A 144,179-nucleotide genomic window follows, 5' to 3' on the forward strand; every position below is an offset into this window, starting at 1 on the left:
CTTGACATGCAATGTCTGCAGTCAATAGCCTGGTCGTACTGTTCTGCTCCACAGCCATACGGGGGTGGATATGGACAGATATGAGGACATAGGTGAAATCCAGTGTTCCCATACTGGGCTTTGGGCTACTCCTAACTGGTAAGAACTCTGCTTTGTAAGCATGGGAGAGACTTGGGGAACAAGGGAAGGATTTGGGGGCCACGCCAAACTAATTGAAGAAACTGATTAAAGCCAGACTGAGGCTTACATCAGTTCCGCAGTGCTCATACTGTGAGTTAAGGCTGTTGGTTAAAGCCATGGCTGGGACTGGACTCCCGGCTGCCTCCTTGCCTTCAGGGCAGAGCAGGGGGGCTGGACAGTAATTAGTAGAGATAGCCACTAGGTGTCGCTGTCCCACCAGCATCTGTCCAGGGAACTGTGTTGACTGATGGCCAGCTCCAGGTAGGTGCAAGGGGTTTTTCATTTTCATGCTCATAAACATCCAAGGCAGAGAAGCATCTTCTCCCATACTGTAGGGAGAGAACACTGTTTGGCTTACTGCCCCAGACAGTATGAGTCTCGAGCTGTTGTGGTGCCAGGGGGTCTTTTTTTGTGGCTTAACGGCTGCCCTCAATGCTGATTGCTGATTATTAGGTACTGGCTCCTTAACACTGTCATTTGGAAGAGACCTTAGAGATCTTTGAGTCAAAGTCTTACTTTTTGGAGAAGAAGCCCAGAAGGAGAAAGCCTTTCCCTTAGGACATACAGCTGAATAGAGAAAGAACAGACTTAAGCCTTAGGCTGGGAGGTTCAGCGGAAGGCTGTGTAGTCCATCATGTCCCCTGTTTTATACTATGCTCCATCAACTACGCTCTTACCATTCATGGGGAAATAACTGGACATTTGCATAGACATAAGATGCCCTGGCATGTGACAGAACCAGTCAGGGCATGTATGAGGGGGCAGCAGAGCTAGGGAGCAGATCATTTCCCTCTCTTTGGTCAAGGATGCTTTGCCAAGAACATCCACTCTTTCTGAAGAAAAAAAAAAAGAGGATTCAAAGATGATGGGCAGTTTCACGGGCAATCCATTATCAAATGGAAGTGGTAGATACATGATCAGGCCCAAGCAGGTCCTAAGGGCACCAGCAAGTTCCATGAAGACGTTGCGCAAATGCCTACGTTCTCTACTCCTGTTACAATGCCTTCTGCTCTAAAGCATGCACCTACAGCCTCATGGGGGTGTGCACTGTGGTCATTTGACTGAGGAAGAGAAGACCCGGGCTTGGTTTACTGATGGTTCTGTACGTTGTGCAGACACCACACCACCCAGAAGTGGACAGCTGCAGCGTTACAACCCCTCTCTGGGACAACCCTGAAAGGCGCCATTAAAGGGAAATCTTCACAATGGGCAGAACGTTCGCCAGTACGTATGGTTGTGTATGTTGCTGTGGCAGCTCAGATGATACCGAGTATGGGGTCCTCACAGAGGCTCCTGAATCCTTGCTGGGGCAGGTTGCTTAGGAAGGTAGACCCGTGGATAGACCCGTGGAAGCTGCAACTGTGACCACCAGGGGGCGATATTTCATCACATTCTGCTTGATCAAGGCCCCGTCTCTCAACGCTGAAGAAAGTTACTTTGGGATCTATCTTTTTAGGGACTCGAGTGTTTGCAATAATGTTCTGGGTGCAGAAAATGAATAGATATGTCAGTCTGGACTTGAAATCTACCTCTCAAAGGAAATCATTGTATCATCTCGCCTGTCTTCCCTTTCACTCCAGCAGCTCCGGGGAGTGGACACTACTGTAAAACCAAAGCCTTCGTGTGTTCATCTACCTTGTGTGGGGTCGTCCTGTGGTCCAGAGTTATTCAGGGTTACATTCTGAGAGCACTTGATGGTCTCAGGTAGAAGGATACAGAGTTCCATGGATGCGGGCCACACAAGTCTCAGGAGAGCAACCGATGTGTCCAAGCACATTTGTAGACGATGGCCGCGGGTCACGGTGTCGAAAGGTTGCCCACTGCTGCTGCCCGTGGTTAGAGTTGCTCCAGTCTTCCTTTCCCTCCTCTGCCTTCTACCGGGATGCAAACCTGGGCCCCATTGCCCATTCCGCATTCGTCTTTTCTGATGTGGCCGGACCCGCAGCCGCGTGCCACTGCCGCATTCATTATTGACCGTTCTGCTGGGATATTAAGCACTTGGGGCTTGGCTGGGGGACCATTAATCAACAACCTTGTCAGAGTGATGGATTCTGGTAGGATTATTGCTTAATTAGCTTGTTTAGGGCAAGAAAATCAACCAGGACATTAGTTCTCTGCAAGCCAGAAGGAAAGGGGAAAGTCAGTTGGGGTGGGAGGGACCTCGGAGCTCTCTTGGGTAGCATTCTGTGTCTCGAGCAGATTGGGGGGTGGGGCCTCTGACCAGAGCAAACCTTCTGCTGGAATTCACCAGACATTTGTGCCCCCTCTGGCTACCAGAGCCCGGAGAGGCACCCCATTCGGTGGCATGGAAGAGCAGTGGTTCCCGACGTCACTCAAGGACCACATCCATCCCTGGGGAGCTTTAAAAATTCAGACTCACGCAGGCCTGGGTTTGAGTTTTCTCGATCGGAATCTTTGAAGATTTTTTTTGCTTTGTTCCGAAGACAAGTTACTCCAGATGGGTTTTGTTGTTCACAACGCCGTGTGGGAGCCTTGGCCTTGAGGGTTTAAGAGTCTTAAATCTGGTGACTGATGAGCAGGTCCACATTTCTTCCTGCCAACATGCACTTCACGTGGGGTGGGGGTGGGCTTGACCTGAAGCATCCCTACCAGCTTCCCGGCATGCCAGCCTCCCTCCCCCACACTCTTTGGTTTCCTGTCGTCTCTCAGCATTGCTTATACTACTCCAGCCTTGTTCCTTGGCTTGCCTACCATTTTAATCTCAAATCCCCCTTCCAGATCTTTCCATTCCCCCTCCCTTTTCTCCATCTTCTTTTCCACTTGTGCAGGGGACTATCTCTTGGTGACAGGGACATTTTACACCTCTCTCTTTATTCTCTCCCAGGCTGGAAGCCTGAGAATGGCTTTGCCGAGAGGATTCCAGATACATCTGCAGGCCCACCATCGATAAGCCCGTGTGGTGCTTGGAAGGCAGAAGAGGAAGCCTCATTACCCAGGGAAGCTGAGTCCCCAAAAACAGCTGTCATTGCAGACTCAAGTGTTTTTGTTTGTTTGGTTTTGGGGGGTGGGGGTGGGGACTCCTTCAGCCTTGCTTCTTCCTCAAACAGCAATGAAGCCAAACGTGGTTCTCAGCATCTCCAGGTCCATGGAAGATAAAGGCAGTCGTCACAGAAGGCGACCACAGAGGCTTTGTCACCCCTGCGTGGTGAGACTCTGGCAGGGCTGTGAGCATCTGGAGTCCTTAGCGCATCACACTGCCCTTGCCTTGGGGGTCTTTCTTGACCTTTGCTGAGGGATGCAAGGAACTCTTAGAAAATACAGCAAGGGAGCATGCTAGCTGGTCTGTCCTGTGCTGAGAGACTGGGGGAAAGGATCTCCAAACTCTAGACAGGAAGAGTCTATGTGTCATGTCATGGCCACAATGGCCCCCCTGAGTCCTCTGGAGCTCAGCGTGGCTCTCTGTGAGTCAGCATTTCAATCAACTGACCAAATAACCTCTCCTCTTATGTCTTGGTACTTTAACAAGAAAATTACAGCCTGGCTCCCGAACAGAGCCTCAGGAGAGAGAAACTTGGTCTGAGTTGTTGTGGATACCAGTCTAGTCAATGCCAAAGAGGCTTGGTCAACCCCAGGGCTGCTCACTGTGGACCCTATGGCTGCAAAACGAAATGCTCTTTCTTGGTTCCTCAAACCCGAGCAGACTCAGAAGGGGCACAGGCTATCAGGAGGCCGAGGCAGCCAAGAGCACAGGCATGCTGGATTTCCACATAGCTATTCAGAAAAAGTCACCTTTGACCTTCTTCTGGGATGGCTGCTTCAGTCTGTTGGATTTTCCCCTTGCAGCAGAGCTTATGCTGACCCCTGGGTGCAATATTTTTGCATGCAAAAAGATCTTATGGAACTGGGCAATCCAGTCCATTAGCTATTTCATTCTAAATTCCATTCAGGGGACATGCAATGACCAAGAACACTCTTCAATGTGTGGATTAGTTGGCTAGGTTTATTGTTTGTGCATTGGATGTGGTCACTTTCAAATGGTGACCTTGTTCTTGGCATGAATGTGTGCGTGACGGAGCCATCCTGCCCATGCCATCTGTTTTCTAATGGGGTCTTCTCACAAAGTCACTCGAGAAAGTCCTTTCCACACATCCATTTGCTGTTCCTATTGTGGTTTAAACCCAAAATGTCTCCCTAAGGCTCATGCGTGAGCAGGGGGCGCTATTTTTGGAGGATGATGGGACCCTCAGATGGTGAGGAGGGAGCTGATAGGTATAAGTCTCCAGAAGTGGGTTTTGAAGTCTATATAGCCTGGCTCCTGGTTCTGGTCCATTTCTACTTCCTAGTCCACTATGGCGGGAGGGACCTGTGCCACATGCTCTAATCACTATGAACATTGCTATCCCTTTCCCACCATAGTAGACTAAAATCTCATGATACAATACGTCAAGATAAACCTTTCTTCCCGGAAGTTGTTATATCAGGTACTCTGTTACGTAGATGAGGAAAACAACCAATACAATCCCCCACTGAGAGATGCTTCCAGAGTTGAGTTCTTTCACTGCATATACTGCAGAGTAGGGCCTCCCCTGGTTATTTTCTGAAATGACCATGATTCAAAATGACCCTTTTGAGATACCCAAGAACCAAACGATGAACGAGGAGGAGGAAGGCGGCTCCTTTGCTGGCTAGACTGTCCTTTTCCTCAGCTGAACTTTTAAAACCAGACCGAAGAGTCTTCTTTCACACCCAGAATCCTTTGTGGACATTTTATTTTATTTTGCCATTCAGCCGTAAAACAACTATGATGCAGATACAAAAGAATGTCATTACTGGTAAATGACACTGAATAGACCAGTCCTGGGTCACCAACGCCACCTGGGGGGTGAATACACTGGGTCAGTCTGTTTTTTCCAAGAGATGGATTCCGAGAGTTGGTAGTGGAGGCTCCTTCCCTTCTTCCCCACAGGGGAGACTTCCTGCTTTGTTTTCCTGGAAGTGCCTACCGATGTCAGAAAGTGCTCTGATGACCTAACGTCCTTGGGTTTACCGGAGCCTGACTCAGCTGGCAACTCAGCCCGAGATCTTGAAAGGCATCTTTGACTCCACTTCCAAGATCAGGTTTAGCTGCAGACCTGCCACAGGAGGTCGGCACAATGCCATGGAGGAGGAAGCCAGTTCCTTGAGTGACCACCAGGAGTTTGTCCTAGAGAAAGACATAGATGCTCATAGGCAAAAGGTCCAAGGGGGAAGAAAGAAACGGTTCCTTTCTTCAAGTAACCACGGAGGCCCAGCCCCATTCTCACGGTGTGGACCAGCATAGCAAGCCAGGGCATTTCCTACTGTGAGAGTGACTGGCTCCCTCACCGGGTCCCCTTCCCCCCCCAACAGTAGACAGGGATGCTCTTTTCCTTAAAATCCTCAGAAGCTGCTTTCCATCTGTTCTACTCTGCCTGCAGCTAGACTCCACGCCACGGCTCCCATGGCTCCGTGCGCCTGTGGCGCTATGACAGAATCTTGGAGTCAGCCCGGATCTGTCCTCCCTGGAGCAGACCGGAAAGGCAGCTCTACCCTCTGTGTGCTCCAGTCTGCTGGCTGCGGACTTCTGCAGAAGAATGGCTTCTCTCAAGTGTATGTGGCTCAGATTGACAACCCTGCATAGATATTTCCCCTGCAACTGTAATGTGTCCCCGTCCATGGCAGTTAGGAGTCCCCGTTTTCCTTTCCAGCTGGTCTCGTCTTTCAAGACCTAAGCGTTTGACTTTCAGGCTTGTCCCGACTTCTTAGATTTATTTTCTAGCAAGAATTTAATTTAACACATATAATTTGAAAACTCAATCATTACTACAAGCCACGAAGGAAAAAGGGCAGAGGGTTGTGTCTCTTCCTGTCCTCGGTTCTCCTCAGACTTGCTTTGGAAGCCTCACTCCACTTTTCTAAATACTCAGCTCAGACAGTGACTCCCTCACTTGTCAATTTTAAATGCCCATCGATTTCTGTGATGGAAGATGGAGCTGGGTGTTCCTCATCCACTTTTATATCTCTATCTTCTCTTCATTCTTCTAATATATTTATATTCCACTTTTTGTTAAATCAATATTTAATTTCTATTTTATTACAATTATATATGTACCGTTCACCGCTGAGTGAAGAAATACTCTTGGATCACATTTCCGTTCTTCTGTAACTTTTTGTTCTTCCAGGAGTTACTAATTGCCTCATTTTTTTTTTTGTCTGTATAGTCTGTCATTATCTTAATAATTCTTCCTAAGTCTCCAGCAGAATTTCAAAGCTTTTTGCACGATAAAGCCATCCAAGGAACTATTCTGGTTTTCTCTCCCCTCAGTTCACCCTTCTGCTCCTCTGGGGACGGCTTGCCCTCTGTGCTGTGTCTGACTCCACTAACTGTACTTTTCTACTGATGGAGCTCACGAATCTGGATTCCTACCCCCACCCTCTGATTATGCTCTTTGAGGGTGCATGTTCATCTCTTAGCTCAGTACATTTCTCTTCCAAAGCCAGCTCGGAAAGCTGGATGATGATCTTCTGGGGTAACTGGGAACCACTGTATTTATGTTTTCTTAGTGGGATTCGGAGTTCTCAGGTTACCAGTGGCAAATCCAGACTCCCAACTCTTCCTATGACCTATATGGGAGAGTTTGCTCCAAGCTTCTGATGGTCTCATCTGTTGTGTTACCAGTCTTCGACCCAAAGTCTAGCCAGCTACCTCAGAGGTTAGGAGAGATGGATTTATTGGGGTAGAAGCCACTCTGAGGAATAGTTGATAGCAATCAGCAAGATCAAGGTCATTGCTGCCTATTTTTCACTGTCACAGAGATTAAAGATTGCTGTGCAGTGGAAAATGGTACAAACACTAACTTTGTTAGAAGGTATTCTCCTGCCGTATTGTCAGTACACCAACATGGATGCAGATGGCATTAGCTAGATGAGCTCTCAGCAAGATGTGATTTACAATGTCCTGACCCTCTAAACTCTTGAAATCAGTTGAGATCAACATGGCCTTGCCTGTCTCAATGCACTGCTAGCATTTCTGAACTTGATGATTTAACCTAAACACCACCCGTAATGTGGCGGTGGAGACCCATGCCTTCTTCAAAACAAACAGGTTGGAGGGGAGAGGAGAAGAGCCGTGCAGCCTGGCTTGTGCTTACTCACAACCTAAGCTAAGTCAGAAATGAGCAGGGGGGCTGAAGATGAGGCAGAAATAGAGGAAAACATGATTCTAACAAAGGTAGTACAAGCCAACCCGCTCAGCAAGTCTAGGGTACATGAAAGGCTTCTTGTATAGATTATAGAAAGTGATCCGGAAACAGAATGGCCTGGCAACAAGGTTCCATTACTTTCTTCTCTGGGGAAGAAGCTCCTGTCCTAAACATGACAAATCCTTTGCTTATTCCAGCAACAATATGGCTGAATAAACAAGACCTGAACAGTGACAATACCAACAGACATACTAGCATGGAAGAGGGGGTGGATTTTACAGGGTCTCATACCTACACAGAAAAACTACAGGCAACTAATGACTTCTGGGGAAGGGAGAGTTATTCCCTCCCAGTGATGAGCCCCTAACTGTTTATCCCGGAAGTCACACACTCACAAGCAACACTCAACAGATGTGGCAGGTTGTGGTTATCTATTGGTACATTTATATATGCATAGATATATGTAATTATAATAAAAGAAGAAGCCATCAATTTGAGAAGGAACGAAGAGGGGGACATGGGAGGGGTTTGAGGGAGGAAAGTGAAGTGGGGGAGTGACGTAATTATATTTGAATTAAAATAAAACTTAAAAATGAAAGCATGATTTCTTTTGCAACGTGGGAAGTGGTGACTGAATGATTTCCTTTCCCACACTTTACTTTGTGCTCAGGTAGCAACAAATGAGAAACATGCAGGGGATGTAGTCACCAAGCAAATAACTAAGCGTGTATTAGCCAACTACAAACAGATGGAAGTTCCTTAACCTGATGGAGGGTATCTATTAAGAACTCAAAGGTAAATGGGACATGCATATCACACTCCCTTCTCCCAAGGCTCAGGGGTCATCTCGGAAGAGAGGGCAGAGAGAATGCAGAAGCTGGAGGGGTGGAGGACTGCTATAAAACATTGTTTTCTAGACACAACAGGGGAGTTGTTCCTATGAGCTCACAGAAGTGGTGGCGGTATGCTCCAGACCAGCAGCGGTATGCTCCAGACCAGCACAAGGTCAAGGTAGACAAAATCCCAGCATGGAATGGGAGGTGGTCGCAAAGTCTCACCCCTAGCTAAGGCACTATTGGCAGCTGGTGAGAGAGGGACTCTCTCAGATTGCTGAGCGAGGAAGAGTCTGTCTTCTTCAGAGATATGGCCCCGGAGAGGCTACTCGGGTTCCGAAGATGGTCCTACACCCAGGTAATATAGTAGCACTAAGTAGACTCAGTGGGTTTTAAAAAAAGAACACATTAACTTAGAAGGGGAAAGTGGGTTAGGGAGGCATAGGAGGAATTATAGGGGAGGCAATGGAGGGGTAGATCTGATCAAAACACGTTGTATGCATGTATGAAATTCTCAAATAATAAAAAAGGGAAAAATCCATCATCCACACAAACATGCATGGTCCTGGACATACTCATCTCTGAATGAAATTTAGATGCAATGTTTTCTAAATACTAAATAGACTGTCACCTAGACGTGAACACATACAATCCAACCACTGTATACACAGCTGGAAAAGCACCATAGGAAACTAGGAAAATGGCAGACCTAGCTTTTAAATGCCCCCTTACTATTAACTAGCCTTAAAACCCTGAGCGACCTTCTCAATTGTAAAATGGGGACAATATCATACAGTATTTGTTGTAACATTAAAAATACTACATTCCCACTCCGCCCCCCCCAAAAAAAAAACCCTTCAAATTTAGCATCATATGGAATAGTCAAAGACTAGGCTTCTATGCCAAGATCAGGAATATAAGGATGTCTGGGGTTTTGTTCATTCATTTGTTTTTAATTTCTGTTCATAATTGTGGTAGAAGTCCTATTCAGGATAATAAATCAAGGGAAAAACAAAAAAAAATACAAACCAAAACAAAAACCCAAAGTGATAAATGGATACAATTTGGAAAGTAAAAAAATGAAACTACTTTCAGATATGATTTTATATCTTTAAAATCCAAAGGGATCCCTTTAAAACCAGTGCTAATGAATGAGTTTAGATAGATTGCAATATGTAAGATCAGTATATAAAACTCAATGTATTGCTAAAAACTAGCAATGGATAGATGAGAAGGGGGGCAAGAAAACAATGTCATTCACAGTAGCATCAAAAGGAATATAAAACCCAGGAGACAGTTTACCACAGGCTTGCAGACCTTCCATACTGAAAACAGGAAGACATCTCTAAAAGAAACTAAAGATGCAAAAATTAAGGTGTGTTCTTGCCTCAGTTCAAAACCTTATGTTGTGAATATGACATTTCCCAATTAATTTAATACTTAATGTGATCCCTATTACCCCCGTGCTCCCAGGATAGGACTGAGAATATAGACGAAATCCTTACAGTATGATAAGTTGATATTCAAAGAGAACAAGAGGGAAGAGGCACTAGTCTTTTTAGCAATGGGTCCAGAGAAAACCAGATGTCCATACGTGAAAGAATAAAGCTACACCTCCTTCTATACACAGGCAAAAAAAAAATTACCTCAAGATAGTTCAAAAGCCTAAATGACCAAATATAAATTGTAAAAAATAGTTATAAGGGAATCAGGAGCAAACATTTGTGACTGAAGGATAGACAAGTGACCCTTGAAATCTACCATCCAAAATATAACTAACCAAAGGACAACAGACATGGTAGATCTCATCAAACCTAGACACTCATGACCTTCAAATGATACTGCCCAACACTGAAGAGACAAAAACAAAACAAAACCCCCACAAAAATACAAAGTGGGGGAGGATCTGGGAGGAATTGGGAGAGGGAAAATATGAGAAAATATATTACATGAAAACAGTTTTAATTAAAAACTAAATAAAAATTAAAATTAAAAAATTGAAAAGACAACCTTGAAGAGGAGAAAAATTGACAAAAACATATATGATGTATAAGGGACTAGTAACTAAAATATGAAAATAACGCTTACCACTCACTAGCAAGAAGATGTTAAAATATAACTCAATTTCAAAATGCAAAAAGGATTTGAATAGAATTCTCCAAAGAAAACATACATCAGCCTATAATTAATAGGAAAGAGACTCAGCATCATTTGATATCAAGAAAGTGCCAATCAAACCCACAGTGAGGTACCACTTCAAACCCACAGAGACAGACAACACCAAATGCTGCCTAAACTCCCAGTCACTGCAAGTGACTGCAAGATAGAAAAGGCAAGTCACTCCTCAGATTGTTATACAGAGCTATCATGTGATCCTTAAGGCCCATCCCTAGCTATATAGCCAAGTGAAGTGAAAACATATGTCCACCTCAAAGCTCACCTACAAACATTTACAATATGATAGTTAGTGATAGTCATCACAAAGTAGAAATAACTTCAACATCTACCAGCTGTGGAATGATGAATCAACGATGGTATAGCATCAATGAAATACTACTTAGAACTAAAATGGAACAAAGACTCAAGGCATGCTTCAATGGAGTGAACCTGAAAACATTACGCTAAGTGAAAGACACAGTTACTAAGGGCCGCTCATTTCATGATTCCACTTACACGAATTGCCCAGAATAGGCAAATCTACAGAATCATAATGTGGATTAGTGCTTTCCTAAGAATAAAGGTTGGATGGAACTGGGGAGTGACTTCTGGGGGAGTATTACATTTCTTTATATAGAGATGAAAAATGGTCTAAAATTATATTATTGCAATGGTCATGCAGGCCTGCAATTACACTAAAGCCGTAAATACAACATGCTTTGTTTTGCTTTTTTTGTTGTGACAGTGTCTCATCATGTAGCTCTGGAAGGTCTGGAACTCACTATGTAGCCTAAGCTGGATAGGAAGTGGTTCTCCCACCTCTGCCTCCTGAACTATCGGTTTCTAGGTGTGTAACGCCATGCCCAGCTTGAACTCCATATTTTAAGTGGGTAAACTTTATACTATGGATTGCATTTCAACAAACCTCACTAAAAATAAAGGGAGAAATTGGCAACAAGAAAACTACGTGTTGAGCTTTATAACTGGGGAAATGGTATGTGAGAAATTTTATGGGAGTTGCCAGTTGGGCTATAGCAAGAAAGAGCAGGAGTTGGGCTACTAATAGCCAGGGCAGAGCAGACAGTAAGATCTGAGATCCAAGGCTGGGAATAACAGAGAATAGAAGGCAATGGTATTATCCATGTTTGGTGGACACTGACAAAGGAACATGGTGTGGTCAGATAGATGAGCTGGGGCCGATGGTCCATAAATCCAGGGACTGATGTTAAGGACCCTAGAATTACCTTATATATCAAGGGGGAGACATATTGAAGGGTTTTTAACTTGGGGAATGTAGTAAATGGATTTGAATTTTTAAGAGCAAAACTCTGGCTTCAGGAAATTGATTTGAAAGATATTAATGGACATAGAAAAATAAGATCAAAAGCTAATGCAAAACTCAGGGAAACAGATTTCTAAGAAATCCAAATTGAATCGCTCCTCGGCCTTTTGGCTAAGATCAAGTGTAGAAATCCAAATTGAAGTAGCTTGAGGAGAGCGGAGGAAGTGAGGATGTGGAGACAATTAGTTCCTTTATGAAGTTTGGCTGCAATGGGAGGAGAGGGGAGGTAGTAGCTGGAAGGGATTATGAGGTAGGAGAAATTCAAAAGATACATGTGCTTGAATGACCCTTAGAAAACCTGAGAGAGAGTGTGTGTGTGTGGGGGGGAATAGTTTAGTATTCAGAAGACAGTGGAGAACACTCATTCAATCAGGCTCCTGCAAAGTGATGGTAATGAGTTATAGAACACCCCCAAAGGGAGTTGCTGTGTGATAGAACATGGGAGAAGGAGGGACTGTTACCAAAGCAGGTGCATTTGTACCAAAGCAGGAAGAGCTTCTTCATCTTCCTGCATCCAATTCCTCAGTGCAACTCATGAGCCATGTGTGAAAGGATATGTACAATATTGTGATGTCAGAGAGTCAGAGAGTGGCTATGAACAAGGAAGAGGGAACACTCTCAGTGTAATGACAGGCATTAATGCAAGAGACAAATACATATGCATCTCACATTATACTCTCTCCTTGTACAATCTTCAGAACAGGAAAGTGGAAAAATCAGTGAAAGAGAATTGGGACTCTCCAAAAGAGACAAGATAGAGAGAATTTGGTGACTTTAAAAGTTCAAGGATGTGGATCCTGTGTGCCAAATTACCTTCAAGATACAATTAAAAAGATATTCTTTATATTAAATCTATGCAGATTGTGATAGGCACAATAAGATTGGAAATGATCTATTTTTTTAAAGGAGTGAAAGGGGAATTCAATGCAGTTGAGTAAAATTGATTCTTGTCAATTTGTAATCACTAGTAACCATCAGATGTTCATCAGGAAGTATTGATGCTCAAATATTATACCTTTATGCAGAGAACCTTTCTCCCAGTTTCAAGGCACACACATGATTCATAGATTAGACAAAGACTGTTTCCAGAAGTAACAAAATCTCAGAGGATATGGGGGTGAACTTTGATTATCAACTTGATTGGAGTAAGAAACATCTATGGGATTAGTGGGGTGCACTTTGGGGTGTGTCTGTAAGGGTATTTCCAGAGAGGACTGACTGAGTGGGTAGGACATGTACTGAATGTGCTGGGGAGGTACCATCCTACGAACTAGGTCCCATACTGAACAAAAAAGGGAAAAAAGAGGAAAGCTAGTGGAGTATGAGAGTTCATCCTTCCCTGCTTCCTGACTGTGGATGCAAAGCACCAGTCACCCCAAGTTCCCACTGCCATACTTTTCCTACCATGAACCCTTTCTTCTGTTAAGTGCTGCTGTCCAGCATTTTGTCACAGCCACAGGTAACTAGTTCATAGTATCATTTCATGGAGAACCACCAGTAATAATTAAAGAGGAGAGACTTTGGGTCAGGCAACAGAGTGTCTTCAAGGACATCAAGGTCTGGTATATCTAGTCTTTTTTTTCTACAGTGGTCTAGAGAGTAGAGTTTCTATGGATGCATGATAGAAATTTCCAGGGACCTAGATGCTTGTCTCTAAACAAGGAACCCATAGACTTGAAGATTCCCAGAAAGTGGGAACATGAAGTCTCAAGGTCTCCAGAATTCTAGAACACTCACTCAGCCAGAATTTCTGCTATAGCAGGATTGGGCAATGTGATGGTAGATCGTCTTTACCTCTAGTTTGTTCCACAAAAATCCAAGAGGAAATGGCAATGTGCTTGCTGCTGAGCACAGACTAGAAGTATAAATGTGGATGACTACACTATCCACTGCTGTCCAAAGCCAGTGAGGCAATGGTAGAGTTGGGGTGGCCAGCTCTCCGTCCCCCCAAGGTCAACTGTTCGTGTTGCTCTGCAGTATTCTATTTTCACCATTTCTAGTTCCTGTCTGGAATGAGTCATCACCCTTTCTCTTCGGAACATTAATTAAATGTTGTAAATCTCTCATTCACGACTTTCAGGCTGTTCTCTTTATGAATGGGTTTAGATGAAATCTGAGCATTTGGCCTTGAAACTCAGGAGCCATGAGCAGCGGGGCCTTGGCTCATAAAATAAGCTTTCTGGTGTCTCTGAGAGGCTGTGTCCAGGGAGTCTTCTGCGTCATTCATAGAGAAAGAGGGGCAATGTTCAGAGGAGGAAGAAAGGACTTTAATGCTGCCATGTCTTACCTGGTCCAGAGGGCTCTGCCAGATTCCTCACCTCAGCCATACATGACCAGGTTCATCCACTGAGAAATAAGCATCATCGTTAGAGTGAATATTTCTCTCCCCTCCCTCCTCTCTGGTGTGAGTCTTCATATATGCAGATTCACGTGCATGTAAACTATGTGAGTTTTCTTACTTTTTAAAATGAGTCTCTCATTGAACCTGCAGTTTACCAATTGGGCTTGACTAGTTGGCTAGCAAGCTTCTCGGATCCTCCTGTCTCCACTTCTGTAGGGCTCTGGAATGGTAGGCATGTACTCTCTGCCTGGCTTCTTATGTGGGTGCTAAGCTTCTAAACTCAGGTCCTCATGCTTGTGTGGTAAGTACTTACTGAGACCCCGCCCTGTGTAACCAATTCTTAAAGCTGGTTCCTTTAATGTGGAGCTGGGCAAATATATACCCCCTCCATAGGAAAATCTCAGTTCAGTATCAATGCATTTTCCCAGCTAACTCCACCCTCAGTGTTCTGTTTTAACACATCTTCCCACGTACTGTCTAGGTAGCTCCTCTACAATCCTCCACTCTACCAACTGAGCAATTGAAGGGCATATATTATTTTCTAAATAGCCCAGCAGAGAGAGGTGTATGGGGGTTGACCAGCTGGCTGGCTAGATGGCTCTAAAATTCAGGCTTAATGTACAGTGAGCTTGGTGGATTGTTCTTTACTTCTCCCTTGGATTTATGATTCCTACATAATCCCCGGCTTTATTAAGCTATTGGAAAAAAATAAAATCTCTCTGCCAAGATCCTAAAGCAGCCTGGCAGCCTGCAATATATAAAGGCAGTAATTGGAGGCAGCTCCCCCCACCCCACCCCCAGCCTGGCTGGCCTTTGACAGACTATTCAATACTCTGGGGAGAAAAATGCCTCTTGGAACTGGATCAGGAGAATGTAGCCTGGGACTGTGCCTGGTTCTAGGAGGGGAAGGTGCCTCACCTCCATTTCTGTCAAGTAGACTCCTCTGCCGTCCTTGGAGAGGTTGCGGAATGCCTCTAGGATAGAGGAAAAAAGGTTTTGACTGGCTGAGAGGGGATCATAAGTCTCTACTGTCCCCAGAATGTGTTTTTACTCTGTTCTCCTTTTTGGTCCAGCTCTATGCTGTGGGATAGCTTATGGTTCTCCCCTTAGGACAGTTGTGATTATTCTCACCTCTCCTCTTCCAGATCCCATGTACCTTGTTTCCTTCTACTTTGTCTTGTGGGGATGCATGGGCTGATATTTTGTTTGTTTGTTTGTTTGTTGTTTGTTTTTCCAGACAGGGTTTCTCTGTGTAGCTTTGTGCCTTTCCTGGAACTCTCTCTGTAGAACAGGCTGGCCTCAAACTCACAGAGATCCATCTGCCTCTGCCTCCCGAGTGCTGGGATTAAAGGCGTGTGCCACCACCACCCAGCTTGTTTGTTTGTTTTTGAAACAGGGTTTCTCTGTGTCCTATAACTCACTTTGTAGACCAGGCTGGCCTTGAACTCAGGAGATCGACCTGCCTCTGCCTCCCAGAGTATTGGGATCAAAAGTGTGTACATTCACAACCAGCGGGCTGATTGGTTTTTTTTTTTCTTTTTTCTTTTAAGACAAGGTTTCTTTGTGTAGCCCTGGTGGTCCTGGAACTCTCTCTGTAGAACAGGCTGGCCTCAAACTCACAGAGATCCATCTGCCTCTGCCTCCCAAGTACTGGGATTAAAGGCATGAGTCATCATGCCCAATGGGCTGATTTTTTTTTTAATGGGCACAGTTAGGGATCTCCCAATCTATTTCAGGCTTTGCTTTCACCTTTTCAAGGTTCTACTCATTCAGTCTTCATTTGGAGCCTTGGACTTTTCAGAAGTACCCCATGGCTGTGGAGGTATCAGGATTTAGGGGTGTTTCTATAACCGACTCTACCATTCCCTCCTTCCCAGCAGCTGTTTTGAGCTGCATTGTAGCCTGGGATTTCACACAAGGTTCCACTTAAAACAAAAACTATTCTGCTAAAAAGTGTGGAACCCTCTGGCTTCCATCTTTGGAGTTCTATAGCTTGAAGAAAGACCTTCTGCTCCCATGTAGTCACTGGGGTGAAATCCTTTTGCTAGAGACTGAAATCCTTCACTGCCTAACTAAAGAGTAGATTTAGTTCTACACACAGCCTGGAGAGGGGACAGGGTGACTTCAATGGACCTTGTTCCTGAGACAGAGCCTGACTAGGGTGAGGAGGCAAAAAGAGAGTTGGGATGTAGGGACAGAAAAGAGTGTGGAAGGGAAGATGAGGACATGGACAACGGCACTGTTATTGCTTATCAGAGGCTGGTACCCTCTGGAATTTCCAGGTCCTCATGCCTGAGAATTAAAAACAACAACAAGAACAAAATGGACAGACATGTGGAGAAGAGCAAAGGCAGAGCCACTTTACTAAGAAGGAATATAATATGCCTGCGATGGTCAGTGTTCATTGACAGACTTGACAGAATCTGGAATCGGCAGGAGAAATGGGCCCCTGGGCATGCCTGCGGAGGATGATCTTGATTGTATTAATTGAGGTAGGAAGACCACCGCGGGTGGCACCATCCCCTGGCTGGGATCCTGGACTGTGTGTGTGTAAGGAAAGGGAGCTGCAGGGCAGCATGCATTCATTCACGGCTTTCTTCCTGGCTGTGAATGTAATATAAGCAGTGGCTTCAAATTCTGGCCACCTTGTCTCCCCTGACTGTAACCTGCAACTAGGAAGCAGAAAACAGGCAAACAAATGAAACAACCTCTTTTTCCTTAAGTTGCTTTGGTTGGAGTATTTTATCCCAGCAACAGTGAAAGAGAGTAAGACAACTTCCAAGAGAGGAAATAGGCCAGAACTTGGAGGAAGGTTGGAAGCTCAGTGGCATGGCGTGAGGAGGGTTGTAACCTTTTCTGTGCCATCTGCATAGCACCAGTGACCACACAACTTTGCATACTGTGGGGTTTTTTGTTCCTTTTTTCCTTTTGAGAAAGCACTACCTATCCCGTGTTGGCCTTGGCTGGAGGGTTCCAGTCTTCCTCTGTGCCAGCTGGTTTCTTTCACATGTTAATCTCACACCAGCAGTGTAAGGGTTTAGCAGACCTTATTTTCTGCCCTATTCCTTTCCACAATACTACTTACAGTCTCACTGGTTGGACTCTCTTAGATCCCGGCAGTCTCAGGCAGGACGCCAGCCTGCCGCCTACTCCTGAGTCTTCACCCAGGTCCTGGGGCACCGGCGTTTTCCCGGCCATCTATTGAGTTCACTGGTCACTGTGAAGGTCTACAGAATGCCCCTAGGGTTACTTACTTGCCATGGTTTCCAGTCGGATTAGGAAGCAGACAAGGCTGGGGAAGCTGACCAGGCCAGATTTATCACTGTAGCGGAGTGTCATGAGACCCAGCAGCTCATTGCTGATGAAGATTCCTGAAAGGAAGTCTGCGATGGGAAGATTAAGTGGGTGAGCTGAGAGGAGACTGGAGATGGGGTGGTCCTCTGCCTCATGAGGCTCCATGAACCTGTTAAGACAGTCCAGCAGCCTTCTACCCCCACATCCCCTACTCAGTCCCGTGTGCCAGCCAGCCCCACCTCACTCGGGGCCTTGCCTTTTTCCCTTGATCCCTGGCTATTGGACCTTAGTGTCACAAGCCTGCAGCTTGGCCAGAGACCAACTCAAGAGACTGGCTATTTCTGTGGAGACACACCTTGTCTTCCAATAATTAGATAATCCCCATGCAGCGTGGAGTTGCCAGGACACCTAAGGGCTGAAGTCCAGCCCTGCCTCTGCCAGGTTTCTCTTTGCTGGCGATCCTATTAAACGGTCTTCCAGCTAGATGTCATGACTCTTTGTAAGCCCCATGTGTGTATGGGTGCTGCTAATGGAGGCAGGTGTGGACTCCCTGCCAGAGGGAGATTTGGTTCTATGGTGCTCATCCAAGGAAAGGCCGGGGCACAGGAGGGAGGCCACAACTCAGCAGGTCACCTCGGCTGGGCAGAAGGTAAGCCTCTTGCCCTCTTTGACCTTGTCACTTTGCATCTCTAGTGATAAGCTTCAGGGAGACACCAACCCCGCAGTTGACAAGTCGTTGCTCTCGTGAGCAGGCAGACCCTTGAAAGCTGAGCCGTTCATGCAGCGATGAGTTTGGTGGCCCATGGACCCAACGTAGTTAGAGACACCTTTGGTTCCTGCAGTACAGCTGATAAGAGAGGCACCGAACGCCTTCCCAAGGGGCTTGAGTTTCCCCGATAGCTACCTGCCCAGCCTCTGAGAGCTTCTGAATTGAACCGGAAGTGGCCTCTATTTCACCCCCTCGTTTTAGTCTGTGGTCATTAGGGCCGCTCTGATGACTCCAACTTTAAATGGCTCTCCAGGGGTTCTCCAACTGTAACCCCGTGTGGCCCCATGTCAGCCACAGATATGACGCCTTAGAACTTGCTAGAAATGGAGGGAAGGCTCGGCCTTTCTTGTTCTAGCAAGCCTAGCAGGGCGCTGTGTTGGCAGCGCAGCTCTGAGCATCTCAGCCTTGTGCTCTGCTGCAGACCTGTGATGCCGAGGTGCAGCCGCTGAGGGTCGGAATGAAGGGGAGGGGCTAGGCTCAAATGGAGAACAGTGTCTTGTATTTCTACCACTTTTCACGCCAGGAGCATGGGAAGAAGAATCACAGAGGCATTCTTTCTGGAGTTAACCTGGGGGAACATGAGTCTACGGCTTATTAAGGAAGGTGGCCATTTCCTTACATAACCTTTATGTGATGTGTCTTCCCCACAGGTACAGTGGAAGCAATGACTCCTGCCCTTCCCCGCTCACAGCTCAGCGGAGACAATGAAACGAGACGGTGCGAACAGTTCTTGGTGAACTATGAAGCGCTTATGTACCCTGAAGTATTGTTAGCATTACCCCAGGACGGAAAGCGTGGGCCTACTGGAAGCCAGCACACGCCATTTGGTTTAATTTAGCTTTGAACCTTATGTGAAGAGAGAGAAGAAAGATTTCCCCAGCCTGTGGTGGGTTATTTAACCCTGACAGCCCAGACAGTGAGTTGGAAGCTTCTGGAAGATGAGCCCCATTCCTTGTAGGTTATCAATCATGGGGGTCCTCCCTGACTCAGTCAGAGCTGTGTTGGAGAGAAAAGGTGGCTGAGGAAATTGACGGGGACAGGACTGCTTAGGATGCAGTTGGGGAGCTCATATCTGAGTCTGGAGTGCTGCAAACGGATCAGGTCAACATAGATGGGGAGGACACATAAGCCAGAGCTCTCTTTTCTCCCAGCTGCCCAGCCTCTCCATGCCAGCCTTGCTTATGGCATGCTGGGAATATGGGCTTCCCTCACACCCCATAGCCTCCAGTCATCCAGGCTCTTGAGCCCCATGTTACCTGTACTCTCTATGACCTTCCACAGATCTGAGCTCAGGAGAACGCCAGGGCTCCTCTGGATGCTCTGGAAAACACGCTGATGCAGGGGGGAAAGAAGCAAGAAGCCAGTGAGGACTCAGACGACGTAGACAGGAGAGGTTCTGAAACTCTATTCTTCATCCCCAGAGGAGGCCTTACTAAAGTGTGCAAGGAGCCAGCGTACGGAGAGGTAGAGGAGGGGATGGGGCAAATGGGGACAGCCACACCCTTTAATTCCATCAGTCTGGTCACAGCTGGGCCTGAAACTCCCCTCCTGCAAGCAGCTCTCCTTTCCTCTTCTCACTCCAGACACATGGGACATGTGGGCTATCTCTGGGAAGGCACAGGGTTTCTCTCTAGTCCAGTGGTTCTCAACCTTCCTAACGCTGCGACCCTTTAACACAGTTCTTCTTGCGGTGGTGATCCCCAACCATAAAATTATTTTCATTGCTATTTCCTAACTGTAATTTTGCAGTTATGGATCGTAATGTAAATGCTTTTGGAGACGGAGGGTTGCCAAAGGGATCGTGACCCACAGGTTGAGGAACCTTTGCTCTCAAGCGTTTCTGGCCAGCTGTGGTTAAGAGCACAGATGTAACAGATGATCTGCCCGGGCTGAAGTTCCAGCTCAACTATTGATGGGCTGTGTAATGAAATCCTCATCAAGTTACCTCATCTTTCTAGGCCTTGGTTTTCTCTTATCCAGTACAGGGCTAGTTATAGTGCCTGCCTGCCTCCTAGGTTTGTTACAAGAAACCGAGGAGCAAACGTCTCTGAAGTACAAATCCATAAAGTGCTTGTCATTCACTAACACCTAAGTGTGCGTGCTCATGTCTGAATCCTCTCCCTTGTCATTAGTGAGTGCTGTATAGAAAGCACCAACAGCGGTTTAGAGCTGTGTCCTGGCCCAAGCATGGCTGCAGAAAGCAGATCGCAGCTGCCACTGTTGGACCAACCACTCTTGCATTGACTGGAGACTTTTCTTTTCTCCCTGGTGCTCACTGTAATCCTGGTCCATGGTGCACTTCCTAGATGAGGAAATTGACCCTCAAGCAGGTGAAGTCCTGGTCTTGAATTAAATGGGCAGTTGCCTGGGACTGAGCACAGAGTGCTTGACTGTGGTCAGTACCCCAATGGCTCATGAGAGCTTTTCCATGTCCAAGTAGCCAATACCAGGTATGAAAGGCAAGGGCAACTGGGGCAGGGGCCATGATTATAGGATGACAGCTTGAGAAGCTCCCCTTGCCCTTATTTGGTTACTGGTAAGTTCAAAGACAGACTTCATGTGATTTCCATTACATTACCTCATTCATTTAGTAGCTGATTCGCTAGGTCATCTATTGAGCTATTCTGAACACTGCTGTGTCACATACACCATGGAAGTCTCTGGGGGAAAGATGAACACAAGGAAGACCCTGCCCTTGAGGACCCAGCAATATAAGGTAGGAGGAGCCTGTTGTTATGGAATATTAGTTGAAGATGTGTTATGTATTTGTTGAAGAGTTGTTACATTTGTTTATGCTATGGAGCATTTGTTCAATGATGCAGAGGTGTGTTGCATTCTTTTGTGTTGCATTTGTTTAACTCTGTGAAGCCGTGTTACTGTGCCTGTCTAAAACACCTGATTGGTCTAATAAAGAGCTGAATGGCCAATAGCAAGGCAGGAAAAAGGATAGGTGGGGCTGGCAGGCAGAGGGAATAGATAGAAGAGAGAAGAGAGAAGAGCAAGAATAAGGAGGAGAGGAGGATGCTGGGGGGGGGGCAGCCACCCAGCTACCCAGCCACCTAGCTCAACACAGAATAAGAAGGAAAGAAAAGATAGAAATAGAGAAAGGTAAAATCCCAGAGGCAAAAAGTAGATGGGATAATTGTTTAAAAAGCTGGCTAGAAACAAGCCAAGCTAAGGCCAGGTACTTATAAGTAATAATGTGTCTCTATGTATTTATTTGGAAGCTAGGTGGCAGGTCCCTAAAGAGCAAAAGAGAAAAGAATAAAAAGCAAACAACTACAGCTTGTCAAGCATTGCAGTGTCTGGTGAGAAGTCCAGTGGCCCCCTGTCAGAGATCAGATGATGCATCTTGGCATAGTGACACAGGGGTATTTGATTTAGTCTTTCAAAATGTTCAGAGATAGTGACATGATTAGACGTATTGGTGCCCTCATTTTTTTAAAAAGCAGCTTGTATGAATGTATATGTTCATATGACTGATGTATTGCCTTTTTTATTTATGCACTCATTTGTTTATTTGATGTAGGGCTTCTCTATGTGGCCAAAGCTGGCTTCAAAGTCATAATCTTCCTACCACAGCTTCCTGAGTGCTGGGATTACAGATGTGCCCATAATGCCTGGCCAGATTATACTTTTATTTAGTGTGTATAAATGTGCCTATTTTGGACATACTCTGGAACATATTAACTGGGTCTTAATACTTTCCTTTTGGCAAGATCATGTTTTCTTATTTGAGTTTTTTTTTCTCTCTTCTATGTTCTCTATTGTCAATAGGCACCAGTTTTAAAATAAAGTTCTTTTTAACTACAAAATTTTAAGGTAGACAATGTGGCTTGACCTACAGGTATCAGCTAGGTGAGGAGTCAGAAAAGACAGTAATCAGGTCATAGAGGAAGGGCGGGCCAGAGGAACAAAGGCATGGGGCTAATAGGGTATCTTAGAGTTGGGTTTCAGAGCAAGTAGGATGTGGTGATATTTTATTTGTACTGAAATGTGATTTTATTTATATGTTAATAAATAAAGTTGCCTGGGGGTCAGAGCTAATAGCAAGCCATAGCAGAAGCTGGGCAGTGGTGGTGCACGCCTTTAATCCCAGCTCTTGGGAGGCAGAGCCAGGCGGATCTCTGTGTGTTCAAGGATACAGCCAGCATGGAGACACACGCCTTTAATCTCAATACTAACCATAGAAGACCTAGAGGTCTGTACAGACAGGCAGTGACGAGGGGATCATGTGGTTGGGTTTACAACCAATGAGAAGTTAATAAAAAGGATAAACAGACAGGAAGTAGATCTCTTGCTGAAGAGGACAATAGCAGCAGTGAAGGGTAAGGTTTTTAGCTCTGACCTCTTGGGCTTTCATCTCTGCATTGGCTCTGTGTTTCTTATTTAACAAGGCCGTTCATCTACAGTGGGATGTGTAAAAAATGACATCTTCTGGACTTAAAGTTAGAGGCTCAACTCAGGAGGTCTGTGTGCTACTTTGATGCATGTAGACTTTGTCCTGAGGACCATGGGAGTCCGTAGGCCAACCTCATCTCTGTTGGTAGGTCTTCCCACAGAGGCATTGGGATAGGAAGAGATGGGTTCAGACTAACGAATATTTCCATATATATCAGGGCAGTTCTAGACACTGTCCATGGTAACCTCTTTCTCCAGCCTCCTAGAACATTCCTCATCCTGCCTCTCTGTCAGCACAGCACTTCAGCCCTCGGTGGCATGTACATCTCCCTAAACCAAATGTGAGGTGACTTTGGGGATGAACTGATGCTTCCCATCCTTTCACACCCCAGTGTGGGACACCCAATCAATATTTGCTCAGCTAGGTTAAATAAGGGCGTTAGTCAGGTCATAGAGAGCGTGACCATACCTGGCAGTGGATAAGGCGACTCCATAGTCGGGCAAACTCGTCCTGATCCAGCCGCCCATTCACCTTCAGCTGGAGGAGGAGTTAAGTGCCATGCAGTCCAGAGGGCAATGGGGAAGGGGAGTTGTTTGTCCCTCTAACAAAGCCAGGGCAGTTTTGTCCTTCAGCTGTGTGTAACCCAGCGCCATGTTGGCCCCATGCCAGCTGGCTCCCACTCTGTCTAAAGGTGACCTGCTTCAGATTTGTTTTACAAAATAAAATGTGTTGTTAAAAGGAAGGCTCCCTGAGAAAGAGGCATCAGTTTTGGTTATAGCCAGCAGAAGAGAGGGACCCCCTACCCCTGCCACGACATGGCCTTCACCAGTTGGGCTGGGTTCCTGGGCAGGGGAGGGTAGGGAGGAGCGTGCAGGGGGCCTTGCAATGCAGAAGTAGTATGGATAGGTAAATGTGCCATCCCTGGGCCATGTGTGTAGCTGGGATGCTTCCCCCCCCCCTTATAGTAGGCAACTAATACAGGAAAGATAATGGAGCTATGAGAGCACCCTACGCCAGCACTCAACCCCAGGGGAGGCCCTATGTGTAGTTCCACAGTACAACACAGTGCACAGGTCTTTTCTATCCTTTTCTTTTCTTCCCCTAGCTGGGTGCCCTGGCCACGGGGCTGCAAGGGCCATTTGGATTCCTCTGTGCCTCTGAGTGACTCCAGACCACAGCCGGCGAAGACAGCACTGATTTATGATTCCATCAAGAAGCCTTCTTGTTCTACAATAGCTGGCTTCACATTCACAATCGAGCCTTGTTAACCAGTGTGAGAGGGGGTGATCTGTCTCTCTCGGGAGACAGCCACAGCCTGGGGAGGAGCTGCCAGGCTTGGGATCCATCCTACGTGGCCAGTCTCTCTCCTGCCTAGATAGAGATTGGGTAGAGGAGAAAGGCCCCTTGGAGAGGGTGTTAAGAGGAGAATTAAGAAATTAAAATTTGATTCCTGGTCCCGTTCCTCGTGGCCACGGAACTAAGCTAGCCACCAAATTGCCTCAAGGCCACCGTCAACTCATACAAAAAAAAAAAAAAAAAAAAAAAAAAAAACCACCATGTGAGCCACAAGGGGGTGCCACTGCTGTGCACTGTAGACGAAGGAGGTTTGAGAGTTCCCAGGGGTTATCTTTTTAAATTGGTGGCCATCTGAGTAAGGAATCCAAGCAGTGGCGATTTCTCCAGCACTGAAGGAAAGGGCCAAGGGAAAAAGAGTTCCCACTGGAGGACGTAGTACAGGCTGAGGTTAGAACACAGACCTTGGAAGCTGAAACTTTTATTTCAGATCCATGTATAGCTTTCAACTAGCTGTGTAAGCTGGGCAAAAATACTTGACCTCTGTGCCTTTCACTGTCCGATGGGATAATAGCCGTTGAACCACAAGGGCTGTTGCAAGTGTTACAAATGCACTTCCTTAGGATTCCCAGAAGTTTGGTCAGCAGTGGCTACTGCTATCGCAGCTGTGATGAGCTAAATTCTAGAGTAAATTGGGAGAAAAGGCACAGGATCCATGTCCTGATCTATAATTAGAACCCCGGGTTAGCCCTCAGGGCAGGTGGGTTCCTAGGGCATCAGGAGGGGATGCCTGCAAAGGATACATCCATCAGAGCCACGATGCTTTGGCACTGGTCCAAGGAGAAAGTGTCCCCTGGAGACCCTGTGGAAAGAGAAGGACTGAAGGTCCACTGAGGGAGCCCACATGGGAAACGGGGCCGGAGCCAGCACACCTCTGAGCTGACATACCTGTCAGGAACTCTTGGTTGAGAAGTTTCTGAAGTTGGGTGGCATCAATGTCCAGCCCCTGGTCCAAAACAGGAGAAAGATGGGTGTGAGATGGGAATCGGGAGCCAAGGGATAAATCCACCCAACTCTGTAGCAGCTCTCTGATGTATAAGCCTTTCCCTTCCATAGCATGTCTACTCACTCTTTGTCCTGGGCCTGCCCTGGGTTCTGGCCATGTTGCTCACCCCCTCCCTGACATCCATCATGATGGTTGGTCCTGACCCTGGGCTCCGTCACACTGCTTCCTTCCATTTATTACTGGACAGAAAGCATACTTCTTCCTCCCCTTCTCACAGTGGCTGGCACAGACAGATTGCCTTCAGGAGACCATCTCAGGATGACCAGTGCAGCCCTTTAGGTGTGTTCTCTACTTCAAGAAGGACTGAGAAGAAGTGATAACATCATGTATGCCTGCGTGTGGTAAGAGGAGCTAAACTTACTCAAAAGCCAGGCTACTAGAAGCTGCTATCATGGAGCACATCAAGTAGGTCTTCCAGGTACGGAGGCTTTCCTTAGATTAAAAGCAGAAAGCAGCTAAGGTGGTGGGTAAAGAGGGTGTTTTCTAGGCCTGATCTCAGGAGGAGGTCATGGTACTAACCCTTCCCTGCAGACAGGCACTGGGCAGCCTGGTGGGCAGTGTCTTTGATGATAATTTTTACAGAGAAGCATGGCTGCTGTACTTGGGGGAGCTGGCACTGGAGTAAGGTTTCTCAGTGGGTAGACTTGGAGAGGGGCACTCCTTGGGGTCTCCTGAGACCAGCTCCTTACAGATACCTGCCCCCACAGACCCCACACACTGTCCCTTTCTCCTCTTAGGGTTGGCAGTACCGCCTGCCCTGAAAGCAGGAACAACCCCATATCCTGTCATTGTAAGGACCTACAGTGAGAAGCCCAAGCCTCTAAGATGCTAGTGTCTCATGCTGGTCCTTATGCCATCCTTCTAACCTTGCATAGTTTGCAAATATCAGGGAAGTCGGCTTTATGTGCCCCACATCAACCGAGTTTTTCTCAGAAGTTGATATACTAAGGAGGGACTCGCCTTCATGGAATTGCCCACTAGGCAACAAGCTGAACAGAGCCATGGACAACATCCACTTCTGTCTCCCTATTACCCACCCAGGGCACATTTGGACCAGGACCCCACATTCTGTCAGCCACCAGGAGCATTCGAGGAACTGATGGCCAGGATGGCCATGGTGGTTACTCAGACAAGTTCCCTAAGAATTGTATGAATTATGGGACCCTCAAGGGTTGGGGCTGTGGTACTTCCAGATCTAAGTGAACTAGGTACTTGGGGGATGTCCTGGGAGTTTGGGAAATGCTTGCCAATTGAATTCATAAAGGATGGTGATTAGATTTGCTCTGTCTAATCCTAGGGCCCAAATGCACAATTCCTTTCTGACAAGCAGGCCTGTTTATACCATCCCCACTGCCATGGCTAACAAAAACAACTCGTGGCAATGGGTGCTAATAAATGACTGTACTAATGGAGCTGGTTAAACCAATGGGAGATATCAGGAGGAAAGAGACAGTGAACGCATGAGAAATGGCATTGCTTAAAATTTCTTGGGTGGTCACAATCTCTGAGCATAGTCTGCATGTAGTACAGGATGCTGCCAGAATGCCTTGCTCAAGGATGCCTGCCTAAGAGGTACCCTAGGCACAAAACTGTATTAGTATCTTATCCTAATTCTGACCAGTGTCCAGTACCAGCAACAGTCACTGTAGGGGGAGCCAGCTGTCTCTTGGAAAAGTCCTGATTAGGGAGCCTGTGCCATCCCGTCATATGACAAATTATATTTTTATTTTCGAAGTACAGGTACATGGACCTGTGTGAAAAATGTGCCACCTGCCCTGGAGAAGCTTGGTCTCAGGCATCCTAATCAGGTCCTGCTGGCCACCTCAGAGCAGCTAATCCAAGCCTGGGTGTCTGCTCCAGGGGATCTAATCTGTCTTAATTCAACCTGACAGAAATGATTGAGCACCTCCTCTGGGCCAAGGACAGTGATCGGTAGTTGGGGACAAGGAATGCATATGAAGTCGTCTCTGCCTTTGGGGATCCAGACGGGGAACAATGGTCTTCTGGGTCAGTCTTGTTTCAACAAGAGCTGGCCTGAATTTTGGGCTAATGCCGATGGACTGCTCTTTGCAGCACTCACCCCTCACTCCAGCTACCCTCTTCATCTGCGCCCCCCTCTTTTGCCGGTGGGTCCAACCTGTACCTGAGATACCACTATGCCATTTAGCCCTCTGAGTACAGAAGCACGGAATGGAATCCTTCCTTTCTCGGCCTCTGCTTGGCCCACGGTACACAAAATCATCTGTACCCACTTCCTGCTTCCCACACCGACACCGTTATTAATGGTAAAAGGCCCATCCCACGGAACCATTGGCAGCTCTTTTATCCCGAGGAGTCAAGGAGTTCTTTATAGCAGTTTATTAAACCATTAGGAAAGCCCCGTGTGCACATAGGTGGCTTGGCAGGAAGAGAGCCGTTGGGGCTTTCTGAAGCTGGCCAGCTCTCGGGAGGAACAATGCCAGGTTTGGGGGTGGAGGAGGGGGGGGGCGATGGCCGAGCCAGAGAAAGAAAGGTTTCAAGGGGTGCTGCCAACTGCTTGTCTAAAGGCTTAAGCCACAATATATCCTTTACACACAGCCCATAATTACCCTCTTCCTCCTTAAGCTCTCTGTTCCAGTGGGATTCCACCCACATCGGGACATCCCTTGTCTCTGGAGCTCGGCAGCCAGAGTATCTGGGGATGGTCCAGGGACAGAAAGTGGCTGATAAGATCAAGCCCTCTTCACTGTGTGCATTCCGGCAAGCGACTGAAGAAGTCTCTGTCCCTGGATTCCCTCCCCCCAACACCCCATAAGTAAGGTCCGTGGGTGTAGATAACATACCTGATCCACGTATCTGTAGAAAATGCTTTTGGGGGATCCATTTTCTGAATGACTTCCCTGGATCAAAGGGAAAATAGTTATGTCAAATTTCTGGGGAAGAGGCCACTTACGTGGTACAGCTTTGTTTTCGTAAGAGCTGGCCTGATTGAGGGGTATAATTAGCATCACCTGATCTAAGATAGAAGCCTCACCTGGTGGTTGGAGAGGTGAGGTGGGGGAAATCAGACTTTAAGGGGATTTGAAAACTGAAGTGTGTTAGAAGGAAGAGACTTGAGTCCAGTCTGGTCTTTTGGGGTTGGCCTTCTCTTCTGCCCCACTCCTTAGAGCTACCAGAAGGCTGTCATAGCATCTCTGTCTTTCCTGGTCAACAGCAAGGCCAGAAGAGGAGAAAGAAGCCCTTGTGGGGATGTGACGTAGCTAACAAAGACAGCAAACAGGACCTGCATACCTACCTTAAGGGCTCTGAGGTTGAAACTGCTGCTCGGATTCCTAGAAAACCAGGGGAACAGTGTGACACAAATGACCCGCACTGTATTCCCAGGAGTCTACCTGTGGAGGGCACCCAAAGGCACCTAACATCTTCAGCAAGGGTGAGTGGAAGGCAGCCATGGCAGTAGACACGTAATGATCATACGTCCATTTGAGGTGGACATGGTCTGGTTTGCTAACCACTGACTTGTGCATCCTGAGATGCACATGGGCAGTGATGTCGACTGCCAGGATGCAGAAGACTTTTGACTCATTCTCCACCCTGAACTGGCAGTGATGGCTACCCTTACATGTTCACTGTTAAGACCTCTCTGATTATAGTAACTCCTGCCTCAGGCTCCAAGGGACAGGACTTGTTGATCCCAATCTCAAGACCCTGTAGAATCAGAGTCTGTTTTTCAGGTCACTCTGGCTTTCTGGTCTACCCCACATTCTGGCCATGTTTCAGACAAGTGAATATAATAGATGGTATGACCTTCCCGTGTATATGACTAACAGTGCTTATTCAACAAGCCCTGTGCTCTGCTACATCCCTGCTTCTTCTCAGCTCTTTCTTTCTACATGCATGGTCTTCTCTTGAAGTTACCAATGTCTGTTTACCTTCAAGGACCAGCTCAAGTGCCATTTCCTCTGAGAAGCCTTTCCCAGTCCCTAAGGCCAGAAGCGGTCCCTCCACTCTGTCCTATCATGCAGTTTTACATTGCTGTTGGGATCAAGTTATAGGTTCATGGGCTTTCTCATTCCCCACTGCAGTGAGCATCTTAGGAGCAAGACTCATATTGTGTCCTTGGCACACCACATTCTGCAGAAGACACACAGAGCACTGCTCCTGAAGACACACTGGGGTAGAATGAAACACTTAGGACCCCCGCGCCTCTATACCTGTCCTTGTCTGGCATTTTGAGGAATATTCGGAGCAGGAACTCAACTTCCTTGCGGTGTGCCGAGGGAACAATTACATAGGTCCCAGGGCTCAGATGGAAAGACTTGGTGAAGTTGCATTTGGATACATAGTCTATGCCCTGGGCAGCACTTCTAAATGGGGAGAAAAAGGCAGGTGGCAGTCTCTCCTGGAACTGCTGGAACTAGAAGAAACAAGATTATTGTGAGAAAGACCTCTCCATACATGAAACCTGGCACCAGGACTGGTTGCTGCGTTCTAGAGTTCTAGACCCTTCTCTGCTCACCCAACCCAGCATTACAAGTCCTGGAAAAGGAGACAGTGGTGGCTCAGACCCAACATTAAACAAACGAACAACAACAACAAAACCCAATAGCATCTTATCTACCAGGTGTGTCCCACCCATAGTCTGTGGGTCCCAGGACAGCCAGGGATGTGGCCCGACACATTTATCGATGATAAAAATCATGTTGCAATGTCAAACGGTTGGACTTGGCAGATTCCAGGCCCCACAGTGGATGCACCAATATCTGACAGGTAATTTTATCTCACTAATCTACTAGCATCCTGGGGTTCCAGTTTCCTTTCTTATTTATGTGCAAAGAAGACGTGGAAATTAGTGACCGTGTCCCAGTGTTGAATTCCTTCTGGGGTCCCCACAGCTTTGTCTCCTCTAAACCTTTAATCATATGCGCTGGGCTGCCACAGGACTGCAGGGTTGAATTTTCCCCTCTCCCTCGCTTTCATCTCTCCAGCAGAGCCTCGGGATTCCTTCTCATTGGAAAATAATGGTTCTCAATCATTTTCCTTTTATTTCAAATTTTCTTACAGATAAAACAATAAATATAACGCGATTCCTATTACCAGATGTCACATACATATTATATAATAAAAACCCCTTACTAAACAAATTTTCCTACTACATGTGAGGCATGGTGATTCCATTTAGAATGGCTATACAGCATGAAATGGTTATCGATGGGCTCTGCCTTGGGGGAAGAAGAGGGGGAATTGGGAAGTTTGTATCAGGGGATAGGGCTAAGACCAGGCAGGAGGTGGGCCTCTGTCCCAGGTGTACAGCAGAGGGCAGGTGTAACCTCCAAAGCAGTTTCGCCGCTCTCAAGAGCAGCCCTTGTAAGTTTGGGGACCTGGTTTTTTTAGGTCCTTTGACAGAGGTAATGGTGGGGCCAATTCTTTTCCCAAAGGGCAGCTCTGACCTCTGGCACTGGGTATAAGTGTGTGTGCAGAGGTGTGTGAGCAGCCTTCCTCCTACAAGCTAGGTTAGGATGGCCTTGGTTACCTGCCGCTCTCCCTTCTGCCCCACACTTTTGCAGCCCTGTTGAGAGCAGCCTTGCTCAGGGGCCGTGAGAAGTGTGACTAGGGAGTGGTAAAGGCCTTGGTGTAGTGTATAGATAGAGGCACCTGCTTCACGCAGATTCATGGCCAGGAAGGTCCAGAGCTGGCTCTATTATTCTAACAGTAGGGCTTGTACCATTTTCTCACTCAAGTCCCCGCTGTGTTTTGTGTTCTCCATCTCAGGGACCTGGAACTCTGATCCATTTCATTCACTTGAGAGCTTCTCTCAGAACCCTTCTAGGTGTTCTCTCATGGTTGGGGTACCTAGGACCAGAGGTAGATCCCAAGCCCCAGCTTTGTGGCTGGGCCATGGCTAAGGGACAGATCTCTTTCCTGCCAACTTTCTATCTGTATTTCTAGGTCTCCCTGCTCTGGGAGATGCTACTCTAGACACTGTCTACTTCTTGGCACCTTGTAACAGCCTTGGGCTGGGGCACTGTTACCATTTGCTGTCTATGGCCACATCTTGACCCTAGTCCATACATTGTACCTTCTTCCTCTTGGCAACAGAGGAAGGTTACTGCAGACTTCACAGTCATGGCAGGCTCTGTGCCTGTGAGGTTGTACCCTCAGAAGTCCATTGTCCCTTTCCATCCTTCCTTATAGCCTTCAGATCTTGTATCAATACTTGACCAGGTCAGGCCATTGGATATAAAAAGATATCCGATTGCTTATTTGAGAAGAGATAGGGTGTATGTCCCAAAGCTCTATGTAGCCAGCAAGTGCTAGATTTGGGGACTGATTTAATAGTCTGAAGGTCTTCCCTAGGTACCCCTTACTCCCGCCATCATCTTAAATGCACAGAAACCCACTGGGCCAAGCTTCTCTAGGAGGACCAAATGCTTCAGGATGCTTCCACCATTGCAGCCCCTCTTGGATGTTAAAGAGAGACACCCAATGGGGTCCAACCCATATACCAAGACAACCAATCCTGACCTAGTTCGTTGACTTGTTTGGAGATGCTAAACTGACAGCTGATTCAAGAATCAGCCAATTGGTGGGCTTGGGGCACGTGGAGTCCCCAGTGTTGGAAAGAGGCATAACAGTTTACCAGGGGACAGCATCAGAAGTGTGGGAAGTCAGTGAGGACAGCCATACCTGGGAGTCTACCTGTGGAAGAGAGGAAAAAAGGGCTTCAGGAAGACACAACAGAAAGACGACTGGGTCTCTCATCCTAGCGCACGGCACATGCTACTTCTCGTGTGGCCAGCCTGTCTGGTGTACGGGGTTTGTGTTGGGGGTGGGGATAGAGTCTTCGTTTGTGTGGAGTTGTAGGAAAGGAAACCTAGACTTGTCGTAGGGAGCAGCAAAGGGTAGGAAACCGAAGAAGAAAGATATCTGAGAGGAGGCAGCATCCCCTTTACGTCTTAGAGCAAGCTATGGTTATTGTTCAGAGTTATGACGGTAATATCGAAGGAAGAAGACACCAATAGGACCGCAGATAAGACATAATCTCAGTCAAGTGCAGGTTTCCCAAAGTCAAGTGCAAATCCCTCAATATGGAGGGCACCGATAGAAGACAAGTTTGATCCCCCCTGACTGTAAACATGACAGGTGTTTGTTCTGTGGATATGACCCTCCCCTTGTAGGGAATGTATGTGCACATATGGATGGTGGGAAGCACCAAGGACAGAGTTCTGTTTTTATGCCCCTCCATAATTTTCAAAGTCCTTCTGTGTGATCCGCTGGCTATTCAGCATAGTCCTTTGAACAGATGCTTAGGTCCGTGTGTGGAAATAGAGGCTGGGCAGGCAAGAGGCAGAACAAGGAACAGGGCAAGTTGTGTTGCTTCCTTTGCAAGGAAGTCCCCCTTCCCATCCAGCACAGTCCTTCCCAGGGAGCCTGGGTTTTGATTCCTTTGCACTGGGAGCTGGGGTGCTACACGTGCAGACTAACCCCTTTGTGGGTGTGATCAGACCCATAGATACTGGGAGGGAGGTGTCAAACCCTGGCTTGTGGGAGGACCTTTGGGGAGTGGGGAAGAAACAGCATGGACTCTTGTCCCTTTTCTCTGTCCTGACTTTTGCCTGCCTGTTCACACACCACTGGTATCCGGTTGAACAGAATAGTGTGCCCACAGCTGCTGGGGAGGCTCACACTAAGCTGGGAACCCTATTTCAGCTGCATTAGCATTATAATCGCTCAGCCCTAGGGACTCCCATAAGCCTGGATGCTGGCAAACTAATTGTTTCTGGCTGGAATGCAAAAAGAACCAAAGTACCTTTTTTTTTTAAGATTAAAAAATTTATGTATATGAGTGTTTGCCAGCATATATGGGTGAGTACCAAGTGCATGCCCAGTGTCCAAGAAGGAAGAAGGCATTGAAAACCCTGGAACTGGAGTTATACACAGTTGTGAGCTATCATATGGATACTAGGAACCCAACCTAGGTCCTCTACAAGAGCAGCAATCACTCTCAACCACTGAGCAATCTCTCCAGTCCCCCGAGAATCTTACGAGATCTAGGCTGGCTTTGGCATTTAACTCAGTCAGGATCCTGGAAGGCCCACTGAGATCGCAGGAAGCCTGAGGAGGCCTCTGGTCCGAGTGCACTTTTGGTAAGTGTCACCTGAGAGATAAGGCATCTCTGTGCCAAGGGGAAAAAGGAGCTGGGGAGAATTTCAAAGATGGAGTTGATAACCACCTCAGGATAGCTCCTGAACTATAAGCTTGTTTGTCCATTGGTTGTGGGTGGGATTATCTAGAAAATGAAGCTCAAAAGGGGGATGAGAGCTGAATAAGAAGACTCTACAGCTAGACACGAGCCTATAGACTGACCTATATGGCTACTTTTGGGCCAAGAGATTTGTTGTAAATGACACCCGCTTCTTCCTGCCTTTTCTGTTTAATTACTCAGTAGTTGGGTATCGGCATGAGCAGGTATGTGTGTATAGTGAGGTGGCAGGAATGGAGGTGAAAGGGGCACCCAAGTGGAAACGCCCAGGTCACAAAAGCTCTCCTTCTGCATCTGAGGCCTGGAGACAGGGAGTTATTTGGCTTTTTTAGCTACTGCAGTGGAAGCCCATGTGCTTCCTCCCACCAAAGAGGAGGCAGGAGCCGGATGGAGGATCAAAGGACACTTGTCTACTATTGCATCCTCAAAGGATGCTCATTGGTAGTCTTGGCAGGCAATGCCTGGGGCAACTTAAGTATTGACTGAATCCCAACAATCTCTTCTGTAGGAACTTGGACTCTTAAAGAATGAAGTAAAAGGGGTAGGAAGAAGCAAGAGTTCTGAACTATGTTAAGAGAGTGGAGCCCAACAGGCTCTCCTTGCAAGGCCAGAATCCTTGTTTCTCTGGTTGCTCTGGGTATCATGAGAAAAGCAAGTGTGTAAGGCCTGCTGAGAACCCCGGGCCTGGGCTTACAGGTGCTGAGATCAAACTTTACCCATCACCCCAGCTGTTGGAAAGATGATTCTTCTTCTCTGAGTTCTGGGTTTCATATCTATGAAAGTAGGGATGGCCATGGTTTTGGGGCACTAAATGAGAACACGCTTGTGGCTCTGCATTGCCATATCCATGAGACCTTCTCACTAGCAAGAGACACAGCTGTGAGCAGGACAGTTCCCCATGAGCAGAGGAGGCAGGGAACTTGTCTGGCCATAAATGGGCTGAGGCCCATGTGTTTGAAATGTACTTTGTCTCAGTGAGCAATTGTAGTTGTTTGGGAGGCTAATCCCACCTCTAGCCTAGTGTGTCAACAGACGTCTGAGCTCTGTGGTACTCATTAAAGGGGACAGGTGTGTCTGACTGAGGGCTTGAAGGTCATCCGGTGCCCAGTCTCAGCATCACCGTTAATGCTGGCATGCCATTTCACACCTCTTGGACTAGTTTCTCCAACTCTAATGTGAGGAGATAGACTACTAACATCACAGGGATTCACAGTCTTATTTATACAATGAGGCTGTGGGATGTGAGAATCATTCACTCTGCCTTTGGGATGCTTTGAATTTCTTGGGAGAAGAGGCGGCTGAGCCATTAGATTTTCTTTGTAATTTTTTTTCTTTTAAATGAGTTCCTTAGTTATCTGTCTTGTGTGTGTGTGTGTGTGTGTGTGTGTGTGTGTGTATGTGTGTATGTGTGTGTGTGTGTTTAATTTTATCCAATGATTTAAATTTAATCAATGATTTTCAAAAATGACACAAGCAGGCAGCCTCTGAGGACCTTGTTAAAATGCAGATCATTTCAGACTGCCCCTAAAATTCTGATTCAGGGAGTTGGGGACTGGCTCAAGGATCTGCATAATTCTAGAAGCTGGTCTCCTATTTGAGCACTTGAGACACAGGCCTTCTTCGATTCTGAAGCATACCTGAAAAGCTGTACCACACAAGTGGCACAGGTAAGGGGTATATGCCATTTAGAGATGGGCAAGAGGCTGGAGGGATGGCTTGGGGTTGAGAAAAAGTGTGCTGCTCCTACAGAGTTCTGTTCCCAGCAGCTGCACAGGAGAGCTCACAGCTGCCTGTAACTCTAGATCCAGAGGGCTCCAACCCTCTTCTAGACTCCGTGGGCATCTGTACTCCCACATGCACACACCCACACATACATAAGAGAATAAAAATTTTAAAAAAAATTGTCAAGTCTGATTCTCTTTTCGTTTAAATTTTTCTTAAAAATTTAGAGCTGGACACGTGACTGCTACAGAGCCTTTGAGCTTTCACGACTAAATCTTCCGGCTTGGCCAGCATCTCTATCTAGCTCCAAATGTACATAGTGTCTCTGAAGAGCAAGTCCCCGAACAGATCGAACAGGTTGCATACCTTGAACACCTGGAACTGTAATGGGAATATCTCCTCTTCTGTGTTCAGGCTCTGTGACATGATGGTAAAGGCCACAACAACATTGTTGCCGACTGTGGCCTCTTGAACACCAAAGAGATACTGAGTATCCCTGGCATGTCCTCCTAGAAGAGAAGGAGTCATTACTAGAGCTCAGAAGAAACACCACAGGGCTCCCAGTGCAGTACTTTATGGACTTGGGTTTTAATCTCTGTTTGGAAAGCTAAGGCCTGGGTCTGCCAGAGTCACAGTCAGTAGTTGTGAAACAAGTTCTTTAAATTCTGAGCCTCAGTCTCTTAGTCTCTTTCTCTTAAAAGCAGAGAGGGGAATATTATCCCTACTTGAGCAAAAATGTCTCCTAAAACTATAAATTCAGCACCGTGTGTGTGTGTGTGTGTGTGTGTGTGTGTGTGTGTGTGTGTGTGTGTGTGTGTGTGTACATGTTTGTGGAGGCCAGAGGTCAACCTCAAGTTTCATTTCTCAGGTTCTGCCCACTGTTTGGTTTGGTTTGGTTTGATTTCGTGAGACAGGGTCTCTCAGTGGCCTAGGACTTTCCAGCAGCAGGCTAGGTTGGCTGGCTAGTGAGCCCCAGGAACCTACCTATCTTTACCTCCCCCAGTACTGGGATTATAAGAGCCCACCATCATGGCCAGCTCCAAGTGCTATTTATAAGTACAATTACAGCGTCTCCAAGTATACATGGACTTACTGTATTGGCAATAACCATGAGAGCCTTGAATGGCATCAATCACCAAGCACCAGTGAAGATAGCAGGAAAGAGGTGGTAGGAAGGTGGTCTACAATGCTCTTATACCGAGTCATGCTTAGTCAAGCCAGAGCCAAGAGGAGAGCTCACATGGAAACTACTAGACTCAAATGCATAATGCAGCAGGGCAGTCAGGACATTCTTCAGAAGGCATGGGTCACAACTAGAGAGCTCTGGAGGATGAGCAGGGGCACAGAAGATGATCATGGTCATGGCCTTGCTATGATGAGGATTAAAAAGCACTTAGCAGCATAGAGCAGGCACTCAATTGCTGCCCTTCCTTCTCTTCCTTGTAAGGTATTGCTGTAAATGGTCTTGCTGTGCAAATCTGGTTAGTCCACTAATTCACGTTATAGCCAAGGAAAAGGGCTTTTGTGGTGTGGTCAGCCAGGCACCGCTTAGGGAGATGAGTAAGAATGACTCAGGAGTTCCATTTAGTCTGCGCGGCCTCCTTGGTGATAAGGCTTTCAGAGTAAAGTGATCAAAAGAGCCTGGAGATTAAGAGTGAAGGCTACTTTAAGGTCTGGCTGGGGTCCTTCAAGAAGACCTTTCTGGACAGGTAAGCGTAAACGTACATTCTCTCACACAGCCATGCTTAGAGCCTCTTTTATGGAGGATGTGCTATCTCAGACCCAACGTCACAGGACAGTCATCGGTGTCACAAAGGGAACATGATGGACAGCGAAAGGTCATGACAGAGGTGCCTGCCGTCACTAACTCATGAGCCGGACAGGACTCTTTACCCTGTGTCTGGCTAGTGCTTCTGTGGGTTCAAGGGGGGCAAGCAGGGATTGCTATTAATACTCTTTACTGCTGTGGAGGCTGAGGACAGAGAAAACAGTGACATTCCCGGGCACAAAGCTAATGTGTGGGCACGATGATGGTTTAACCAGGCTCTGAATTCCTTTCCCATGCTCTTTCCGCAGCCTTCCCTCCTGTCTTGGGTGTTCACTGGAGAGCAGAGAGCCAGCTCTCCACCCTGGATGTGGGTGGAGCTGAGTCGCAGGACCTGCAGGGTGTGGAAGCCCGGAGAGGTCATTACCCCCCTTCCCCCCTCCCCCCACCCCCTACCCCAGCCCACCCCTACTAGCAGCCATTGTGCTTGGGGAAGTGCTGCTAGTTGGCCCTTGAAGCTAACTCCTTTGCTTTCTTCAGCAGGCTAGTGGTCTAACCAGAGGGAAGAGTCAGAGACAAGTCAGGGCAGAGCTAGGGCTGACAGCTGCTGGTCCAGCAGAATGACCACCTGCCATGTTTCCCGAGATCACTTGGTTCTTAAACATCATCTGGCGCCATTTTTCATTGGGTGTGACTCCATGATCTGGGGTGATGGGGATCTGGTTACAGATGAACAGGCATGAGAAGTTCTCTTGGAAATCTTGACACGACATCCTGTGGAAAGCAGACACATGGCCCAAGTCACCTATGGCTTTGTCCCCTACCAGGGTTTGGCTTCTGACCCCTTCACTGTGCCTCTCCAGTCGGCAGAAGTGCCTGGGTGTTGACTTAACCGTAGGCCTACCCAAAGACCAACGTCTGTCTCTGGCACACTTGGTGTCATGTGCTTCTGCCCTGAGAATCTCCTCTCATGCTTGGCAGGGCAGTGGTGGAGACAAGTCTGGGTATTGTGTCACCTGGAAAAACTACTTACCCAACCCAATAATCCAACCCAGTCCTTTTAGGATCAGTGGAACAGAGGCCAGGCTCTCTCCATACCTGGTCTGCCACCCTGTAAGCCATCTTGCCTTTCCTAACTGCAAATCCATTGCCAATGTCTTTAAGAAAACCCAAAGATGCCACAGCAAAATCCCAGCCTTGTGCCAGGATTAAAATAGAGATATTGGGGAAGATTTGCCTTTCTAGTTGACACCTGTCTCTCTGATTCTTAGGAACCACAGACCTAGGCTTTCTTGCATTATTTCACACATGGTAAATTCCTTTTTTAATTTGTTTTCATACAGTGTATTTTGACCATGTTCTTACCTCTCCTCCAACTCCTCCCTACTGCCCTACCCACCCAACATCATGTCCTTTCTCTTTCTCAAGAAAAGAACAAAACAAAAAATGAAAATAAAAAAAGACAAACTAAAAAAAAAAAAAAAAACCCAAACCAAGCATGCTAAAAACTAGAGTCTGTTGGTCTACTATTTCTTGTCAAGTGGCTGCCCTGGAGCATGGTTGGTATGCCCAGTGACACTCCATTGCAAAAAACAAATATTCCCTTTCCTGGCAGGTATTAATTGAAAAGGTTTCTTGGTTAAGGGTGGGACTTTGTGTCCACTTCCTCTTCTCAGTGTTGGGATTTTGTCTGCTTTGAACCTGTACTGGGCTTGTTTATGCTGTCATAGCCATGCTTGCTCAAGTTCATTTCCTTTCTCCTGTTCTCCAGGGAGCAGCTGAGGTCCCAGCCAGGCTTATTCTATAGATCTGTCCTGCTGTTTCTCTGTTTTCATATATACATGCTATATCTCACCAAAATATGTCTCCAAGTAAACCAGAGAACTCTCCAGGAAATGGTCATCTTTTCTAAGATGTGCATGTAAGGCATGGCATGTGTTTTCAAGATAGTGAGTCTTGAATAGTTTCTAGCTAAGGACAGTAATATCCATCCAGGGCCAGGCTGGAAGATTCACTTCCAGTTACTCTTTTGGGAGTCTTTCCAAAGCAAACTGAGTCCCTATTGATATAAATCAGAGGTGACAATCAGGCCTCCAAATCCAAACCTCTGAGAAACTACCTTTTTACTGTCGAGATATCCAGGAGATCCCAGTGTCTCATCTCCAAGATAACCTTCCCACCAAGGAGAGAGGGCATAACCAGCTGCCGTTCAAAGCTACTGTGCCTCGGGACAGAAAATAGGCTCCCTCTAAGCAGGTCTTTGCACAACTGATTTCCAACCTCACAAAAGTTTAAGGGAAGCCGTTAGGATGGAGGGCTTGGGAAATGGAGACTTCAAACATCCTTAAAGAAAGTACCAAAACTCGCCATCATCCTTGTTCTCATACAGCTGGCTTTTCCGGGGGTCGTGGGTTTCCTCCCACTCCTGGGACCTGAGGATGGAGAGAAAGACCACAGAGTGAGACCTCTCCCACATCCCTGCAAGAAGCCCACGGTGACCTCAAGTCACCTGCCCACTTTTGTGAAACTCTAGAATACCCGACATCTGTCCTTTAGGATCTGGCTTTTCCCACTCAATATGCTAGTCTCTAGTTCTGTCCATTTTTTTTCTGTTGCTAATAGCGTGTTTTTAACTCTTCTTTGTGGCCGAATAAAGCTCCATTGTGTATCTAGACCACATTTTGTTTACCAACTTATATGTTGGGGGTTGCCTGGGCCAGTTCCATAAATTAACAATGGGAAAGGGGAGGGTAGACATGAGAGGGTAATAAAGTGGGGGAATGATCAAAATACATCTTACACACGTATAAAGACGCCACGATTTGTACAATTAACGTACACTAATAAAGACTACCTCCTATCTTCCTCCACCTCTGTGGTGATATTTTATTTGTACTGAAATGTTATTTTAATTTTATGTTAATAAATAAAGTTGCCCTGGGGTCAGAGCTATTAGAGCCATAGTAAGAGCGTGGTGGTTAGAAGAGCTAGGTAGATTTCTGTGTGTTCAGGAATACAGCCAGTATTGGAGACATACGCCTTTAAGACCTGGAGGGCGGTACTTACAGGCAGTGATGAGGCAGTCATGTGGTTGGGTTTACAACCAATGAGAAGGCAGAACAGAAAGATTATTTAAATAGGGACACAGGAAGTACCTCCCTCTCTCGGGGAAGCTAGGAGCACTGGAGGAGGTAAGATTTTATCTCTGAGCTCTGACCTCTCGGCTTTTCTCTTTTACCTTGGCTCTGTGATTCTTATTTTAATAATACGATTGGTTACATCTACATCTGGCGCCCAACGTGACAAGAATCCATTAAAAACTGCTTGGGGCCGGCTCCCTAGCCGGAACAGCCGGCTCCCTAGCCCCGGCCCAGGTCTGCTTGGGCTCAGGCTGGACTGTGAGCTGCTTGCTTAAAGCCAGTGCTACAAACAGCTCAGGCCTGCCCTGCTAAACAGGGCCCCTGCCTGTAAAGCCAAGCCTTGACTCGGCTCAAGAGGGAACAAGTGGCTGGCTTTAAGCTTTAGCCGGCTACCCCTTCGCTTTCACTTTCACTTTCACTTTCGCTTTCGCTTTTGCTTTCTCTCTTGCTTTCTCTCTGTCTCTCTGTTCTCTCTCTCTCTCTCTCTCTCTCTCTCTCTCTCTCTCTCTCTCTCTCTCTCTCTGGATTTACACCTAGGACTCTAGGTGGCTGTTTTGAAATTCGCTCGGATTTCTACTGTTCTACGCAGATTTGGTAAGTAATAAAAGACAAATTTTTTCCACATTTAAAAAAAAAAATGGGTTTCCTGTGTACATTGGAAGAAAATTGGGTTTTGTTTGAAATTTTAGGCAGTCTGACAATGGAACAACTATATGAAAAGATTAGTATTATGGGAATTATGCAGTTAATCACCATGCTTATTCTCATTTTACTATTTAAAAAGATAGTCGATTTAAGTGCCAGGATAACAGCTTTAGAAAAACCTGTTAATTTTAACAGTGAAGTTGGTTCAAGTTTGGATCATAAGGTTACAGAAAGAAAGCCTGTTTTCACACAGTCATCCTTAATTTATCCTGTAACCGTACAGCAGATGCCTGATCAAATGGCTACACAAAATATCTGGGCTCCAATTGAACTGATGGATTTTAAAAGGTTTAAGGAGGCAATAGTATCTTATGGCATGCATTCCCCATATGTAAAGCAAATGTTAAACTCTTGGTCAACATATAATAGGATTATACCACAGGACTGGCGGGACCTTGCACAAGCTGTTCTGGAACCCAGCCAGAGAATTCAATTTCTGACTTGGTTTAAGGAGGAAGCTAGAAACGTAGAAACACAATGGAGGGATAAAGGAATACAAGTTTGTCAGGATCAGCTTATTGGAGAAGGCCAATATGCTTCAATACAAACACAATGTTTATATGATGTTCAAACTGTAATTTTATGTCGAATGGCAGCCTTGAATGCATGGAACAGAGTTGATGAACCAGGAAAAAAACCTGAGTCATTCACAAAGGTTATGCAAGGCCCAAAAGAATCTTTCACAGACTTTTTAGAAAGACTGGCTTCAGCAGTAAACAGAATGGTCTCAGGATCAGAAGCTAGTAAGGCAATAATTGAAGCTTTGGCATTTGAGAATGCGAATGCAGCATGCAAAAGAATAATCAGGCCGTTAAGGGCAAGATCTGCACCTTTGGAAGATTGGATTAGAGAAACAATTAATGTTGAGGTTGATGAGCATGATACGTGGGTAGGAGAAGTAATTTCAAAAGGTTTGAGGAGTGTTAGATGTTTTGGGTGTGGAAAGCAAGGACATTTCAAAAGGGACTGTAAACAGGTCATTCCTAGAAGCAATGTTTCTTCAAGGAACAATGGCAATAGAATGCCCCTTCCTTCTGGAGTATGCAGAAGGTGTGGTAAGGGAAAACACTGGACCAATGAATGTAGATCAACAAAGGACAGACAGGGTAATCCTTTGCCTCAGTTTTCGGGAAACTCCCGGAGGGGCCTCATGCAGGCCCCCATAGCAAAACCAGTTCAAACCTTTCCTGCAGCTGTAGAGGAAATCCCTGCTCTGAGCGATTAAATAACCAAATGACTATTGGAATAAATCATGCTGGTCAGGATGATGAAAAAGAGAGAATAGAAAATTCAGGAGAAAACATAAAGAAAATTTTTTGGCAAACTTCTATTAATGAACAGAGACCAAAATTAACGATAAAAATAAATGGTGTTTTGTTGTCTGGTCTGGTAGACACAGGTGCGGACATTACCATAATTGCACCAGAATTTTGGCATCCAGCTTGGCCTCTTCAGGAGGTAAACGTTCAACTGTTAGGAATTGGGACATTATCTGGAGTGAAACAGAGTGCAAGATGGCTGGAATGTATAGGTCCAGAAGGACAGAGAGGAAAATTAAAACCATATGTCGCTAACATAGCTATGAACCTGTGGGGTCGAGACTTGTTGCAACAATGGAATACTCAGATTAAAATCCCTCCAATCTCAGAAACAAATCATAAACTAGCACATGTTTCTGAGAGAAATATTAGAAGGCATTATTTTGAGTGGTCACCAGCCATCCATATTATACAGGAACAGGGCACAACAACTGATAATCCTCCAAAAATACCAACAGCTCTACCTTTAAAATGGTTAACAGACAAGCCTGTATGGGTTCAGCAATGGCCTTTAACAACAGAGAAACTCCAGGCTTTAGAAGAGCTGGTAGAAGAACAGTTGAATGCTCAGCATATTGAACAGTCAACCAGCCCTTGGAATTCTCCTGTATTTGTTATTAAAAAGAAATCTGGTAAATGGAGAATGGTAACAGACCTTAGAGCAATTAACAAAGTAATTCAGCCGATGGGCTCTCTACAATCTGGAATTCCTTTGCCTACTCTGTTACCAAAAGGATGGCCTCTCATAGTTATTGATTTAAAAGACTGTTTCTTTTCAATACCCTTACAAGAAAAAGACAGAGAAAGATTTGCTTTCACAGTGCCTACTTATAATAATTCTCAACCGGTTAAAAGATTTCAATGGAGGGTCCTCCCACAGGGAATGTTAAATAGCCCAACTCTGTGCCAATATTTTGTACAACAGCCATTGGAAGTGATACGTAAAAAATTTCCTAAATCTATAATTTATCATTATATGGATGATATTTTATTAGCTGACTCAAATGCAGATACTTTAGAAAGAATGTTTGAAGAAGTAAAGAAAATTTTGCCTTGCTGGGGATTACAAATTGCTCCTGAAAAAATACAAAGAGGAGATTCTATTAATTATTTAGGATATAAAATAGAGCTACAAAAAATTAGACCCCAAAAGGTACAAATTCGGAGAGATAGACTACAGACTCTTAATGACTTTCAAAGATTATTTGGAGATATTTCTCATCTACGAACTATTGTTGGGGTAAAAAATGATGAACTGACTAATTTGTTCAAAACCTTAGAAGGTGACAAGGACTTAAATAGTCCAAGAGAATTATCACCTGAAGCTGAGAAAGAATTGGCCTTGGTAGAAAAGAAAGTACATGAAGGGCACGTGGATCGTATTGATCCAAAGCTGGATTGCATTTTGGTTATTTTACCTTCTAGGCATTCCCCTACTGGAATATTAATGCAGAGGGAAGATATTATATTGGAATGGATATTTTTACCAAATAAACCAAATAAAAAATTAAAAACTTATGGGGAAAAAATCTCTGACTTGATTTGGAAAGGAAAATTGAGACTTCGTCAATTAGCAGGAATAGACCCAGCAGAAATTGTCGTACCTTTAACTAAGGAGGACATTGAAAAATTATGGACAGAAAGTGAACCTTGGCAAAGAGCTTGCAGTAATTTTTTGGGAGAAATTAACAGCAAATATCCCAAAAGCAACAGAATTGATTTTATAAAGAGAGCTGATTGGATCTTGCCTCGAATTGTACGGCAAAAACCCATATCTGGAGTTCGTACATTTTATACAGATGCCAACAAACAAGGAAAGGCAGGTTACAAATCAGAAAATTTAAGTAAAGTGGTACAAAGTCCTTATAATTCAGTGCAAAAATCAGAATTGTATGCTATTCTGTTGGTATTAATGGATTTTTCAGAACCTCTCAACATAGTAACTGACTCTCAGTATGCTGAAAGAGTGGTATTACATATTGAGACTGCAGAATTTATCCCTGATGCTTCAGAATTAACTTCACTATTTATTCAATTACAAGATACAATCAGGAAAAGGAGTCATCCTTTATATATAACTCACATCCGATCTCATACTGGTCTGCCAGGCCCTCTAGCACAAGGCAATGATGAGATTGATAAATTATTGATAGGAAATGTGCTGGAGGCCTCAGAATTTCATAAAAAACATCATGTCAATAGTAAAGGTTTAAAAAAAGATTTTCCCATAACCTGGCAACAAGCCAAAGAAATAGTAAAGAAATGTCCTACTTGTTCCTTCTATAATCAAACACCATTACCAGCAGGATGTAACCCAAAGGGTACTCAGAGGAATGAAATCTGGCAGATGGACGTGTTTCACTTTGCAGAATTTGGAAAACTGAAATATGTACACCACACTATCGATACTTATTCAGGATTTCAATGGGCAACTGCTCTGAGTTCTGAAAAAGCTGATTCTGTAATCACTCATTTGCTAGAAGTTATGGCCATTATGGGTATACCTGCACAAATCAAAACTGACAATGCTCCATCATATGTCTCTGTTAAAATGAAACAGTTTTTTGCTTATTACAATATAAAGCATATTACAGGTATACCACATAATCCTACAGGTCAAGCAGTTATAGAAAGGTCAAACAGAACTCTAAAGGATATGCTAAATAAACAGAAAGGGGTAACAAAAACCCCCAGAAATAGACTGCATAATGCTCTATTAACTTTGAATTTTCTGAATGCCAATGAGAAAGGAACAACAGCTGCAGAGAGACATTGGGTAATAGAAAAAACTACAGAATTAAATCAGCCTATATACTTTAAGGATGTGCTGACCTCAGAATGGAAACCAGGGTATGTATTACGTTGGGGACGAGGTTTTGCTTTTGTTTCTACAGGAGAAGATAAGCTGTGGATACCATCAAAATTGATAAAGGTTCGATTTGAACAAGAAAAACCTCTTAATTAGAGGAGGTGATAGTTCATCAACCAGCATGAACATCCAATTTAAACTAACTTGTACCTGTAACACATGTCTTTTCATTTAATCAGATAATAACTTGCCAAAAAGGAACATCCCCACAATTAGTCTTGGGGGAAGGTTTTTGTTTTTGTCTTTTAGGAGAATGAAGGTTAAGGAATCTGAAGGACACAAGACAAATGAGACAACTGAAGAAAAGGGACAAATCATCTATCCCAGGAAACAGAGTATATGGGAGTATATGGCATATGGGTATATATTATCTAAAAAATTTTATGTCTTCTTAAATGTTTGTTTCTGCTTTTCTCTAAAGATTTAACACTATTGGTTTTCTAATAGTCCCAGTTCAATTAAAATTTAAAGCTGACTTTGGAGTTGGAGAATGGCTCTCTCCTTCTTTAAACTCAAGCATGTTGTTAAAAGGAAAATGCAAACTCCCTGTATCATGCCAGAAAGAGCCTTTTTCTGCTATGGGACAGGACAAAAGCCAAATTAATTAAGGGACTATTCTATTACTAATCTCAACTCTTTGATTCTATTCTGATTCTTTAAACTTTTCTTAAAGTATAAATTTTATATCAAAATTTACAAGATTGATATATATATATATACATTTTAAATTTTGTTAAGATATGAATGGTCATATAGAGTACTAACTAATTCTAGAAAAAAAAGGCTTCAATTAGCTGCATATATATGTCTTTGTGTTCGAGTCTCTTATCAGTTTTCTGCAGGAAATCATGGCCAGGCCTAACATCAACTGAAATCTCCAGGAAGAAGATGGGGCCCCACAACAACAAACACAACAACAACAATTCCACGTGGACAATAATAATATCACTGAACTGACAAACATCATCTATAGATCAGCTTTGAACTACAAGGTGCTCAGAGCAATTTTGAGATGACTAGCTGAGATGATCCAGTCTCAAAGACTACTTGAATAAGGACTTGAGATAAACCCTGAACTTTGGCTTTATACATAGACTGGATAATAATGAAGGATATAGTTATCTTTCCTAGAATTTGACAATTAACCTAAAAAAATTTTCTTTCAGGATAAAGATAACTTCGCCCATACCCAGCAGGAAGCAATTTTAAGAATATGACACCCACATTGCCAAAGAAGTGGTGTGGGGTGGGTGGTTTTTTGGTTCTTTTAATGGGTTTTGGGTCTGGGATAATTTTCATTATTTAGGGGGGTAGGTTACAAGTTGTCAAGGGTTAGGAAAAAGGCTAAGCAAAGGAGATTAGATTTAAGGTTCTTGTTTAAAAAAAAAAAAGAAAGAAAGAAAAGAAAAGAAAAAGACAATTACTAGTTTTAAATACTTTACATTATTACCAACTATTAGGATATAAAGAAATGAAAGTTAGTAGTTAGACATTACAATAGAAATTGTAGTCATATTAGATATGTTTTAAAAATTGAGCAGATATATTTTAGACAGGTCATCTTCAAACCCTTCAGAGATCTACCGAATATGGCATTTAAAATGTTTTAATAACTTAGAAATTTTTCTTTTTTGAGACATGTCGGCTCCTGGCAGTACCAATCTACTTCAGAGAAAATATGGGCATTGAAGAAACTGCATATGGAGTTAATTTTCATTGTGGCAAAAGTTAGCCACTGGACAACAAAGTATCCTCAAATCAACAGGACAAAATGGACAGACAGAACACGAAACAAAGGACTACCGATTCCTGCCAAAACAAGTATGGTTATGGCTTTATCAGAAGGCATCTTCTGAGGCCAGGACAATATGGCACCATCCCTGAAGTGGCCTTCACAATCTGGAAAAGGTACAGTGCCCTTTTCTTTGAAGGCAGCTGAACAGGCAGTGGGCCGATGGCTTCTGTTGTGCAATGGAACAGCAACTGAAAGCTCACGCCTCTCAATAGTAGACTGGCATTTAATAGAGGGATGTGGAGAAGGGCATGCTTAGATGAAGCCATATATACACAGCCAAGAAGAATGGACAGCTGAATTCAAAAACCATCAACAATTTCCAGAATTTAAAATCCTGAATCATGACATGACACTAGTGGAATTCAGGTATTTCTGGTACATGGACTGCTCTCACCCAGTGTGAGGTTGAACTGTTGACCTTGTGTACAACCTACTTCACAAATGAGTCTGTCAGATACGCTAAGCCTATAGGCTGAAGATGATGCCCCAACACTGCGGAGAAACCTCAGGTGACTGTCCAGGCAGCTGGCTGTTTCTGTCAACTCACAAAATTTTTGGAAGTTGCTTTTGTGCACTTCCTGTTTTTATTTTTGTTAGCTAATATTATTTCCTTCTTGGGTCTCTGAGGGAGTTGAAGATTAGTTAGTTATAGTTGAAGATTAATTAGGATAGAAAGTGAATTAGATACATTTTGGACTTACTAAAATAGGATAGATAAGGGAATTATTTTCTCTGATTTGTCAAATACAAATGGACTAGACATCGTTTAGGTATTTGTTACTTGTATATATTGTATATAGTTATTGTACTTTTGTATATAGTTTTTCTTTTGTTAGTTATAACCTTTTGCCTTTTTTCTTTTTATTAAAATAGAAAAGGGGAAATGTGGTGATATTTTATTTGTACTGAAATGTTATTTTAATTTTATGTTAATAAATAAAGTTGCCCTGGGGTCAGAGCTATTAGAGCCATAGTAAGAGCGTGGTGGTTAGAAGAGCTAGGTAGATTTCTGTGTGTTCAGGAATACAGCCAGTATTGGAGACATACGCCTTTAAGACCTGGAGGGCGGTACTTACAGGCAGTGATGAGGCAGTCATGTGGTTGGGTTTACAACCAATGAGAAGGCAGAACAGAAAGATTATTTAAATAGGGACACAGGAAGTACCTCCCTCTCTCGGGGAAGCTAGGAGCACTGGAGGAGGTAAGATTTTATCTCTGAGCTCTGACCTCTCGGCTTTTCTCTTTTACCTTGGCTCTGTGATTCTTATTTTAATAATACGATTGGTTACATCTACACACCTCCTTCTTCTACTTCCTCCTGTTACCGAGCTGGAACACAAGAACCTTTTGCTGTCTCTACTTCCTGACAGTCCCCAAATATTACTCATTTACTGACTCTCCCTCCTCGGCCCATCTCACAGACGCCCTGGTCCCACTCCTCCGTCGGTTACCCTAGTTCCGCCTACCTCTCCGTCCCTCATGGACATGCCGTTGATCTCCCTGCATATAGTCCTCCTGCCCACTCTCCTACCCCTTCTCCACACAGCCACCGAAACAAGCCCTCCAAAAGCCGGGGCTCGATCATGTCACGTCCCTGCTTACAACATGCTGGTGGCAGCCAGTTACTGCCAGGGCAAAGTTCAGACTCCTTAAGAAAACCGCGGCCTCTGCCGACCTCTCCAGGTTTAGCTGGGCTGCTCCTGCCCCACCCCCACCTTTGAAGGTCCTTTTCCAGCGATCATTCATTTCCTTAAAGAGGGTGACTCCTCCCCGCTCCCCTTCCCCACACGCACCTCTTGGCTTTCATCACGATGATGCTCCTGCATCAGGAACACTCCTATCACTGCTAACCTGCTACCTCTCACGCATCTTTTCACCTAAGGGGGACCCTGCGTGAGAAGCCTGGCTAATGCTCACACGCTCATGCTGAGACCTGGCCCTTCCTTTGGGCTCCCGTACACCTAGTCCTCTGTGTAGCTATTCCTCCACTGCTTTGTCTTTCTTTCTCTTTTTACACTCCAGATGCCCAGAGAGCAGTGGCCTTGCTTTCCGCGACACTATCACAGGCACCTCACACACCATGACGACTACTCCACGCAATGACTTTCGTCTTTTTTGCTTAGTTAGCTACACTACAGAGATGATGCATTCCAGAAGCAAGTCCTGGGGCGTGATGGGAAAGAGACCCTTCTAGGCAAAAGGCAATAGCTGTTCCTCATTCAGCTTGAGTTTTAGAGGAGAGGCAAGCTCCAGGTTCCAGGCCCCAGAGGCCTAACAGTTTAATGAGATCTTTCCTATAGAGGAGCCCATATTGAGAGCCCGGGTCACCTTTGTGTCAGGACAGCAAGGCAGAGACCACCACCCAGGCTTCCGGCGGCTGGCTGAAGCAGTCAGATGTGTTATTGTAAAATGGCAATTTTATAATTAAGCGATAATTACATTTTCTGCAGTGTGTAAGGGAAAATAAATGTAGTGTAAATCAATACGCTATTGATTCATGCAAGTTTGCCTTTAAGTGTGTGCGACTGAAATTTCAATTATGGCTGAGATTAAACCATCCGGCTCTCGCCATCCGTCTCCATTCCTAAGGAGTAGGGAAGAAATCGACCACCTGCATAGAGACAGTGATTATGCGGTCCCCACCACTTCCTTCCAGCCTGGTTCTGGGGAGAGAGGGGGGCTGACACTCAGCCAGGGGACTTGATCCTACAGGGTGGACACTGCTCTGGACACACACTCCTGTTTAGAGGCCCCATTCATGCTCATTCTGGCAGGGTTTGAATCCAAGATTCAGGCCCCTTCTCCCCATCCCTGCTTCCTCTGCCACAGCCCAGCAGTTTCCTGGCTAGGGAGAGGGGCCCTGGCTCGCTTCTCTTCTGAAGCACACCCCATACCCTTGTCACAAGGACACCTCCTGTTCATGGCCATCTGTCACACTTTCCCTAATACGTCCACCCACAGGACCTTTTTCTTCTCTGAGCGCCGATGTCCCTTGTGGCCTTCACTGGTCATGGAAAACCAAGGGAAATATTAACCATTTTGAGTTTATTGTCTGCCCTCACCTTCGGGAACCTGTTGTCAATGGTCTGACGTGTTCTATTTCTACCTGCCAATCAAAATATCCTCTGGGCCACATTCAGCAGTTTGGGGCGCTGGGCACGGAGAACCGGGGACAGCCAGAGGTTACTCAGATTTACTTTGGAAAAAGTAAAGGATAATCCAGGTCGGATGGCTGGCACAGGTGTGTCATCTCAGCCCCTCCGGAGGTTGAGAGGAAAGGGTGGCAAGTTCAAGGCCAGCTTGGGTGACAGAGTGAATGAAGCCTAGACCAAGCAGTAAAGCAGGACCCTGCCTCAAACAGACAACGAAGAAGGCTGAGAGCGGTGAAGAGCTTGCCTGCCATGCATGAGCCCCGTGTTTAATCCCCAGGAGGGAAGAAAGGAAAAAAACATAACTTTAAGAATAGAGGCAAGAGAAGAAAGAGGACCCAAGGAAGGCAGCATTGTACAGGCTGGGATAGCGCATGGGTGCATGTTTTCCCAAGGTCACATCCCTTCTCCTATCTCCAGGGAGCATCAGAGGTTCCAGCCATGCTTATTCTACAGACCTGTCCTGATGTTTCTCTCCTTTCCTTTATCCTTCCCTCCCTCCATCCATCCATCCGTCCGTCCATCCGTCTGTCCATCCGTCCGTCCCTTCCTCTCTCCCTTCCTTCCTTTCCTCCCCTCCCTCCCTCCTTTCTTTTTCCTTCTCTTCCCTGCTCCATCATACATTCACACGTTTCGCTAGGTGCCCATCCATGAGGCCAGGGACACACCAGCTCCAGGGCCCACAACGAATCAAGGGGGCTTGCCTCAGCTTAGCCCAGGGAGCCCCACTGGGGTGTTGGCGGCTTGTCCAGTCACACTGGCTGTCTGCATGTGACTTCCAGAGCTGTTGTGAAAATCAACCCTATTGATTTTCACTACGTGTTGGGTCTTGTTCTGTTTGTCTGACACATTGCATTTCCTTTCTGATCATGCTCCCATCCCCAACTGGCAATGAAGCTGCAGCCGCTGTGCTCTGATGGCTTTTAACAGGTCTGCACAGATCCTGAGTGGAATGAGACAGACCTAGCCCCACTGGCCACCAAGAGAGGCAAATAAAGTATTGCTGCCCCTCTGTCCTTCTCCCTTTCAGTCACCAAGGCACTGGGGACTGAGGTGGGAGGAAGAAAATCCAATGGGAGGGACAAAAGACGGACAAATATTGAATATTCTCTCTCACATGCGGAAACACTTAATTGTTCATGGCAGGCAGTCGGGTACCAGAGGTCAGGCTACGGCAGCTGAGCATGACCATTCCAGCACCTGGATGAAGTTGCTGAGTACCCAGATGCCCATCAGGGTGTTGGAGATCTAGCTACTCAGCAACCCCCATCATGAGCAAGGTGTACTGCAGGCACGTGGGTCCATGAAGTCCAGGTCAAGGGACAGTCGAGCATCTGAGTCTGCTCGGTAAAGAGACCACCCAGATCATGGTCTCAGGTCCTCGGCTCTGCCTGGCATGGAGCCTGCTCCACTCTGATCCTGTGGGCATCAGCATCAGCATCTGAATCCAAAGAATTCCTTCCAGGAAGGATGCTTTTATTCTCTACTTGTCTTTTCCCAAGGGGGAGTCATGGCTCCCATCCTGCCTCATTACCCTCTTTGCTAATCTTGGGTATGTGAGATCTCAGAGACTTTTGGGAGACAGACACTGGGTCTTCCCATTTGTGTGTGTGTGTATGTGTGTGTGTAGACAGCACCTACCTAACTTTATCACATGCACACAATAGGTGTCTAATAAGTGCCTGGAAAACGATTCCTGGGAGTGTAAGTACACCCACAGCCATAACCAGTGATGTACTGGCCAGGTGCATAGCAAAGCCTGCAGTGGGCTGGCCAGACCCTGCCCAGGTGCTCAGTGAACAATCGACATCTGCCCATGTTTCCAGTGCTCATACCCATCTCTCCAGCGCCCTTTCCATTCTGTGTTGCCCCAGGGGTTCCAAAGGCGGATGATTTCTTCCCAGCCCCTCTGGTACTGAATCTGTAAGGAGGAGCAGAAAAAGCAACCGTCAGGGCTCTCTCTGGCAAAAGTCAGCCGAGAGCTGAAGTATGAATACAGCTCCTTTTTTTTTTTTTTTTTTTTTTTACCTCCCAGGACTAATTTAACTTCTGACCTCATTTGGCTGCAGCCAAGAGAAAAATGAAAAGAAGAAAAAAAAAATCAATGTCTCTCTTGCCGCCTGCATGGAGCTGGAATGAGAGAGGGAGAGAGAAGCGGGGGAGGGATGAAAATGACCCTTGCTTTGCTCAGCCTCCAGCAGGTGCAGGGGTAGCTCCATCATGTTGGGTGCTGTCTCCTGGAGCTGGGTGAACTCAGGTTTAACTGCAGAGACCTAGCATGGGCTGCTGCATTTGGCTGTAGGGGAGACAGCTTTGTGGTCCCCTGCCTTGCCTAATCCCTCTCACAGAAGGCTTCTCTATCCCACCGTACAGCCTGCATCCATGCCAGAAGCCTACCAGGGGCTCCAGCACAGTCTTGGGAGGAGGCCGATATGAGCCACCCAGGGGCATCCTTGGAGCTGGGATAGCCAAGGCTAACCTTCCATCTTGCCCCCGACTAGACACCCAGGTGTATGAGAAGGTGGCCTCTAATAGTCTGAACCTCCCCTCTTTCATCCCCACCTCCGACATGCAGGGTTTCACTTGTGCCGCTGCGTTAGAATTTTTGCGGCTGTTACAACAGACAGCAACAAACCAGCCCGGCCCACACTTCCGGGAGCCAGGAACCCTCAGCCTGGAGAGAGGGACTGAAGTCAAATGATTGAGCTGTAGTGGGGCTATTGATCCATGCTAATGCTGTCTAAGGAGATGGAAGGCCTAGGGAAGGAGGGGGCTGCCCGCTGACTCCATGGCAGAGGCAGCTGAGAAACTCAGCAGCCTCTCACTGGACAAGGAGAGACTGTGCCGCCGCCACCGAGGCCCCAGCGAAGTTACTCTCAGGTCTCTGGGGTGGGCATTCCTACAATCCTTGTCTTGCAGAGGAAATAACAGAATCGGAGAGGTAAATAAACTTTCCCAAGACTGAGTAAGCAAGTGGCAGGGAGAATTCTCATCCTAGCTGCTGTCAGTGCCCTAGGCCTCGCTCTAAATTTGGGAATTAGATATGGAAAAAGACTCTTCGATGTGGCTGTGGCCTTGGCCTCAGATATAAGCCTTGAGTCACCTTGCTTAGGCCCATGTGATCACTCACAGATGCGCTCTGAAGAACGGCATGGTACAGAGCCTGGACCTTGGCTGAGAAAAGGTCTTTTGCTTGTTTCTTTCCAGGTCTGCCCAGTCTCTTACCAGCATGCACTGGAAGGCTTACAGTTCCTCCAGAGGGCAGAGATTACTGGCACAAGCCCAGGCTCTCATCCTCTCTGATCTGCCCCAAGCCTCCCCTCAGCTGCCAGCATTTGCTGGTCCCCACAAAGCAGGGTCACCTTGTGTGCCACAGAGCTTCATGAGCGCCCCCTTTGGTGCCCAGTGGAGTCAGGGGCTCAGTTGGGCCTAGGGAGGAGAAGTAGCCAGTGATTCAGGAGGGCTGCGAGCAGGGCTAAATGAGGCATGCAGATAAACACTCACCCCTTGGCCCAGGGGAGTTGCCAGAAGAGCTAGGTGCATAATAAAAAATGCCAATTTCATTTATCTTCCTGTCTATGTCCTGCCTGGAGGGAGGATGAGCAGATTAAAAAGCATACTACATTTACAGGCTGGTTTAATCTTAGCACTTGTGGCTCAGAGTTATAGCCTTCTCGCTCTGGATGGGGGAGGGAGCCTCTAGCAAAGTCAAATCCCTGAGCCCTTGTGTCCTTTATGACCCTGCCCAGTTGGTAGCTACGTAGTCTGTGGCCAGGGATGCAGAGGTCACATTCAAAGCTAAGACCATGGATAGGGATACGAATGACTTCATGACTTCACTGCTCCCAACCATCCTCTTGACCTTGGTTAGGCTTCTCAGCAAAGGCGTCACTGGACAAAAGGTAGCCCAGGTTATCTGTCCTAAATAGCAGCTTCTTAGACGTATTTTCTTGAATGAATGCTAGTTCCATTGGCTATAAATAGCTCTACTCCAGAAAGAGTGGTTTCCTTGTTAATGGTTGATTAAAACCAAGGAGCACTAAAGGTGGTGCTCTCAGGAGCCTTTAAACTGTGAATGTACATTCCATCTGCAAGAGGCAGAAATGAGGAGATGCATTCTTCAAATGTATTCATTTCCACAGAACGTCTCCTGAAGGTACCTTCTGTGACGTGATACCTGCTCGGAAAAGCAGGGCAGGATTATACAGGCCATAGGGCTTTGATCATCTGTCATCCCAGGTCAGGGGATCTGTTCAGACCTCTCTCTCAATCCCATGCTCACCACAGGTAACACTAACTGATGACCACTCTCTTTCTCCAACTCTGCAAGCAAGATCAAAGTCTTGTCCATCTAGAAACCCGGACGGCATAGTTAAGTGGCCACAGCTGCCAAGTGAGATAAAATCTATTTGCAATCCCGAGACTTGTCCACATCTGGGAGAGTGGGGTTATAGGAAATGGGGTGTCTACACATGGCCAGTGTGATGATAGTACCGCTGGCTTCACAAACAATCCCCGGGAAGAGGTCGGGAGAGTAGAACAGAAGGTCTGGTGCATAGTTCGGAGGACGGGAGTCTGCAGCCACCATGACCTTGCTCATAGAAATGCCCTCTAGGCCTCTGTCATATATTCTGTGATAGGGGAAAAATCCAAGGCCAAGGGCAAATGCATTCATTCAAGCATGCAATTGCACTCATCCATTTAACAAGCATTTATTAGACGCTTGCTGTCTTCAAGTATATTGATGCCAATTTACCATTTTGGAGGCACACGGGACAGAATAAGGTCCCCCGTGCTGTGAACTATGACTTGAAAGAATGGGGGAACCAGCTTTAAGTTGGTAGGTGGGAGAGACAGATTGGCACAGAAGAGTTGAGACAGGTTGAGAAGGCCACAGAAGGCACTTGACACTCAGTATTCCTTAGCTTACAGGCACCTGTGAGAGATCTGCCTGGAGTTTGGAACTCTGTCTCTTCGGATATGGAAGCTGTGCTTGACCTCAAGAGTAGTGGGACATACAGTTACAGGGAACACTTGTAGGAACTCCTGGGGGGGGGTGTCAGGAAATGTTGTCACTGCACAACTGTTTGATGACTGCAGGAACAAAATGGGGGGACACACGCAGGTGCCAGGGAGCTATGCCACAGGTAGCCATCTTGATGACTTTCAGACGGGTCCTTCTCCCACCAGCTCAGAGTGTCATTTCAGAATGGAGGCAGCTGGACTTCCCTAGTGCTTTCCAGATGGATCACGCTTGATCCAGGAACCACACACATTTTCACTCACTTGTAGTAAGTTCTATAGACTGCCCCCTCCTCCTCGTGGAATCAAGTTGCACCTGAGCAGACGGAAGCAGCCACAAAGTGTGCTTCACTTCCCAGCCACCTTTGGGTCACTGTATGGCTGGGGGATTAAATGCAGGCTAATGGGCTGTGGGGTGTGGGTGTGTGTGGGGGGGGGAGGTGGATCACTTTCTCATTCTTGTCCACTATGGGTAGCAAAGGGTGGCCCCTGGTCTCTTTCTTTTCCCAAGCTGGAAGACAAGGGTACCATGTAGTTTGAACCTACCAATAGAATCCAATGCTTTGGATGTCAGTTACCTAGTCTGGTGGTTTGAAGGAGAATGGCCCCCCACAGGCTCATATATTTGAATGATTGGTCCCCAGTTAGTGGAACTATTTGCAAAGGATTGGGAGGTGTGGCCTTGTTGGAAGAAGTGTGCAACTGGTGGTGGGCTTTGAGATTATAAAAGCCCCCCCCCTCACACACACAGACACATGCACACATATTTCTCTCTCTCTCTCTCTTACCTGTGGATCAGGATGTAAAGCTCTCAGCTACTGCTCTAGTACCATGCCTGTCTGATTCCTATCATGGTGATTATGGTCTAACTTCCCAAAACTATAAGTCAGCCCCAGTTAAATACTTTCTTTTATAAGAATTGCCTTGGGAGCTGGGCAGTGATGGCTCATGCCTTTAATCCCAGTACTTGGGAGTCAGAGGCAGGCAGATCTCTGTGAGTTCGAGGCCAGCCTGGGCTACAGAGTGAGTTCCAGGACAGGCTCCAAAGCTACACAGAGAAACCCTGTCTCGAAAAACCAATATGGTCATGGTATCTCTTCACAGCAATGGAACAGTGATTAAGACACCCACTGACCCAGGATCACCTGCTTACCTGAGAGAGAGGCAAATGCTATCTCATTTAAGCTTGTGTAGTTTAGAGGGGGGCTTTGCTCTATCAGTTTAGTTTGTATGAGTTCCAAGGTAAAGTGTTCCTCAGAGTCAATTTGGGTGATGCATTCTACCCCTCTTTGGAGTAAATCCCCTACCTAACTAGATACCCACACCCCTGTGATCACTTCACAGAGAGCAATGATATAGGGGGAAAATGGTCATGGGGAGAAGGACCCCAGGCACCGTAACACTGGAGAAGGGATTGAGACTGCTGGAGGTGGGAGTTATGGTAGAGCGAGAGAAAGAAACACTCTTGTCAGCTACTGGACTTGCAGCAGTCATCTACCTCTACCTCCTGTTTAGAGGATCCCAGGGACAGATGCCAGGCTAGCGGTTCAGCCTTACCTGCTCAGCTCCAGTTACTGTGTAGGCGTGCTGGCTCACCAGTCCATTTTCCATCACCTCCGACTCATCTGTCAGCTGCAGAAGAGAAGAACAGAGTTCTTTGGAGACACAGAAAAATACATGCAGGCAGCATCTGAGTCAGTGGGCTTCCCCCCCAGCAGGAAGTGTGTGTGTGTGTGTGTGTGTGTGTGTGTGTGTGTGTGTGTGTGTGTATAAAACCCTTCCTAGGATCATGAGGCTACTGGATGGGAGGTCCCAATGTTTTATGCCCAGGAGCTACCTACCCCACTGACTATGAAACTCACAGGGCTCTGAGGACATGGGCTGCTTGCTCCACTGACCATTTGTCATGAGCAAGACACAGCATAACACATGTCAGCAGGGTCTTCCACCCCTAACAACATCCCCCCCCACCGAAGGAGCAGTATGACTTGGCCAATGTTAAGAGCACAGGAAGTGTGGTGGAGACAGGGGGCCAGGCATCTTAGAATAGACTCAAATAATTTGGGGGTCATGCAAACTATGAGACCTGCTGCCCCTATGGCTGGTGAGAACCACGGCTTTTTATAAACATAAAGAAAACACAACGGAGCTACCCATAACTACAGTCGCCCTTTCTGACACCTTGAAAGCCTTCTGGTCAACCCTGGCCCACATGCTGCTCTTGGTCATAAGGAAGCAGTATGTGAGAATGGGGGTGTGGGGGGGGCGACTGAATTCCAATAGTGCACAGCACCCCCTAGCCACGTGACTCTGAAACTTCACTCAATCTCTCTGAGCTCATTTCCTCTTCTATGGCATGATTTTGGAGTCCCTGTCTCCTCCCTAGCTAAGGACTCTGGATGGATACTCCTAGGTGAAGAGAAACTTCTTGGGCACCCAGGAAGCCCCCATCTACTCACCCCCTTTGGGGTGGCACAGGCCACCATGGAGCCCGCCTTGACGGCCGTCTTCACCGCCATCAGGAGGTCGGAAGGGGAGGAGTGTAGATTGACAATGGTGACCACGCCTCCCGTGAGGTCCACCAGGGCATCGGGAAGGTAGCCATAGTGGATCTGGGAATAGGAGCCAAGCAGCCTGGGAGGGGGAGGTCAGGTTAGCCCTGAAGCGGGAGATTGCACATCAACCCTGTGTGTGTTCCCTCGGTGAGAGACTCCTCCATCCGCAGGGGACCACACACACACACCATGCCCCCAGGAGGAGGGAAGACCAGGGCAAGCCGGCCCCTAGAAAACATTGAGTGCTGTTTTGATGAGAATCTTTGCTGCTGCGGTCTCCTCGGTCTGAAGACACAGGAAACATGGACATGTTCAGGGCCACCCTGGGTACACGCTCCATGATGAACAAGACCTCATCCCCACCCTCAAAGAACTCACAATGAACATCCCCAAGTTCAACCTGGAGACGAGCACTCTTTGTTTTCACTCTGGGAAAACTGACCCAGATCTCTTGTTTATAATGCCACCCATCCCCCTGGAAATTAGGAGGGGGAGAGGCTTTAGTGAAGGTGGCACAGGAAGGGATGAGTCTGGGCATCCATACCCTCAGACCTGTTCTCTAGACACCTCTCTCACCCACCCCCAGTCTTTGGTCTTCTGCTTCTGTGCCCATACCTCAGAAATACCTGGCCCCATTGTCTCAGCTTTGTTTTCTTCTGATTTTGCTTCAAACCTCAGCGTTTGAGCCCTGCTCATCACCTCCTGGCTGTGTGATGGCAGGAATTGACTTAGCCTCTCTGATCCTCTTTCAGGACCCCATCACACATTATCAAGGCCCCATCCTTGGCTCCTCTCACAAATTTTCAATATCCTGGAAGGAGACTGAGCTTTCTCAGGCACCCTTGCCTGTTCGAGGAGAGGACATTTACATGTGCCTCACTGAGTTAAGTAAATGTGGGCAGCATAGAGAAAGCCTCTGGCCATGGCCAGCATCATGAGGCACAATGGTCTGCATGTCCCCTTCTCCCTGCTCCAGATCGACCTGTCCTCCACACCAGTGCCTGGCATCAAGATGTAATCTCTTTGGAAAGGGTTGTCAATGATCACAAACCAAGCCCTTTGACATCATGAGGTATCTACAAAAAACAAGTAAGTAACCATGGGAGACAGATGACAGACAGGTCCCAGCCTAGGGCCCTCGACTCTGAGTTGAGGTTCATGTGGGTCAAGAGAGAGCCAGGGGTATTCCAGGGAGGGGAAATAAAACTGGAGAGGCTCCCACAGCCAGGAGAGCCATGGTTCTCAACCTTCCTAACACTACTACCCTTTAATACAGTTCCTCATGTTGTGATGACCCCCAAGCACAAAATCATTTTCGTTGCCACTTCATAACTGTCATTTTGCTGTTGTTACGAATCATAATGTGAATAGCTGATATGCAGGACATTTGATATGCAACCCCTGCGAAAGGGTCCTTTGACACCCTCCTCCCCTCTCCCCTGGGGTTGTGACCCATGGGTGGAGAACCACTGCAGTAGAGCATGGTGAACCTAGACGGGTGGACAACAGGGCTGCGGGAAGCCTGTGACCTCTGGGAGAAAGGACACTGCAATAGTCACAATGATATCACTAAAGATGGAGTCACAGGGCCAGATTCGCAGTGGGGTGAACTGTAGGTCCCTAAACTATAGCCATGGTAAGGCTTGAAGGATAGGCGATGGAGGCCTGCGGGCAGTCTCCTGAATGCAGGAGCTGCCCTCCCTCCATCCCTGCCAGATCTCTGTGCATCTGTCCCCTACTGGCAAGCAGATGCAGAGCCTTTCATGCGCGATGGTCAAAGCCCCTGCCTTGACTCTTTGCTTCTTTTGCTATTATAAAATAATAAAATGGGAGTCTGGGCCTGGGTCCATTCTCACCTCTGCCTATAACAAGGTACTTGGCCTTGGAGATGACCCTTCTCCATTTTGTTCTTGGAGTTTCTACTAGACACAGCAGGATGAACTGGGCTCACACTGGGGCCCTCAGACACTCTTTCCTCATCCTATTTCTACCTTGGTCACTTTCCTCCTAGGACCACATAGAAGTCCAGCAAAATCATGTTAGCAAATATGTGTTAAGCGGCCACTGTGTCCCAGGCACACATGCTAAGGGTTGCTCAGAAAAACCTCTTACTACAGAAACCTAAGGATGCACAAACCAAAAGGTCAAATCAATGGGACACTCGTGTGACATTTACCCACCTTGTTTAAAATGAGTGCTGATCTTATCGCCTTCCTGGCCTCCCTGTGACCTCAGGTTCTGATGGGCTTTACATTCTTTATCTCCACAGTGTTCTCTTAGTCAGCGACACATGTTCTCTTTGGTCAAGGTTATGCCCAGTTAGGTCTAAAGACTTGACTTAATGTCACAGGTCTTTACTGAGGACAGCAAAGCTAACAAGGGCCATTCCAAAATCTATTAGTACTTCGCTGCACCAATCTTTCGTGCCTGTACCAAGGGTCCCTCCCAGTTCTAAGCAGGACCCACGAAGGTGGTTGCTCCAGGAAAGCGACTGGGGGCTTTGACCCTTCTACACGAATATACCCCATCTCAATGGCTCTGGGCTTCCTCTGAGGTCTGTTACCCACATGACTCTGCTGTCACCACAAAGACACCACACACAGTAGAAGGGCTCCCTGTCCACTCTACCACAGCCAGCATCTCTCCTCATGTAGTCCAGAACCTTCTCTCAGTGTCTGTCCTCGGTGCCTACAAAGCCTGACCCAGTGGTCATTGGACGCTTTGACAGATCCAGGCTTATGGATCCTGCTGATGCTTCAGGAACACGTCAACTATTCTTAGTCCCAGTTGCTGACAGGAAGCAGGAGGGTGGGGGAGGGAGAGAGAGAGAGAGAGACAGAGAGACAGAGAGACAGAGAGAGAGAGAGACAGAGAGAGAGACAGAAAGAGAGAGAGAGAGACAGAGAGAGAGAGAGACAGAGAGAGACAGAGAGAGACAGAGAGAGAGAGACAGAGAGAGAGAGAGAGAGAGAGAGAGAGAGAGAGAGAGAGAACAGTGCCTTGTCACCTGAACCCTGGAATTCTGAGCGAGCCTGCTGCTTGAGCCTCATCTCGAGGAAATGACTTCATGCTCTGACAAAATAGAAGTATCCAGATGTCTAAGCTTGAGCCTGATAGGAGGCCGAGATGCTGCATTTCTTACCCACAGAGACGCCGCTACAGCCGATGCCCAGCCTGCCAGATCTTGTCCCCATCTCTTCAATCTCCAAACACAGATTGCTCTGCCTGACACTTGCCTGATCTGATTAATTTACTTCCAGATTCCCCAGCACGGTGAGAAGTGGGAATTGGGAGTCCACATGTTCACTGGGCTGCTTCTACCCCCTCACGGGGCCAGTGGCCTCTGCCACAGACAGCTGTGCTCTCCAGGTTTGTGTGGGGGTCCCAGGGTCAGGCAGCAAACAAGACCGATCTCTTTCTGTAGAACTGATGTCAAAAACTGGCAGAAAGAAACTGGGGGGGCAGCTCTTGGTCCTAGCTTGGTCCTGACCACTCGGTGACCTTCTTGGGCCTTGGTTTCCTCATCCCTCACAGGAAAGAGTGCTCGATGTTCATAGAGGCCTCTTGGAGCTCAAGCTCTGAAATGTTGGCATTCACTTCTGCATTCGGCAACTCTCCTCTTCGGGTGGGTGGGTCGGGGCAAAGCTTTTAAATAGCTTTAATAGTTTGAAACATTTTATCCCCAGCTAGATTTCTTTAGGCGGGAGAATGTGGGATTGGGGCCTAGTCTCCCATTTCTTTTCAAGCTGAATGATTGCTTTAGGTCAGCTGTTAACAAAATGGGGTCAAAGTCATCATTTCCATCCTCAAGCTTTCTAATTCTCCCAGGCTCCCTCTTTTTACATAAGGGGAAAAAAAAATGAGGCCCAGAAGTGATAAGGGTGGGATCTAGCCTGGAAAGATAATGGTGATGTTTGTGTAAGTAGCTTAGGAGTGAATTAACCTCCCAGAATGCCTGCTCTGGTTCAACAGCCCTGGCTGTTATCTCGACTTCTTTCTCCAATGCGAACGCACAGTTCTTCCCGACAAAAGAAGGGAGAAACAACTTTAGTTTTTCCACAAATTGCCTCTTAAAAAAAGAAAGAAAGAACGCACACAAAGAGGTCTGGAGGGGCCTCTTCATCTAGATTGTGAACCCAGCCAGGCTGCAGCCCTGCTACGTGGAGTCCCAGGGAGGTGACCAAGGGATCCAGTGGCTTGCACCTGTTGTCTCCTGGTAACTTGGAGGCCCAGCTTCTTCATGTGTGAATGCGGAGCCTTCCAACCCTATGTCCCCTTCTCCTCTTCCTTTTCTCCCCAAGGATGTGGGCTGCATCATGGTCTTTCTCCTGTGAGCTATGACTCCCCACCCCACGTCTCTGAAGTATTGTTCTCTCTGTCTCTGACCATGCATCCTTCTGAGGGGAACAATCTCATCCACCGCTCTTGCCCACAGGGCTCTATGGCCACTGAACCCTGGCCATGGTTGAGGAGGCCAACGGGAACCTAGTGTAAGCCTGGCCAGTTAGACTGCCAGTACCTGGAACCTCATAAGGAGCAGGAGATAGGGTCAAAGGGGCAGACTAAAGCCTGAGGGAGAGACAACGAACAAGGCCACCAGGCCAAGCTCTGCTGTGAGGGGCCAGGAGTATTCTGAGAGAGGGGAAGTTAGTGGGGTAAGCAGAGATGAGACAAGGAGTCAGGTAGGCCACTGCATTTCTTCTTCCCATCATCCCATCAGGATGTTTAATATGCAACATTTCTTTCTTCTGTGTTCTTGTAAAATGCACACTGTGGTGGCTATAATGTTCATGTCTATAGATGGCTCCATATTTTCCTGCTCAGTGTTTCTTGCCCCATTCACTTAGAGCCCACCCTCCAAGGATCACCCTGGGCGTAGATTGCGTATATGGCTTCCAACTGCCATGGGGCTGTCCATGGAGTGCACCCACCCCATGGTATCTGTGCATCCTGGCCTGGATACATCACACCACATCCACAGTGCCATTGGGAACAGCCCAGGCCTGTCCTCTTAGAGCCCTTCTAGAGAGCATCCTCATGGGGTGTGACATATGCCTGTGAGTAATCTAAGAGTAGTCAAGCGGCCCTTAGGAGGTTGTCTCAGGGCGTGTCCATCAGGGCTGTTTCTTAGACTCCCTACACACTGGCAGTCACTTGGCCTTACCTAGCTTTGACTTTTGCAGTCTGAGAGCAAAGAGGGATGCTGTCTTACTTTTTGCAATTTGAATTTTTTTTTTTTTGGTTGTAGAAAGCCCAAACCTCTCTCTCAGGCATTGTAAGAGTCTTTAGAACAGTGCCTTGCTCTACAAAGATGTGTGCATGCATATCATTATCCGGATTCGCTTGAGCCAGACCGCTCTAGTGTCTGAGGTGGTGCCAAACACGGTGCCTGGCATATGGTAAAATGTTCAGTGGGCATCTGTTGAAAAAGTAACCCTGAAAGCTTAAGGAAAACAAGCAAGCTGGGTGCATGCAAATTCTGAGCTTGTCAGGACCGCAAGGTGGTCCATGAACATCCTGTGTGGACCACAAGAGAGGGAGAAAGTCCTGCTCATCAACCATTCCCCCACAACACAAATGAGATCTCATGGCAGACACACAGGACCCTCAGTTCCTGGACCACAGTTTGATGTGTTTTACCCAAGCTTTTGTCTGTCTCCCTCTCACTGTAGCGTCCTACCCATCCTTCCATCCTCACTCAAATGCCGTGTCTCCCAGCAGCCCTAGCTTGCCTCTCTGTAGGTCAGGGAGTCAGGATCATTTCCTCATCCATACCACATCAGACTGTGAGCAGGATGACAGCCAGCCCAGTCCTTTGAATCTGCAGCCTTCACACCCATTATTAAACTAACCATGCACTGAAAGGGTTGGAAACAAATTTTGTCAGTAAGGGGCCTGTGCAAGCATTCCTCGTCATTATTTCCTAAATAATACAATATAATGACTATTTGCACAGGGTTTATAATGTGTTAAGTATTATATGTAATACATATATAGATGATTTAGAGCATGCAGGATGTGTGTATATATAAATACTATTTCATCTCTTTTAAGGATCTTGAACATCATGACTTCTAATAGCCACAGGATTCTTGAACCATGCTCCTTCAGATACCAAGATCAACTATATTTCATCTCGATTCTTACATTTGTCTAATCATTCATGTTATGTGGGCCTAGAACTGTCTAGTCCACAGCTTACTATGTGTCTGTGGGTCCCTCCTGATGGCCCCAGGACCAAACCTTAAATTTGGAGATTGTTTACAGAGATTGTTTCACCAGCTGACAAGGGCTTTGATGTTCAAATGGACAGTGTTTGCTTCTTTGTTTTGAGACAAAGTCTCACTATGCAGACTAAGCTGGTTACAAAGATCCACCTGTCTCAGCTTCCCCATGCTGGGATCAAAGGTGTCGTCCACCCCACCCAGGACACTGCTTGCATTTGGAACAGATACTGAGAGAGCTGCAGGGCCAGCTGGCAGGAAGCATCTGTGAGGGCAAGACACTGGGCAAGCAGAGCCAGCACAGAAACTGGACAGAGAGGCTTGCCCACACTTACTTGGCATAGGCTTTCTCCATCAGGCAGGGCCAAAATTCCTGGTTGCCTCTGCGAGGATGCACAAAGAGGAAGTTCTTGCCTATGACAGGCAATCGGTCATCAACCACTACTTCCACCCAGTGGCCACACTGCCAGAACTGGAAAAAAAAAAAAAGGACAAGGATATGTCTTGGTAGGGTTGGGGCAGGAGGGAGTTTCTGTAACTACCCGACCTAAGCCAAAACATTTTTGTAACTTGACTTCCATGACCCAGTAGCAAACTCAATCCAGAGCAGTATCACAGCGCAAAGGGCATAGGCATGTCATCTACAAGGGCAAGAGGAATCAAGGAGGCACCAATCAAGACAATAAGACAACTAACTCAGAGAAATCAAGGCAGGGAAGAAGGATGTGTAGGCTCTACTTGGGCTTTGCGATGAACTACAGCCTTATCCTGACAAATCCTTTATGAGCTTCAGATCGACACAGGAGAGTCCAGATCTTTCTTGCACACACAGGGCATCAGGGGAAGCATATGTAAAATAACAAGAAGCGTGGCAGATGCAGGGCTGTGGCAGGGCAGGACAACCGACCTGGAGCTGAGGGCTCCAGGAGGGAAGCATGGCAGGCATATTGCACGTGTATCTCCAATGATGAAGACAGAATGGGCCAAGGCCTGGAGGAGGGATGATGTGGCTGGCTCAGGAGGAGTGAGCGGTGACAGCCTGACTCTGGCCCTTCTGTCCTCATGTCACAATGGCCTTGCTATTATAATGGTGAAATGGAGCTGGCTGGCGCTCTGACTGCTAAAAGCACAAATGAGCCAGATGTTCCTCTCCAGAGCAGACTGCTTTCATCTTTAGTATTCAGCTCTAAATGGTTCACCCAGGGACATCGGCAGATGAGGAACGTTCATTAAAAAAAAAAACCCTCTGAGTTTCTTCGTTGGCTTCCACTGGGCTGGATGGAGCACCGGGACCTCTGGTTGGGGTCTGAACTGGATGAAGGTAAGTCTCCTCCAGGTGAGCTTGCTAAAGTGGGGTGGATGTGAGCACTCATCCATACCACCCTTTCCACAGCCGGAGGTCTCAGGGTTGTCACACCCACCTGAGGACAGACTATCAGAGCAGAGAAGGAGAAACAGACTGAGATGTCAGTGGAAAAGGTAGAGATGTTTTCATGGCCATGAATGAGCCAGGGCACTCTAGCTGGCTTGGACACAACGGGATGAAATGTTGCTCTTGAAGCAACCAGTAAGCTGTGTAAGCATTGAAATTCAGGAAACAGGGATGCTACTGAGAACCATCAAGGAAAGCTAATCACAGTCCCCAGAGGGCAGACAAGAAGGCCATTTAAACTTTGGACTTAGTTGGGTAGACATAGAGAGGATAATGTCCAGTGGGTAGAACTATGCCTGAATTTTGGTTTTAATCTATTACCTAATAACAGTTATTAGGCAAGATACTTACTTAACCTTGACTCCATTTCCAGTCTGTCAAATGATGGTATCATGAAAGAACCACTTAGGAGGCTAATACTGAGACCAGATGAGACAGGGAGAGGGACAGAGTGGTTTTGAGCCACTATGATTTGTGGAATTGTATGGCCATTTTGTTCAGCAACCAGGGTGGTGTCATGACAAGTAAGAGTGCCCGGGGACAAGGGAACTATCATGGCCAGTTTTGTCTTAGGAATCACTCTCATTCTCTCACTAGTAAGGCATATCAAACATGCTTTCTGTATGCAAGGAGGACACCAGATAAGGTTGTTGTTGCTGGAGATCAAGAATACACACACATACACACATACACACATACACACATACACACACACACACACACACACACACACACACACACACACACAGCATATGTATATGATTAATTATGTAAAACATGAGCTTTCATTATAAGTATATGTATTTAAATAAGCATTAATACATATGCGTAAATAATATAAAGACAAAAAAAATAAACTGACTGATGGTCAGGAATGTGGCCATGTCCTATTTCCTGGGTGAAGAGGACAGACATATGGACAGTGTTTAAACCCTTCAAGAACCACGCAGGTGCCATTTTGCCAATGGCATGTGCCTCAAAGGGAAATCAGAATTTTTCTGGGCAAAGCGTCTGAGGTGCCTGGGCACTCTGTGTTTTCTAAAAGTAGAGTCCAAGTTCACAGTGGTAGGAGGGGAGCGACAGAAATCAGCACTGTAGCTGACACTGGGGAGTTTTTACTACATTTGTTTGTTGGTGTGTGTGTGTGTGTGTGTGTGTGTGTGTGTGTGTGTGTGTGTGTGTGTGTGTGCACACCACAGCACGTGTGTGGAGGTCAAGGACAACTTGTAGGAGTCAGTTTTCTCCTTTCACCGGGTGGGTCCTGGGACTTGAACACAGGACGCCAGACTTAGGTAAGTCTGATAAGTGTGGAGTCATCTTATCAACCAAAGGTACTGGCGTAATTGGTCGGCTTTCGTGTTCTGCTGGGTCTCTGGTTATCCCAACTACCTAAGGCATGGCCTGGCAGGGCTAGCAGTCCTGTGGTGGGCCTATGCTCAGTTCTGGGTGCTCTCTGGTGCCTCTCGGTGTGGTCCTTGGATCACTGTCAGTACCAACATCACTAGGGAGCCTGGCAGAAGTTTTGCCTAGTTGGACTTTGGGAAGTGAAGAATAGGATTAAAAAAAAAAAGAGGACCAGTAATAATGGAATGAAAACTTGCAACAGAAGGAGGCTAGTCTTTAGGCTGAATGTCTCTTTCACCTTCAGGAAAGTGTGTGTGTGTTTTACATGTATACATTTGTGTATATCTATGTGTGTGTGTGTATGTATGTATGTGTGTGCATACTGCTGTGACTAAGCCATCTCCCTAGCCCAAGAATATTTCTTTTAGTTTATATTTTAAAAATTACTTTGTGTGGTGTGTGTGCGTGTGCATGTGTGTTTATGTGTATGTATATATGTGGATATGTGTGTATTCTTGATCTCCAGCAACAGCAATCTTATCTGGTGTCCTCCTTGCATACAGGTAGGTGTCCATAGAGGCCAGAAGATGGTATCAGTTCCTCAGGAGCTAGAGTTGTGGGCAGCTGAAGCCATTCAATGTGGATGCTAGGAACTGAGCTCAGGTCCTCTGTAGGAGCAGAACGTGTTGTCACCTGCTGAGCCATCTATCTCTCCAGCCCCCCAAGAGTAATTTTTAAATGGTACACACCTGAATGTACTCTAGAGACCTTTCTGAACTCCAGGGAGAGATAGCCACTTAGAGACTTGAAGTTTGACAGCACATGTGACATGCAAAGTTGGCTGACACTGGACTTTTCTACAACAATGGAAATAATAAGACCATGGAACGCTGGGAAATTCTGAGGTTAAAGAACGTTGACAGGATAATCCAGATCAAGCCAAGATGTTCTTCAGTGAGACCAGATAAATTCTCATATAGTTTGAGAAAATTATGCAAGGAATGACTTCTATCTGATGAAGTTAAATCGAACACAATCTCAAGGTAAGAAGAAACATGGCTGGAAGAGACTGTCAAGAAATGAGTGTTGCTGGGTGGTGGTGGGTGGTGAGTGGTGGTGGTGGTGATGGTGGTGGTGGTGGTGGTGGTGGTGGTGGTGGTGGGCACACACCTTTAATCCCAGCACTTGGGAGGCAGAGGCAGGCGGATCTCTGTGAGTTTGAGGCCAGCCTGGGCTACAGAGTGAATTCTAGGAAAGGCGCAAAGTACACAGGGAAACCCTGTCTCGAAAAACAAAACAAAATAAAGAAAAAAAAAAAAAAGAAATGAGTGTTGAATGTTTCTTAACTAAAAATTACCTATAACAGTGAAAGTGAGATGAATAAATCAAAAACAAAGACTTAAGAGGGTCTGTCTCTGTGCCTGATGTGGCATGTGTGGAGATCAGAAGACTACCTGCTGGAATGGGTTTTCTCCTTCTACCATGTAGAGCCTGGGTCTTGAACCTAAGTCATCATTCTTGGTTGGCCCAAACCTGTTGAAACATCTTGCAGGCCCACAGATAACAAGACATTAAATGAACTATCAGAGAATCTCAGGAGCAGCTTTAAGACATTATATTGGGAAACAGTCTTTCTGGTAAAGCCTAAATATGAGTAAGTAACTCCAGTTATCTGTGGGTACAAGGACAAAGGTTTAAATTGTGGCCAGGGAATCTGCTGATTTAGTAGAGTAGTGGTTTCAGGTTCTCCTCTGAGATAAATGACTTCATTAGCTGGTTCTCATATATGCGTGCAACATTAAACAGATGGAGCAGGTTATGTTTAGGTATATATGTATGTATGTACATATACTTATAGGCATATAATAACAATTAATGAAAAAAAGAGGCCATGAGTTTGACAGAGAGCAAAGAGGGGTATATGGGAGAGTTTGGAGGGAAGAAAAGGAACAAATGTAATTACATTGTTATTTCAAAAATAGAAATTAAAAAAAAATAACTCCAAGAGAAAGAAGTCATGCAAACAAATGAATAGCTGCTGAATACTCTAGAAGAGCTAAAGAAGTCATATTTTAATAAGAGGTGGGGTGAGATAATTTAACTATTGTCTATTATACTTTCCTTTTTGTCTACTTGGCTGAATGTTTGATTAGCAAACATTACTCAAATGATTTCAAATAACCAAGGGTGTAATAGTTCACTTTACAAAGCTTGTATAACTCAGACATGATTAAAAAAATAACAATGCAGAAAATAACTTCAGATATGACATAGGCACAGAAATTCTAACGAAGCCCTTAGCAAACTGAGGCTGGTGGCATCATCAGGAAAGCCTCTCACTAAAATCAAGAGGAGGGAAGAGTTTGACTCTTGTCACTCTGATTCAAAGGATATGACAAGGCAAAAGAACAAAAATAACAACTCAGGGTATTAAAAGAGGAGAAACAAGGCTGGGCGGCAGTGATGCATGCCTTTAATCCCAGCACTCGGGAAGCAGAGCCAGGCAGATCTCTATGAGTTCGAGCGAGAACCAGGACAGACACTAAAAACTACACAGAGAAACCCTGTCTCAAAAAACAAAACAAAACAAAACAAAACAAAAAAAAGAGGAGAAACAATTCCAGTTGAATGAAGATCAGATCATTAGGTAACTAAAGTAATCCAGATTCAACAACCATAGAAAGAAGAACTAGAGAGAGAACTTGATAAGGTTTCCAGAGAGTTTACTATGGAATCGGTGGGGGAGGAAAGCCAAAAGAACTTCATGTTGGCTCTATGGTTGTAAAATATTTGAGGATAAATTTACGCAGAAGGGCACAGCACCAATCCGAAAACATAACTGTAACATTTTATGGGCAGGCATAAAATCAGTTCTGAATAAATAGAAAGATATACCCTGTTTCTGGAAAGGAATAATTAAAACAATAAAAATGTAATTTTTCCAAATTAATACATAAATTGCACGCTGTTCCATTCTACATCACAGTAGCTTTTCTGTTTAATTAGACAAAATTATTTTAAAATTCCCATGGAAGAGAAATGTGCAAGGATTACCGAGGTATTTGAGAAAAGAAGGATGAATAATGAAGCAGAACATATCCCTTCCAGATGCTGCAATTTCCTATAATACTCTTGTCACTAACATCATGGTGTGGTAAAGGAATATGAGGCAAGGACTCCATGGTCATGACCTTTAGGTTCTAGGTCAATGGTTCCTTCACTACTTGTAACGTACCCCTCAAAATATGCCCAAAGGACTCCTTAACATCCTGTTCCTACCATTTCTATCTCCATGCAAACATCTACCTCCTCTTCTTCTCTATGTGTGGCTGGGTCATAAATGGGAGGCAGAACGCTGTTTTGGAGGAGGGAAGGTAACTGGCATTCAGATGTCACTCCCAGTTCAGGCTCCCAGGTCATGAGAATGTTCGTGGATCGCAAGAGTTCCCCATCACAGAAGGAGGATACTTGTGGTGCACGTACCCGGAACCGGAAAATCCCAGCATACTGGTGTGAGTAGCTTTGGTCCATCAGGATCTTCCGCAGACACTGTGGGTTCTGGGTCAGGGATCCCAGTGCTGCCAGGAACCAGCAGTCTCCTGGGAGGGGATAAAGCCATAATGGAAACTAGTTGTACCCAGAAACCCCACCCCCTGAATTTTACAGGTCATGGATACCAGAGCTAACAAATCTTCTTACGAATACAGAGTGAATGCCAATTAGAAATCTTTGAGACCAGAACATTTTCAAATTATTCTAAATTTTGAGCTATTTTCCAAGAAAGATGGAGAAGAGGTGCTAGTACTGGTGATGAAGTTATTGGGGGACAGGGCGTGGGGCAAGGTCTGGCGAGGAAGGCCAGGGAAGCCTCAGATAGGCTTTGGCAATAGGGGATTCAACTTGTTCCCTGATACTTTTTCCTAGAGTTTCCCAGGGCTGACATCCATTAATTTTTTTTTTTAACCACTGAACAGAGTCAGCAATGGTACTTTATAGAATTGCAGAAAACGCACCTGCATTTTTCTTTGCTAATATTTGCCCTGCTCCTTTTATATGCAGGGAACTCTCTAGCCCGTGTAGAAGTTTTCTCTGCTTCCCCTTGACAGATGAGTAGCCTTGACCTTCTCCACAAGTATTGATGTGAGTCCTTCTAAATACGCTCTCAGTCTCAAGCCCCTCACCCCCCCATCCCTGCTTCATTGGCAACACCATCAATTCTCTCTCATATCAGGCACTGTGCTCAGAGCGGCAATCACAAAGAGACCCTTAGAGGGGCCCTTTCTCCAGTTAGGGGAAACTCTAATGGGCAGATTACAGGCTGGTGGTTGGCTAGGTATCTATGCACTTGGCTTAAGACTATGATTTCCCATGCCACGACTGAGTCAAAAGTCTGGGATGGGAGCTATGGAGTTCTTACCCGCTCTTCCTTGCTGGATGTCAAATCTGCTTGCACCTTCCAGGATGAAGTGAGGCGGATCCTCTGATAAGTCCTTACAAAAGACAATGAAACGCTGTGAGCTTCTCTCATTCCTTTTTGCCTCAGTGTGGTACCCACAGCATCATTAACTTTGCCTTTGAGAGACAGAGGTTAATTATTAAATAGATGCTTACCATATGAATTAGGAAAATTTCCTTTGTTCTTCAGGTTTTATGGCTCTTGGGAAAGCAAGTGTCAAAGGGGTGTGGATGGAGCTGACAAGACAGGCAATAAACGCACAAAGAAACTACACAAGGAGACTTCATAAATAAGGTCTGAAGATCTTTATATCAAATAGTCAGCCTGTTTGCTCCCAACAAGCCTGTGTTTTATTAGATGGTTATAAACAAATAAAAGTGAATAGGATCCATTCGTCAGAGGAGACTTGGAGAAATACCAGGACTACACTTATATGAGTCAAGTTTTTCCTGGGAAATGGTGGTCTTAGTCAGGGTTTCTATTGCTGCTCTGAAATACCATGACCAAAAAGGAAGTTAGGAAGGAAAGGGTTTATTTGGCTTATACTTCCACATTGCTGTCCATCATTGGAGGAAGTCAAAACAGGGACTCAAACAGGGGAGGATTCTGGAGGCAGGAGCTGATGCATAAGTCATAGAAGGGAGCTGCTTACTGGCTTGCTTCCCCTGGCTTGCTCAGGTTCTTATAGAACCCAGGACCAGCAGCCCAGGGATGGCACCACCCACCATGGACTGGGCCTTCCCGCATTGGTCACTCATTGAGAAAGTGCCCCATAGCTGGATCTCATGGCGGCATTTCCTCAACGGAGGCTCCTTCTGCTCTGATGACCCCAGCTTGTGTCAAGTCGACACACAAAACCAGCCAGTCCAACAGCATACTTCAGAAATCATCTTGGCCATTCCCACTTCTAGATTCCAGTCCACTCACGTGCTACACAGGACACAAGCTTTGAATGACCCAGATCTTTGCCCACCCCTCACCTATTCACCTCCATCTACTCCTGGCATCTAGCCCCCACACACTTCCCTGCCACAGAAGAAGAATGCTCCAGTGTCAAAGAGGGACAACATCTGGGTGAATTCGGAGGACTCCCAGCAGATGTGAATATTATAAAATCCCTAAGGGGGATCTCCAGACACTTTTAGGACACACTGGAGCAAAGCTACGCTCCAACTCCAGGGCCCCCACACCCTCTAAATGTTTCCTTTAAGGAGGCCATGGGGTTTTTGCCTGTACCTTCTCTGTGAGGCTCTTCTACTGTAGATGTTTGCATCATCCGGTAACTCTTCCACTACTGTATCCTCTCACATTGAAACATAAGTCCCCAGAGAGCAGGGCCCTAGCAGCCACAGAAGGACAGAGACCTACTGTTGTTGATTGTTTTTGTTCTTTTGGGGTCAGCCATCCAGCTCCCAAATAAATCACACACATGGAGGCTTATTCTTAATTATAAATGCCTGGCCTTAGCTTGGCTTGTTTCTAGCCGGCTTTTCTTAACTTTAAATCATCCTATCTTTTTCCTCTGGGCTTTTACCTTTCTCTATTTCTGTAGACCTGGTCTTTCCTTCTTACTCCATGGCTTGCTGTGTAGCTGGGTGGCTGACCCTTGATGTCCTCTTTCTTCTTTTCTCTTGCTCCTTCTCCCTTCCTCCCAGAGTTCTCCTTCTAGTTATTCTCTTTGTCTGCCAGCCCCGCCTATACTTTCTCTTGCCTCACTATTGGCCATTTAGCTCTTTATTAGACCATCAGGTGTTTTTAGGCAGGCAGAGTAACACAGCTTCACAGAGTTAAACAAATGCAACGTAACAGAACGCAGCACATCTTTGCATCATTGAACAATTGTTCCACAGCATAAACAGATGTAACACACCTTAAAGTAACAGTCTATAACCTATGCCACAAATAACTCTCCCCACTTGTCATGTGCTGCCAGTTTCCTAATGAAAACATGGACTGGGGACAAACAAAGGTGCAGCCACCTGCATTTTCTCAAGCAAGGGCATCTTCCTACCAGCTTTCACTTGCTTTCTTGGCAGTGAACTGACCCCATCAGATGCCAGGAGAAACACAATTTGGCTCTCCCACAGGCCCTCTGTTATAACCAGGTCCACGGTTTACTTGGAAATCATCTCCCCAATTCACACAAGCAGGAAAAACTGCTCTTAAGGGGCCGTGGTCCTGTGCACTGGCTGTGGAGTTGGTTTTTAAAACAACGAGGGTGCACTTCATTGACCATGGACTGGCTTTTTCTACTGGGAAAAGGAGCTAGAGGTCTCAAAGGAGGTGCTATCTGAATGAAGACACTCAATTGTGATGCTCCACTCACAGGACTTGAAAAAGAAGGTGGAAGCCTGGGGAGAGAGTTCAGTGGCAAAGTCCTTGCCTTTCAAACAAGCGCGATGACCTGAGTTTGGTCCCCAGACTCTATATTAAAGGCCTGCTCAATGCAAGGGAAACCATGCTTGGTACCTGAAACCTAGCCATCTACACGGGGCTAGTGAAGTCAGGGATCTTGGAGGAGAATCTCCAACTACTAATCCAGCGTAATCCCTAACTACATTCTAAATATTTGTCTTTCTACACACAGATCAGTACGGTTCTCATTCGCCATCCAAGAAACTTCTCCTTGCAAGAGATGGAGACCATTACAGAAAACCAGAACTGGTCAAAATGCAGCAAGCAAGAGATCTTGTGGTGCCCAGTCTCAATGGATACACCTACAACACAATTCTGGAACCTGAGACTCAGGGATCATTGAGGAAGAGGGGGCAGAAAGATTATAAGAGCCAGAGGAACAGGAAGTTGTTTGTTGGGAGATTGTGTCTCCTAGAATGCCAGATCCCATCTCCTCAACACGGCTGCCCAAACATGAGCTGAACAGTGATGGTACCAACAGACATGCTAACATGGCAGAGGAAAGCCCATGAGGTCTCAACACTAGACAGAAAACTACAGGCAGCCCAGGGAGGCTGAGAGCAGGAGAAATAGTCTTCCCCTGGGGAACAGCCCCCAAACTGGTTATTCAATACTGAATGGTCAGCCCTGAAATCACATACATATAAGCAACATTCTATGGACTGATCAGGTTGTGTTTACATTTTAGGAGTGTGTGTGTGTGCATGTGTTTGTGTGTAACAACAATTAAAGAAAAAGAGGTCATGAGTTTGAGAGAGAGCAAGGGGAAGAGGTACATGGGAGGGATTACAGGCAGCAAATTGAAGAGGGAATGATGTAATTATATTTATATATGTATAATATATATATGATATATATATATATATATATATATATATATATATATATATATATGCATTTATGCCAGGAGTGGTGTAGTACACTTATAATCCCAGCACTAGGGAGGCAGAGACAGGCAGATTCTTGAGGCTTACCCTCCAACTAGCCTAGCCTATTCGGCAAATTTCACATAAAAGTGAGAGACCTCATTTCAAAAGTCAAGGTGGATGGTACCTTAAGAAAGATGACAGCTGAAATGACCCTTTAACTCCCATGTGCACATCTCTACCTGTGACCCAAACACATACGTGCACACATGCATACACATACATGCACACATGCATACACATAGAACAGGAGGAGGTGGGGACCACGGAGATTTGGACCGGGAGCCCAGCCAATCCTGTAGTTAACTTTATCCACTGCTCAGCTCTTCAGCAGCTGCCCTGTTGACTTTGCTAAGAGGGTGCTGTATTTGGAAGGTCACTGCAGACAGATTGCATATGGAATCTTGCCCTGACATGTCTCCCCACGTGACCTGGGGACCTTGAACACTTTCTTCTTCTTTCCTGTAGCTCAGTTTCCTCATGCGTAACATGGCGACATACATGGAGGAACCGCTGAGAGAATCAAACTCTGAAGCAGGGTGACGGCCGCCATCTATAAAACCCCCCACTAAACTGTAGATGTCCTCCTCCTAGGCTATGCCCTGCAGGCTCGGACCAGACTCACAAAGCGGGATGAGTCCTTCCATTTGCAAACAAGGAAGGATGTGGAACAGTTCAACACAGCATCTGACAGAGTGTGTGTTCAATAATTATTGATTCCTTTCTCCTGTGTGACAGCCGCAAAATTAAAATGGCTATGCTCATAGCCTCAAATGCATTCATTATTAAACAAGACAGAATCAAACATAAATTAAGCAGTCAATTCATAGATAATAGAAAGAAAGGGACAAAAATGGGAGGAAGGAAGTGATAAAGAAAACGACCTGTAAGTTATAAAATAAGCCAGAAACATAGCAAGGATAATCAGGTCAATAAATTGTTCTGCTCGGGATAGTGGCTTTACATAGAACTGACCTTTGATAAATATGGTAGAGAAACCCAGGCACAATTAGAAATAAAAATGGGCTTTAGAAATAAAAAAGCACAGCAGAAAATTTTATGTTGATCAATTAAAAATACTAATAACTTTCTGAAAAAAAAACTGATGACAAAATGACTTAAATTAGTAAATAACACCCCAAGTCAATAATCTCGGTCATTATTTTTAAGATTTCAAAGACAATCACCTTAGTATACCTATCTATGTAATTTTCCTGTTGAATTCTCTCCAACTTTCAGGGGGTAAACAAGTCCCGTATCATTTACAGTTTCAGTTAAGAAAAAAAAACTGTATTGCTGATTAAGAAGCCAGTGGATTCTTATGTATAACCTGAGAGTAAAGACACATACACAAAAATGTATGCATGTGCCCACACGTATACGTGCACACACATGCTGACATCACAAGCCAGACTGACTTAGACTAACTTATTATCATCAAGAAGGAGGTTCCGCAGGAATGGAAAGTGCACGGATATTTTCATTTCAGGATCTTGAATAACACAAAAAAGCCCAAAGAAGGAAAAATGTGTACTCTTTTGCTAAATGCTATGAAGGCATTTGATAAACATACAACTTTTTACCAAAATAATGGAAGCTATACACAAAAAAACAGAAGTTACTAGTTATGGGCAGAATTGACCTGAAGTTCAATCATGAACATCGTTTGTTAAGGGTACAGTGGAATTGACTGCATCACTGGTGGGCACAGTATCTCCAACTCCTGTCCCTCGAGTGTCTGCTCCATGCCTCATGCCGGGCTTTAGAACCTCCACCCTGATCAGAGAGGGAAGGTAGGAAGAGGTGTGATGATCATCAGAAGCCTTTCAGGTTGGACATCTGGCTTCCTCGAGAAAAAGGCCCATACAGAACATGTGTAAACGTGGCTGAGACGGAGTAAGCTCTGGGTCTGGGAAAGTCCCAGATTAGCAGGCGGACTTGGCAAACCAGGGCAGTGGGGACGTTATTGTGATAAGATCCTAGAAGAGATTTGTGCTGAACTACCACCAGATGGTGACTCAGACTCAGCTGGCAACCTGGTAGACCTGCAGGCTGTGGAGCCCTGCCTTCCACACCTGTGAATCAGTAGGTCAGCCAGAGGTAGCATTCGAGACCAACAGTGATCCTGGGGTGACTCTGAGGCCTAGCCAGGGCAAGGAACCAGGCTCAGAGAAGTTCAGTGGTATGTTCCAGGTCACTTGGACTCCATGGGTTTCTCTTCCCTTCTCCACACGGCAGTAGCTAGAGTCTTTCCCAGCCTGGAGTATTTGATTCTGTGAGATAACCAGAGCCTCGGAGGGATTAGGTATTCCAAAGGAAGCTGTAGTAGTTAATTTGATATGTCAGCTTAACTGGATCACAGGGAGTCATTTATTTGGTAAATATTTTATCTGGGTGTGTCTGTCAAAGAAGGGGTGGGTCAATTGATATTTGAATTTGTGGACTCAGTAAGGAAGGCAGTCTACCCTCTCCAGTGTGGGTGGGCACATCCAATCCTCTCCAACTCATCAGGTACCTGACTATCACAAAGGGGAAAAAGAATTCGCCTGCTCTCAGTTTGAGCTCACAAAATGGTCTCCTGGTTCCAGACTAGGAATCCCACTCTGGCTCTCAGGCCAGTGACTTAAGACTTGCTTGTGTCTCTAGGTCGCAGACTACATATCACGGTATTACTTACTCAGTCTCCAGAACTACACAAGCCAATACCTTTCTCCTAGTAAATACATCAACAGGTTATAGATAGGTATATTAATAGGGTTAATATATGAGTACATATTATCAATATGGATGTTCATGAATCATTAATAATATATAATTACACATCAGTGCTATATAGCTATGCATCTACACACCCATATATTATAGATTTTGTTAGGTGTTTGGAAAATCTGAATAATACATAAGCCATCAATAATCATCAGACTAAGTAATTTTCAAATTATGTAATCATAATAACTTTAAGTCTAGACTGTAGGTCCTTTTCTCCAGGCCAAGCTTAGATTACTCTCTGTTATATTAGGAGTATCAGAAACCCATGTAACGCACATCTTGGCAAATATCATCTGCAGTGGCAACACAGAAGCCACTGTTGTTGGTCATCTCTAGGGATATCACCCCAGCATGAAAACATTTGCCTCCCAGTATTTTCTTTGAAGACTGCTTATGAATTTCCCACATAAAGTGCTGGTCTTGGGCAAGCAAACACGAATACTAGTTACCTTTGCACAGCCGTGACTAAAATACCTGGGGAAAACATAGAAGAGGAAGGCTTTATTTTAGAACACCGTTTGGGGGGTTGGTTCATTGGTGCCCTTAGTTGCAACATCGTGCAGTGAGATGGTCCATTGGAGGAGGCTGTTCACAGCATAGTAGAGAGGAAACAGAGAGCAGCTAAGGGATGGGAGACCAGGTATAAGTTTCAAAGGCATGCCCGTCAATGACCTACTTCCTCCTCCTAACCTCTTCCTCCTAATGTTTCCAGAATCATCCAAAATGCTGCCATCACCTGGAGACTAAGCATTCGGCACCCACGCCTATGGGAACATTTCATAGTCAATCAGTAACAATTAGGCCCATCATCCTGTCACTCAGCCCTTCCAGATGGTGACTAGGCTTTTGCTTGGACAGGTGGCAATATAATCCCTTTCCTGTTTTTCTGAGAGAATTGTGCTGTGTTGTCATCAAAGATTTTTTTTTTTTTTTTTTTTTTTGGCACGTTGGCAACTGGCTGTTGGCACAGTTACTTCCGGTACCTTCTGCTAACTGTTAGGTGACAGAACATCTTTACAATTTACCCTACATTCAGATCTCCATCTTTTTCCCTCCTCTTCTTTTTATGAACAATACATTTTGGTGAGTCATTTCTAGTGAGTGAATGATCCCATCAGAAACTATTCTGACTACATGAAGATATTTCCTGGGCAGGCAAATTCATTGCTGTGAAGTGACTATAGCCTGGGTCTACAATAAAGCTGTGAACTGAGCTCCAAGTATCTATTAGAGAATATGCTTTAGACATACTGACCCATTCTTTGGTAGAGGAGTGGATTATTTTTTCCCTGAATAGGGTCAAAGATGACATTCCAATTCCTTGGTCTACCACAGTGGTGACAATGTGACAATCTGCCATCTTCAATTCTGTGCTGTTCACTATGATAGCTAGTTATACATGTTGATTTAGACCAGCAGTTCTCAACCTGTGGGGTGCAACCCCTTTAGAGGTCACATATCAGATATCTTGCATATAAGATATTTATGATTCATAACAGTAGCAAAATTATGGATTATGAAGTAGCAATGAAATAATTTTATGGTTGGAGGTCACCACAACATGAGGAACTGTATTAAAGGGTCACAGCATTAGGAAGGTCGAGAACCATTGTTTTAGGCTTAAACAACACTAAAATTTCCTTTTCCCAGTCGCAATGACCACACTTCAAGTACTCAATAGACACATTTGACTGGTGCCCGTGGCAGCAAATGGAACAGAGTGAGCACTTCCATCACTGCTGAAAGGGCTACAGGACACTGCTGATGTATTTAGTGAGCATAATATCATCCACCTTACAGGACTTGATGGTAATTAAATGACAAATTGCATGTAAGCACTTAGTATAATACCTCAACTATGTACACACTCAGTAAGTGGGATTTATTACTATTATCCACAGAATAAAAATTCTCCTAAAAGGCGGTCATCTAAGTACCAAGTTTAATTTAGAGAATGCATTACACACACACCCCATGTTTAATTCTTGGCATTATCTCTTACTGAGAGCAGAGGTTATAGGGAACATTAAGAATGATGAATCCTCGAATTCCCTCCCTTACAAGGTCACAGGCTACTGCAGAGCCCAAATCGAAGTGAGAAGAGGGGCTGGGCATTCTTTAAAGAGAAACAGAATGGCGGAGCAGTGGTGGCACATGCCTTTAATCCTAGTACTCAGGAGGCAGAGCCAGGCGGATCTCTGTGAGTTCGAGGCCAGCCTGGTCTATAGAGTGAGATCCAAGACAGGCACCAAAACTATACAGAGAAACCCTGTCTCGAAAAAACAAAGACAAAAATAAAAAAGGGAAAGAGAAACAGAATAAGTCAGGCTGTGAGAAACATTCCCCTTCAATGACATTCTAGCAGAAAAACACATTGGATTCCTTGTTAAAGGGAAAGAGAAGAGAGAAGAGGAAATGCAGGTGTGATGATTAATCCTGACTGTTAACTTGATGGGATTTAGGACCACCTGGGAAACAAACCTGTGGGCATATCTGTGAGGGATTTTCTAGATTATGTTAATTGAAGTGGGAAAACCCTCGATGTGGGTGGAGCCATTATGTGGGTTCTAGACTAAACATAAAAGGGAAAGGCTTCTGAACATCAGCATCACGTCTGCTTCCTGACTGTGGACACAATGCAATCAGCTACCTGCCGCCATGCCTTCCTGGCCATGATGGACAATAGCCTTAACCTGTCAGTCAGAAGCAGCTCTTTCTTCCTGAAGCTGCTTCTGTCAGGTATTTTGGACCATCAACAAGAAAAGTAACGAACAGAGTAGGCAAAGGGAGAGAGAGAAAGAGTTATTGGGACATGAAACAACTTTTCGGTGACAGGCCCAGAAAACTGAGCCTGGGTCTCAGGCCTCTGACTTGTAGGTTATTGATGAAGAATAATATCCATGGTGGTTTAGCCACTGCCTAGAGTATGGAGTTTCTTTATTGTCTAGAATGGGCTAGAATATGGAGATGGGCTATGGAGCCTTAGAGCATGTGAACCAAGCAGACCCATGGAGAAGCAGGAGGCAAGTTGTAGGTGGGGGAGTCGGACTGTGAAAGAGATGGGATACAGAACATGACGAGAAATGTACTTTGCACATCCCTTCCCAGCAGCCACTTAGCCCCTCACAGTGTGCTCTGACCTACATTTCTCCCTGGAAACATTTGCTGATTTTGTCTGAGGGTTGAAACTGGAATTCTTGGACTGTGAAAGCTCAAGAGCATTGAGGGATCAGAGAAACAATAGTTAGCGCTTAGTAAGTACTTACACTGTGCTGGATACTAAGCAGCATTCAGTTCCTTCTTAAAATAATCATATGTAATATGATACAGACCCAGTTTTCATACCTACTGCTTTTCATCTATAAAATGGAACAAAGAGATTGTCTAAGAACAGAGACTGACTTTATGGAAGGGTTGGTTCCTGGCTGACCACATGAGATTGGAGGCTAATGGTGCATAAAATATCTGTGGCAACCAACAGCCAAGGATATAACATGTAACATGAGTTCAGAATGACATTTTATAGGGGACAATATATTGTGAGGCCAGGCATTTAGGTCTTGGGTTGTCTAGTTGTGTGACTAGACTGATCATTCTATGTTGTTCCTGTTTATATCTGCAGAACTGGATTCATTATAGTTCTTCACGATATTTTAAAAATCAAAGAGCTTAAAACCATAACACTATGTGCATCTTGACCTTATTACGAGGCCTGGGCCAGGTTGGCTGGGCGTCTTCTTTCAAGACTATGCATAGTCAGGCTGCAGTTGTCAGAGATGCCAAAGCAGTGAAGAGGTATGTACCTGAGTTTTCTCTTTGCTAGCCTATGTGGGAAATTGGTCAACAAAAGGTTTCTCTTTTGTACATATGAGCTTGAAACCCCAACAAGTCTTTGTAGATAGTCACCTACTCATTCATTTATTTATTCTTCCATAATCCTAACAAACCCTTATTAGGCATGCACATTAGTTCATGTGCGTAAAAGTATAGCACGTGGCTTTGGGCGTCTTGCTATAACTCTGGGTCCTTCTCTCCCTAACCATGTCAAGCATATCATCTACATGAACCTGTTTTCTTTCTTGTAACATTAAAAACATAAAGGCTGCAAATAAGATAGGCTACATGGAAAGCTTTAGAAAGTATTATATAAGTACAAGTATTGCTAAATTTGGAAAGTGACACACTAAGAAATACGATATTTGAGAATGTATTATGAAATGAACACTAACCATTAGTAGACTATGGGTAAGTCCCTGGGTGTGTAAAGACTGGTGGGAGAATGAACATGACTTCTAGCTGCCTCAACTTTGGATTTTTGGTCTGATTCTGATTCTGTTTGAGTCATTTCCACTTGCCTCATTTCTCCTTGATCCCCCAAAACATCACAAGTTGAGATGTTGATGGGATTAGAAAATGAGGTACTCTCTACTCTCCATCCTTTTTTTTTTTTTTGGTAAATAGCATTTTTATTAAGGAATTTTTTATTCATTTTACATACCAATCACAGATTCCCCTCTCCTTCCTCCTCCTGCCCCTTCTGCCTTCCCCCACAACTCACCCCTCATTCCCTCCTCCAACAAGGCAAGGTCTCCCATGGGGAGTCTGCAGAGCCTGGTACATTCAGTAGAGGCAGGTCCAAGTCCCTCCCCCTGCATCAAGGCTATGCAAGGTGTCCCATCATAGGTAACAGGAGCTCTCTACCCTTTCTAAACAGGAGTATTATTAAATTCTCAACACTCTAAGGTCTCGCGTAGACCGCTCAGCACTTGTGATGGAAACAAAAATACTTCATGAATGAATCTCATCTTTTCAAAACAACAGAGGAGGAAAAAAAGTGACCCTTCAGAATTTCTTTAGAGTTGCCTACCTCCTTAGGCGGCAAAGACAACAGTAGAGAGCCATAACTAAGGACCTGCTGCCAAGGTCTCATTGGATCGACCACACAAGATTTATTAGTGCACCCAGCTTTCTTGAACTAGCATTGAAACCCCACCTGGTTTCCACTGGCCTTTTCCTTTCACAGAAATATAACTGTTCGGGCTAAGGCAAGAAGCTTTCTCTTCAGAGCTCAGTGTCTTGAGTTCTCTTTCTCATGTGCAGAAAAATCACATAGCCTTGGACAAAATAGACACTGTGGCATCTCCCAAGTCTCTCAACCTCTTCCCAGCATCACCAGAAAACGCTGTTCTGTACAGGCTAGTCTGGTGTTACCCAAAGTGCCCAGTATAATGCTTGCCAGGTAAGCAGTGCCTGAGAACTGTTCTCAGAATCCAATCACAGACTTTGTATTCTGTTTCCTTGTTTCAGGCTGCCCTGGCAGATTTGGAGGTCTGAGGAGGAAGCATCAGACATCCTAGAGCATTTCCTGTTTAGCTCCTTTGCATTCATAAGAGTCCCGATGAGATCATGAGAAACTTCAGTCCACTGAAATGTTTCCCACAGAGCTTCGTGCTCTGACATTGAGATAGTTCTCAAAAAAAAAAAAAAAAAAAAAAAAAAAAAAAAAAAAAAAAAAAAAGCAGGACTCACCCTATTGCAAGGTAGAGTTAGTGACCATCTGCTGAGGTGGGGGGAGTCAGGGTGATTCAAATGCTGCTCTGCACTACCACTATGATGTCACGGGGGATGTCTGAAGTCCTTTTACAAGACTGAGGATGTGATTATAAATGAGAGGCAAAGCAATTATTTGAATTCATCCTCTAGTCTAAATGACTGACATGATATATTCCTTTTGAGTAAATCCTAGTAGGTAAGAAGAAAGGAGCATAAAGACACTGACACCTGAAGAGACTAAAGGGTGACAACCTGATAGATGGGCTCAATTAAAGAGGTGGAGAGACCCCAGGGACCAAGTAGCACAATCCACGACATGCCATTTTTCTAGTCACAGGACTGAGATGTTTTAATCTGCGGATGAGGTCATTGTTAGAACCGAGTTAGAAGCAGAGGTCCAGGCTCTATATCTGAGCACAGAGCCTTCCCATGCCTTGGACTGGACATAAGACTGCTGCAGAGAAACCAGATGAATCTTATTTCCTTTCCAGTTTGGTTTGTGGCTGGACTGCCCTCTTTTCCCTAGGAGAGACCATGGCCCACAGCTCCTGGATTGGAGGAGCTTGCTGTGTTCCCAGATGGGGTTCACTCACCTGTGGTCGCTTCCATTCCAGTTTTGAAAGGTGTTTACCCTTCAGCAGCTTCTGGCCTATGGAAGATGCCTCAGCCGGGAACGTATCATCTGTAAACAGCTGACCCCGGCTCAGGCACCGATCCCGTAAAGTCCTGAAGTCCTGATTCTTGAACTTGACCACCGAGGTCTCTGTTAGAGGCTCTGGGTTATGCGCCATGACTATTTCTAGGAAGATGTCTGGAATCCTTTCTTTCTGGTGAGGAAAAGAAAAATGATTAGCACCAGAACATTTTGATGCCTCCACTTTCATAAGATCTGAGGCTCAGATCTCTGCTGTCCCTCCCTGGCATAGAGCCCCGGGGCGGGCAAGCCCCAACTAAAATTCATCATCCCTACTTCCTGGTTACATTCAACTTGGTATACTGAATTAGCATCTCAGTGTGTTCTTGTGTGCACCAGAGACTATGAGGGGATTTGTTCCTTTAACGAACATTTATTGAGCACTGACCTTGTGCCAGGCTCTCTTCTGAATGTTGGCAATCCAAAGATAAATACACCATGATCTTTATCCCCTATGGGCTTGTTATCAAGCGAGAAAGATGGATTAGACATTTCAAGAACCTGCTATCATTCAACAGACACTACTCAATTAAAAATGTGTACAAAGTCTGTGGCCATAAAGAGAAAGCACCATAATCTCGGCCAGCCCAGGAGGACATACCCATAGGTGGTAACATTTGAATCAGCCCTTGAAGGAAGAAGAATTTACACGATGGAGAAATGGTGGGTAATGCTTTAAGTGTCTGCAGCTGCCCTGAATAGCAAGTGCACCACAGAAACCCCTGGAAGCTGGCTTGTGAAGTAATAGGGTATGGGAGAATAGGAAGTGACTTGGAGAGTTTAGTGGGGTTGGGATTGGAATAGTTAAGTACTTGGAAAAAGCGGCTAGAAAGGCAGATTGGAAAGTCACATTAAGGGTTTTTTATCCATTTGTTTTTGTTTGTTTGGGGTTTTGACAACCACCTGTAAGCGTGTGTGTGTGTGTGTGTGTGTGTGTGTGTGTGTGTGTGTGTGTGTGTGTGTGTGTGTGTGTGATGTGTCCTGATCATATCTGTAGATAGGATGTCACTTCTGGAATTAGTAGGTGGCCTGATGAAGGTGAGGATACATGCAGATTGGAGGAGCCCCCACATCTGCCCTCAGGAGAGACGGTGGTGGAGGCCAAAGATGGTAGAAGGTGGACACGTCTCAGGTCTCGTTTATAGGTAGGACCCATAAATTAATGAATGAATTAAAACAAGGAGGGGAGGGGAGGCAGTGTGGTGAATGGTCACATGGGTTTTAAAGTTTACATTGTACTTTTACCACCTACCCCTTGGGTCTACAATACTGAAATAGTGCCCATGTCTCTGAACAGATCTCTCTACCTATATGGGTCTATTGTACCAAACTTAGAGGGTTTGTGATGATATTAAATAAGATTTGACCTAACCAAGAAGCTGGTAGGGGTCATTAAATGTCAGTGTCAAACTTCCTTAATACATTGTCAATAACGGTTTAGGATTCTTGTCCACGCAGCCATACAGGTGTAAGGAATGGAATCCAACAACACGTACATCCCATTCACCATCTGTGAATCCAGCTAGTCTGGATCACAGTCCAAAGTTCACCTTATTAGTGGGGCGTGAAAACCCCCTGCAGGTCTTAAAGTCCTGCTATAGAAGCTTCTTTGGCAAAGATCTACTTAGGGCACATAAAGTTCCAATGTCCATTATTTCCCACCCACGACGGCCTCACAGTGAAGAAATCAAGCGAGAAAGAATAAGAGAACACGGGGAACTAACTTATAAGGGAATAATACGAGCTGACAGCCAAGACTTGTGAATCCTAGAAAAACATATGCAAACTTAAAATAACTTTGCAATTATCTTGCAGTTACTTGGTAGTGGTATGTGGCAAATTACTGAGATGGTGCAAACTCACAGGCAGCATATCACCAGTTAAGTGTCATTGTATGAGCACATTCAGAGGGAAATTGTACTTATAATTTCTCCCAAATAAGAGATGAATAATTTACATTGGCATTATTCAACTGAGCCCTATAAAACTGGCATTGTTATGGATCAAAAATAATTAAATGGAATCAGATCCATATAGTTTAACTTAAGGTAAAATAATGGTGAAACACAGACCATTTGATTTGTCTTCAGTTAGCATTATACACGTATTACTTCAATTTTATTCTTGGGGACAAAAACAACACCAAACTATTCTGTACGCCTCGCCACCTGCAATGGGGTTTATATAGAGGGCCCACAACAAATTAAACAGTAGTGGCAAAGCCGGAGTAACTGCAAGCTATCATTCAAGAGCAGGAAAACAGTGGTAGAAGCTGCTTGTCAATTCAAGACAATGGCAATGACAGCTGGTAATGAAGAGTTAGGAAATTGTGGGTTTGCCAACTCTGTGCGTGCTTGGGGACCGGGGAACCAACACAGCATTACCCAGCTCCTGCCTCTCCATCAAATACTGAATTGGAATATGTGAAAAAACTCTAGCAATGACCTAATTTTAGCTTATGAAAACCACACTATAGTTACCCTTAATAACACAATTATGGGATTGCTAGTAAGGAGCCCATAATTGCATGTAAAAATTAAAGTTTAAAAGATCTTGTTTCATTTATTTGTCAGAATCATTCAAAGGTCTTATATGTAGGGAATGAGTCCCTGGCCCATTCTAGAGAGTTCCCATTGCCCACTACTGGGCAGTGAGTTGGCTAGACTTTAGGCATGCCCACTGACGAGTCCCTGTCCAGATTTGTAAAATGGAGATAACTTTACATACATAATAGGGTCATTCTGAGACTCAGAAGAAACTATGCCCGTAGAATGCATAACACCATAACTGGTAAGTAGAAAGTGGTCAGTGGGTAATCGTCATTAGTACAATGACCATTATCACTTGAGTATAAATGGGTTATGTAGTGGCCTGACATCATCTAAGGCAAGAACTTCCTGTATTCAAGGGTAGGCTAGGATCAGAGGGGCCTGAAGGATGGGGGTAAGAAGGTGATCATACCTCTATTGCTCTTTGTCCTCCACTGTCAGCTCATTCACTGGGCTGTCTAGGCCCAGGAGATAAGGGAAAATGCTCCAAGGGGCAGTGGTAGATGATGTCTGCTGCCGGAAGAGGTAGGCTACTCCGGGGGAAGCAGCTTTTTCTTTTTCAATCCTGTTTATTTAAAGCAGTATTTCGATTAATTCTTTGGGAATTACATACATATTCACCACCTGTCTTCTCCCAGATCCACCTCTATCTCCCTACTCACTCCATTTTCCTGCCCTTGGTGTCTTTTCTTTTTAAACCCAGAGTCCAGTCTGTGCTGCCCAGTCCACTTGGACGTAGGGCCATCTGCTGCAGCGTGGTTGACTGACCAGAGGTTCCCTCCTTAATGGAAACTGCCTCTCCCTTTCCCAGAAGCTATTACCAATGGTGCCTCAGTCAGGGGTGGGACTTCATGTCCACCTCTGAGGGAGAATCTTGATGGGTAACAGAAAAGACAGGCAGGTTCATTCAGCTAACCGAGACACACTTGTGTCCACACACACATGCAGCACACATGCCTCATACTGTGTCTTCTCCTTTCTGGACTGTTCATCTGCAGAACTGGACAGGATGTCACTATTATGTGTCCCAGGAAGGACCGATCAGTTTTCCCACCTGTCACTTTGGAGGGGGCTTTGGGGTCTCGTTCCTGTCCTCTCTTTCCTACTTGCCTCACATTGTAAGGGAAACAGAAACAGGTGAAGACTTGACTGTCCTAACTTGAGAAAAAGAAAACATAAGAGAGGAAAGCCCTGCCTGATGCTTGGGCTGGAGTCTGGCTGGCTGCTGGGTCTCTCTTGGGGTTCCCCAAGAAAATACAGCATAGGGAGGTATGACAATGATAGAATGGGTAGAAACTGAGAAATCAGGTAAGTGAATGAGTCAGACTTCGGGAAGAATGTGGGGGGCGCTATGAAACCTCCCCTTCTGCTGACCTCTATGAAACAGGCTGAATCCAGACTTCTCTACACTCCTCTGTTGAGGGGAAACTGCCTTCACTTGGGCTGCATAACAAAACACCAGTGGCTGGGCCCACTAGCAACAGATTTTCTTGATTCCATCTGGAGGCTTGAAGGGAAGCATGGTTCTGTGTTCTCACTTCCTCTTTATACAAGACCACAGTCTTTTTGTATATGGCCTGTATTCTTGACATAAACTAGTTCCTGATGCTGTCACCTCTAGATGCAGTCAAACCAGGGGCTGGCTAGGTTTCCTTCATACCAGTCTGGATAGGGATGAGGGAACTCAGATCAATTTGCAGCAGTGGTCCACTTACTCCAGTGTGACCCAACAACTCTCTTGGTACTGATTACATAGTCTAAGAAGTTTGTAGATCCAAGGGTACTGGGGAATTAGGAATAATGAGGACCTGGGGGTGTAGGGGAACAGCTGTCAGTGGACATCAGGCAGCACCTAACAGTACTGAGCAGACAAATATTTGAATGAATGGAAAGATGGAAAGGGCCTCTCTAACAGAATAGCACTGATACTTGTTGACACATGCAACAACATGGATACATCTCAAAAATCATTATGCTGAGTGAAACCAGTCAAAAGGAGCACATACCATACAAGGACATTTAGCTAATGTGATTGTGATGGAAAACGGTCAGTGGTCACCCATAAACCGAAGGAGAAGAATGAAGGCATTACAACTTTTGAGGGTGACATTGATGCTCATCTTGAGCCTGGTGAGGATATCGCATGCGTGGACACCTTCCAATTCCATCAACATTTGTACTTTAAATATGTACAGTTATGTGTTAGTTGTACCTAAAGTTGCTTAAAATTAGGTGCTGTACATAACTTATATAAAATTCATCATTCACTCTCCTTCCCATCTCACACATTATCCTACAACTTACACAGCCATCTCTGCATTGATATTAGATGTTCTCTCCGCTTTAATGAAAAGTTATGCCATAAATATGCCACAAAAATACCTCATCCTAATGTCTCCAGGTTGGAACTCCTCGAGTGGAAGTTTTGAGTGTAGAGGATGTACACATGCAGTCAAACTCAGATACACTATTTTCCAAGGAAGAGTCTCCACTGCTGTGTATCCTGAGTGATTCTGGGTATTGGCAAGTTACTCATTAGTATCTGGCTAGTGTGAGCAAATAGCAGCTCCTTGTGGTCTTAATTTGTTTCCCTGATTAGTGGTAAGATTGAGCATTTTTCAATATGTTTCTTCTCCATTCATGCTCTCTCCCTTGAGAAATGAATATTCATATCTGATGCACATTTATCTACTGGCTTGTCCTTCTCTCATTGATTTGTAGGACTTCCTTATCTTCTTGGGATATTCATCTTTGATTGGGTATGTATGTTGCGAGTATCTTCACCCAGCTTGTGGCTTTATCTTCTTTCACAGTGTCATTTGAAGAACACAACTATATTCTAATTTACATAAACATATTAAGATATCAGTTTAAATTTTATACAGAACCCAATGCTAACAGTTGTGGGTATTTATAAGAAACTGTGTGCACTTTTCTCCCTTTTTTGTTTGTTTAAAGTTGATTTTGAATTAACACTACAATTTTTCTGATTTAAGGATTTTTATAGCTCGATGGCAACTTTACCAAGTCTGTTTGAAAAAAATTGAAATAGACTCACCAGAAACATTTTGAGTATTTAATAAATAATGCTGGAGGAAGTGTGTGTGTGTGTGTGTGTGTGTGTGTGTGTGTGTGTGTGTGTGGTGTTCCTGTCTTTAAAAACAATTTTTTGATAAAAATCTCCTATTACTCTGCACATGTAAGGTGGGAAATGCAGGCTAGCTTGGGCAGACTGTGCATCCTGCCAGAAGGAAGCACTGTGCAGTGTATCACATTGAGGCAGGACATAGCACAGTAAACAGAATTCATCGCTCACATTTTGACACCGAGATGCAGTAAGGGGGTCCGGATTACCTGGGAATCATTGTACTGTAATGTAATGGTCATCAAATTATGTTCCTTGCCCCATCCTGCTCAGCATGTCTACCTCAGTCACCATAGAAAGGTGTTGAGATTCAAATGAAGATCCTTTGCAACTTCCCCCATCATGTTTAATAGTGGAAATCAAGGAGAACCACAACCCAAGAGCTGACAGAATCAAAGCTCTAAATGACCTCAGAACTAAGAGGATGAAGTGTGACCTGGACCACCACAAAACTGTCTTTGCATATGAAGACGAACTGTGCACATTCAAAGAGAGCAGGGCCAGAGTTAGCATGACTTCATTTTGAAAATACTCTGGGCATTTGACCATGCTCCCATAAGTATATGGGCAACACAAATTGGACTTGGTGTATTTTTTCTTCTTTCTTGGGGGGTGGGGTGGGGTGGGGTGGGAGAACACACAGGTTGGGGGATAGACCTGGGAGGACTGGGAAGCAAGTGTGATTGGGGTACATTGTATGAAATTCCCAAATAATCATAAAAGTATTGTGTTGGGGGAAAATAAAGAAAAAGAAAACACTCTGTATATCTAATGTCCTGCTTAAAATGGAGCAAAACTATGTGTGGGGTCTGAACAGCTTCAAAGGCAATGTCTAGATAGAATGGCTGTAGTCTTGTATATTAAGCTGTTCTTGGCTTACTGGAGTATTGAATGTGTGGCTTCAGTACTAGGGGCTACATTCCAAGGGGTCCATTGCCGGTCTCTCTCTCTCTCTCTCTGTTGAGTCCAAACAAGAGTAGAATTTGGCTAGGGAGGACAGTACTCCACTTGCAGGCAGGCTTTTTGATATGTTGTTAGTTATACCCACCTGGAGCAGTGGGTGACTGTATTGCATTTGTACAAACAAGATATACAGGTTGGAGGCAGTCTGGTCAAGCAGACGAGGAACCTAGAGACCATGATCAGTATCTAAATAAGTTTCCTGGGAGGGAGGGCACAGAAACGTCATTGTTCCCAGCCCCTGTCTCCTGATTCCCAAGCCTTTCAGAACACGGCTGTTCTGAGAAGGCACAAGTTTGACCATCTCTGGACCCTAAACAGCTGCTGGGTTCTTGTCCTCTCTGGTCTGAGACAGCCGTTGTTGGAATCATCTGGCCACATCACAGAAGCCAGGCTAATAGGCCTGATTTTAACATATATTCTTTCTCTTGGTTCTGTTACCCTAGAGAACTCTGACTAACGCACCATCACATACAACACAGGAATCACTAGGCACCTGTGGCCCTTGAGTTCTTTGTTATAAGGCAAGTGACTGACTTTTAATCTGATCCCATTCTAGTTCATTTACATTTAAATTGCATTTAACTGTACCCAATCTCCACGCAACAAGTGGCCGCCTTACCAGGGAAGCACCAAGGAAAAGACCCGCTCATGACACGAGGTGCCATGGAACAAGGAGGAACATGACAGCATTCCAGTCGGACTCATCAAGCAGAGGAGCGGATGACTGCAGAAGGATGCAGAAGAATCTTCGCAGCCTGCAGATCTCTTTCAACTTTGGCCCGCTGGGCGCTCTCCACTCAATTACTTTTCTCCAGCATCCAATTTTCCTACCACGGACTCACTCAGTCACTTTCTTCCCATGACAGGCCCAGGAAAGCAGCTCCCCTTCCTTCCCCTGAGCTGTCCTGGTGTCCCTGCCTACAGGAAGTACTTGGAATATTCAAGCCATAAAGGGTGAGTTCGTTTGCAATTTTTTTTTTCCAAGTCAGGTAAGAAACAGGAAGGAGTGTTCAATTGCTGCCGGCCCGGGAGTGATGCACACAGCCCTCTCCTGGCCGGGGTTTTTTAGAACAATGGAAATAAATCTGATGTAATGTAGCAGAACACGACAAGGGACGGCTTTCCCCTTAACAAATACTCATTTGAAATGGTGCCCAAACCCTGCACGAGGAGCGATCTATTTCCCCACAACAGTGTTACAGCAAAACCCATTACTAATTCCACAACTCAAATTAAAACTAACAGAGCTTGAAGGCTGGGCCTGACACTCTCTCTGCTGACAAGGAACAAGGAAGGGTGGGGGAAGGGAGCCTGCTCACTCTCATGTGTATGTGTTTAATTACACTGTTTAACACACGGAGGATAATTTAGTCACCGGAGTGGAGAAAATAAGGCACTTAACTGCTCTCTGGCGGAAAAACACCCGGTGCAAACCACTTTTAGCTATATGCCACCTTGACACACCTCGGAGCTTTAGGGAGAGGGAGAGGGAGAGAGGGAGAGATGGAGGGAAGAAGAGAGGGGCCAGTGAGCAAGGGAGAGGGAGAACTGGGGACCAAGGAAGACAGGGGAAGAGTAAGGAGGGGAGGGAGGGAGGGAGGGAGAAACTGGACGCAAAGGCAAGTGGAGAGAGAAGCAGCCGGGGCAGTGAAACAGGAGGAGAGAAAGAGGCCCTTGGACATAGGCTTAGCTGCTATTAATGGGAGGCACAGAACTGTTCTCAAGGAGAGCTTGAGGGAGATGGTGCCAGTGTGGGAATGGGCACTGATGACAGGTCTTGAAGATGGGGCTGAACTCCTAGGTGAGTGCTGATCCTGAGTTATGTTCGTGCTTCCGACACCTCTGGGAGTTCCCAGCCATTTGTAGTCTAAAAGCCACGGATGGGGGTTACATCTACCAGAAAGGCAGGTCTCAGAGGAAGACTCTCGGAGCTTCTTTTCCTGCTGCTGTGTGAATACTTTGACAAAAGCAACCTAAGAGAGAAGGAGGCTGGCTGGTTTAGCCCACAGTTCAAGGTACCGGCTATCACAGCAGGTAACTCAAGGTGGCAGGAGACTGGTATAGAAGGGAACATGCCTGTACTCAGTTTGCCTTCTCCACTTTATACAGTGTAGGATTCCCCTGCTAGGGAATGGCGCTACCCACAGTTAAAACGGGCTTTCCTATATCAATTAATGTGATCACGATAATCCCTCACAGGTCTGCCCAGGATCTTATCCCTTAGTCCATTACAGATCCAGTCAAGCTGAAAAGCGAGAGTTATCGTCACAAAGACGGCAGTGTGTTCCACTTTCCAGAGGAGGTGGAACTGAGGCTCAAAGTCAAGTGGGAGAAGTCGAGCGACACTTAGAGGCTTCTGCACTACCCCTGGCTTTGGAGCTGGAAGTCTGGCCTGCAGTCACACATGGTGCCTGTCCATTCCCCTTCTGCTTAATCAGGGCTGAAAGGGATGGGAGCAAGCAAGCGTCTGCCATCCTCCGAGACCATCTCTAATCCACCAACTGGCCACGGGAGTGGGAGACATGAAAGAAGTCTTTCTCCAGGCTCAGATTTAGAAGCAGTGGAGCATCTCAGCTCTGTAGCCGGTGCCAGAGAAGTGAGTGCTCAGAATAGAACTACCCATTGCCTGCCAGTGACTGGGTTTAGCCTCTATGCTGGCTGCCAGGGAGAGTGGCAGCTTGGCGTGAGGGCGCACAGTATGGAAGATACTTTCTGTGGGTCAGCAGACATGGCAGCCACACCACTCTCTTTCCCACGGCCCTGGCGTGTGAACGGTGCCTCCCAGCCTCCCAGCCTCTCACGCTCCCAGCCTCCCATCTTCACAAGCCTCAGGAAACTCATAGATCTTATGGGAACATAGATGGGAACATCTCAGGAAATCCCAGGTGACAGAAAGAACAGAAAGGATCTATGTAAATCCTCTGATCTCAGCTACAGCACTGCCTCCACTAGCCTCAATTTTTCCCTTTGGAAGATTTTAAGCAAGTTGGACTTTCTCTTCTAAGTTTCTTTCCTCCCCCTCTTTTTAAATGTATGCTCTGTGTTTCTGGTGTTAGGAATACATAGCATATGGGCTCTTGCGTACCCTAAATATTACCAGGCAGTAAGGTTGAGATCCTTTTTACTCTGTTTAAGTTTGTGTCCCAACACCCACAAGGAAAGGACATTTGTCTTGGTGTCTCTCCTCTCTCCAAAGGTCTTTGATAAATATCACTCCATTAAGAAACACACCTAGAAAGCTCGTGGGCAGACTGCTAGCTGCATTCTATTAACAAGGTAGAATATTCTTTTGGGATGCTACAGCTGGATGCATCTCAGAAACACTGTACAGTATTTGCTATGTTCCTTGATCTCTGGGCATAGATTTTTTTTTCTTTCACCTATGAAGAAAGCTTGTGCTTCACACTCAAACTTAGCTACTTCCAGTTTTCTCTTAAGCATGTCAGGAAGTCTTAGGAAGTTGGTGCTGGGCATGTACTAAGCTAAAATACGGGGTCATGATAAGTGAGCTTCTGTTAGAACCAAGCTCCCTCGGAAGGACCTAGACACCCCTCCTGATCACTTCCCAAAGGCCAAATCAGACAACACCAGGTTCAGAGTCTTTCTTCCCTTTCCAAAAGAAAAAAAAATTAGGGAAGTTAAGGTCACCTTTAGATAATCCATTTATTCTTAAAAGATCACCTTTGGGCTTTTCCTTTTAGTCTTTGATTGACATGAAATAAAGAGCAGATAGATGAGATGGGTAGACAAAGGCAGGGAGAACACACAAGAACAAGAACGGCATGGAGACCGAGGCAGAAACGGGCCAGAGACAGGAAAGAAGTCGGAGACAGCCACTCGGTGGGAAAGGGACTATGGAGAAGAGACCTAAGGCGTGCAGTGTCAAGATGCAAGGAGGGACAGAATCTACCTGGGGAAGGCATTCTCCCCTGATTCTAGTAGCTCACGGTGTTGAAGCTGTTCAATGCCAGGGTCCCCCATCTCTCCAGAGTGAGCATTCACGTACAGCCAGAAAAACATGCATTTGCTGTGACCCGTCTCTAGACGGAGCTCTTGAAGACAGTCCCTGCCCCTTTATCTCTGCTTCTAGCTTCAACATGGGGGAGGAGAAAGGTCAGTCGAGTTAGACAGTATGGACGCCTTCCCTGTTGGCTTGACATACTAACTTTTGACCTGGCTATCCTGGGCATCTGAGGTCAGCGTTAATCTCATAAATGTGTGTCAGAGCCCTAGACTGGAGGCCAGGCCCAACTCTAACTCCATCAGTGGCCCCTCCCAACATAATATGGGAGTGGTGGGGATGAAGAGGAGGAGTAAGCGGTACCAACAGCCAAGGAGCACTTTGACCACGGGGACCATTCCCATTTCCTGAGAAGCAATCTGGGACACCTGATGATGGTCCCAGGTTCTAAAGCCAAGTTTCCAAGTAGATAAGGTCACATCTCGGGAGTCGGGGACAGGATGTGGATCAATGGGAGGACTAAATTCTTCAGAAAACAAAACTTGTACATTCAATGTGCCAAAGAGCAGTCCAAAAGAGAATGGAATTAGAACACAAACCTGTGTATGTAAATATGAGTGTGAACATATTAAGGAGTAAGGGAGGCAGAGCCCAGCAAGCTTGGAAGGGTGACGAAGCCCCTCAGGCATCTTAATGCCTTTCTCCATCCACTCACATTCCCCAGACCTTAGATTTCCAAGTGGGGCCAGGAAACTTGTGAGAAGAACTGTGTCTAAGAAGGAAGGACAGTAATAGAAAGAAAGGAACGCTTTGAGAGGCTGCAGATGCAAAGGGAGAGGGCTGGTATGGGCAGGCCAGCCCCCATGAATATGGACAGGCATTGAAGCCTCTCCCTGAGAAGAGGTAGCAATGTTGTCAATCAAGACCTCTTCTGTTGCTTGAACCCCCTTTCAAAACACATGAGGTTGACCGGGAGTCATTGGGTGCCCTGTGCCCATTTGGGAGAAAGCAATCTCACTGAGTGGGCAGGTAGGGTTCATACACAGGTCCAACAGAGACACTGGTGCTAGAACAGGGTTAGCCCTGATATTATTCATGTACCCCGCAGCCTAACAGATCACCCGGACATCTGCAATATTATACAATATTCTTTTCGTGTATGACTCCACCAGATGGGCAGCTGGTGGGGCAAACTTACTTTGTACCCTACAACAGTTCTTTGAAAAGTTGGACCCATTACTGGCTATAAGCAATAAATATAGATTTAAACAAAAGAGGACAATTAGACTGTCTCGGAGGCAATGCAGGAGCGGGATGAATCGGTTCACAGCTGCTTTTGAACACGTCGCGGTTACAGAAGGCTGGGAGGCCCTCCGCACATCTCACATGCAACTGTCTTCATCATTAAGATGAGGAACCAGGCCCCACTGAACTCTCCCAGCTGTTTACTGGGAGATTCAGCTTTGCAGGTTGATGAACTTTCTACATATCGCTCGGTTTCTCATTATATTGAAGAATTTTTATGCAAAAAAAAAAAAATCCATGCAAAAGGAAAAAAAATAGAACAGAGTAAAGTCCCTTGAGAATTCAGAGAACGAGGCAGGAGATGAAGGTCCACTCACAACTGCCATGATCAAAAGGAGCACTTCCTGTGGGCATTCAGTAGAGGAAGAGGTGATGGCTTCTATGCCTTTCTTCTGACCTCTTCACAGCCTTTATATGCAGATTTGAATCATGACCCACCAAGTAACGGGAAGGCAGTAGGAAACATTAGACAGATGTTGGCATCAATCCTTTACACCAAGGAACCCCACACTAGAGCTCTCAGAAGTCAAGTACTGTTTTGTCTCCAGTCCTTCCAGCTTCATCTATCTTCTGGGTATCTTAGTCTCCTTTCCTTCCTTCCTTCCTTCCTTCCTTCCTTCCTTCCTTCCTTCCTTCCTTCCTTCCTTCCTTCCTTCCTTCCTTCCTCCCTCCCTCCCTTCCTCCCTCCTTTCCTTTCTCTTTCCCTCCCTCCTCCTCTCTCTTCCTTCATTCCTTCCCCTCTCTATTCTATCTTCCCCTCCTTCCTTTTTTTCCTTTCTTGTTTGTTATTATTTGCTTGCTGTTTTTCACTCTATGGACTGTGTTCTAGGCAGAACTGTTCTAGAGGTAGAGATGGAGCTGAGCATTTGCTCAGTTGGTAGAGTGCTTGCCTACCACGCACAGTGTCCTAGGTAAACTTAGCATGGTGGTGCTTTCTGTAATCCCAGCACTCAGGACATGTAAGAGGATCAGATATTCAAGGTCACCTTCAAGTACATAACAAGAGTCTGAGCTCCACAAGAGTCGGTCTCAAGGGGGTGGGTAGCAGAGTCCTGGGCAAGGCAGAGAAGCCACACTCTACTCTGGGCTTCTTAGAGTCCCAGGCTTTCTTCGGCCCACCAGTGGCTTGCTGCATGTTATACCGTGTGAAGTTTCAGAACTTTGGTATGGCTCCTTATAAACATTCAAGACATGGGGTGGGCCAGGCCATCTGAAACCCTCATGGTTCTCTCAGGGGTAAAAGAGGTGTCTCCTAGAAAACACTAGTATATTACATTGTGCCAAGAAAATTGATAATTAATAAAATACTAAAATGACTATTTGGTCCTCTTTGAACCTATATTTTGTCTCAGGTTCCTTCAGACTCACCTATCTCTTGGGATTCTTAGTCTCTGTCTCTGTCTCTCTCTGTCTCTGTCTCTCTCTCTCTCCCTCCCTCCCTCCTTTTTTCTTCCCTATTTACTTTTTTGTTCACTTGTCTGATTTTTGTTTGTTTTGTCTGGAGACATCTCATGTAGCTCAGGCTGGCCTCGAAGTCACCATCTCAATGAAGATGGCGCATTTCAGGCATGTGCCTCCATGCCTAGTAGGAATAGTTAGTGTTAACTGGAATGTTGAGAAGAGCTTATCACCACCAGGGAGATGGGCCCTAGGTATGTCTAGCGGGGATTATCTTGACTTCCTTCACTGAAGTAAGAAGATCCATCCACTGTGGGTGAAATGATTCCCCAAGCGGAGGATCTGGACTGTACAAGAGTTGAGACAGTAAGCTGAACACGAACACACACACACACACACACACACACACACACACACACACACACGCATTCACTGTTCTCATCTCTTGACTGTAGACATGATCTGAATCGTTGTCTCAAGTTCTTGCTGCTGTGACTTCTTCCACAGTGATGGACAGTAACCTTGAACTGTGATCTGAAATAAATCCTTTCCCACCACAAGTTGCCCTTACCGGAGTATTTTCTCACAGCAACAAAAAAGAAACTAAGATGCTCAGCCTCTCAGTTTCCTCAATACCCCAGACAAGGAAGAACCTTTGCCAACTGCTACAGGACTCGGGTGAGGTGCCAGACCTCAGAGACCAGACATAGGTGTCTCAGTGTGGTCCAGTGAACCAGATAACACAGCCAGGAGTTCAGGAGAGCGAGTCCATCTGAACAAGGAAAACGAGGGAGCCAGAATGTGTGGCACTTCTCATCTCGTCTCTGTGCAAAGACAGCCAGTCTGGAGCTAAGCGTCTGGGCCACGTCTCTCTGGAAAGAGAGGCCAGATGGGTGACTTCCTATTGTTCCCCACCATTCTCTTATTACTTCCCATTTTCCGCACTCTTGCTGTCCTGGATGGTAGCTCCTCGTGTGTTAGTACTGGAGCACTTAATCTTTCCAGTAGCCATGTAACAGGGGGCTCAGAATAAAGTACCATCACTAACAAGGACTCAGCTTTCCTGAGCAATAACCACATTCCATACACTGCTAAGTCCTTTGTATTTACCGTCTCATCTAACCTTTCCATCTTGAGAGGAACGACCTATGGCTACCACATCTTAGTGAAGAGGAAATGGGGGCACTTCCAACAGATAAGGTAGTCAAGGATAGATACAAAATTTGCCCTCCGTGCCAACGAGGAGGCCATTCCACTGTGCGCTGCCTCCCAGCACCTTCTCTTCGGAGGTGTTTGCCTAAGAGGGTCACTAAACACAACCAAGGAACCGGGGAGCAAAACAAAGTATGACAGAACTCTAGCTCCGTCATTGGCATTTAGCAAGAGCTCAACAGTCACCTTCTCCATCTGCAAATTGGAAATAATGAACTCACGTGACTTATGATACCTGCCCATTACAAAAATAGCACATTGTTATATCTCATCACTTCACATAGCAATCAGCAAGCCCTCGTATAGTTATCATGCCTCAACCGCCCCCACCTCCCCGTAGAAAGCAGTAGGGTCAAGCTAAGTCCACAATAGGAAAATTCAAGAAAGTGTTCTGACTGAATATCCAGTCAATGCCTCTTGGGGGTAAAAAGAGGTCTACCTGTAATTTGTGACCAAATTCTAAGCACAAAGGGAAATACGCCTTTGTTCTAATCTGGGAAGCTTGGGGTTCACCTACGCAACAGTATCACATCTCCAAGACAGGATAACGTCAGCAACCACAGAGGCACTCATGTGACCATGACGTGACAGGAGGTTATGGAAGCCACCTGAACCGCTACAGTGGCAGTGACCCGCCCTTTGTGTTGATCTAAATTTTTTTTTCAACTTTATTCTTGTAGCTATTACACCAGATTACTAGAAAACAGTGTCTAAACTCCATGCTTCCCTTTAATGGATATCTATTAAATACCTACTCTGCCAGATCTATGAATCAGTGGACATAGAAGTCACAATTGCTCAGCTGGACATACTGCTCAGTTGGTAAAATACTTGCTACACAAACGTGAGGACCCAACTTTGATTCTCAGCAACTATGTAGGAAGTTGGGTATGGTGGCACATACTTATCCCAGCAGAGATTAGGGACAGGCAGGTCCCTAGGGCTTACTGGCCAGTCAGTCTAGCAGGAGTATTGAGTCTTGGGTCCCAGTGACCCTGATTCACAAAACAAAGTAGGTGACTCCTGGAGTGGCACCCAAGGTTAGTCTCTGGCCTGTGTATGCACACACACACACACACACACACACACACACGCACACGCACACGCACACGCACACACACACACACACACACACACTCATACACATGAAGTAAATAAATAAGGTGGACAACGTCTGAGAAAGGACACCAAGGTTAACCTTTGAACTTCACACACCTCAGCACTTATATGCGTATACACCTGCATAGACACATACACACACAAAAAGACAGATAAAAAAGAAATCAGGATTCCTATCATCGGAGTGTTCCTGTGGCCAACAATGACCTCAAGGTTGTGGCCCTGAACGAATAGAAAGCAAAGATGACTAGATGACTTAGACACTTGCTTTCCGTGAACCGGGGCAAAATTGTGATAAGCTTCTCCACAAAACTCAACCTGTGTTTGTCGCCAATACTACCTTTTTACAATTGAAAATAGGTATTTTTACACACAATATATTCTGATCTCGATTTCCCCTCTCTCTGACTCTTTCCTCTGGAAGCATCCATCTCCTTGGACCAGGTACCCAGGAAAGGCATGGTTTTCAGAGTCCCTCCATCCTGCATCGTAGCCCTGGGGCAGGACCCAGGACCAGCATCACAAGGAAGGTTTCTGGGAAAACACATCGGCTCACTGATCGCAGGACGATTATCTAGGTCCGGAGCCCGAGAGGTCGCCGCTTGCACCCTCACCTGTGTCCTCTGCAGGGGCATCCAGTAGGGGAGCACTGTGGGCAGTATTCCTGCAGGAAGCCCACGGGGATGAATCAGTCGCACAGGCTGAGCAGCGGCGGTCTTTGGAGAGTGGCAGAGGGGGCGATGGAGGAGAGGGCTGTCGCCTTGGAGGAAATGCAAGAGAACTGGCGGAGTCAGGCAGGCTCTGCTTACCTCTCCCTTCTCAGGCGCTTCCTTATATGGGTACAGCAGGTACTGCAGCCCCACCTTAGTTAAACAGTAATTCCAGCCTTGGCCCCAGAGAGACAGAGACGACGGACACACAGAGAGAGGTGAACAGGCTCTCAACAGTGAGATCTCCAGATCCCCCCCCCCCCCCAGTCACCTCCACCCCCGGCCCCGACTTACTTTGGACACACTAGCTGCTGATTTCTCACCTGCCCTTCCTTGGATTTTCCTTGTGTTCAGGTATTTCCTCGCCTTCATCTTTACTTTGTTTCTGAGACCTGGCGATTTTACAAAACCAGGGAGGCAGCTCTTCACGCCTCACCCTCATCCCGGAAGCTCAAGTATCTTGTCTTCCCTGCCAGGCGTGGTCACTCAGAGCAAGTCACATCTCATGTTCCTTCTGCCGAAGAACACATTTTCTTTTGACACATAAATTTCAGAATACATTAACCCCTGGGCATGGTGAGGCCCGCAGAATGGACTCCGCATCATCTCTGCCTAATGGAGTGTGGGGAAATAGATGGGGCCCGTGAAGCCCATGCCTCCTGGTTGAAGAACCCCGACACTGTGGTTCAGCCTGGGTTATAGGAAGTGATGGAAAAAACGGGCAAACAGGACAGATGTGGAAATCATTAGAAACTAACAGGAACAGTCTGTTCCCAAACTGAGAGGGGTGGGAAGACAGCAGACTGAGAACATGGAAGACTCTGACCACTTAGGAGATGTGGCTTATACCACCTATGGAGACAGAGTAGTGGGTGGGTAAGCTGGAAGGGGAGGTCATTGGCTTGACTTAAGAGTGAGTTTGAATCCATCCCTACAAGCTCTATCACATCCAGGGAAGACTCTTCCTTTAAGTCTTCATTTACCAACCTGTGAAATGAAACTTGTTTGTTTATTGTGACAGACTATTAGAACTTGCACTATCAACACAACAAACAGCACACTTCCTATAACTATGAATAAATAATGCATAAATGTGCAAGTTTGTGGTGCGTGCCCCAAATACTTCTACTGATTGAATATGTAGTCAAAAACATTTGAAAGCCATTGTATCAGAAAAAAATAAAATAAAAAAAAAATAGTGAGAAAGTACTTTAGAAAGCCCCACCCACACGATCCTATATTAAGATCGTGCCTCTGGGAAAATAATTGGCTTTCTTTTTTCTCTGGCTTACTGATGATGGTTTTGTCTTCTCTCATCTCATGAAATATTTTTTTTTCCCTAAAAGCAAGAGTCCTTGTTCCCTACAGTAGTCACTGGAGGACTGAGTTCAAAGGGAAATGTCTCCTGATGGAGTGTTCGATGCCAGCCGGTAAGTCCCTCTCACTGACAGTTGGGCTGTAAGAATCAAGAACAGTATCAGTGAGGGGGCTGTTTGCTGATTTCTTAGTATTCTCCTTTCCCTTTCCTGTACGCTCCCTAGTAGCCAGCTCCCAGTGATCTGTGTTTCTAGAGAATTCTATCCTGAAACTATAAAGTAGATGACACTTCACCATAAAATCTTAACTGGACTTCCTGCTCCGGGGGAATGTGGCAGGCTCCTCACTTCATACCCGCTGTGCCACACGGCCCATTGGTCCCCAAGTGGGAGGCACAAAGGCCACCTGTTTCCTATAAGTGGCGGCAAGGGTGTCGTGGAGGCCTGTCACAATTTGTGTGGAACAGCCACACAGATCCTGTGGTGGCCCAAGCCTGGGTTTCTGGGGTTATTTCTCTAGTGCAGATCCTGGATCACAAAGGTATGTTTTCCACAGCCTTTGGCAACACCCATCTTCTCCCTACGGTGGCTTGGCTGTCTCTGCCGTGGCTGCTCCCACTCTTGTGCTTGTGACATCTCTTGCTCTACGTCCTGTAGAAGCAACAGGCAGCAGATTCTGTGTTTTTTTTTTTTTTTTTTTTTTTTTTTTGTTTTGTCTTTTTTCCCCTAGTATTTGGAACCAGGAGAAAACCAGAGACGGACTGAGATTAGGAGCTACACTCTAGACTTAGCCTAGGCTATAGTCCTTGGGTCAGGTTACCTTCCCAAGAAAAGACTGCTTTCCCAAGAGCATCCTTACTTACCCATGCGAATAAACAATCCAGCGTCCAGCCAGGGCTCGGCATGCCTACACTTGAGTGTAAGAGCATAGCCTTTCTTAGCTCCCTCTCCTGCCTTCTCCTTATCTTCTTCCTCTAGCCCTACATTGGACTTTCCCTCTTTGCCCCTTTATCATATTTTAATGAGAAAGATATACATAACTGACAGCCACAGGACAGCCATATAGTGTGACTTGATATGGGTGCTGTGATAGACATTAGCACATTCAGTGAGGTTCCCAAACAGGGAAGATTCCTTGAGCTAGGAGTCGTGGGAGGCCTCTCTCTCGAGTGGAGGATGCAGGAGGGCTGCTGGAGAGATGGGCATAGTGAAGTATGTGCAAAGCAGGGTGGTCAGAAAAAAAAAATCCTGTATCTACTTGGTGACTTTTCTCCATATGAAGCCCAGAACACCAGCATCCAGGTTAGGAAACGGTACTATGGGGACTGGGCATGGTGATGTATACCTTTAATCCCAGTATGTGGAAGGGCAGAAGGAGGTGGATCTTTGTGAGTTCAAGACTAGCCTGGTCTACATAGCTAGTTCCAGGACAGCCAGAACTATATAACAGAGAGATCCTGTAAAAAAAGAAAAAATGAAGGTAGGAAGGAAAGAAAAAAAGAAAGAAGGAAGGAAGGAAGGAAGGAAAGAAAGAAAAGAAAAAAGAAAGAATGAGCACTGTAAGTACCCAGAAGTCTGCTGGGCAGACTGGTCCTTCAGGGCACCCCAAGGTAAAATGCTCGTGGTCTGGTTGGTTCTGATAAGCCCTATTCTGTTTTCCTTAATAAGAAAACAACAATGTTGATTTAGGGGATTAAAAATGTCTATGTAAAACTATGACAAAGGGCACCATTTGACAGGGTAAACAGGTTTCCAGAGCACTTGCCACACAGCTAACAGGATCATCTGACAGATTTCATGTGGGCAGAAATGACAAAGTTAAAAAAAAAAAAAAAAAAAAAAAGGCGAGTTGATTTTTGTTAGTGCAGAAACATGAAGAGACAGAACTCAGCCTGCTGCATTTACGGCAGCCCCAAGCCAGGCCCAGGTCTGTTCCACTCTGACGTCTTACCATGCCTTGCAGGACAGGACCCCACTGACAACCAAGAGTCTCATTTGCATGTCCAGCGGAGCAGAAATGAGAGTGTGCACAAATGGGTGGGTTTGGGGAGCATCTGGGACAGAAGGATGCAGAGGAAGTTTTCAAATGGCCTGACGGCTCTTACTTCCTTTGTTTCTTTCTTTCTATAGGCATCTATATAGAATTTAGAAATTCCCAGCATTCCAGTCTGCAGCTACACCTGAGACACGCCCTCTCTCAGGATTCACACCTTATCACTCTTCCATGTTTCTGGTGAGTCCCGGGGTGTCTTCTGGGTCTCCATAGTGCATGTTCTCTTACCTCTGGGGTACTAGGGAAGGCCTGCTTTGCCCCCAGGTGAAGGTCTCTGAACCACTTACTTTCTCTAGCCCTAGTTCCTCCTCTTCCAGATAGCTTCTGAACTTTCTTCCCTACAATCACTGCTGCCACGATATGCCTGTGGGGGTGTAGGGTGTAATGAGATTCTCAACCTTCTAGCTGGAACTTGTTCCCAGTATTAGCACTCTTTTTTCTGAGTCTCTTACATACATACATCCTTTCCTTGATGTTTTAAACAATCTTCAGATTAAATACTGTTCTATATCCCACCCTTCCCACTTAAAACTCAATCACAGGCATGCTTTGATGCCACTGTCTAATCCTCAGAACCGCAGGTCCTAATGACTAAGTAGTATTTCAGTGCGTGAATATTGTTCTGTGATAAAGGGGACATATAAATAAACAGTCTAGCTCCACCTACTTTCAGATGATTTTAAAAATTAGGAATTATGGTGGTCCACAGCTATGGGATGCATCTTCATCTCCCCTTGCCTTGTGTGTGGGGGATGATATCCATATAAAACAAAGGAAAAGATGTAGGTGGAAGTTTCTGCAAGCCGCTCCCAAGTAACCACACAGAGGCTTAATATTAATTACAAATTCTGGGCTAATAACTCAGGCTTGTTACTACCTAACTCTTACTTTTAAATGAACCCATATTCCTTATCTATGCTTTGCAACATGGCTTGGTACCTTTTCTCACTCAGTGTGGCATGCCTATCTTGACTTCTCTCTGTGTCTGGTGGCGACTCCAGACTCCGCCCTCCTCCTTCCCAGCATTCTCAGTTTGGCTCTCCCACCTAACCTTATTCTGTTTTCAGCCACTGGCCAGTTAGCTTCTTTATTAAAACAATCACAGTGACATATATTCACACAGTGTATAGGAATATTCCACAAAAAGAGGATGTTAATTTGAGAGAAAGTACAAGGGAGAATTTATGTATATAACAAATAAAACAGAAGAGGCTGTGAATTTGAGAAAGAACAAGAGTCACATAGTAAGGAAGGGAAGGGAGAAAATGATACACTTTAATTTATTACAATTACATTATAAATTACACTATATTATAATTATGTTATATGATTATATTATATTATACTTTGATTACACTTAATTTTAAAACATTTCTTGAAAAAAAGGAAGATATGTTCTGTTCTCAGGTCTGGTTACCGCCACACTGACTCCATTCCTTGGAAACGCTGATTTCCACACATGACCCTTCATCTGGTCCTCATACAAATGCCTCTACCTCTCCAATGATGGACAGAGTGACACCTGAGATATTAACATACCTTCCTCCCCATGAGCATCCTCCATAAAACCCATCTCCTCTCTCCCCAAAACTCATCTTTGGGCATTGGTTTTTACACGCTTCAAGCTTCCTGGCTCACGCCTGGTGACACTAACTCATCTCGCATTTCTGAACATTTAAATCATTTCTGAATTTTATCCACTACAAATCTGCTTGCATAACTCTTCCTAAATGGTGGTGATGGATTTCTTATGCTAAACTCCGAAAAGTGAAAGAGTTATGAACACTATAAATGGTTTTGATTTCTGTTTAAAATTAAATTTGTGTGTGTGTGTTTACATAGTATAATGCCTGTGTGGAGGTCAGAGGAACCCTTTAAGAGTTTTTCTTCTCTCTTTCTACCATGACAGTTCAAGGCAGCAAGTCCTTTTCCCACTGAGCCATCTCACGGACCCAAGATTTTGGTTTCTACAGTCTTCAAAAGACTATTCCCTTCTAGCACGGCACAAGGGCCGTTCTTTTATCCTTAGGGTTTTTCTGATGTAGCTCTGTATGTGTGGTATATCCACACATATATATTCATGTTTCATGTGTGTGGACAATGTGTGTGTGCAGGTGCACATACATGTATGTGTGTATGTGGGGTGTGTGTGTGTATGTGGTGTGTGTGTGTGTGTGTGTGTGTGTGTGTGTGTGTGTGTGTGTGTGTGTCTCCCTGAAGTTGATATTGGGGCTCTTCATCAACAGCTCTCCACTTTGGTCATTGAGGCAGGGTCTCTAAATTGAACTCAGAGTTTGCCAATGTGGCTATAGTAACCCACCGGCTTGCTCCGGGGATCCCTGTAAATACTCATCTGGTACTTACATTTATGTGGATAATTTTAATTGGGGAATCTTAACTCCTATCCTCCTGCTTTTATGGAACCTGATTTACCCACTGAAGCATTTCTTCACCCCCACTTGGGGTATTTTGACATTATAAATTGTATTTGCACTGGTTTCCCCAGGGAGGGAAGATGAGGCCCTGGACAGTGGAGAAAGAAGTGAACTACAACATATGAAGGAAGCTTCTAGTGCTCATATAGTCAACAACCCTTCTTCAGTCTCATCTCCTCCATGCTCCCTGCTCCATGGCCAGTTCCCAGCCATGTCATGTCTTCCATGATCCATGGCCAGTTCCCAGCCATGTCATGTCCTCAGTGATCCATGGCCAGTTCCCAGCCATGTCATGTCCTCCATGATCCATGGCCAGTTCCCAGCCATGTCATCTCCTCCATGCTCCATGGCCAGTTCCCAGCCATGTCATCTCCTCCATGCTCCATGGCCAGTTCCCAGCCATGTCATGTTCTCAATGATCCATGGCCATCCATGTCATCTCCTCCATACTCCATGGCCAGTTCCCAGCCATGTCATCTCCTCCATGCTCCATGGCCAGTTCCCAGCCATCATGGCCAGTTCCTGGCCATGGGAGGAGGCCTTGTCAATCCCTGGGAGTGTCTTGTATTTCCAGGTTCACACAGCTTTTGTTATGTAGCGCTCTGTAGAAAATTTGTCACCACACCTCCCCCTGCCCAGCCTAGCCCAGATCACCTTTCAAAGCATTGTCCAAACATTATGTCTCTTCTTAACCACTCATCAGGACCAAATATTCAGTAAATATTAGCCATTGCTACTACTGTTATTACTTCTTCACGGTATTCTATGTAGGAGTCTTGGCTAAATATTTCCTATGGCATATATAATTTCATTTAATCTTCCTACCCCGATGAGAGAGGTGCTATTGCCCTCATTTTACATACACACGCAAGCGCGCACCACTGTCCATTTTAAAGGTTAAGTCATTTACTCAAAATCACACAGCTGTAAATAGTCAATCGTGATTTGAACTCAGTCCACTTCTACTTCAAAGTCTGTAGGATCCTCCCCTCTATGAAATTTCCTCCAGCCTCCTCTCACCTCCCTGTACCATGCAAACATCTGCTCTCTCACATAGGCTATTAGGCACTTGTTCATTTCCCAACTAGTCTATAGCTACTTACAAGGCATGGATAATATATCTTCCAGATCTCAAACTCCTAGCAGATCCATGGCCTACAGTAGGTACACAATAAATCTGTGTGGCATGAAAGTGCAGTTCCTAAATCAAGTGGCCTCTTTGGGTGTTGGTGAGGTAGACCATTCATTTATCTTGGGCTGTAACAATGATTTCACCTAGGCAAAGGAAGTGTGAGTTGCCGTTCTTAGTAGAGAACATGACGTGGAAGCCGGGGAAGTACTACCTGAGGGCAGAGGGAGAGGGTAGCTGATCTCCAGAATGATGGAGCCTACGGAGCCTCATATTCTCCGTGAAGTACAGGCATTGCCATGCTCTTAGACTGATAGCATACCATAGATAAGATTTTCCATAAATGGCAAATCTGACATTATGTTTAATAGGAAGTTGTTGTAAGTACTCAAGTTTTTCAAGTCATTCTCTCTTGGCCTTGATACACATCTGTGGGAACTGGGACAAGTCTGTCAACTCTGAGCCTGTGTCCTCGTCAGGTCTGATAGAACCACTAGATCCAAAAGTGGGTAAAGTGGAGGCTAGCTCCTCCTACATACAACGGCTGCTCCTTAGTAAAAGATTTAGTATCAGGAGGGTGGAAATTTGGAGAACCGAGTTAGTACAGAAGCTGGGGCTCCTAGTGTGGAAACCAAGATTATTCCTGGGAAGAGCGAAAGTGGTAACCCAGGACAGGGAAGCAAGCCCTGACAATGACCAGAGTGGGAAAGTCCTGAGTGAAAAAGGGGGCCCACTTTGAGAATAAGTAAGTCAGTGTGTGCCAAGAATTTCCTGAAGAGCTTGTATTAACACCATATATTTGTCTCTAGTGTAGTTTTCCTGTCTTGCCCACAGTCAGGACAAATCTTTGTCACCCGCCAGTCCCACAGCCGCTCAGGCCCAACCAAGTAAACACAGAGACTTATATTGCTTACAAACTGTATGGCCGTGGCAGGCTTCTTGCTAACTGTTCTTATAGCTTAAATTAATCCATTTCCATAAATCTATACCCTGCCACGCAGCTTGTGGCTTACCGGCATCTTTTCATGCTGCTTGTCAGGGTGGCAGCTGGCAGTGAGTCCTTCTGCCTTCCTGTTCTTTCTTTTCTCCTCTCTGTTAGTCCTGCCTATACTTCCTGCCTAGCCACGGGCCAATCAGTATTTATTGACCAATCAGAGCAATTTGACATACATACCATCCCCCAGCACAGCCAAGTGCAGACCATCTCAGACACCTGCACTCAGGCCCGTGGTCCTAATCATCCTCTATGCGGACCTGCTGGGTAAAGCCACGAGGAACCCGAGAACGGGCTCCCACAGGACATACAGAACATCCCACAGCACTCTAGTGTTACCGTGTGTTGCTATACACATAAAGAGAAGAATCTAGTCAAAGAGAAATGGCGAGGTTGCTGACAGGGAGGTTATAGCCATGAATCAGCTGAAAGAAAGCAACCACCTCTCTCCTGTTGGTAGAGCGGCCATGGTGCAGGGGCCCCAGAGGAATGTGAGTCCTGCTTTTGCTGAGGGACTAGGGAGTTGGCACCTGGAAGGCAGCGTGACTGGGAGCTTGCATGTTTTAGCACCTATCAGGTTCTAATTCATTGAAAGCATGGTCAAAAGAGGTCAGCTCCGCATCTTATCCTGGTAGCAGAAGCCCTGGTTGGGGTAGAGTTGGGTAGATGTTTGGTCTGGTTTTTTTTTTTTTTTTTTTTTTTTAACCTGGTATAGCAGTATTTATAGAGAAAGTGATGTATAAACAATAGAGTTTATTTGGCTCAGAGTTCTGGCACTCTCATAGGAAGTGCAATATCAAGACAACAGAATATCTTGAGTCTACATGCTGTAGACTCCATGTAGATTCCATGGTGGGAAGCAGGAATGCAGGACAGCTTAGCAATAGTGAGAGAGACGGAGTCACTTTTATAACTAATGTACTCTTACAACAGCTACCTTGATCCCATGGTAATAACACTAACCCACTTATTAGACCCCACCTCCACACTACTACACTGAGAACTGGTTCCTACCACTTGAAATTTGTGGAACACATTGGGCTATGATATGACAGCTGCTTTTTTTTTTTTAGTTTGTCCTCTGAAGAGAGGCTCCCAGACACCACAAGAAAGACCTTCAGTACTTGTCTTAGTCTCTTGTCCTGTTGCTCTGATAAAACATTCTGACAAAATCAACTTAAGGAGGTTAAGTCTGCTCATAGCTCCTGAATACAATCCATCATATTAGAGGAGGTAGCAGGACCTCGAAAGAGCTGGCTGTCATAGTCAGGAACAGAGAGCCATCAGTTCCCCTGTGCTCAGCTCACATTTTCTACTCTACACAGTTCGGAATCCCCTGCCTAGGTAATCGTGCCACCCACAGTGGGCAGGTATGAACACAATCATGATAACCATGTCCAAAAACCAACCTAATCTAGATAATCCCCCATTGAGATTCCCTTCTCATGTGATCCTAGGTTGTGTTGAAATGATAATTAACATTAACCATGACAAGACCCTTTAAGAAAATGATCTTGGACAGCCAGAGTGGGCTGGCATAACTTCTCATGGACTCTTGGGACCGTCTCTGTGTTCCTAAGGAGTTTAAACAAGAAAAATAGAAAAAGGGATGCCTGTGCTCATTTGGGGAGGGGGCAGAAAGAAAGGGCTGGTGGGACAGAGCTGTCTCAACCTCTAACTAGGATGGGGAAGACAGAAGGACTAGCAATAGATAACTGAGTCCCCAGAAGATAAATGGATTTTAAAGAAAGAAGAGGGGGGGACGTTGAAGCCTGAGCCTAGGGCAGGGTCCACTTGGGGCTCTTTCTGGGGCTGCTTCCTGCTGACATTTACTGTGAAAGATAATAAAAATCACTTCGTTAATATGAATGCTCATGTCCTCACCAAGCAATTAAAGAAGTTAGAGGAGACATGTGCAACTGGATATGAAGAAGACATAGACATGCCCCACGAGAGAGCCTTAACCATGCTCACACACGATCATTGTTTTCACACAGTGGCCAGACGAATATTGGTATCACCTTGATAAGGGAACACTATTGGGTAAGTGTATACAAGCCTCTTTAATATCTATTTTTGTCCATGTTCAAGCCATCTTACATCCCAAGAAGACAATCACTAGACAATGGGCCAAGCATGAAGATAAGTACAGTGTGCTCGGTGGCAAACACTGCCTCCGAACAGAGCAATCAAGCTTTATTCATTTCTTTCTCAGCTCATTATGTTAACCTTTTATTATACAAAACTGTCAATTCCTTTGCACAATGACAAAAAAAAATATTTGGAACAATTCACGAGATATGTTTACCACACCAGCTAGCAGGGAGAAAAAAAAAATGAGCTAAAAGGAATTTTCTAAAAAATATTCTCAGCTTTAGATGTTCATCGACAAATTCCTCTCTTCAGGAATGAGCAGCTCCTGGTCCTTGAGTGTGCTTTTTGGAAATGCAGTATGCTCTAGGCAACACAGAAGCAGGAAGATTTTTGTTTGTTTTGTTTTGTTTTTGTTTTTGTTTTTTTAGACACAGGAATGGAAAGTTTGCATGTTGGTAAACAGCACACAGGGGAAAAGGTGCCTGGCCAAGAGCTCTGAGCAACAGGTCTCAAACTCCTGTGGGGAAGATTCACTTGGGGAGTTCGATAAGTTTTGTGGATCTCCAGACCTCACTCTCCAGATTCTGACTATGTTTGGGTTGGAGTCAGAGAATCCACAGGCTTAGTTAGCATCTCTGAAGATCCTGCCTTAAGAATCCTTGTGCTCACCTTGCTTCTAACTAGTTAGCTACTTACATTACCACAGGCATATGTGGGCCCTTTGCAGGGGCACAGGTTATCTCTAAAGCAGTGGTTCTCAACCTGTGGGTTGTGCCCCTTTGGGGGATCAAACAACCTTTTCACAGAGGTGGCCTAAGACCATCAGAAAACACAGATGGTTACATTACAACTCATAACAGTAGCAAAATTATAGTTATGAAGTAGCAACAAAAATAATTTAATGGTTGGGGGTCACCACAACATGAGGAACTGTATTAAAAGGTTAAGAACCACAGCCCTAGAGGGTCATCTGGCCTTCAGTAGACTGGGAGACAGGGTTAGCCCCATGAGTACTGCCTAGAGGGTGATCTTGGGTGGTAAATTCAGTGTCTGATCACCCAGGGGTCAGAGCAAACTTGTGGAGTACATTTCAACGGACTACTGGCTTTCATTGCCTGTTGTTCTCCAGAGACAAATTTCTCAGTTCTGGCTGGGTCTTAGATCTCTGAGAGAATTTTTAAAGATGTTTATGCCTAAGCTGTGCCCTAGAGCAATCATCAGGATCAGACAGTGGAATGAGGACGCTCCTGTCAACAAGGGATATACAGTGAGGGTTAAGACCCACAGGCTCTCAGGCTCTCTCCCTTTTTTGCCTTCTGGGTTCTTTCTTTCTGGCTCTGAAGGGTGGAGACTCCTCTGAGAATTCAGCATTGGAACCACACAGCCTGCCTGCCCCCACGCCTGATGCTAAGCATCCCACTGAACCGTGTTCTTCCTCAGGGCCCCTAAGCCCTCCTCTTCTCTCTCACAGACAAAATGCCCTTCTCCAGCATGGAGCCCCTCAGGGAAGATGCTGGTTGGAGGAGTCCTCAAGGGAAGCTGTGCTTGTCTACAGCCCTTCCATCAGTCTGTAAGTGACTAGTGATCCAATCGTCTTAGTCAAGGCCTGTGAGGCAAATCTGAGGGAGTTCATGCACAGGTTTATGGGGAAGCACTGTTGGGCAGAATCAGTGCCTGTGAGAGAATGAAGGCCGGAATATAGGATGGCATGGATAGATGGGTGTGGAAGTCATCATGGAGACTCTGGAAGTAACCCTTTGGCATGGACAATTCATGCAGTTCCTACGAACATGCCTACCCTGAGGTCAAAAGCAGGTTTGTTGAGTCCCCTACATGGAATGGTAATTTAATGTCTGCTGGCTTTGGGAGGGGCCTTGACCTTTGAAGAGGTAGTTCTCTTCAGTTAATGGAAACTGAGGCAATACCCAGAGAAAGCTTCATGGGAAACTCATGTAAACATGTTGAGCAGATGGAGAACAAGATACCTCAATCTTTAATCACAATTTACCTGTCACCCACCCCATTATCCATGACATTAGCCATGCCTCAAGGTTGTTTTGTTTTTTTGTTTTTGTTTTTGTTTTTAATTTTTGGGAAGCTTGCAATGTGAAACTAACTAGCTATCTTAGGGAAGTGGGTGCCCTTGAGAGGCAACCTGGGATTGTTGTAAAACATCTTGGGCTTGGATTGAAATGCTAGCACAGCCACTTCCTAAATTTAGGATTTTAGTCAAGTTGCTTAAAACCTCTTCATCTCAGTTGATTTATCTTTAACATGGAGTCATAAATGAGTTCATTGCCAAATCACTGAGGTCTGAAGTTTCTGGTATGGATAATATCTGGGGCATAGGGTGTATACCTCCTCCCCCCCCACCCCCACCCCCGGTCTCTGCCCTGAGTGGCCTTTCCTGACCTGGTCTCTATTTTTGCATGTGACTACAGGACCCCTGGACAGTACTGAACCACTTCTCTTCCATTCTTACAATGTCCTGGTAGCTGAGAATCTGAGAGCACTGGTCACACGTCTACTGGGAACACTGTTCACATTTGGTCCTGGACTGGAATTGCAGATTTCCACATTTCTTACTGCAACATAAAGAAGTGCCTTGGCCTATTTTCCTTTAAAAAACAGGGAGCCTTGCAATATGAGAGAAGTATTATAATGTCACACAAAAATGCCAATGACCTACCACCATCCTCCTGGGTCTGAGGAAACCCCCAAGTCAGCGTGGAGGACTAAGAGGGAGGGCTGTGTTTCACTCACAGGGCATAAGTCTCCCAAATATTATCCATTAGGAGGCTGATTAGTAACTAGCCTTGGAGGAATGCTGTGCGCATACTGAGTGCAAAGTAAAAATGGGACTCAAACTAACACATCCACTATGATTCCAACTCTCCATTATATTGGCTCAGAAAAATTCTAGAAGCACAAGGTGTCAAGATGTCACCGTAATTGCCTCTTCACAGTAAGACTGTGGTTGATCCCCACCCCACCCCCACCCCTTTCTTTACCCATCTCTGCAATTGTACATTTCCCCCACAATGAGCAGGCGCACAAAAAAGGAAAAAGAAAGCAGGAAATATGTTCTCAGTGTGTGTGTGTGGGGGGGGGGCTCTCATGCCATCCCTCCCACAAGCTTCTCCCCAGATGACATCGCCACACAGCGAGGAGGAATGCAAAGCTGGGCGTCCTTACCACTCACCAGAGTTAAAGTGTCTGGGTGCAGAGACAGAAGCAGCAAAATACCCACTTGTGCTAATCGCCGCTCTGAGCCAGCATGCCGGGTATTTTCTGGGGGCCACATTGTCAGTCGAGGGCTGCCCGCTGCGTGGGGTGGATTTCCCGGCCGCACAGGATAATTTTATCACCAAGGACAACATTTGCAGTTCTGCATGAGTGGCTCCCCTGGTGTGATAAAGAGAGGAGGCAACTGCTAGGAGATCAGGGCTGAGGCGGAAAAGGCTGAGAAGTCTGGCACAAGATGTCACGGGGGAGTCGAAAGCTGTATTTAGCACGGGGAGGTACTGAGAGGCTGGGCGGCACAGAAGGAGGTTCAGTGGGTGCTATCTGTCTTTGCAACACAGCCAGTGTGGTAGCCCCCCCCCCCTTAAAGTTTCTTGATCCTTGTCTTGGGACGTTGGGGACAAGTACTACATTTCTGATGCCGTGTGTCTTTCTTGTGCACATCTGTGTGGTATGTGTGTGCATGTGTGTATATAGAAACCAGGGGGTAATCTCCGTTGTTATTTTTCAAGAATTGTCCACCTTTTTGGGAGGAGGGGGTTTCTTGTTCACTTTGGGATTCACTGAATCCACTAGGCTGGCTGATGAATGAACCCCAAGAATCGGCCTGTCGCTGCCTCCCTAGGACTGTGATTACAGTCATATAGCCCCACACCCAGCTTCTTCTGTGGGTTCAGGGTAGCCAACTCTGGTCTTTAGTCCTTTATGACAAGCACTCCTCTGGCTGCTCTATTGCCCCAGCCCTCAAGTGTCTTTCCTGCCTTGAATCCATTAGTGGTAGAACCCTTAGCAGAAAGCTGGGGCATCTTGGTGAACAAAAAGAACACTTTTAAGCTTGGGTAACTTTAGAGGTTGGAGGACATTCTGAACTTCACCCGTCCTGCACTTTATTTTACAGTAAGAGACGTAAAACCCAGAGAGATTCATGAAAAGCCTGGGTCTGCCTGCCCGAACCCAGACCACAATTTTAAGCTACAGGTTGTTGAGACATGTTATGGGTTGAATTCAACACCCCTCCTCTTCCCCCATCTAAATAACTAAGACCATTCCCTGCAAGCTTAACCACAGTGCCTGAGCAGGTGATACCGTTGGGAGAAGTGTCTTTGTAGAGGTAAACAAGTTAAAATGAGGTCACCAGACAGTCCAACATGATTGGCATGTCAGAAGACAGCTGTCATAGATGCGGGGACAAGCTGACATGACTGAGAAAATATCATGTAAAGGATAAGGTAGTGCTGTTGCAAATTCCTATTAAGGAGCCAGGAACGGAGCCTGGAGCATCCTTTCTAGAGACTTCAGAGGGAACAGGCGCTGCCAAAACTTGACCTCAGACTTCCGGCCTCCAAAAGTTTGGGGCAGTAAGTTTTGGCCACTTGAGCTGCTCACTCTGGAGCTTCCTTCCAGGCAGCCAGGAGATTAACACAGGTTTCTCAGAGGAGGGATTTCTACCATTGATTCTCTGGAAGAGGAAATCTCTTGATTCCAGTAATCCATTCCAGCTGGTGCTACACAATCATTAACAACTGGGGCTGGGAAAGACACAGATAAACTAAGTCATTCAGAAACTGAGATGTCTGACTTCAAGATCTCGGGGCTCACCACACCTTAGCCTTGATTACTCAGGAGCTACAGCCTCCCTGCCCATGGCAAGTACCTGCTTGAGATGTGTCATAACAACAGGTTGGGATCGCCTCTACCCTTTCCTCTCTCTTCATTTGACAGTGACTAAATGCAGTGTTCTATTTTCTTAAGTCATAGAACAATATAAAGAGCCATACTTAGTACCAAGAAAGCAAGATTGTGGTTTGGTACAACTAGACAAAGGCAGACTATCTCAGACCAGGAGACAAGAACAAATGGCTGCCTCTGGACACGGAGAAGGACTCAAGCCAGGATATGACCCCCAAAACAGGATCGGACATTTTTTTTCCCTATTGCTTCTTTAATTTCAAAGATAGATGTTGTTCTGAGACCAGAATAAGCCCATAAGTATCATTGACCAAGGAGTCCAAGCAGGCATGCTGGGCTTGATGACAGGTGTAGAATGTGAACAAGTAAAGGAGTGTATGGAATGTCCAACGGAAGCAATACAACTCCTATCTCTATTTCAACTGAGTTTCTCACAGATCCTTTCTCTTTTGTCTGTAAGTTCTTCTTATTAACAGGAAATGAAAGACAGAAACACCTTGCTGTCAGAGTTACTTCCTGGTCAGGACAAATCTTACCCATGAGTCTTCAGACCTCATTTTACATTCTCTTCTTCCTCGGTGTGCATATCACATCTCGACAAACAGCAACCCACAAAGCAGTGAGGGGACCCTGAATAAAAATTGCCTTTTCCCCAGACATCTCTCTTTCCAGGAAAATATCCTGAAATTCTAATCCGTTGATACATTTCCAAGCATAGTGATTTAGCTGGCAAAATGCCGTATCATGAATGCGGGGGGGAAAATGATTGAAAAGCAATATGAAACTTGGACGTTTATCCCCACAGAGAGGCACCTTTGGAAAAGGCAGCACAGAATTCTCACAGCCTACTCCTAAGACCAGATGGAAGGCTTTGGCATATAAAATGAAAGATGGCATAGATTAATCATTTAAAAATTATTTTTAGTCTTTTCTTAATCAGTGGAGTTGTTTCTTCACATCTTAATTGGAAGCACAAATTTTAAAATATATATATTTTTAAAATATGAGTTGCTCCAGTTAAAAAATGGGCAAACAACTCAAATGCTCCCCCCCACCTCCACAGAAGGTCTAGAAGTGGCCAATCCACACATGAAAAGATCATTACCATCAAAAGGCATCAGAGAAATGAGAACCCAAACTGTGATGAAATGCCACTTCTAGGATAATTCAGACAACAGCAGTGAACAGAAAAGAGACTGTTGTCAATTATTTGGAAAAATCAGAACATTGTGCTCTGATGGAAGACATGAAGGATGTGGGGCATGGCTCGGTAGAACAGAACCAGAAATACCGTATAACCTTGCAGTTCCACTTGTGGGTGCGCACACGAAAGAAATGAGAGCAGGAGCACCAACAGATGTTTGAGTGGCCATGGCTGAAAACAGCAGCATTTACAACACTCAACTATGAAGACAATCCTGGTGTCCACTGATGGCTGAAATGTGGCCTATACACACAATGGAATGGTTTACGCTGTCCAAAGGTGGGAAATCTTGACGTTTGTCACCACATGAATCTTGGAGACATTGTACTAAGTGGATAAACCATCCATAAAAAGGACAAACACTGTAGGACTCTACAAAGATGGGTACCTACAGAGGTCAGACTCCTGTTATGTGTATATTTATAACCACTATAACATGCATGTATATTATACATACAGAACAGTAACAATAATGATGAGGAGTTTCTCTGAATTTTTTTGTTTACTTATTTTGTGTGCACGTGTGTGCAGTATATGCATGCGGGGAGTGTGTGTGTTCCATTGGTTGGATGTAGAGGACAACTTGCAGGAACTGTCCTCTCCTTCCCCTGTGTGGATTCCAAGGATCAAACTTAGCAAGTGCCCACTGAAACATTTCTCTGGACCCGCTGTTTGGATTTTTACATAAATCTTTTTTTCTGTATTGGGGCTTCCAAAAAAGGTTTTCCCTGCAACACCCCTCTCCTAGACACAGTCTCTCAAGTCCCTCAAAGGATCTGAAAGAAATCAGGACTATGGCTGACCGATGTCTGACGTCAAGATCTTGGGGTTTATCACACACTGGTCTTGGGTAGCCAAGATCCCTAGCAGAGTTTTCCTGCCTGGGGCAAGTGCCTGTTTGAGATGTGCCATTAAAAGAAGTCAGGAGTTCCTGGTCCCTGCCCTGTCCCTCTCCTTTGTCAGGTACACGAAATACAATATTTTGCTTTCCCAAGTTATAAAACAATATAAAAAATGATAAGGAAACAAAACTCCATTCTTAGGAATTCACTATGTAGAAGCTGGGGAGATTGCTCATTGTTTAAGTACACTTGCTGTTCTTTCAGAAGGTGTGGGTTTGATCCCCAGGCCTCCTACAGCAGCTAACAATAATGTATAACTCTAGTTTAAGGGTATCTGCAGTGGGTACTTCACAAATGTGGTGCACAGACCTGCATGCGGCAAAACACTCATACGCAGAAAATAAAAATAATCCTTAAACAAAAAACAAATTCATTGTTGAATGTGACTCTAGCACAGTGGTTTGCAACTTTCTAAATGTTGTGACCTTTTAATAAAGTTCCTCATGTTGTGGTGACTCTCAGCCATAAAATTGTTTTCGTTGCTACGTCATAACTGTGATTTTGCTACTGTTATGAATCGTAATGTAAACATCTGTGCTTTCCAATGGTCATGGGCAACCCTCGTGAAAGGGTTGTTTGACCCCCAAAGGAGTCATGACCTGCAGGTTGAGGACCACTGCTCTAAAGTGTATCAGAAGGCTCACCTGAGGATTTAAATAACCTAAATCTCAAATGCAAGTACATCATACTACTGAAAACCACCCACGGGTTCAATAGAGACAGTTTCTTCTTGAGTCTCTCAGCATTGGGGTAAATGTGCCCAACGTGGATCACCAGGTCGATGGCAGCAGGGCCTACAAACAGATTGATCTTTCCCCTTCAGGACTGGTATTGCTTAAAAGCTCCTTCCCTGTTGGTTCCTGAGATAAAATTGTCTCTGGACTATTGGACTGACGGTATTATCTCTGAGTGTCAACATTTTATGAGAAAGTGAAGATTCTAGAAAGTTTCATATCACAGAAGTTTTTTTGAAGGAATTAGTCTAAATAGATGACCCAAAGTTACCTGTGATTTATTTTAAGGAGATGATTTAATCTTATTTGCAAAGATTCAGTAGGATCTTGGCAGACTCAATTTGAATGCAGTTTGCAAACGGGTCCATTATGTAACAATGGAGACATAATGTTCTGATTTCCCAGTGGACAATGTTCCATTTCTGAAACTTCTTTTTAAAAATGTGTTTTTAAAAATCTAGTTGGGGTCTAAGGAGAATAATATGCAGATAATAAGATCTAACCTTGGTTAGCATGCAGGGATATTCCTTTTGAAATGGTCTATTAACTTCTTTTGTGAGGATGCTGGGTGTTCAGGGGTGGGGGCACCCACATGTAAAGTCCATTAAATGGAGCGAATGACCCGTGAGAACTTGGGTTTGGAGGGAATTGATTTAAAAAAGTGCATTTCAGGAATGGGTCTCAGTACATTTGTGGGATTTATCCTGAAATTTCTTCCTGTTTATTATCTATCCTTTCTCTTTTGGAATATGTATTTACATGCTGACAGGATTAAAAAGCGTTGAAATGAGTCACATCAGATGAGTGAGCTTCCAGGAGCAGGGAAGCCATGATGCCAGAGGAAAAAAGCCATCGTTCCCCAGGGAAGGGAGGACTTTTAGAAAATGGGAATGCCTATGGATAATGGGTAGGAAATTAGTTCTCCCCAATCAGTGCCAGGAGGTAGGTAAATTATGATATTAAATTATCCTCAGGGGGATAGTAGGAAACCATTACATTTAATTTTTATTAAGAGTAAATTATGGCAAGTGCATGTAAAGCTTCATCACCACCAGACAATGCGTGTGTAGTTTTTATGTCAGTCATGCAGAAGGAGAAATAGCAAGGCAACCAGCACCCAGGGCTCACAAAACAAAGCCTGAAACGTCCATTAGATGCCAAGGTGGTGGTTACTTTCCCTTTGTTTGTTTGTAAAATTTCATCATATGCCGCTTCAGGATGACAGTCACTGTTTTGTTTTCAAATCACTGGGACTGGAGATGCAGGCATCGAGCAAATAGATATTTTGAGTTTCAGAACACTTGAAAACATTTAAAGAGAGAGCTGGTTACTTTTATAAGTTTGCCTCTGTCGCTCAACTTTTCTATCAATGAAAAATAATTTTGTATGAGAATAGTTTTTTTAAAGATTTATTTTCATTATTTTATTTCTATGTGTGTGAGTATGCCACAAGTGTGCACCCAGAGAGGCCAGAAAAGGGAGTCAGAGCCTCAGGAGCCAGGGTTATAAGCACCTCAAGTGAGTGCTGGGAACAAAATCTTAGTCTTCTAGAAGAGCAGCAAGTGCTCTCCCACCCCAGGAATAAATCTCAGTGGACATTTTTATGAATCGACTTTAGCTGTACCTTATAAATAATTGTATATTTAAATATCGAAACACTATATAGCCATTCATGTGCGCGCGCATGTACACACACACACACACACACACACACACACACACACACACACTCCCCTGCAGACCTATACAACAGTTAACAATGGTAGGAACTGTTTATAGTGAAGAGAAAAAGAAAAAAAATTGTATAGATAGCACAAACTTAATAATTCTGTTTGAAAAATAAAAATAAAATCAGGGAGATCCATGAACTCAATTTTACATAGAGAAAGAAGATTAGCTGGGAATCTTTCAGAAAGTAAAAACTGCTCAACTCTGAATGGTGTTGTTATGAGAAATTTATTTATTCTACAGATTTTTCCATATTTTTTCAAACTATCCATAAAATTGAAAATTCAAAGTATCCTTAAAATTTTAAATGCAACGAATTTAGTCTACGTTTAAAATTCTAACCTAACTGAAAGTTTTAAATTTTTCACTGTGGTGAAAAATAGGTGATTCCACAAAATTAAATACTGAACTGTCATGTAAGCTCATGATTTCACTTCTGAGTAGAGACCCAAGAAGGGCCAGAAGGAGTGACTCAAACAGATGTCTGTCCACATGTTTGGAGTAGCATTATTCAAACAGCCAATGAAACACGTGACACAAATATCTACCTGTGAGTAGATGGTAAGCAAACTATATATCATCTGTTCTGCCTTAAGAAGGAAGAGAGTTCTGACACCTGGGAGGTGGGAGGATGTGGCCTGAAGACATTCTATTACCTGAATCAAGGAAGTCGTTCAAAGGAAAATCCTGTATAATTTCTTTTACTGCAGTCAAAGTCAAAGACAGGAAATGGAATGGAGGTTGACAAGAGCTGGGAGAAAGGAATGGAGAGTTAACGTTTCCTGGACAGTTTTGCTAAATGAAATGAATTCTGAAGATGAATGATGATGATGTTTGCACAGTGAGAGTGTTCTCAAAATGCCACTACGCTGTGCACTTAATCATGGTTAACATGGCAAGTTTTAAGGTTATGAATATTTTATCACAATTAAAAAAACATTTTCACATAATAAAAGTTCAAGTCCAGATAACACGGGGGGCCTAGATGGGCTGATAGTTAGTGACAAAGTTGCAAGGTGGTGTGCCAATCACTGAGACGTTTGACAGCTGGATGGGATGCTGAGGAGGAGGCCTGGGGACAGCTGAGCTGCAGGGCCAATGACACAGTGAAGTTGAGGATGCATAGAGCCACAGAGCAGAAGAAAGCAGAAGATGCTGACGGTGTCCTAGGCTTACACTTTGATGGCTAAGATGGTCACTGTCGTCAGCTTGACAGGCTCTAAACTCATATGGAGGATGGGCGTCTGAATGAGCCAAGGGAGGAGTATCCTGATAATCTTAATCTTGAGTTGGGATGACCCACTGTGGGTAGCACTTCCCTGTTTGGCAGCACTGACTGAATAGAGAAGGGGAACAGAGAAATAGTATGCATGTACCATTCTCTGCTTCCCGATTGTTGAGTCGATACAACAGCGGCTTAAGCTCTTGTCTACTTGACATCACCATCGTGACGGACTGAGCCTTTGAAATGTGAGCCAAGAAAACCCTTTCTTTGCTGAGTTTCTCTTGTCAAGAGTATCTTATCACAGGACCAGGAAAGAGAATAAGACAACGGCTCAAGAGATAATAACTAAGAGAAGTGACTTGTCCAGCATCCCAGGGATGGCATGGATGACCCAGATCCCCACTTCACTGCCCTTTCTTCTTTCACAATATGTCAACATTATATATTATGAATGACAAGCAAGAGAGAAGAAGTATCACAGAGGCGGAGGAGAAAGTAGAGAGAAATGGAAGACAGGCAGAGGCTAAAGCCAGGACAGATCATAGCTGCAGACAAGAACAAACGGTTAAACGAGGCCCTGAGTCTGCATTGAACTTTTGACAATTATGGTTTGTCAGCATGGTAACTGATTCATAATTATTTTATGGGAGTTTAGCAACTCTCTGTGAAACTGGCGCAGAGCAGTTGCAGAGCTGTTAATCCTGGATGTTTATTACCCACCATTCAATAAATAGCTTAATAAATCTAAAGAAGTCCAATTTATGGGGATGGTTATGGCATGCTATTCAAATTTCAAGCAATTACAATAAAACCGTGTCTATTGAGGGTAAAGCCCCCCCCCCCAAATCTAATACAAGGGAATGGCTGAAACTCGACATCCCTCGGAGCTATTCTTTGTTTCTTGTCTAGGCCATAGGAGGCCAGAGGCTGACTTTAGGTTGTTGTCTCTCCAGAAGATGGAGGGAACACAGCTTATCGTTTCCATTATGTCTAAGGATTCAGGAGTCTGGAGACAGTGGTATCTCAAGACTCTCCAAGGACGCAGTGAGACTGATGCCACAGCTCAGCTTGCATAGGCACTGGGCCTGCTCTAAAGAGTTAAATGGAATGAGGTGGGAAGAACCAGGAAGCAGTTGAGTTTTGGAAGTCACAGATCTCTTTGCTCGATGTCAGGAGTTCAATGCCCCTGCAGATGGCGGTAGAGTCAGACATAGAAAAATCATGTATGTACCCCTGTTTCTCCTCCCTTCTCTCTCTCTTCCTTTCCCCTTTCCTCACTCCCTCTCCCCCATCCTCCTTCTCTTGATGGCATCGCTCCTTAGAACTGGGGTTTCTTCTACTTCCTGACACTCTGTCTTCCTACCGAGAGACAACTGGTTGACAAAATGGTGCCAGTGAATAGCTTCTGAGAAGGAGAGTAGAATGGAGAGGGCTGAAGGGGACAGCTGTTCTAGTTGCAGCCTTGACTCATCCTTACTATGTGGCCTCTGATAAGTCATTTCAACTCTTGTGCCTCAGTTTCCCCTTTGCATTCTACAGCTCAGTGAAGAGGAACAGACGGGAAATGGAGGTGGGGGTGGGGGGAAAGAGATTTGCAGAAGAGAGTCCCTGTCTGAACTGGAGGACTGTCTCCACATCTCCAGTCCATGGGAAGAAGGCTGTCTCCATATCACAAATCCCTTGTCTGTACTGGAGGACCAAATGTCTCAACATCACGAGTCCCTGTCTGAACTGGAGGACCATCTCCACATCACTACTCCACGGGAAGGCTGTCTTGACATCACCACTCCATGGGAGGACCATCTCAATGTCATCAAGAGGTAGAAAGCCAACTTTACCCTCTTCCAGCTCAAATGTTTATTGAGAATTTACTGATAATCTATGAAGCCCAGTATTCAAAACTTTACATGAGCAAGACGCAGGGACCCCCACTTAAGAGTTCAAATCTATTCAAAAGATACATATTCAAATAACCACAGGGAAAATGCTAAATTGACATTTTGAAGGAATTGCTTTAGATGCACAGGGAAGGAAAGACACCTGTTTTTGGAATTGGTTAGGATGTATTTATATCAACCATCATGGGGAATCCATATGTGAATTTGACCTTAAAGATGGTGTTTTGACAGTCACACCTGAGGGACCAGAGGTAGGGCATCCCAGAGCAAGTGTCTAGCTTAGACAAAAGGACTAAATGTGCTCTCACTCACTTAACTATGTGCCAGAGGAGCAGGAGTGCCAGGGCTGCAGCAGACAGAGTCTCCGAGGCTACAGACCTGGGATTAGGAAATGCAGACAGCCTGAAGCACAAGGTACAGTCTGGGGAGAAATTGGAAATGAACTTGAAAAGATACAAGCCCTTAAAGAGGCTTCCTCGATGAAGGCCGAGAGCTACCCTTACCTGGGAGTATAAGGACATGTATTTAGAAGGCAGTCAAAATTACAATGGTTTAGGGAAGTGGCAATGGCAGGTTCTCCTCTAAGATCCATGACCTCCCTGGCTATGAGTGGTTGGCTAGTTTTATAGCACTAGGCAGACATTCCCTCCTACTGAGTGGGGCGTAAGTCCAATTAGATGGTCCCCAAGATTTAAGCTCTACTATTGCACTCTTGGGGTTATCTTGCTGTGGCTGGTAGTCATTGTGGTTCATAGGCTTTACAGCTGGGCAGGACTACTGGTTGCTTTTCACTCTTGGAAGCTTGTACAACACATTCCAAGACTATGAGAGCTGTTCTACTGAGTCAGACCCACCTAACTCACTCACACTCACTCTCTCTCTCTCTCTCTCTCTCTCTCTCTCTCTCTCTCTCTCTCTCTCTCTCTCTCCCTCTGTGTGTGTGTGTGTGTGTGTGTGTGTGTGTGTGTGTGTGTGTGTGTGTTTATGTGTGTGATCTTCGCAGAGCCTTACCTTCCAGTTTTGAGAGACAACCAAGGGCCACATCAACAGTTTATATTGTTTTGGGAGGCCATTATACACATCCATCACTAGTCAAAATATTAAGAGAAACTGACTGTGGGGTCCCCACCCCTACTGATATATCTATCACCTAGTCTGTGCCTAGGGCACAGGGAGCATCATGAAAGAGAGGGTGGAAAGATTCTAAGAGCCAGAGGAAATAGTGTCTTTTACATATGACCGGGAAGACACACTAATCTCAACACTATGGTTGATGGAACAAGAGCAGCACATTGACAACACCAGCTGATGTGCCACGTGGATAGGGAGAGTCTCCCAGGGCCCCACTTCTACATGAAGAGGTATAGCCAATCAACGGCTGCTGACAGAGGGAGAGTGAATTTTCTCCAGGGTTCTCCAATCCCAAGTGGTCAGTCCTAAACCCATGTGCACATGCTAGCAACACTAAGGAGATTCAGCAGATTGTATTTATATATACAAATGTGTGTGTGTGTGTGTGTGTGTGTGTGTGTGTATATGACGATGATAATTAGAGAGGAAGAGGTCATGAACTTGAGAGGGAGTAGAGGGGGAAACAGCAAGAGTTGGAGGTGGAAGAGAGAGAGGGGTGGAGTGGTGTAAATATAATATTCACATATGAAGTCTCAAAAAAATGAAAAATTTAAACAAAAAAATGATCCAAGCCCAACCTATTTTGGAGGCTCTTAACTTCAGACTAAGACAATTGTATTATCTCCCTTGGGTAACAGGTACCAAGGAGCTGACAAAGAGGTTTTAATGTGGGAAGCATGCCAGCTTTATGTTTTAGAACTAAAACCAAGACTACATTAGATGGCAGGATACTGGATGCTGAGCAGCAATTAGAATGTTAGTCTGTTATCTAAGAAAAAACAATGAGAACAGATTTGGGACTTTCTCCATGGGAATGGGGCCAGGTAGAGAAACATGAAAGGTATTTTGGAGACATGAACAAGACTCGGTGATGTGAGCACTGAGCAACACAGAAGTGGAGATGATTCCAATCTGGTGACTTGGGGGAATATTTACACCACTCTCAAAGATGGAGCAGCCAGTGGGCGGGCGGGCTTTAAAGAAAAGATGTGAATCTGAGCCACGTGTGAGCAGCAGTCAAGCTGATAGTTACTAACATGGAATTCATACAGGAAACAAGTGCCGGTGTTAGTGACTAGATATCCTTCCATCTAAAACTTTACATGGAAAACCATGGGAATCAGTGAAACTACTCAGAAAAGAGAACGAAGAAGATGACTAAACCACCCAAGAAAATCCTCACAGAATGGAGGATTTAGAATATACCTTCAGTGAGAATATGCCCGAATCAGGGAGAAAAAAATAAAAGAAATCTAAAATACAAAGAAGACACTGCTTGGAGTCTGCCCAAATTCAGGGAGGAAAAAGCATTGAAGTCACCAATAGGAGGCTGTGGGACTGAGTCATTTTGTTGATGTGCTAGAAGCAGATAACACTACACAAGTTCGTGAATGCCCCAAGTCCAAGGTAGAGAAAGAAGGCATATAAACAGGAAGAAGCATTCCAGTCAAAAAGGCTAGAGATCATTCAATATTATGATCACTATAACCATTTATTATTTACTAATTTAATAACCACCTTTCTTACTTCCTTGTATATTCTAGGCACTTGGCTAAAGCATTCCTGCAGGGACCGGTGACATAAATGTCTTGCTTTTGAGGTAGTCATCACTGGGATGCAGGCAATCGGGGAGTACATAATGGTTCCAGTGTGGCACAGGGGAAGAAGATTTTGTTCTACCGGGTAGAGAAGTGGCAGAAACTTCTGACAAGGCACCGTTCATCTGGGATTTAAAAGATTAGAAGATGCTTGCTGGGAGGAAGCAGGTAGGAATCATTTCACACAGACTAAAAAGGACATAGTAAAATGAAGCTGCCAGGAAGGATGTATTCAGGGCCAATTGGCATCTGTGGGTCATGGAGCATGTAGTGAGTACTCACAGATGCCGATTTCTTCGGACACCACGCTTAGGCTGAGAACTTGGCCTCGGTCTCATAAGCTAGAGGAGAGGCCAGCAAGGAAGATGTGGGGCTTTAAATGTATTTTTGATTTCAACCGTCCTATTTGTTGATTTCTTCACCCACTTGGTTTATGTCACTGTTATTTTTCTAGGTTAAGATGAGCATTGAGTTCTTTTATTTTGCATTATCTTTCTTTAATTATTAAATACGGCCTTTCTAGTGATATTGTATTTGTATGAGTTGTTATTTTTTTTTCATTGGCGTCTAGGTAATAAATTATCTCTTTTTAATTTCCTCTGAAATCAGTCAAATGAAAATTAAAAAAAATAGAAGGCATAAACAAGTCCAAAATTTTATTCTTTGAGAAAGAATAATAAAATGTATACACCCTTTGCAGGCCTAATTAATGTAAAACAGCATAAAATATACAAGATTAAAAATGGAAAAGGAGTCATATCATATTTACATGTTTGAATTAGATAATAGAAGAATGTGAAACCTGAGAAGAAATGAATGAATTCCACTTAAGGAAACATTCACTAAAATCTATTTAAGAAGAAATAAGGAAATGAATACCCCAACTTGATCAATTATTAGAGAAATTGATACTCATTTGTGGGCTACTATTGGGAAAACCACCAGTCTTCGAAGCTGAGTTTTAGAAAACTCAACAGTAGCATTTCCAATGCAATCTAATCATCCTAGATAATAAGAGGAAATAGAAGCCTTCTGAGTAATTTTAGTAACAAACTCAACAAGAACTGCAAAGGAGAATTATATGTGCCAACATCACTTATGGATGCGGGTGCTACTGCTGTTTCAATGGAAACATCCTCCATAGACTCAGGTCTTTGAACACTGGGTCCCTAGCTGCTGTCACTGCTTGGGAAGTTTGTAGGGGTTTTAGCAGCTTTGCTAGAGAAAGTGGGTCACCTCCTGGTCACCCTCTCCTTCCTGAGTGTGGGTGCAATGTGACCAAGCCTGCCTCCTGGTCCTGCCACCCTGTTTCCCTGCCTGCTGCATGGCCTCCCTACCATGATGAATTGTGTCCTCTGGAACCATAGGCCAAAATAAACCCTTTCCCTCACACACTGCTCTTGTGGTGTTTTATCAAAGCAATGAGAAAGTAATGAGGGTAGGTACAAAATGAAATTCTGGCAAATAAAACATGACAATAATCTAAAAAATAGTTTATTAGGGGTAATCCGTTTTTAATTAAATGATAAGTATTATTGCACGTCTGCATGCATGTGTGTATGCACATGGAGGCCAGAGGACAACTTAGTGATGTTGGTTCTCTCCTTCTACTTGTAAGTGGGCTCCAGGGTTTGAACTCACGTCCCCAGGCTTGTTCAGCAAGGGCCTTTATGCACTGAGCCATCTCACCAGCCTGCTTAAGCAGATCTGATGCTAGGTGCTGCTCAATAAAGAAAAATGTATCCAAATAGTCATTGTGCCATAAATACTATTATATCAACATGCACCTATTAGATCAATAAATGGGACATGAATATGCATGTGTGTATATACATATTTTAGATGTATTATATCTATAGATTGCATATTGATACATGATTGTCTATAACATTATATTAATGTGAATTATATAGCTATATAAATCGAGGGGACAATGGGTCTAAGGCTGGGAAGGATTTACTAATGAAAAAATATCTAGAATGACAACAAAATGCATGTATATTTAACTATATATAAAGCAGAAAAAACTTTAATGTTAAAATACAAATTCAATGTTTTCTCTTAAAGAAAAGAATACAAGAAAAATGTCAGAGAAAAAGGCACAGTAAAAATAAATTTTTAATGATTTATTAATTTTTATGTTATGTGCATTGGTGTTTTGCCTGCATGGATGTCTGTGTGATGGTGTCAGCTCCCCTGGAACTGGAGTTACAGACAGTGCTGAGCTGCCATGTGGGTGCTGGGAATTGAACCTGGGTCCTCTGGAAGAGCCGCAGCCAGTGCTTTTAACCACTGAGCCATTTCTCTAGCCCTGCCATCTCTCCAGTCCCAGGATAAACTTTTGAAAGAACTCTCAGACTTAACCAAATCTTTATAAAAACCCAGAGCGCACTTATCCAAAAAAGTGGGTAAGGTTGTATAAGAACCGGGACATTCCAACATTTCTACTCTCCCAACTCTGCGGCAGACACAAAAATAAACATTCCTCATTCACTCTGAAAACCAGCAATCTTGCAGCCAGGAGGACAACTGTTTGGAAATCACTAAGAATAGAAATAAAGAGTACCAAGGGAATTAAGACAGTATACCAGAAAATAGCCATTTAGCCCAAAGTGGGATGGAGACAGAGGAATACAGGAGCAGAAAAGACATCCGCTATATACAGAGCAGAGAGCATAATGGGGGCCATAAATCACACCTCATTAGTCATGCTAAATGCAAACACATGAAACATTAACAGTAAATTATTAAACTCTGAACAAAAGGAGGAGATTGACAGGATAGATTTTTTAAAATAGTCTTCTCATATGCGGCCTATAAGAAATACATTTTAAATTCAGAAGACAAGTAGGTTGAAAAATCAAGGACAAAGAAGCCGTGTTATACAAACAGAGTTCGAGTGGATTACAAACTCTGAGTATCAGAAAAAGTGGACTTTAAAGATAAAAATTATTACTGGACCTTAGAAGGAAATCAAGATAAATACACATATACTGTAGACAAATTTTTAAGCGGTCTTATTAAATAAAAAATCACGGAGCCAGAAACAGGGGTGAAAATCTGACAGAGATCAGAGGAACCAGAACAGTCACCAGCTAATCTTACCTCACCACACCACAGCTTCCGAAGTGCTACTTTCTTATTTCTTCTTAAATAGATTGTAGTGGATGTTTCCTTAAGTAGAATTCATTCATTTCCTCTCAGGTTTCACATTCTTCTATTATCTAACTCAAGCATGTAAATATATTACTCTTTTTCCATTTTTAATCTTGTATATTTTATGCTCTCTTTAACATTAATTAGGCTTGCAAAGGGTGTATACATTTTATTATTCTTTCTCAAAGAATAAAATATTGGATTTGTTTATGTCTTCTATTTTTTAAATTTCCATTTGACTGATTTCAGAGGAAATTAAAAAGATATTTTATTACCTAGATGCCAATGAAAAAAAATATAACAACTCATACAAATACAATATCACTTAGAAAGGTCATATTTAATTATTAAAGAAAGATAATGAAAAATAAAAGAACTCAATGTTCATCTTAAGCTAGAAAAATTGCCTTGCTGTTCTGCCCTCTCATTAGCTCTTAGCCCAGTTACCTCACTTCCTTGTCACTGCCTGTCTGTACAGACCTCCAGGTCTCTATGGTCAATACTGGGATTAAAAACATGTGTCACCACGCTTGGCTCTGTTTCCTAATATGGCCTTGAACACACAGAAACCCTGCCTACCAAATGATCGGATTAAGGGCGTGTGCTACGACTGCCTGACTTTTGTGTTTACTTAAAATGGTTTGCTATTTCCTCTAATCTCCAGGCAAACTTTATTTATTAACATACAAATAAAATATCACATTTCAGCACAAATAAAATATCACCGCAATATACTTTACAACCAAATCCCCAAATAGATGAAGTAAAATACATAATGACCACTTATAATATAACTTGGGAGTCTCTGCCCTACTTTGAGCCACGGATAACAAAACTAGGAAATAAAACCAGCTAGACATACCTAACAGATAACCACAGAACATTTTGCCCAATATACCCAGAATACACTTTCTTCTCAAATATACATGGAGCATTCCTCAGGGTCGACAATAGGTAAGACCATAAGACAAGCCTCAATTAACTTCACTTAAAAGGTTGACACCATGTAAATTATGTTCTCTATCTACAATGGAAGGAAATTAAAAACTATCAGGGGGGGGGGGAATATGGGAAATTCACAAACTGTAGAAATTTTAAAATCATTCATATTCTTAATTAGCCATTTAGATCAAAGAAGTCACAAAAGGAAAATGTAAATTTTAAAACTTACAGAATATAGCAAAAATAATAGACAAAATGTGTATGTACTATAAGAAGATGTTAAAACAATAACCTTAACCTCTACTTTGGGAAATAAGAAAACAAAATGTAAACACAATAAAAAAATTAGACAAAAAATGGAGTGAACATATTAGATATAGACAATAGGAAAACAATGAAAAAAATCAATAAAATTACAAGTGGTGTTTTAAAAAAAGAATCAAAATTTGTTAACCTTTAGTTAGTTAGACTGATCAATGGGAAAAAATCCTTTTCAGTAATCAACATTACAAGTTAAAAATGGACATCTGGGCTTACAGGGAAAAAGCACTTGCTGCCAAGCACGGTGATCTGAGATTGCACCCTGGAACCCACATTATAGAAGGAGAGAACCTCCCACAAGTTATCCTCTGATCTCTATGGACAAGTCCTGGTATGGGCACACACATTTTCACACACACACACACACACACACACACTGCACACAGACAGACAGACACATGTAAATACACACACACACAGGAACATACACACAATAAAATATAAAATGTAATTTTTAAAAATATGGGGCATTACTAGTGACCTAAGTTAGGTAATAAAGAGGGTTGTAATATCAATCAATATCAAGAAAAATTGTGGATCAACAAACAAAATAACTAAATGAAAGCACATCTTTAAATGAAAGGACTTATTTCTAGAATGATGCATACTGTGAACGAACTGATTCAGGGGGTGTAAAAGCTAATTTTGACTACCAACTTGATTGGATAAAGAAACACCAAGAACACATTTTTGAGTGTGTCTGTGAGAGAACTTCAGAGAGGTTCAGTGGAAGAGAAGAGACTCTTTTTGAATGTGGGATGTACCATCTCATGACCTGGAATCGTGGACGGAATAGAAGTGGGGAACTGTAGAAGGCCCACACTCCCCCTTCCTAGCTTCGTGATGCACTTAGATCTGAGCAAGGCACCTCCTCCTGCCACATCTTCCCCGCCAGGATGGAATTGATCTCTTGAACTGTGAGCCAGAATTCAACCTTCACTTAACTACTTTGCTTCTTAGGAGGTGTTTGGTCACAGAAATGAGAATATCAATATGGGAAGAAACAAAATCTGAATGGAAAGTTAGAAGATTAAATGAGTCATCAAAAAGCTTCACTCACAGAAAAACCCAAGTTTAAATGGCTTTGCTAGTGAATTCTATAAAACTTTTAAGGAAGGATTGGCACTCATCCTTCATAACATCTTCCCCCAAATAGAAGGCAGAACACTTACCAAACCATTCCGAAGCCTGCATTACCTGATGTAGTGTGTTATCAGAGATATGCCATGGCTTTATATAAATGATAGTCATAGGGTCCCCTCTAGGTCTCACAGAACCAACATCTTATACCATTTAACACTATGGTTTAAGCTTTCAGGGATTTCCAACTCAATGAGAGTTCAGGGAACAAGAGCATTCAGTATAAACACAACTCTCAGGAACCTGGAAACCAAGCCTGGTTTCTTAAGAATAGCTCAATACTTATTATGAAAGAAATAATTGGCCACTGGTACAAATTGCATATAGTATAAGAAAGGGGATAAATCTCCCAAATGCTGAGAATGGTCTCTGTATGGAGAACCTACCAGTCAGTCCATCTGAGCTCTGACTATATGTGGTTCATGCTACCAGCCAGCTTCCAACTTCCTTCTTGAAAGGGTGCTCCTGGGAGAAACTGAAACTCATTCTTGATGCTAATTAGACCATAGCAGAGAAGTTGACTAATGAAAACCACCTGATTGCTTCAAACATGACCTTTAGTGGTAAGGAAGGGCTTTGAACCTACAAGTTCCAATTTCAAAATGAGATAAAGTATCACAAGGAAACTGCAGCCCAATATCCCTGATGACTATATATATATATATATATATATATATATATATATATATATATATATATATATATATATAATCCCAGCAAAATACTAGCAAACTGAGTCAGGTACCTCAGAAAAAGGATGAAATGACCTGACCAAGTTGTATTTGTCCTAAGAATACAAGGTTACTTTGGCATATAAAAATCAGCATGGTGATATTTCATATTAACAGAATAAGAAGGAAAAGCCCTTCTCTGGAGATGTAGAAAAAAAAAAACTTGAAAAACTTCCAACACCATCTTGTGATTGAAAATGCAGAGCAACTTGATAAAGGAAGGAGACTTTCCAAGGAACAGCATCTACCAGGAACCCACCTACAATCTTTCTGTGGGATCAGCAGCAAGATAAAGATGCTGTCCAGACACAGAACAGAGAGTCCAGAAACAAACCATAGGTCACCTGTTTTCCAACAAGGGCACCAAGATGACAGGATATGGAAAGAATTGTCTTTTTAACACATGATAGTGAGAAAGTTGGATATTCACATGCAGATGAATGAAGTGATAGCCCTGTCTCAGTTCATACACATGAGAATTAAATCACAAAGGCCTATATTTAAAAGCTAAAATTATAAATGACATAAAAGAAAATACAGGTATTCAGATCCTGGATTAAAAATAGCTTTTTAAAAATATCTATGACATTGTAAATACAAGCAATCAAAGAAAGATAGATATATTAGACTTTACCAAAATTATAAACCTTGGTTCCTATTATAGTCAACATAGAGAACGAGAAAATATTTTCAGTAATATATTGTATCTAATAGTATCTATAATATATAAAGAACTAATTTATAGTCCACTAATAAAGGCAATCCAATTTAAAAATGGGTTATGGATTGGGCTGTGGCTCTGTTGGTAGAGCACATGCTTACTTCAATCCAAGCACTAAGATAAAATGTCAACATGGGAAAAGACTTGAGCGGCTCCTTCTCCATTGAAGACACACAAATCGCCAATAATTATACTTAGTGCCATTAGGCAAGAAAATAAAATGCAAATCAAAACCACAATGAGATACTGTTTCACATCCAATAGGAAAGGCAGCTCTCATTTTCATAAAAAGGAAACTATAATAACAAAGACCATAAGTGGAAACTGGAACCTTCCTACCCTGTTGGAGGAATGTGAAATGGTGTAACTACCCTGGAACACAGTTCCTCTAAAGCTAAGCAGAGGGTCATTATGCATCTCTTGGTGTATGACCAAGGGAATTAAAAGCCTCATCTAAATGCTCAGAGCGGCCCTATTCCACCCAGGCCAAAGATGGAAACAGTCAAACACCCATCGAGTAAGACGTGAAGATGCAAAATCAATGCGATATCATTAGTCCAGAAATAAAGATGGAGTTTCAGTTCACGTTCCAACGGGTGAACTTTGAGAACATGCTAAATGAATCAAGCAGAAAAGGCCGTATATTACAGGATTTGTTTCTATGAGATAGCAAGACTAGGTAAGTCCACAGAGACAGAGAGCATATTTGTGGTTTCCAGGGAAGACAGAAGTTTGTTCAGCTGATTAATATATTCCAGAATTAAACAGTGGTGAAGGCTGAAAATCCTGGTGTGACTTGTGTACTCAAAACGGTAACTTCTACTGTGTATAATATGCTAACACACCTGAAATAAAAAAAGAACCTTAGGTTATGCATCTTGGAAGAGATATAACAGAGATAACAATATACCTATAAAAATGTAATTCAAACAGTATTTAAATTGTTAATTTCTCCACTGTGCAGGGAAATTAGAAATTGACAAATAGACCAAATCACAATCAATAGAGCAAATTATACCGAAATGTGATTCATAGAAGGGCATATGCAAATGGATCAAAATATGTTCACTTCACTGACAGTCATAGAAATCCAAATTAAAATAACAATGAGGGATCTTTTTGCACTCACCAGACTGGCAAACATCAAAAAGAACTATCATATCTGCTGCGAGCAGAGACTCTCAGAAAGAAATGGGGCCTCACACACTGCTGCTGGGGAGAGGGCTGGGGCAACAGCATTCTGGTAGTCAACAAGCAGTGCCTATAAATATCCAAAGTACACAGAAACTGTAATCTAGCAATCCTATTTCTGTGATTCTATCCCAGGGAAGTTAGATAGCAGCTTCTAATGATAGAGTGGGAAACACACATGCATATTGTTGCTGAGTTTGTTATTGGTGTTTATAGTGCCACCAACCTGAATACACTGTTGTATATTTACATACATTACATGTATGTGTGCATACAAACAAGGATGCATTAGGAAACTACCAGAAGATCTGAAGAGAATGCCATGGCTTTTATTGGACCGGAACAGAAATGCATACACACACACACACACACACACACACACACACACACACACACACAGTATTCTTTTAATAACATAAGAGTAATGTATGTGTTTATTTATATATTAACATACTACAGATCTACACGGAAGTCTGTCTATGATTATGCTTTTAATATACCCATAAGAACAGAAAGGGAATGATTTTGGCACTTTGGCGTTAGACACTGTTGGGAACTCGATAGCTGATGAGGAAAATGTTCTAACAATTTCCTCTGTTTTGAAACATTCCCTTCAGGAAAGAGGCAGAAGACTCATGAGACCCAGGAAGTAAACAAACCTCACCTGTCTGAGAAAGATGAAACTTACAAGCTGCACACCCCCAAGGTTATACAAGCAATAATCAACTGCGGTGTGTGTGTGTGTGGGGCGGGGAGGACAGACAACCTAAACAGCCAAGCTGCCCAGAAGAGACTGTTCAGTGGCCAGTAAGTCATGCAAACAGTTCAGGGGTACAACTTTCCTGAGTTGTCATCTGTACTGGGGTAAGCTTTTCAACAAAGCAGCTGTTTTTGAGTCATCCCTGCTCATGTGGGTAACTCCTTACCCATACTCCTATAAGTAACCCCAGTAAACGCCTTGGGTCACCAAGTTGGACTCTAGTGTAATCATTACTTTTGTTTGTCATTGGTTCCCTGTCTGGGCTGAGTAGGTGTGTAGGGGTGTGTGTGTGTGTGTGTGTGTGTGTGTGTGTGTGTGTGTGTGTGTGTGTGTGTGTGTGTGTGATGTTTCTCTCAGAAAAGTCTCACACCAGGGAAAGTCATGATGAGAACTTGGCTAACTCTATGCTGGAGTTGTCTCCATGAAGTCCTTCTACAGGGCTTTCTTCTCTGTCTGAGAGCTAAGTCGATTATTTTCCTGTAAGAATGGATGACAGGTCCATCAGTGTCTTGTTCTGTTGCCACCGCTCATTCCTCCATCTTGGACTCTCTTCCTACAAGGCTGTGTGCAGAACAAAAGCATCTATGCAATTTCCCCACCTGTTCCCTGCCATCATGGTGCATGCTCTTGCATCTAACTGATGCTGCTCACAAACTGGAGTGTGGAACCCAAAAGAAACACAGCCAACAAGTAGCTCATCATATCTTTTCTTAGAGTTTATCCCTGGTCTTTGTGGATAATAAAGAGGTCCAACCTATGTCTTCCTTGCCTTCTGCCTAGCCTTTGCAGGCCTGAATTACCTGCAAACACAGCTTCTAATACATGCAAAACTCTATTCTAAGCACCTGGAGTTGGGGGTGAGGAGATTGGTGGAGAAATGTGGAAACCGCCAAATGTCAAACAGGGCATCTGCTCCAGATGAGTTCATAGCAAGAAGGGGTGGGAGATCAGTTAAGAGAGGCAGTTAAAACAACGGGATGGGGCCTTTCCAGGCTGGAGGGACAGGTGCTTAAGACCTACTACTTAGCGTAAATGCATCTACTCCGCCAACCCAGCTATCCCAACTACCTTTGTCAAGATGTCTTACAGAAAAGAAGAGGGGCTCCTAGCTGAGGAAAGAGAAAATTCCAAAGAGATGGAGTGGGACTAGGTACCAAAAACTCGAAATGCTCCAGGCAGGGCCCAGGGGAACTCACTTCTGCTTGTGAAGCCACGAGCAAGTGGGCATGAGAAGCAATTGCTCCAGATGGCCGCCGGGTCGTGAGTGTGGATGTCAGGGAAGGAAACCGGGAGGAAGGCTACGAGATCAAAAACCCTGTTTTTGATCATTTTTATTACAACTTCGTCAGGTTTTCCTACCTGGCTGGATCTCGTGAAGCATTTGGAGAGTGTTAGTGCAATAACCCACAGCGAGATGGTGGGAGACGCTGACATCTGACACAGCCCGGATCTTCGATCTCTTCAAAGCAGAGCAGAACCCAGAATGGGAGGAGGCATCCCAGGGTGGGAGACTGGGAGGGAGGCTGCAGAGGCAAGTGCTGTGAAGCTCCTGCCTTTAGGCCCTTGGGACTTCTGAGACTTCCCTCCCTCTGTGCTTTCAACCTATAAAAGCTGCCTCTTTGATCTAAAAGAGAAAAATGGATTCAGCCTCCAGGTTAATGCTATTTGCTGAGTGTTTCAGAGAGGCTGCACGATGCAAGGACGGACATCACAGGCACACAAGATGCAGCTGTGGGGATAAAGGCACCCCTCCCCCCCTTAACCTGTGCGGAACACCGTGTGCTTCTCTATACAGCCAGGGAAATAGCCCCTGCACCACATTCTGAAGGGGCCCATCTCATCAGGCGCCTGTTGTCACACTGTGCTCCCCAGAACCACCGTGGCCTGTGAGAGTGCGTAGTGAATCAGTCCGTGCATCCGGGTCCCGCTGATGTGACTGGTGCAGGTACTTTAAATGAACTCTTGGCTTGTCCATGCACCAGCTCAGCGACAGGTCATCTGAACAGACGTGCCCAAAGGTGAGATCTCTATTGCTGATAGAGGGTGACCCGAGTCCCGTAGGCACATTCCTCAGATTCCATGGACTCTGTTCTGTGAGTGTTGATGGATGGCACAGGACAAGGATGAATGTAGACACCCTAAACCCTTTGCTAGCCTCTGCATCCACCATGCATCCACCATGTCTCTTAACAACCCGGTGGCCGACACAAAGCATGTCAAAGAGGAATGGCGTGGCAAGGTGACGGTGCCATAATGCAGAGCGATGGGAAATGACAAAGAAGCAGGCCATTCTTGCAACCCACCACAGCCTCTACACACTATAAGCTATGCAAATAAATGTAAGGTAACACTACTATCCAAAGGCAATTTAATCAATGCATACTTGTCGAATTGATTTACACGGGCATTGGCCTGTCTCCGGCCTGATTGCTTTCACAAGTGGTTTTCCAATCACCCCATGGTTTTTCCACTGCAAAAATAAAAGTCCACTTCAAAACGACCCATAAATTTTTCTTGGACAGCTGACGCGGTCTGCCTTCCCTCCATCTGAGATTCTAATGTGTGGATGTGTGTGTGTGTGTGTGTGTGTGTGTGTGTGTGTGTGTGTGTGTGTGTGCACGTGTGGAGATGTGTGTGTGGGGATGTGGATGTATGTGTGGATGTGTGTGTGATGTGAGTGTGTGTGTGTGGATGTGTGTGTGTGTGTAGATGTGTGTGTGTGTGGATATGGATGTGTGTGTGGATGTGTGGATGTGGATATGTGGATGTGTGTGATGTGTGTGTGTGATGTGAGTGTGTGTGTGAGTGGATGTGGATGTGTGGATATATGTGTGAATGTGTGTTTGTGATATGAGTGTGTGTGTGTGTGGATGTATGTGTAGATGTGTGTGTTGTGAGTGTGTGTGTGTGGATGTGTAGATGTATGTGTGGATGTGTGTGTGTGATGTGAGTGTGTGTGTGGATGTGGATGTGTGTAGATGTGTGTGTGTGTGGATATGGATGTGTGTGTGGATGTGTGGATGTGGATATGTGGATGTGTGTGATGTGTGTGTGTGATGTGAGTGTGTGTGTGAGTGGATGTGGATGTGTGGATATATGTGTGGATGTGTGTGTGTGTGATATGAGTGTGTGTGTGTGTGTGGATGTATGTGTAGATGTGTGTGTTGTGAGTGTGTGTGTGGATGTGTAGATGTATGCGTGGATGTGTGTGTGTGTGTGATGTGAGTGTGTGTGTGTGTGGATGTGGATGTGTGGATGTATGTGTGGATGTGTGTGTGATGTGAGTGTGTATGTGGATGTGTGTGTGATGTGAATGTGTATGTAGATGTGTGTGTGTGTGGATGTGGGGGTGTCTGTGGTGATTTTCTGTTTCCATTTAGCTCAAGTCATCAGCGATAACTTTCACTCGGCAATTCCATCAGGGCTCTTTCTAAATGTGCTGACATTTCAATTAAATGTCAGTGGCATCATTCTGTTTACCAGCTGGAAGATTTGTAATGGGGAATATTGGTAGTGCCAGAGACTAGAGATTTCCATTTGGTAAAGTGCCAGCCAATGTCTTTTCTTCCCTACATTCCCGTGGGTTGTCTACACGTGGGTTTTGACAGCTTGACTGGTACTTCAAGACATCGCTGGTACTCTAGGTTAGGGATATTCAAACTGCTCCCTGAATCCTAGGAGGATTCCTCTAGAGTCAGGTTATTTTTTAATGTTTTTTTAAAATGTAGAACTAGGAATATATTTTTCCACTTTCTTAACTTAATTAAATAGCCCTATCTTGTCAAGTAAGCATTCCCAAAATTATCATTTGCAAATATATATGTTCACATGCATATTTACACACATTTATGTATATACATAATACATACATGTATACACATATACCTACATACCTGCATACACACACACACACACACACACACACACACATAGGCTTTAATCAGGAATAGAAAAAGAAAGCATCTTCTCCAGTCACAGACTAAAGAGTTGCACTGGCCATCTCTCCCACTTGATAGCTTGCTGTGTGACTCTGAGCCACTTAATCTGGGTCTCTGGGCTTCTAGCTCCTCACCTAGGAATAGAGAATCAGAGTTCTGAGGCTTAGATGGATTCTCATGTTCAGAGCATTCGGATCAGTGATGAACTATTACTGTCAATATTAACACAGTGCAGCGAAATGAAGTGCAAATATATCAGATACTGATACTGGTACAAGAAAATAACTCGATAATCCACGGTTCCTGACTTAGCCACTTTATTAATATTCTCAGGGTTCATAGGGTGATCGTGATATTTCAAAACATGTGAAGAGTATCGATCACATCATGCAATTAGTGTGTCCCTCTCCTTTGCATGTCTCTATGTTGGAGCCTTTGAACTCCTCTCCTCCAGTTCATCATCAACTATGAAGGAAGTCGCTGTGAACTGTAGCCCCCCTGATGCAGAGGACCACGTGAGTTGGTCTTACCTAATGCAGTTTTGGTGAGGATTATCCGGTCTTCCTCCATCCCCTCCCACACACCTTCCCAACTTAATCTCATTTATTAAAATTTAATTATTGTCGCTGATTGAATTTTTCTATTCATTAAAATTGATTTTTTAAAGTTTCACAAGAAGCAACTACCATCAAGCTGTTAAATATGCACTGGTTTTCTGGTAAAATTTCACTTGAGAAAACATGTTCTGTTGCTTAAAACCTATGAAAGGTTGTTCTTAGCCATTCCACACAATTCTGAATTAGGGGCTTAGGAGGCAACTCAAATATATAGACCGAATCCCTTCCGATATGGCCCTGGAGGACAAATATGGAGATGAAGTTATTCCACAGTGATCTGCAGTAGTGCAAACAGCTAATACATTTGGTGACAATAGTCTACTTTGTAAATAGTGACTGCCTTGTCCATTGACCAGGCCTTGAAATGGCCCCCTGAATGGTTGGTAATTGTCAGAAGTCCCTGCTCCTCACCCCAGGATCCTGTGGCTGAGTGTAACATTGATACCGTCTAGTATTTCTGGTTCAACAGAAGCCACACATTTAGGAGGGCTCTAGAGGAAGCCCGCAGCAGCCCTGCCTCTCCACCTGCCACTGTGTGTGGATGGACCGCTGCAAACTGAGCTGAGGTAGGTTCAGGGCTGTTTTGATAGACCAGCAAGCCTAAACAGAGCATCACTCCATCTCCTCTTCAGCTGGGATGCCACAGAAAGCTGCTCTTACATTCTGTGCTTGTAAGAGAGCCTCATATCTGTTGCTCCGGTATCCATGGAGTACCAGAGAGGCAAAACAGAGGAACGCAGCCATCAGCTTAACATGGTACCCCACGACAGGCAGAATCTTCCCACTTTACAGATAGGAATACTGAAGTCCCAGGGACCCAGACAGACTTTTATCAACTGGCCTCTGACCTCAAATTCACTGTGAATTTACCCTACCATTATTTTTTGGGAATGTTTTAAAGGGGGAGCAGGCAAGTGCTACACACTTTATTTTGTAAATTAGTGCAACACTTGCTTTTGCTTAAGAGCTCTAGGGGAAACAGACTCTATTACTTCTTCATCTATTCCCATCACGGGGCACCAATGGTCCTACAACAGGGCCCCTACTTCTGTTTTACTGACTTTATACTAATTTGTAGGATGAAAGTGCTTATTCTTAACATTTTTGTTTTGGGTGATCATGTAAGTTGTTTGCACAATTCACTGTAAGGTTTATTGCTGTAGTAAACATCTTTGCATTTAATGCCAAGGTATCTTTGTTGATATACATGAATATAATTTACATTATATATTTGCTGATATATATATATATGTACATATATATTATTTATACAAAGGGGGTATTCCATTCTGAAAATGTAAGAGGAATATAAACACTAGACTCATACATATTCAGGTGCTTTGTTTGAGTTGAGAAGTTCAGGGAAGGTCAGAACTAAATTACAGAAGAATGACCGTCAAAAGATAAATTAAGATGTTTTCATTTTTCCTGAGAAATGGGGCGTTGTTCTTTTCCTGAGAAGTGGGGTAATGTTGATAAGAAGTGATATCTGCAAGCTAGGTGTGGGGCTATAAATGTGAGGTCAAGGAGCAGCTCTGAATGGAGCAGACACAGAGGAACAGAGTGGTCAAGATCTAGCGCTCCGGTTATTGCTCTCTCTGGGTCACTGTTCTTGTCTGTGACATGACTTGAAAACTTCAGGTGTGGAGAAAAGGTCCCATCAGCAGACCTGGAGAGACGCGGATACAAATTCCAGTCCAGCCACTTATCTATCTGTTGTAGCATAGGTTTATCCTCTGGGTATAGTGTATTTAATCCACTGCCATAGCTGTGGCCATTAATCAGCAAAACAGCGCAGATGTAGCTGAGTCTATGGCAATGGTAACAAAGCTACCGATATTACCTAGAGGAAGGGGTAGGATAAGGTCCCCAAAACCCTCCTTCCCACCCTCCGCCAAGCTGCCAGTGACTGACGGGGAGATGTTAGAAGATACAAGGTGTTCACTGAAAGGGAGACTCCACGGTAGGCCCTCTATGAGGGCATCACCTACAATGGAGTGGAACTTTGTGGTGATGCAGCCACCTTGGGGTCACCCACTTCCTGTAAGTAACCTTCACACATGGTTCTGTAAGCATGCCTCTGTGCCCAAGAAATTCATTGGCTCACCAAGCGGGATTTTTATGGAATTTTATTTGGTCTGTCTTTGGTACCCTATCTGGAGTTTACAGATGTGATTGCCATCTGTAAAATGGGGGAGAATTTGAATGCTATGTTAATGGTGATGGCTATACTTACTGACCAAGGAATGCACACAAGTGCACAGCTTGAATAAGTAGTAGCTATTTCATCTTCGTCAATTTTGCCTAGAGATAACTTGAACTTTCTTCCAGCCCTTATATACTCTGCTTCTGTTGTGTGATGGGGAAAGTTTGGAAGAATGGAGGCCTAGAAATTAAATCGCTGTTTAATGGATTAATGATTCAATCTACTTTTTAAAAATCTTCTCTTGGCAAGAACTCAGAAGGAAATCGTAGTTATTAAAGATCCAAACATTTCACTGGGGGAAAAATGATCTTGTCTAGAAAGGTTCCCTTTAAAGTGCATTTATAGTTCCCTTTACTCTATGCTATCCAGGCCTTGCAGGTTAGTTTCTCCCAGTTCCCAGGGGAAGAATGGAATGACATGAGGAATACACCTTGAAATTCTTAGATGATAAAAAAAAAAGGATTAAGAATCAATAGTCTTTCTGCTTCAACTCTTTCAAATTTCCTTTCATCCCCACAGAGTGCAGGTACTGAGGAGTGAGTGGCACATTTGGTGATGTGATGTGTTTTGCCAGGTGTTAGAGGAAAGTGTCTGTGGGTATCATCGCTGACTGAAAACTGGCCCTCCATTGATGCTGGGCGGAGGTTGTAGTGCCGAGCCTCGGGGAGGAATATATCAGACTTGTCCTGTGGAATGTGGCAAAAAAATCCAGCTCGTTGGTTGCACCAGCCCCACCCCAAGATTCCAGTTGCCCATTCCACTAATGGCTACCATACTGGCCAGTGGCAGGGCTGGAGGTTCCATCACCACAGAGTGCTCCACTGAATACCTTGGCATGAAGTCTCATTTGCTGAGATGCCGGCCGGTGGTGGCGCACGCCTTTAATCCCAGCACTTGGGAGGCAGAGCCAGGCGGATCTTTGTGAGTTCGAGGCCAGCCTGGTCTACAGAGAGAGATAAAGGAAAGGTGTAAAGCTACACAGAGAAACCCTGTCTCGAAAAAACAAAAAACAAACAAACAAAAAAAGAATTCAAATCTGAGCACAGAGATGAGAGAGGTCGCCTCATTCTGCCTCCTGGAATGTAGATCGGTGTGAGGGTTCATCTTCCTGGTCAGCTTCCCTGGGTTGAGGGATGACTGAGAGATGAGCAAAGTACAGGCCCGCATGTGTCTGTGAGGGCATTTCCTGAGACAACCAGACTACAAGGCTCTGCTCTGCCCAACCATTTCATCTGGTGGATCAAATGTATACAGGGTCATGGTTAATCCTCACTATCAACATGACCAGATTTAGAATCATGTGGGCAGTATACCTCTAGACAGATATGGGGCTATTTCCAGAGAGCTTCAACTGAGGGAGAGAGGGAGAACTCACCCTGAACTGGGTGGTACTGTCCATGGGCTGAGGTTTCAAACTGGATAAAAAACAAAAAGGAAGCTGGATGACAGCTGAGTACCAAATCTCTCTCTCTCTCTCTCTCTCTCTCTCTCTCTCTCTCTCTCTCTCTCTCTCTCTCTCTCTGTCTCTCTCTGTCTCTCTCTCTGTCTGTCTGTGTGTGTGTGTGTCTGTCTCTTTCTTTCTCTATGTCTCTCTGTCTTTACCTCTCTATCCGTCTCTCTCTCTCCCCCTCCCTCCGTCCCTCCTTCTCTTCCTCTCTCCCTCCACCCTATCCCCAATCATGGAAGCAATGTGACCAGCTGCCTCACGTTCCTGCCACCTCCCCTTGCACTGTGAAACAAAGTAAACTCTTGTTTAAATTGCTTTTGTCAGGTAATTTGTCTCAGCCACAAGACAATTGCGTCTGTGAATAGATTACTGGGAAGGGGTGAGAATGTGGAAAGTGGGGTGTGGACAGAGGAAATAGGTCCCTGAGGGCCTGTCCTTGCATCAATAACCTGTCCTGGTTCCTTGACTATGTCTTGCTTTGCTTCCTAGTTGCCAGGAATTGAATGGCTCAGTTCCAGATGCTTCTATCACCATGAGATGTCCTGCTTTATCCCGGGTCCAGAAATAATGGAAGCAAGAAGGTATGGAGTCGACATCTGAAACCAGGAGCCAAGATACATAAACCCTTACTATAAGCAGTCCTTTGGGTGTTTTAGTCACAGCAGCAAATATCTGACTAAGACAAACTACATTCCAACCTCAGCTGTGCCACATGCATTTGGCTCTTTCAAGTCCTTGACAGTTGGCTACCTCATCTGCAAGAATGGGCGGAACCATTCACTCAGTTTGCCCACTGTGTTTAATATGCACCGACTTCGGGCTGAAATACACATTGCAAACAACAGGCAGGCTGTGACAGATTGGTAGCAGCACCTCTCAGTGCTGATGGAACACTCTGGCTCATCACAATGCTTCCAGCAAGAAGCGCCCAGATAACATGCACAGAGAGCCTTCCATTGGGCCTGGCACGCAGAACACGCTTCATATGTTAACTGGTTGTCAGAAGCCAGTGGGGATAACAGACTCCTTCCTTAGTACTGCTTTCCAGTTTTCCTTTTCCATTTCGCTAGTCTTTTCTGTATCATTGCAAGCTAAAAATGACTTAGAGAACAGCCACTGTAAAGACAAAGGAGCTGTGTGTCTAGACAGGGTCTAGAAAGCACGCCAGTAGATGCGGTCCGAACTCCAGGCTAACTCCTGCCTTCCTACCCATTCCAAGGAACAAATAGAATACAGCATCCTTAGGGCTTCCCATCAGGCTCACAAGAAACTTGAGTGTCTGTTGAGAAGGAAGATACTTGAGGAAAAAGCTCCAGTCTTTATCATGGCCCTCTAGTATCTTAGCCATGCAAGCATCTCTATTAAGAATATTAGCAAGGACATGGGTGGAGGTTACAATACCCAGGAAAGACAGGAGAGTCACTGAAGTCTGAGTGCCCATCACCCAAGCCTCCCTCAGGAGTCAACACAGCCCAGAGGATCTTCCTTCTGATGCTGGGGCATGTCTGGCTCAGCTCTTCTCCGATGTGCATGTGCCCAGGTGAGGACACCTCAGCCTCTTGGCCCTCTGATTTCAAAGCAGGACTCCAGAATGCTTCGACTTGATCAGAAGTTCTGATGTCATGTCAGATATGATATCACATTCTAAGTTCTCATGTCAACCCGGCCGTCAGCCAAGCTGTATGCTGTTGATGGAGACAACCGGCCTATCAGGTTCATTTATCAGTAAAATGACCATGGCTCCTCTCTTTTGTGTGTACTGTTTAATGAGAATGAAAATGCGTATGCAAGCCAGATGTAGTAGCACATGCCTTTAGTCCCAGCATGGAGGAGGCAGAGGTGGGTGGGTCTCCATGAGTTCAAGGGTAGTCTGGTTTACATAGCGAGTTCTGGGCCAGTCAGAGCTACATATCAAGACCCTTTTTTACTTGTTGTTTTGTTTGGGTTTTGGGTTTGTTTATTTGTTTTTTTAAGTGAAGGTTAACAGAGAGTGTTTGCATACATTAAGGCAAATGTGAAGGTACTGACAATATTCTGGAGAACAGCAGGTGTCTGGGCTGAGGGCCCATGCAGAGAATCTGTGGTTTCAGGACCACGGACAGAAAAATCAAGGCGCTGATAGTTCCTCCATTGCTAACATCTTTCCTCACTCTTCTAATAGTGATGGGAAGCCAGTTATTGTTCTTAATGTCACATGAAGGGCAGAGAATCGTGCCAGAGAAACCACTTCAGGATAAAGCCCACAGTGTCGCTAACAGTGTGGCTAGAACGGAGGAACCTGAGCCATGGAATATAAGAGTGATGATAGGCAAGAACTCTA

The 144,179-nt window shown here is 44.8% G+C and overlaps 1 protein-coding gene across 1 annotated transcript; it reads right to left on the reverse strand.

Annotated features, from left to right (window-relative positions):
- Window positions 1-4,124: 4,124 nt before the first annotated feature.
- Capn13 (calpain 13) lies at window positions 4,125-83,144 on the reverse strand. Its single transcript, XM_042267340.2, has 22 exons — window positions 82,854-83,144; window positions 70,559-70,631; window positions 69,625-69,740; window positions 63,701-63,837; window positions 57,046-57,220; window positions 56,144-56,218; window positions 51,400-51,485; window positions 38,945-39,019; window positions 37,216-37,361; window positions 35,189-35,331; window positions 31,525-31,536; window positions 29,052-29,254; window positions 28,133-28,169; window positions 27,681-27,737; window positions 24,741-24,798; window positions 24,596-24,654; window positions 22,968-23,036; window positions 19,354-19,429; window positions 17,289-17,417; window positions 14,953-15,008; window positions 13,981-14,039; window positions 4,125-5,344 (listed from the first exon to the last, which is right to left on the reverse strand). The coding sequence occupies exons 1-21, from the start codon at window positions 83,142-83,144 to the stop codon at window positions 14,013-14,015; spliced, it is 2,100 nt and encodes a 699-aa protein (XP_042123274.2). The 3' UTR covers window positions 4,125-5,344; window positions 13,981-14,012.
- Between the last annotated feature and the right edge of the window lie 61,035 nt (window positions 83,145-144,179).

This window comes from Peromyscus maniculatus, chromosome 22 (assembly GCF_049852395.1).
Source record: "Peromyscus maniculatus bairdii isolate BWxNUB_F1_BW_parent chromosome 22, HU_Pman_BW_mat_3.1, whole genome shotgun sequence".
Taxonomy (NCBI): domain Eukaryota; kingdom Metazoa; phylum Chordata; class Mammalia; order Rodentia; family Cricetidae; genus Peromyscus; species Peromyscus maniculatus.

What these genes read in the sequence shown, in the direction of transcription:
- Capn13 (XM_042267340.2), bottom strand. Translation starts at nt 83,144, where the DNA reads ATGAAAGTGGAGGCATCAAAATGTTCTGGTGCTAATCATTTTTCTTTT. An exon ending in GTCGCCTTATCCACTGCCAG is followed by an intron (nt 19,430 to 22,967) that starts GTATGGTCACGC and finishes CCCCTGCATCAG; the next exon opens with CGTGTTTTCCAGAGCATCCA. An exon ending in TCTACTTGACAGAAATGGAG is followed by an intron (nt 14,040 to 14,952) that starts GTGAGGCACCTT and finishes CTTATTTCTCAG; the next exon opens with TGGATGAACCTGGTCATGTA.